At 35.3% G+C, this 144179-nt stretch overlaps 1 long non-coding RNA gene across 2 annotated transcripts; it reads right to left on the bottom strand.

Annotated features, from left to right (window-relative positions):
* Positions 1–66517: 66517 nt before the first annotated feature.
* Positions 66518–120195, bottom strand: LOC122213531. Of its 2 annotated transcripts, XR_006199567.1 has the most exons (5): positions 120062–120195; positions 115819–115899; positions 112838–113040; positions 93680–93793; positions 66518–66594 (listed from the first exon to the last, which is right to left on the bottom strand). It is a non-coding gene; the product is annotated as an uncharacterized LOC122213531 (long non-coding RNA). The 2 variants fall into 2 exon arrangements; XR_006199566.1 differs by lacking the exons at positions 66518–66594; positions 93680–93793 and having other exon boundaries at positions 112509–113040.
* Between the last annotated feature and the right edge of the window lie 23984 nt (positions 120196–144179).

Here is a 144179-nt window from a genome sequence, read left to right as displayed (position 1 = left end):
CTTGTAGCTAAAACTAAGTCTTGTGGCTGTATCCAGATTCAAGAGGAGATAGAGATCCAAACTTTTTTCTTTATAGTACCAAATTAAAGAAAGGCAGAAAGAAGGGAGCTGAAGTGGATATTTAGTGAGCCTCCCCACGGTATCCACTGCATGGAGTTTCCCTAGAGGAGAGATTTTCAACCTGCAGACATGGGTTCTCTAGTTTGGTAATATTCCAATTGTTCTGTTTTCTTTTTGGGGGTATATATTATTCCTAGAAATGATACTGAGTCTGTTCTCCATATCAGTCATCTTTTCTAGTATCTTTTCCAGCCCTGTACATGTTTTCTGCATTTTAGTAAAGTTCTTCAAGGTTGTACTTCTCATCAACTAACTTAAAATTTTGTTGCATTAATATGCATTTTAATTCTGCTTATGCACTCTTAGTTTCCTATCGATGTCTTAGTTCTAATTATTGTTTTCTTGAAGAATGGTCATTTTTTTTTCATTAATAAAGACTCATTTTCATAGCTCTCAGCCAAATTCTTTAGTATTTGAAGGTACTCATCTTGCACAGCACTGACATCTTGCACAATACTGAAGTGCAATCTTCTACTTCATTTTTTGGTCCTCTGGCAATTGAAAGCAATGGTTTAAGTGAATAGATACATCTCCCAGGATGTAGTATACCAAGATTTTTTTAGTTTCTTCTTTTTAATGTTTATTTATTTATTTTGAGAGATATTGAGAGAGTGAGAGAGAGACAGTGAACACGAGCAGGGGAGGGGCAGACAGTGAGGGTGAGAAAGGATCCCAAGCAGGCTCCACACTAAGCCCAACACAAGACCTCATCTCATGACTGTGAGATCACAACCTGAGCCAATATCAAGAGTCAGATTCTTACCCAACTGAGCCACCTAGGATCCTAGATTTTTTTGTTTCTGATTCTACCAAGAAAACTTTGCTTCTAGGGAACTAGATGTTCCCTAACTCTAATTCTACTGTTTTCTCCCCTTCCATTCTTGCTCTGTGGTTTCCCAAGACTTGTCTTTTCTGAGTAAGTGTAAAAGTAGGAATGGGGATGGAGACATATAATGCTGATGTTACCATTCTCACTTACAAAGAATTAAAAGTGTGTGGGAAGCTTTTGAATTGCTACAGTCCATGAGTCAAAAATTAGACAATTCCTACCATTTAAAAATGTGGGTTGCATTTAAAAAAGTGGCTATGCCACAAAATACCTAAACAGGTATTTCTCAACATTTTTGGCAGTAGTGTGCTAATCAGTCTTAGTTTTCAATGTTGTGATTGTTTATTGTTTTATGGTCTTTCTGGTATTTAGGTATTGGGCTAAAGTGGGTTGTATTGGAGAGTACTGGTCAAATGCCATTTTATGCCAGAAATCTCTTGAAAGATGATCAGAAAGAATCACAGAGCTAAGAGGAAAAGGACAACAGAGATCTGTTTACTGATTCTGTATCTTCTGTGAAATCCTTCTTGCATAATGTGTATTTTAAAGTATGATTTACATGTTTTTAGAATTTCAGTTAATTCAATTAAGTTCATCCAATACAGTGCTCAGATGTTTGCCTGTGTTTGGTCACAATGTTTTCTTTGTAGGGATCCCATAACCTACTTGAGATCCTCTGAATCACTATTCTCTACTTTACAATGTATTCCACATTTTCTTTCTCAACATTTTATTAGCACGTTTCATTGTCTTCATTACTTTCCCCTTATTTAAATTTTCCTTCTTCATTCTTTTTTAAAGACAATTTTTAAATGAGCTCAATATATCAGCCTTCTTAGCGTAATAATTAATTCTTTGCTTCCTCTCATTTATTAGTTGCCCTATTTTCTCTTGTTTCTGTCTTCCCCCTGATATATCTGTTACACACTTTTTAACTCATTTTCTTCTTAAAATGTATAATGTCAGTATTTTTATTTGCTTATTTCTAATTGATTTATTATTTTATTTATTTCTAATTGCTTTTTTTTTGTTCTTTTAATAAATATCTATTTTTTTGGAAGGGGGGCAAATGGAAATATAAGGTAAAGCTAATTATGATACTTCAATGTGATCTTTTCTCTTATTTTTCACATTGTTCAATTCCTTCTATTATAAAAGTTATTCCTCAATTCCTCTTATTTTGTGATTTTTCTCATAGAGCCTCAAAATTCCTCAGGACACCAATTAACCCTATCTATAACTTCAGAAAAGGGACACATTGATATATTAAGAAAAATTGAGTATTAATTGCAGTGTTGTTATTTTCTTAAATGAGTCTTTCTCTTTACCTCCACCCCAATACACAACTTTGTTCTTTACTTGTTAGGCCCTTAATTTAATCTTAGAAAGATTATTTTAGAAGATAAGGCAAACATTTTTTTCAAGTATGCACAGTAATACTAATAAATGATAAAATACTGAGAAATTGAGTTTTACATAAGATTTCCTTTTGATCATTTTAAATTAGCTCATGCATTTTTGGTTTGCAAATAGGTCTTTAATTGAAATTTGCTCTTATGAATAAAATCACTAGACCTTATGAATGTGGATGACACTAGGGGGCAGTATGGTAACTAGAAAGAGGACTAGGTTTAGCTTCAAGGAGCCTGGGTTCTAATCTTGATTTATTTATTGACAAAGAGAATAATCCTCTAAACTATTTTTTTTTTTTTTGGCTTTTTAAAATTCGTCTACAAAATGAAGGGTATTGACCGTGCAATCCAATGGGGCCCTTCAAACTCCAAGCCTCTTGGTGTTCACCTCTTTTTATAAATAGTTTGTGAAAAGGTATAAATTCACCTCTTTTTATAAATAGTTTGTGAAAAGGTAAAAATTTAAGCCAAATCCAAATTCACATTAGTAGGATTTACATTAAACCAATATGTTCCTTCCATCACTGCGGTTTCATTCTTTATAATTTGTGTTGAGGGAGATCCATATCATGAAATCCTCACACTAAAAGAGCATATTGTACTTTGTGACAGTAAGCTGACTATGAACCGAGGAGGATTCTGAGAAATGGCTCATGTCCAATTGCAATATTAGATGGCTATAAAAAAATAACCTTGAAAAAGCTGTGCCTCAGCAGTGCCTCAGTTGTGAGTTATGCTGAGAGAGCAATTATGAACTCTTCATACTCCAAGGAGCTTGCAAGCTATTGGCAAGGCACACAGGGTGCTGTCAAAAAGAGAAAATCATGGGAGACCCTGTCATTGTTGGTCAGCACAGTCAAGAGAAGCAAGTGATGTGCTGACGGAAAGTAATAAACACTACTGTCGGGAACCATTGACTAGAACTTCTTTGTGGAACTCCCCTTAATCAGAATTTTTAGATTGAGTGTTGTACCAGTGAGGGCCTTTCAAAGTTTCTGGTGAGCTCCACCATTCAAATATCCCTTTAATGTAGACAGTACTTTGCCGAGAAAAGCAACTCAATTCGATTTCTAACATAGAGCTGGTGACCATATTCTCTACCATTCTCACACCACTGATTATAGCTGATTATTTCAGGGTTTGACCATTAACTCAATGACAACCAATCTATAAGATGACCAGGGGCTTATGAGGTGGGTGACTTGAAATTTAGTCACTTTAAAGAAGAAATGTTATTAATTGGCCCAGCCAATTGAAGTCTATTTCTTTGTAATTTGAACTAGTGATATGGGGGAAACGTTAATATGTTAGTAACAGAAACAGAAGCTAAAGGACCTGGAAAGAAAAGGCAACATGCAGATGCTAGAAGGCACAAGAAGCCATAGTAAAGGTTAAATTCTAAATTTGAATATACTGTGAAGTTGGAAAAATCATTACAAAAAGTAAAAATAGTATACTTGTAGGTGCAGAAGAAAAGATAGAGATCAGCTGAGAGACTGCATTGTGGAAGAATCATCAATTACCGCTCTTGAGGGGACAATTAGATAATACAGCCCCTGGTTCAACATTGGCTTCTTCTATTACCTGATGTTGTGTTCTTATTTCAGAGCAACTAACTGCATGACTCTTTTTCCTACATATTTATGAAGACTCATTACATGGCTAAGATTCCTATTCCTGTATTACTTATTCTCATGTACTTCCTTAAAATAAATTAGCTGTTAATTGAGGTAACAAAAACTGTACTATGCAGCATGACTGTAAACTGGTCTCAGAAGGTGCAAAAGTCAGTTATAAAAAGCCATGTGAATTAACCAAAATTCAATCAGATAGCATTTTAAATGCGTTTGACATTATATAATGCTAGAATTTAAAATTATGCCGAATTCTCTCAATTTCAAAGGTCTTTAAGCTTTTAGTTAGGTAAATATAAAGAGCAAAAGAAATAGAAAATCCAATCAAATGATACACCTGGTGTGTCACTAATCAATTATTTCCTTTCGGCTCCAAATCTCTCTTTCCCAGGCTTTATGATAATGAAACTGGACCCTGTTAACATATTTACTTTGCCAATTGGCAAAAATGCTAGGCATTATCAGTAGAGGACACTCTCCAGTGCTACAAGGCTGTAACAAAGGGAGATCCCTCCCATGGCGGTTCTGGTCTTCCATTATTATTTAATTCAAGAACCCAGGAGTCTCCTCTGGAAGCAATCCAGCTGCATCCATTGTTTAGGATCTCCCTCCTAGGGGTCACTTCTGACCAGCTTTTTTCCTGCCCACACCCTCCGGCAACGCAGACCACTTCTACAGACTAGCTCCCAACTTACAGCCCCTGGGAAGTTTCTTTGCCACCAGTAGTTTCCTTGTTCCCCCTTTTGGCAGGAATCTGAATCTCAACTTTGGGCGTGGTGATTTTCTAATCCTTCTTTTGTTTGTTTGTTTGTTGGTTTTTGATTTGTTTTTGTTTTTGTTTTCTTTTTCTTGTCCACATTCCCTCAGCTTAGAGGTAGTAGTTTCTTTCTTGTACCTGTTACTTCTTAATTGTCTGTTACCCCCTTTATCTACCTTCTACTAGTTAAAAATTCTTTTTATTAAATTCAAATAACCACTATGATTTACTGTCTCCTGACTGGACCCTGAATGCTGTACCTGCATAGGTTTTGCAGACTTCTATGAATACTGAATCAAAAGATTTGAACCGCATGATCATCTCTATTGAGTAATAAAAGTATTGACACAATAAAAATAAATAGGGTTTAGTATGTTATATCAAGATGGCCAACAGGAATCCAGTCAGCCTCTCATTCAAAAGCTTAGACAGTTGTTTTCACTAGTGAGAATGCATCTTTAACTCTGGGAAGATTTTAAATAAATATGCAGAAGCATCTGAGGTTGGAATCCAGGGAAACAGATGAGATAGAGATTTGTGTACAAGGATTCTCTTGGGGAGTGCTCTCATAATCAACATTCATGGGGAGTGAAGAAAGCATCACTGAGGAAAGAAAGGAGTCAATTTATGATGCCCCCAGAGAAGGTCTTATAGGACTTGACGGAGATCTCAGGAACTGGGATAGCAATTCAAACTCGTCCACCTTGATGATGTTTAGGACAAAGTCATGTTAGTTAATCATTTGATGTGAGCTGACTCCAGGAGGGCAAGTCACCTAAGGTATGTGTAGCAAATCTCTCTAGGTAAAGGAAATTTCCAGAGAGTGACCCTGCTGACAACCTATCCATCAACTGCCCACACTCCCACAAATGGGGAAAATGGGTGCCACAGTACCAAAGGAGGTTTCTGAGTAGATGTGTTAGTTATCTACTGCTGCGTAACAAACCTACCCAAAATTTAGTGGCTTAACATAATGACAACTTGCATTCTGCTCATAGATTGGCAATTTGGGCAGGATTCAGTGGAGATAACCCTTTTCTGCATCACTCAACATCAGCTGCAATAATTTAAAGGCTGGGAGGCTGAAGTTATCTGAAGACTTGCTCATTCACATGGATGGTGGTTGATGCTGGCTTTTGGTTGGGACCTGAACTTGGGCTGTCAGCCTCTCTATGTGGCCTAGGCATCCTTACAACATGATGACAGTAACACATCCTCTGCATTCTAGTTCTAGAGGCAATGGCAAAACCTTGCCTAAGTTTGGGAAGTAGGGAAATAGACTCTGCCACTTGATGGTATGACCAGAAATATTGCCATCACCATTTTTGGAGAATATAATCTGCCACAACAGCATATCATAAAATCTACTTACAAAAAAGAAATGTAAATCATAGTATAAATATTTTGTTAGGGAAGAAGTTGGGTATGACTGACATCTTGTTTACTCTGATACTTAGGAGAATCTTGGCATTTAAAGTAAAGCCTTATAACTTCAATTTAAAATGTATAATTGAGTAGTTTGTTTAGAAATGATTTTAGTTGAAATCTTACTGGTTTCTTTACAGAACTAGATCTTTCAAGAAAATGTAAACCTCACTACGTTTTTATGTTTAATTTTTATATTAATGAAATAATTTTAGTATTTGGGAAGATCTGGTTTATTGAGTTACTAAAGTATTTTAAAATAAAAAAGAAGATCTAAATTTGAATGCTATTTAAAATATGTCAGAAGGTACATATACACACATATATGTATACATATATGTGTGTATATATAGGCATAAGAGAAACCAAACATTATCCAAAGCCCTCTCAAAATGTTCATTACAGTCTGAACAATAACAAATACTATTAAAATTTGCTGAAATTAAAATTTTTCTGAACTTTTAAAAGTTGAACTAAAAGAGGGGCACCTGGGTGGCTCAGTCAGTTAAGCAAATGTCTCTTGATTTGAGCTCAGGTCATGATCTCACAGTTGTGAGATTGAACCCTGTGTCAGGCTTTGTGCTGAAAGCATGGAGTCTGCTTAGGATTCTCTCTCCCTCTCCCTCTGCCCCTCCCTGACTTGAGCTCTCTGTCTCAAAATAAATAAATACACTAAAAAAAAAAGTTGAACTAAAAATTGAACTAAAAGGGGAGAATTGGAGTTTTAAATATGTTTACTACATTTAATAACAACTCTTAGTTCTCCAAATAAAATTTGGAATAGTCTTCTGTATACAGAACCCATCTTCAGGATGTCCCTTCTTTCTTTCCACCTAAACCTCTGATGAATGTAATCAAGAGGGTCAACTATTATAGACATATTGATTGTAACTCTCAAATATCTAATACAGATTTTTGACCTAGGATAATAGGTTTATAGAAATTTACAATATCAGCACAGATCAACTCAACTATATGCTGCATACAATGCAATAGACTTAGGACAATGGTACATCAACTACTTCTTTGCTTTCCAAGATCATGTTTAAGAGCTATACCTTTTCAAGAGCCTACAATGTACAACAGACAAAACAGTGTTGTTTTGTTTATAGATACTGGATTGAATTTGGCCATGACCAATGTATTTTTACCTTCTCTTACCACATATTTTGAAAACCATTGGTTGGTCTAGCAGAAAAGAAATCCAAGTTTTTAGAGCTCAAGATATTATTAGTAATTTTACTGTCAGTGATCTACTGATTAACTAGAAGTGAAATGTTTTGCTTTTTCTTGAACTGAGAGCCTTCATAGGGTCAGCTCTGTAGGTTAAAACTTATGCAACATTCTTTATTTTGGAAATTTTTGACTTTAAAATTACGTCTTGGAGTTATGATATTTTCTAGAGATAACATAATTAAGCATTCAATTACAGTCTTTTATTCCATAAATATTTCTTTTATGTCACATGAATTTTTTAGCAAAATAGTATTATATTAAATAAATTGACTAGAGATGTAATTAAAGATTGGTAGTTTTCCATCCAGAAAAGATATGAAACATGTCAAGACTGAGGGTTCAACTTCTAGAATTATCTTTCTACATTGGCAAGACAGATAGATTCTAGATTTGAGATTATATGATTTAAAAATGGAAAGGTTGATTCAATTCAAAATTTACATGTTGACATTTCAGACAATTTCTCAACAATTAATGTGTAAATTTCTGAAAACTGACTATTATGGTCCTAACCTGAATACATACTATTTATTATTGTTAAACCATTGACATTTGTCACAATAGTCTATGTATTCCTACCCCTAAAATACTAAGAATTGATGAAGGCTCAGTGGTGGAATCTTTCTGATAAAGAATAATAGGGTAATATTATTTTACTAGGTGCATTATATCAATTTTATATTTGGTTTAATAAGTTTTCTTAACTTCTTGTCTTAGAACTAATGTTTTTGTTGTTGCATATCTATTATATCAAAACTTGTTTAAAGATGGAAGACATTACAGATCTGTTGCATTTGGGCTCCTCAGGAAACAGCCTTTGAGATGGAGGTTACAGACGTTGGTTGTAGATATATCTGTGACTGAAAAAGAAGCAAGGTGGAATTTATAGCAAGCCCTACGAGGATAATCATAATATAGACCACTTGATTTCATCTTTAGCAGAAAATTGTACACTACTCAAAAAAATCTCAGCTGGTGTGTTCCTGGGGGTTTAGTAGAGAATGAGCATCTGATCATGGTACATGAACTGACCATGCAGCAGAGCTGACCATCATAAACTCGGCTCTGTTAGGCTTCCTGAAGCATAAGTTTCAGTGGGCCCAGCAATTATTGTAAGGTGGAAGTGGCACATCTGGGATCAAGCAAAAGCAGGGTCAAAGAGCACACTGTCATGTCATCCACCAAAGTGGTGCTTGTGCCTCTTGTTCATATTTACTCCTCATACCTATGGCGTCAAAGGATCCCATATGACAAGCTAATAGAGGAGGAAAAAGTTCACGCTTAATTTATGAGTGGACTGCTGCTAAACTCAGGGGTGACCTTGAAAGATAGCAGTGAGGGGAACTCCTCCCAATGACAAAGCTCAGGGGATGATGCACCTGGTCAGTCACTTTGTATGAAAAATGGAGTGATCTAGATAAGAATATACAGACTCATAGGCTGTGGTTGTTTAGGACCTAGAAGGATCTGTAAGGAGAAAGAAGATTAAGAACAGGAGGGTCTGGGACAAGGCATGTAGACAAACTTAAAAGACTGTAAATGAAGTGTAAAGACCTTTCCCGCAAAACTCATCAGAGTTGTGTATACATTGTGTTTCCATTTCCTCACCTCCTACGTTCTCCTATACTTCCTATAGGCTTTCAATCTCACCATTTCACTCTTAAGATGACTAGTGGTTCCTGTGTTGTGAAATCCAAGGTCTGTTCTTAGCTTTATTTACTTGATCTCAACAGCATTTGACATTCATTAATTGTCACTTCTTGGTCTTGAAATGTTTTTTTCACACGTGTTCTCAGGTATCTAACTCCCTTGGTTTTCCTTTTATACACTGAATACTAGTTTTCAGTCACTTCTTCAGGATTCTCATCTTCTTTCTGTCCTTTGGCCCCAAGGCTAAATTTTGGAGTGCCTCGCTGCAAAGTCTTTCACCTTCTTCTCTTATCTATGTGTGTTTACTCTGATGTTACATAATCCTACAGCTTTAGATGCCACCTGTAGTCCTGACTCTTCCCTGAGCTCCAGTTGATATACTCAACTGCCTTCATGCTTTCTCCATTTGAATGAATAATGAGTATGCCTCACTTAAAATGGCTAAACCCAAACTGTGGATTTTCCTCTGGAAACCTGCTTCTCCATGGTATCATACTTGAATCCTCTCCAATACATATCACATCAGCATTAGATTTCACAGTTACATTCAAAATAACAGCATAAACTCAACCCCTTCCCACAACTTTGAGAAACCTTCCTGGGCTAAGGCCCTTAAACTCCTCTAAAATCCAACTTGTCAATATCCTGCAGGTCTATTCTTGTTCTATTATAGCCAGTTCTCAACAGAACCATCCTAGTGATCTTTTTTAAAAATGGAAATAAAATCATGGCACACTTCAAAGTCCATAAATGGTTTCCATTCCATTCAGAATAAAGCCTTATAGACAAAAAGGGTCTACTTCATTTAGCCCCAGCCTATGTCTCCAACTCCTTCACTTAGTCCATGCTTCTCTTCATTTATTCTTTTTTGGCCAACTAGCACTCTCACCTCTACCCAAATCTATTATTTTTATTTTTACTTCAAGGACATTGTTCTTGCCATTCCTTCTTGCAGAAATCCTTCCCTAGATCTTTATGTGTTTCTCTCCCCTACTTCATTCGGGTCTCTAGTCAAATGCCACCTTCCTAAAGACTTTTTGCCTGAGCACCTTATTCAAAACATATACACCTTCCCATCTTCCCCTTATACCCTGCTATTTTTCTTCAAAGCACTTACCATTACCTGACATGCTATAATCTCTTCATCTGTCTATTTTCTCCCTTTTTCTGTAGAACACGAACTCATGAGAGCAGACACTTATTGATTTACTGCTTATCTTTAGTACCTAGACCTGGGTCCCTAAATACTAAGGGACTTAGTAAACATTTGCTGAATGAAAAATCAATTTTGTAATCTATTGTTTCACCAACATTTGGAGATTATAAAATGTACAATATTTAAGCCATTTCACAGATGAGGAACATGAGGCAGAAAAGTTAAGTAGCTTGGTGAAAATCACATACTTAGATTATTCAAAGTTCCTATATCATAGCTTGGTGGGGCAATTTCTTTTAGACTTTAGCACCAGGAGGAAAATGTCTGTTTGGGGAATACAATGAAAAGAGATTTTTTTCAGTTCATGTTTTCTTCTTAAAGGTTGCTTCTGGGAACTTATAGCCAAATTTTCATATGAATCACTGTATTTTGTTGTTGTTGATCCTAATGCTTTGCTTATTTTGTTTCACATTTTTCATTTTTTATCCATTAACAGTCTTATCTCATTCTGCTTATGGTCAAATGTGCTTTACTTTAAGTTTTAAAACTGAACTGAATAAATGTGGAAAATTAGGTCAACTCCAGGCCAAAATAACTAAGAAAGAATAAACTATAAGGTATGTATTTGTTGTAGTTTTAAGTAAAAGGGGTTAGCAAGGTAGAGTCAGAGCAAAATGATTTCTAACAGTCTTCCAGGGACTCTACAGATTTATCAAAGAAAGAAGAGCTCAGGAAAAAAAGACCAAATAATAAATGAGGGTGTACGTATTATTAATAATTCCGTTAAAAAGGCAGATATATTGAGCTCATTTAAAAAAATCTCTCTTTAACAAGAAAAATGAAGAAGGTAACGTGGGCAATTAGCTACTGACATGACCACTGCATATCTAGGTAATGATCAAAGCGTGTGGGTGGTATGACCAGCCCAACCTCCAGAAGGAAGGTGCACTCACTGAAATGAGGCGCAGTCTAGGAATGATTAACTATTTAAAGTTCACAGAGAATGCAAGTAAATTATTCATTTGTTTTAACATTTTCATTCATTTTCCACTTAATCCTTTAACTTTACAACACACAACCTACTTAAAGTTTATGAAATAGTTTAATGAAATATGAAATAATATTTATAAATGTTAATTTTTTAAAGGACGTAAATCATATAGGATCAGCAACAGGAATATACTTTCAGAATTGTCTTTGCCTTGGAAAGAATCTTTTCTATTTAAAAAATAGTATCCCTGACATTCTTAGGAGTAAAATGAATGTAGGGACCCCTTTAATTATCATACTACATGATACTATGTTTTCATATGTCACATTATGTCACGTCATGCCATATATCTTATCATATATATTTGATTTTTTCTTATCTGTATCCCATAGAAGAATGTAAGTTCTATGAAGCCAGAGTTTATATCTTCCCATCCCTTTTTTTAAGGCTTACATGTCTGGAATATAATAAATTCTTGATAAGTATTTATTGATGAATGAGTAGATAAATGAATGGTTTATACTTTAAAGTTTTATGAGAGAGTTGTTTGCAGTAATTACTTAATTACTAAATGTTTCACAATTCTCCTGTCTCATATAGTTAGTATCTGGAGAAATCTTTACTTTTCTACTTTTATTGTTTCTCATTTATCAAACAAATATTAAAAATTAACTGTGTTCCATGTACTGTGCTTGGTACCAGGGTTATAGTGTTGAACACAATGGATCAATTTGTTACCACACCTTGCAGTAGGATGGGGGAGACACCTAACACACACAGCAAGTAAAAAATTCAAAGTAAGGGAAATGGATGCAGGTAAAAATTTCTGAGGTAGAGAATAATGGAGTTACTCATTTAAAGTGGCCCAAATATTCCTTGACCTCACAGACAAAATGAAATTTTAGATGAAACTAAAAGGATATAAATGAACCAGTCATGCAAAAATCCAGAAGGGCATGTAAAAAGACCCTGAGATGTGAAAGAGCATGATCTGGTTTCAAACTGAAAGTAGGGGCTAGCTGTTGTAAAGTAATAACCAAGAAATTGAGTACTTTTAAACAGAATGGGAGTGATAGGGGACCATGTAAAAGTTCACTTTCCTTCCATTAAATGAAGGATCTCGAAGAGACATGCAATTGGAGATATCTGGTAGACAATTAGATATACTAAACGGTAGCTGTAATAGCATACTGAGCTGGAAATATGGAATTTAGAAAAATGGATGAGATTATCTGGAGGAGGAGAAGAAATGATTACCTGAGATGGAGCCCTGTGAAACTTCCATTATTTACTGGTAAATAGAGGAAAATAAGACAGCAATGGAGAATGAAACAATGTGTTTTGGAAGTGATGGAAAACTCAGGAAAGGATGATGTTTCAAAAAGAAGGATATTATCCTCAATTCAAATACTGAGAAAGACAGAAAGGTACTTGTGGCAAATATTCTAGACTGCCTTGGCTCAGCATTTAGTGTATCCTTCTGCTCAATAAAAAAATGTTATGATGAATGTTTTGTCTCCCAGAATTCCATGCAGATTGGTTTCTGGATGTTACTTAGATTTTATGAATTATGCTGTATCATGCTGGGGTGGGTTTTAAACTAAGATAAGTGGAGAGAGGCAGCAGCAAGGCAGAAATGTGTTTTTCTCTTACAAATGCAGCAAATGCAATATCATTCTAGAAGGTAAAATTCTGTCAGCAACTTCTTAATCAATTCATTATCACATCCAAAGTATTTTCCCTCCATAAAAAAAGACTAGGGGCAGCTTTCTGTTCCATGGATTACAATTAATGCAGTGGCATCTTCAAGCTAATAACTGATAGAGTTGAGATACCTCAACTTCCAGATTATGTCACAAGTAAATGTTTCTTCATTTCATCCATTCTGTGGTGTTTTTAAAGTAATAATTCCTAGAGATCCAGCCCAAAGCATTCTCTTCAACACTTTCATCTATTTTGTAAAGTGCTAATTTCTCACAAACCATTTATAAGTTTTAAAAAATGGTAAGTTGTTTTCCATTTTTGCAAGTGAGCTCAGACTGATGTCATATTTAGCCTGTTAGAGACAAGAGACTTTTAAACAGAGAATCAGTAGAATCTGGAATGGTCATGTGACCTGATTGGATTTAAAGGTATGAGGACCTGGTTAGAGTAGAATACAGAATACCAGTAGTCTTTGCCAACCAGTGGCAAAACAGCTTCTTAAGTAGAAATGTCTGGCTGGAATAAAGTGCCTGTTAAAAGAATGGCTTGGGCAGAACATGAGGCAACTATGAGGTCATAGGATGATGCATATGAAGAATACAAAATTTTGGATAGCTTGGCTGTGTTTAACTGTACTTGAGCGCTAAAGGAAGAATATGACGAACTCAAGGCTCTATATTCTCAGTTCAAGGCAGTGTCAGAGAAAAAAGAAACATTTCATCTCTTGTATCTCAGATTTACACATAGAATCTTCTTCTACAAACTGGAGAATCTAAAGTATAGATTGAATTATAGCTACATTTTTAATGTGAAGATAAAGGCTTAAATTTGCAGAAAAAAATTAAGGCCTTGGGAAATGGAATAATGACATTTGGGAGGATTCAGGTGGGTGAGTATCCCAACCTCAAAGAGCACTTAGCAGAAGCACTCCCACTTTCCAATCTGAACAGGCTGGTTTACCTAGTTTGGAGGTCATATAACTTCACCAAGGGTTATTGTTAGTTATGGGCAGCGTAACTCTACCACTATTATGTCTCCACTATCTCCAATCTGTTAGCTAGAATCAGATCTCAACATGCCAATGGGGCCAATTGCCAAGTAAAACCAAGAAAAAAAATTACATGTCAAAAGAATTCATATCTGAGTTTATTTGTGTCAGCAAAAACCCGGGGAATATGTTTATGGATTCTTCAGTGATTTATATATACCACAGAGAAAATAACAAATTTTTAGATAAGGCAAAAATTATCAATAGAGGGCCTTTATCAAAGTTTATGGATTCATTGTTCTACCTTGAGCAGTTATGAGTGTTTCCTTAGTTGGTTAACTAAAAGTAAAACTCATCTGTAGTCTACACTGAATGAAGTAAAAATTCTGTGATATGTACAAGAAGGACACCAATATACAGGGAGATAGCGGTGTTGGAATAAACATATCCAGTGCAATCTACTCCCCCTCTAACTATGGTCTCCCCCCAATTTTCAATGGGACTTACGAAATCCTTATGGTAGTGTTTTACCACCAGAGAAAATGAAAGCAGAGTTACTGTGACAGACACAATGTGGGAACAAGAGTGAGCATTGTTTCATCCCTGGGTATCTTTGCCAGTGGCTGATGGATCATGTCTCTAAGAATGAAATAAATGAAAAGTACACTAAAGCACTACTTAGTCTTTTTAGCAAATATAACTTTAGGTTTGGTGAAAAATACCTTGACCTAAGTTCCATGAAAGAGAGTTACTCGCCATGGAATTATCAGAATTAAATTACCGGGAAAGTGGATATAGATGGGAGAAGATGCCTTCATGATGTATATAATATATCTTTACTATAAATATTCTACATTGTAGTACTATAAATATTCCTCCACTTGTAGCTATTTATTAGACTGACTAAGCACTGGGAAAAGGGAAATACCCAGTACATTCAAGATTATGAGACTTTGGCTCTGAATGAGCACAAATCCTTGGAGACAAAGAACATCACTGGTCAGATGCAAATGGACTTTGCTCTGCGTTTACCTTGCAATTGCCTCAGTGGCAATTGCATCCTGTGCATAACCATCCTGTGGTTATTTTGTACCCAAGTATAACACTTAAATAGGAGCAATTAGAAACTGGCAGAAGCCCCACTCTGATTCCTTGACCCATGGAGTCAGAACCATCATCAGAGAGAGTAGAAGCTACTGGAGCTCCTTTTTTTTTTTTTTTAATTTTTTTGCACTTATTTATTTTTGGGAGACAAGAGACAGACAGAGCACAAATGGGGGAGGGGCAGAGAGAGAAGGAGACACAGAATCCAAAGCAGGCTCCAGGCTCCAAGCTGTCAGCACAGGGCTCGACATGGGGCTCGAACTCACAAACCGTGTGATCATGACCTGAGCCAAAGTCTGACGCTTAACCCACTGAGCCACCCAGGTGGCCCTGGAGCTTCTTATTCAAGCTGAAATAGTAAAACAAAAACAATAACATTCTTGGATAAATCAAAGATGTTAGTACCATCTTCAAAGACTTGAAAAATATAGGGGTGGTCATTCCTATCACCTTATTTAATTGATCTGGATGAATCATAGAAAACGATCGGGGATTATTGGAAGCTTCATCAGATGGTAATGCCAAATGTAGCTGCTGTTTCAGATGTGGGTTCTTTAGTGGAGAAAATCAATATTGCCCTTGCCACTGGTATACATCTAGTAATTTTGACAGATAATACATTTTTCTTTCTATCAGTGAGCAAAGAACATCAGAAGTAGTTGGAATTACTTGACCGGGATCGAAGCACGTCTTCCCTGTCTTACTGTAGGCTTATGCTAGCTCTTCGGTTTTCCTACATAAGTTAGCACACAGGCACCATAACCTTGTTACCTTACCACAAGGCATTATGTTGCTCTGTTACCTTTATCACACCATGGAAGCTCCACAGTTTCAAAGAAAATACCACCAGGCAGAAACCTTGATCTATAAGAAAGAACATAGTACCAGAAATGTGTGACTATGTATAAAAGATTTTTTTCTTAATTTTTAAATAGAATATTGGCTCTTTAAAATATTAGCAGTGTATGGTGTGGTTTATAATATGTGCAGAAGTAAATACATGATAATAGTAGCAAAAATGACAGGAGCTCTTGTAAGCTTCTTACATTATATGTGAATTAATATAAATGTAATTCAAGTTAGACTGTAATACATAAGTCTGTCTGTTATTATTCCTAGAATCTAAAAGCAGTAAAACAAAGATACACCGCTAAAAATCCAAAATAGGAGATAAATGGAATACTAAAACATACTCAATTAACATAAAAGGAACTAGGAAAAGAGAAGCAAAAAAGATGGGGAAAATAACAAAGAGTAAGATGAAAACAATAATTGTCAGATATAAAAGGAAAAATAAATAACCCAAAATCATAGTTGGAGAACTTAACACTACGTTCTCAGTAATTTAGATGACATGCAGGAAAGAAAATGTCATTAAGAGTATAGCAGATTTGCACAAATATATTAACAAATTTGACGAAATGACATTGAAAGAACACTATACACAACTTCAGAATAAACATTTTTTCAAGCGTATGCAGATTAATCACCAAGATATACCATGTGCTGATCATGAAACAAGTCTCAATAAATTTCAAAGAAATAAATCAGAAACAATAGAAGGCAGAAAAACATGTACCATTATTTAGACTATGTCACTCTTCTCACCCTGTTGAAATCACTGGGTTCCTTTCAAATAATCCTTTTCTCACCAATATCTCTCACCTACAGAAAACAATCACCTATGTATTTCTCAGATACATGTTCTCTGACCACACTGGAATTAAGTTGGAAATCAGTAACAATTACATATCTGCAAATCCCTGAATATTTGGAAATTAAGTTGCACACATCTAAATATTGAACTGATTTTAAAATTCACTTAGGAAAATAGAATATAATTTGATACACGTGAAAATAAAGAACACAACATATTAAAATTTGTGGTATGTAGTTAGAGCAGTGCTAAGTGGGAATGCTATAACACCAAGTACATAGATTGGGCAGAATAAAGGTATAAAATCAATTCTCTAATACCCTAACTCAAAAAGCTTAGAAATGGAGAATAAATTAAACAAACAAACAAAAAAAGTGGAAGGAAGAAAATAATAAGAGAAAAAGAAGCAATGAAACAGAAAACAGGAAAACAATAAGGAAGGGCACCTGGATGGCTCAGCTGGTTAAGTGTCTGACTCTTGATTTCAGCTCAGATCATGATCTCACAGTCCGTGGGTTCGAGCCCCACTCCATGGTCTGCACTGACAGTGCGGAGCCTGCTTGGGATTCTCTCTCTCCCTCTCTCTCTCTGCCCCTCCCCTGCTCTCACACTTTCTCTCTCTCAAAATATATAAACATTAAATTTAAAAAAAAAATAAATAAACGATATAACTAAAAGTTCATTTAAAAAAAAAATTTTTTTAAATAATTGGTGGGGCGCCTGGGTGACTCAGTCAGTTAAGAGTCTGACTTCAGCTCAGGTCATGATCTCATCGTTCCTGAAAGCCTATGTCAGGCTCTGTGCTAACAGCTCAGAGCCTGGAGCCTGCTTCGGATCCTGTGTCTCCCTCTTTCTCTGCCCTTTGTCTGCTCATACTCTGTCTCTCTCTCTCTGTCTCTGTCTCTCTCTCTATTTCTCAAAAAGAAATAAAAATTAAAATAAATTTAAAAAATAATAATTAGTAAAGGACACCTGGGTGATTTAGTAAGTTAAGCATCCAACTCTTGATTTTGGCTTACGTCATGATATCATGGTCATGAAATTGAGCCACACTCAATGTGGACCCTGCTTAAGGGTCTGTCTCTCCTTCTGATCCTTTCTCCCACTCACGTGCTTTCTCTTTCTCAAGCAAAAAAAAAAAAATTAATAAATAAAAATGATAAAATTGTAAAAAGGGGAACATTGAAGAGTTCAGAGATAATAAAAGCATAATAAAGAGAAATTATGAACAACTTTATGCCAATAAGCCATGTGGCCATTCAGATGAAGTTCCAGAACATACAAAACTAACCCATGGTAATGTAAGTCAGGATAGTCATTGACTTTGGGTGGGAGAATTAACTAAAAAACATGAGAGAAATTTTGAAGGTGCTAGAAAGAGTCCGCATCTTGATTTGAGTGGTGGTTGCATAGTATTCTTAAATAGAAATTCATATTAACTACATACAATATTAGGTTCCTTTAATTTTTTTTTTCATGTTTATTTTTGAGAGAGAGAGGAGAGAGAGAGCGTGAGTGGGGGAGGGGCAGAGAGAGAGGGAGGCACAGAATCCGAAGCAGGCTCCAGGCTCTGAGCTCTCCAGCCCAATGTGGGGCTCGAGCCCAGGAACTGTGAGATCATGACCTGAGCCAAAGTCAGAGGCTTAACCGACTGAGCCACCCAGGCTCCCCCCTTTAAATACTTCATTGTGTATGTGTGTTGTGTGTATTACCTCAAAGACAAATGACATATACTTATGGGTCCTGTCTACAGGACTACATAAAATTGTAGTTAAATCTTACAGCAAGTGTCTTTACTGAGTTTCTATGCTTCCTGACTATGAACTTATTTATATAGGTTCAGCGAGACTCTATTCTTCTTTCCAAAGGAAAAAAAAAGTTAAAAAAAATTTACAACCCTACCATGACAAAGATCTTGTTTAATTAGGTATGACAGTCTTTATAAGAAATGAGAGTTATGCTTCATGTGTTACAATTATGCTTTTAATATTCTCCGAGGAAAATGGCCTAGTTTTGTTCTGTGACACATATAATCCCATATCCACAAATAGTCAAGAATGTTACTTTCAGATAGATAGGTCAGGAATACTGGCAAACAAGGGAATCTCTAAGAAAGCACTGGTCACATGTTTTATAGGTAATAATAATTTCCTATTATACCTAGACAAAATGTAGTCAGTGTAATTTTGAGGATTCTTGGTTCCTGATCTCAGCAGATAAGCTTATAAAGACAGAAAAATGTTTCTGATTCATAACAATAAATTACAGTCTGTGAGGTTTTACAAATCCTCCACACAGATATTAACTCATAATATCCTGTGATTCCCTTTTTAAAGCCACATTATTATAGAGGTTTATATGTATTAATTAATACCTCTTCTAGCTCCTATAAATAAAACTGATCAAATAAAATGTGAAATTAATGATATTAAGTTTTTTAAATGCATATGGTCAAATCCACGCCATAGGGACAAAGATCTGCCCATGATGAGAGACCTCAGAAGAAAAGCTGACCCTTGGTCCCATTTCAGTGTGCCAAAAACATGCACAGTATGTCCCACGGTCCCAGAGTCAGAAATAAATACACACTTTGTGCCTTTAGATAACAAAATAATAATATAGTAGTAAAAGGATTTCCCTGTTTCATTCTAGTACCCAAAGTAAATAAACCTTGAGCTTTTCCTTCACGTTACTGCTACCATAATGAAAGTTATTACCACCGATTTTACAGTGCGGTTGTTAGAGGATACATCATTATTTTTGTATGAATGATGATGAGAAGAAAATATGGCTTTTTTTGCACCATGAATTAATGTAAACTTGCTAACCTTAGTTTTTTATTTCTTTTAAATGCCTCTTGTGTTTTTTATTTGGCAAATTGGAACTTCTCAATATTGTACAAACCAACTGCTTTCCTTTTCAACTTGATATTGTTTCTGAATATTCCTTTCACAAAAGTGAAACAGTCACATCATTATTAGTATCTTAAATGCTTCCAAATCCTAAAGAGAGAGAACTTTTGAAGACAGCTGGGATTCATGTATAACAGAAAAAATAGGTTAATGTAGATATATTCACAGAATAGCTGATATCTTTCAATGCCAGTAATTAAATACACTAGTTTCAGTAAAAGTTACTATTTCCAAAAGGAAGAAAGCAGTTTCACAATCCTTGTGATTGTATTTTAATCAATAATTTTATGTTACATGATGACCATAACTTAGCTATCATAATACATTCAATTAAATTGCAGTGTAGTTTTGGGGCACCTGGGTAGTTCAGTCGGTTAAGTGTCTGACTTCGGCTCAGGTCATGATCTCATGGTTCATGGGTTAGGGCCCTGCGATGGGCTCTGTGCTGACAGCTCAGAACCTGGAGCCTGCTTCAGATTCTGTGTCTCCGTCTCACTCTCTGCCCCTCCCCGCTCATACTCTGTCTCTCTCTGTCTCTCAAAAATGAATAAAAATGTAAAAAAATTTTTTTTTAATTACAGTGTAGCTTGGCTTGATTCTTCGGCAGTGGAATCCATAATTGACTCACATACTTATTATTGTAGTTTCTTGGAACTACATGGATTTTGAAGACCAATGCGTGCTTGAGTAGGGTATGACAAAAGCCCATAACATCTGCAGTGAGTATAAACATTTAGGTGTCAAACAATATTTAAAGTCTCCTTGGAAATAACCCACTCTACAACAAACAAAATCAGAACATATAGAGCTTCAGGAAATTCAAAAGTCATAAATTCCAATATTTTAACCAAAGGAAAAAAAGTTTTAACTATGAAACAATATTACTGAAAGTTTGGAAATACAGTACAATCACCCTAATTGGCATGGCCTGATAGAAATAGAAGTGTGCCATTACATTATTTTAATTTTGAGAGAAAATGTTTTTAAAAATTTTCAACATTTTATAAAGTATATCAAGGTATAAAACAAAAGGAAAGACAGGCCCCAAAGAAAGTAACTAAATCCAAGGGTAGCTGGCTGGGCAGAGGAGTAAAAGACTTTCTAATTAGCCCTCTGATGGATCTAAAATCACTCAGTTTTATAGTTCATACGGCAGGATCTAGCCTACACTAGTGTCAGGGTTTATGTGTGATCTTCAGGTGTCATTGAATATAAATCTCAGTGAAAATCATGGTGATAGTCAAGAAATGAGCCCTTTCTTCAATTCTGAGCAACATACTGGAAAAAACATCATAAGAGTTTGAAAAGAAAAGAGTTTTTTTCTCCCTGCTAGATGGAGAGTGTTTTTTTCCATCTTTCTTCTTACCAAACTGACAATGATATAAAATTTTCTAACTTAAAAGATTTCACTTTCATTTTTAGCCAGCTTACTTGATCCGGGGGTTAAGAATAGCTTCCTCTAATGGTGTCAATCTGGAAAAAGAGAAAGACTTTCTCAGAGGAAGTAACTAGTCAGTTGCTGTCTGGGCAAAGTGTAATGTAAAGAGAGTGGGATCATCCAGAACCCTCCTCCTCTGTCTCCTCTTCCTTCCACCACGTCCAGCTGCTTTTTCCTCAAACTATGGCTTGAGACTGAAAAAAAAAAAAAGAAAAAAAAAATGGGCCTGGCAGAAGCATGTGACAAAAGCTCTATGGAAAAGTACCTTTCCTACAACACTGACTCTGTAGCTCACAGCTAATTAATCCCACAATAGAATGTGAGTTGGCTAGTTGTATTTTGAATGTCCTCATGTGGCCTCTCTTGACGGGACTTGCCACCAAGGGTTTTAAGCTTTCACCCTATTTAATATTCATGTCTAAAGAAGCTAAGTGCCTTGGGATATTAAGAATTTTTTAAAAATTGGTCCTTTAGGTTTAGATTATAATGGAAAATTCAACAGCTATAGCTGCTAGAGACAAAAGGTGAAAAATTCACATTCTGGAAGTAAACTATCAACTATATGCTGAATAGGAAAAGCCGTAATTATTGGACGGTGAAGTGACAGTTTTTGCAATTGAGTGGTTTAGTAAATGGTACCCGCAAGAAGTTAATATCCTACCTGCTATGATTCTGGAGAGCAAAGTTGTTCATAGTGGGAACAATAGTTCAGTGAAAGATTTAGTTTGGACAAAGGAGTAGAATCAGATTTCAAATATATATTTTTTAAATGTATGATGCTTTATTAATGAAGTACCAATCCTTATGTATAACTCATTGCTCATTAGTCATCCAGGTCTCTGACTTATATATTGTGACTTGAACCATATTTAATCCATGGGAAGCAGATTCGAAGTTTGCTAAGAAATTTTCAAGCTTTGCTACTAATCCTTGTGTAGTTTCATGACATATGAATACAGCATGAAACTGTTACAATGGAAGATAAATATATTATAGCAACTCTTGAGTTAATATTCACGATGCGCCCCATGGCTGTTCCTCGCCAAGGTGCACATTTTGGAAAAACTCCCGAGTGATGCTGAGAGGCACCCTTGGTTAAGAAACACCATAATGAGAAGTTAGAAGAGAAAACGGGTGCTTCTATGCTCTTTTATTTTAGGGAAAATAAATTTGGAAAACTTTTTTTCCACTTCCTTATAGCATTTTCTTATTTTTCCTGCCCCCCCATACTCTATGTTTTTATCCTCCAAATTTCTTCCTTTTAGTAATATCCACTTTCCTTTCTAAATTTTACTGATGAGAGAAGTGGGAGACAGAAGGGTAAAAACAAATAAGATTTAAGGCATATTAATAGTAAATGGTGTTTGTTGATGTTGTAATTTTCCAAATTCCATGCTACTTCTACTATAGTACATTGTCTGGATTTATTGTTGCCTATAATTAAATAGGATTCATTCCATGCCAGCTCCCAGCAAAGTCTACTTAGTGGAGGGTATCATCATCTCAGGATGGCTCAATCTTGGGCATAGACAACTACTTTTACATTTTTAAGGCTAAATGTATCTTTTCTTTACCTTTGTTATATTGGGAATTTTATAAATTTTTTCCTACATTCAGATAGTTGGTAATAATGGATAAAATGACTCATATTTCTGTGAATTTAGAAAATGCATTCCCAAGAATCCACTATTAAAAACTCCCTGGGAAATATAATATATAAATTCTATATTAGGTATTAAAACTTATAACTGACTAATTTTCCTTGTAATCTTTCATCACTTTGGCAAATAGAAGGCAAAGCAGTCAATGTAAAGAAAACTTGAACTTTCAAATTTTAATAATCAAGTGTGTATGAGAAAGGTACAGAATCTGGAAGGGTCCCAGGACTCTACCTGCGTAGGACTAGGGAAATACAGAGAATCCTAGACAGCATGTTAGCCCTTGGCTCATCTGCAAGAGAAAGTGTCTTGGTATACCAAATATATAGGAGAAGAATGGATAGGTAGAAGGGTCCTAAATAAAAACACTAATGACTTCATATAATTTGGACAAACTAATATGGCATCTAAGCTCAGGCCAGGTAGGTACCTGAGGAAAAGAACATGAGACTTGGAAGAAGCATAGCATTCTTTTTCTAATTTGAACTCTACAGACAAGGAAATCTGAGTCTCAGTGATATTAAGTGAAGCACAAGGTAATATCTTTCAGACGTGGTAAGTACTTTTTGTCCATCTCCTTGCATCATACACACAACCTACTAGTTCTCGCTAAATATATATTGACTGATTGTTCAGCTGTTGGTCATTTATATTTTTACTTGAATGAGTTGTTATCAGTGTTCTCATTTTTACAGAGTCCTTCTTTGATAAGTAGTATGCCTGAATATAACTTAAAATCATTTATACCATGTTAAAAGATTTCAGATTGCAACAGATTTGAAGAGTGGAAGCTCTTATTTTGGAAACTAGATAGATAACTAACACTATATATCAGATATAGAATCCAGGCTATTTCTTTTCTCTGTGTTGGTATCAAACATGTGGGGAACATGAATTCACATCAGTATGTGACTATCCAGCATGATAACTGGCATCACTGAGAGAAGATCCTCCAAAAAGGGACTTGGAATTATTTCAAGTTACTATTGGTGGACACTTTGAAATGTGTGTTTTTATTGCTGGATTAAGTTGTTCATATGAGGCAGTAGAAAGAAAGCGATTTCTGCAATCCTTTGACCAAAGGACATCTTCCGTGAAGAATCATGACTGCTAATTCATTGTTGTTATAAATATTGTAATTTTGATCCTACAAAAATTAACTAGGATTTTAAGTGACTCAATCCTCATAGTAAACTCTATCATTGAATTCACCATGTGTTCTTATTAGAATTATGAACCTAAAACTCAAGAGTTTTGCCTGTTTAGCTATGCATCAAAATGTGTAGCCTTTAAAAAACTGTGAAATAAGCAACTTTGAATGACAGTCTTTATGATTAGAGAAAAGAAAAACTTGTTCACCTTATCAAGGTCTTTTTTTTTTCACATTGTCCTCTTTTTGCCCCCATGAAAAAACTGACTTCTAAAACTCTAGAACAATCTTTCAAAATCATTCTTATTTCATAAAAACTATAATATAATGATTATTTGAATGACTTTTTTAAAAGTCTTTTTACAGACACTTCTTTTCCATTAAACACACTAAGAGCAGATGTGAAAATGCTTTGAATCAAGGTGCTGACGCCCTTAGAGGAGCCCACGTCCATCTTTCAGATTATGACCTATCACCTATTTTTCATGTGTAGATCCTACTTAGGAGACAGTTCTCCAGTGATCTTTCTGCAAGACTTGTGAGCAGACCCACTGATGGCCTTTGTTCTAGAATACTTCTTCAGGGCGCCTGGGTGGCTCAGTTGGTAGGTGTCTGACTTCATCTCAGGTATTGATCTCACAGTTCATGGGTTCGGGCCCTGCATCCGGCTCTGTGCTGCCAGCACAGAGCCTGCTTTGGGTCCTCTGTCTCCTTCTCTTTCTGCCCCTTGCTTGATCATTCTTGTTCTCCAGCTCTCAAAGATAAAGAAACATTAAAAAAATTTAAAAAAAAATACTTTTTCAAGGATGTTTGGAAGACATCCAAGAACCTTGGAAGAATAGAAGGAGTGTTTATCAGAGCAAATGGGTAGATTTGTTTACTGTCCAGTATAGTAAGGACAATGCCGCCCCCTGGGAAAAGGTCAGTAACGTTTCCTTGCAAACCATCGTAAAAGGTTGCAATCCCCTAAACTCAGCTGTAACACGAACCGTCTGCATGTGCAGCATCCACTAGGATGCCTCCACTCACCCCTGTGAGATTCTGGATGGAAAGGAAGCTGATACATATATGGTGATGCTCATGCTGCTTTCTGTGCCTTCAGTAAATAACACCTTTCTTCTGTGATTCAGGGGTCCTGTGTCTCCTGCCAGCATCCACAAAGCTGTGGCAGGCTAACTTATTAACTTGTAAGTAAAGTAAAGTCTCAGAAACTTCACAGTTCTTGATAGTACTTTGGTTTTTAAAAGTCAATTCTATACTTACTAAAAATTTACATCTTATAGATGTATGTTCAATGGTGTTTTTAAAAATTTGTTATACAAGTATCTGAAAATAAACACCTTGAGCATCTTCTCAGATGTTCCTAACTGCGTCTTTCTTTCTCTTGATCAGCACTTTGCCTAAGCCTGGTCGCCCCTCCACACCACCCAGTGTGACATCTGCCTTTCTGTTGAGAATCCAGATGATGAACTCTTCAAGTTAGATTGCAGTAGCTCCCCTTGCAATGGAAAAACTTCGGCTATATTTCTTCAAATATTTCTTCTGCCTTGTTCTCTCTGTCTCCACCTTCTAGTATTACAACGACAATGATGTTATACCATGTGATATCATACCACAGTTTTTGAAGCTATGTTCTCTTGCTTCTATTTTCATTGTTTTTCTCTTTGTGTTTCTGCTTCAATAATTTCCATTGAAATTGAAGCTCACTGATTCTTTCCTCACCTGTGTTGAGTTTCTGTGTACCCAGGCATTCTTCATTTGCTTCTGTATTTTTCATTTCTGGCGTTTACTTTTGACCCTTTCTTATGGCTGCCATCTCTTTATTGATATTACCCAACCAGTCTTGCCTGTACTCTACATTTTCTGTTAAACTAATTAAACAAGGGGGCTTCTCCAAATAAGGCAAACACAACCAATCAAATAATCTCTGTGCTTGGCTTCTGCCTTTTCTCTATAAAAATCTCTCCCTGACCTTCCGGCTGGGGTGCACTCCTTACCACTTCCGGTTTGGCGCTGCCCGGTAGGAATTGATTATTGCTCAAATAAACACTTAATATTTTTAACATGCCTCGGTTGATTTTTAACATTCCTTTAGAGTCTTTGACATACTATTCATAATAATGTTTAAATCTCTTTCTGATTACTCTAACATCTCTGTCATATCTGCATATGGTTCTGATGGTTGCTTTGTCTCTTCAGCCTTTGTTTTTCCTGCCTTTTGGCATAACCTTGTAATTTATTGTTGACAGCAAAGCACCTTGTAAGGGGCAGTAGAAACTGAGGTAAATATGTGTTCAGTGTGAAGGTTTATGTTCATCTGGCCAATAGCTGGTCTGTGCTTTATGTTCATCGTAGCCGTGAGCATCAGAGGCTTCGAATTCTTTCCGTCACCTTGTCACCTTATTTTTGTCCTTCCTGATTAGTTTTGGTGCTTCCTTTTGTGCTGATTCTCAGAAAAACTCTGCCTCTCACTTTTCTCCCAGCTATACTCCACTGTTACTGAGGTCATCAGCTTGGTGGTAGGATGTGGGGAGAAGGGGCATTTTCTAATCTCATAAGTCTCAGTCTCTGGGCTGCACAAAGGGTCTGTGTTTCAGGGGTGTGTCTCCCTCGCTACCCCCCCACCCCCTGCCCTTACCCTTTCTTCAGGGCCAGCAGGTAACTTTCAGTCTTCTCCCTCTATATCCTTAAAACCCCACTTTCCCTACAAGGGAAGCCAGGCTTTACCTGGATGTTTGATTGTGCTGTAGTGTCATTGTTCCCATCAAGCTCTCTCTTTGTTGTTATAAAACATTCTGGTGATTTTTCTTCCAAACCTGAAAGTCCCTTAAAAGAGGAAAGCTTCACTGCAGTTACTGTTCAGGATAATTTCATATGAAAATTACGAAATTTTCAAAACTTTAGTCTCAGAATAATAGAACACACATTTTAAATAGGTGTCTAAGTATATTCTATACCTTTTTAAATTAAAGCAAACTCCTTGCCATTGATAAATTAATCATTATCGGGGCCATTTAAGTCTCATCTTCATTGCCACTTTCATTGTTAGGAGCCTAGATGAGAGCATCTGATCTGACATAACCCTGGATTTTCAGTTGTTTTGAATTTCTCTTATTCTTTTGTTTTATATGTTAATAAACTAGGCATAGCATATATTCTGTTTTTATGAACTCATATATGTTCACTGTTGGAAATTTAATTTAGACATAATCACACCTTTTATAGGGTAGGTAAAGACTGATAAAAGTACATTTATATAAACAGAATTATTGGTGCTATTAAAATTATATGGAGCCTTGGATACTGTATTGCTATGTGTTCAGAACAGTTGTGGCAGAAGTTAAACTAATTTAGGGGAGGCAATGGTTGTGTGTGTATGCATTTATGTGTGTAAACAAAACAAATGAGACCACTGGCTTATTAAATTATAAACTCAGTTATCAAAAACTAACTTCTCAGCCTGATCCAGCTTCCAGCTCCTGGGGTGAGGAAGATCTGGAGAAGTTTACAGAAGCATGGTAGAATTTACTTCCATTTTGATGTCCCTTTTACTGTGATATGGCTACAATACTTCTATTATTGGTCTCCACCATGATAGATCATTTCATTCATATGGTTATTATGGAATTTTTAAATTATTTTACGAAAATTCTTCAGAATGGCCGGGCCTGCCTGATTAGAATTCTGTAGATCTTGCTTGTGTGAAAATGTGATTACAGCTGTTAAAAATACAAAAATATTCCTCCTACCAGGTCATTGATAAAATTTGTTCTCTAGAATGGTTGGCCACAGAAAGCTTACTTTGCAGAAATGCGTGTGCAGGTTTTGGAAAGACAGATCTAGAGAATCTTGTAGGAGTTCACATCTGGGAATCTAGGAAAATTCAGTCCCTGAATGAGGAGCACACTTAAAATTTTCAAGGTGCCTGAATATTGGTAGGATTTGTTAAATAAAAAACAAATCTAGACTTACTAAGGAAAGACTTCATTCAAAATGCTTATGGAAAGAGGAGGGAAAAGGGGCTATTATAGCAGGGAGAACACTATCACCAGGAGATCCACATGCACCTCAAGGATTTGGCCAAAAAAAGTTTTCTTTTATATTGAAAGAGATAAACAACTGGCTAGGGGTAAGTGGGATGAGAGAGGGGCATGGTCTGAGAGTAGTAGGTCAGAGAATGTCTTCCCAAGGCCTGCCTGTTCTTATGAGGAGTTGTGTGCTGGCACAGGAAGAAAGTGGGCCAAATTTCAGGGCCCCGAGGAGCTTAATCAAATGTTGATTAAACCAACATTTTTTTCTGATTGGTCCGTGGCCACAAGCAGCTCAGATAATCATTTATGGGGTAAAAACAATGGAATTTGGAGGGGCTGTGTGTGACTCTGTTCTAGGTAAACAAAGGGTAGCAGTGGAGTGTGGAACCTAAGTCTCCAGAACACAAGAGTGAGGGGATTTCCTAACCTTTACTATTTTTCAGGAGTATTAGGTATGAGTGAATTTCAAAACAGTCGGATTAGAAATTGTTTCTTTTAGCTAGATTTAAGATTTTTGACTCTGCTGCACTGGCGCTTGTATCTCCTGGGCCTCCTGGGCCTTTAGAACCTGTGGTGTTTGTATCACAACCCTGGGTTGTGTTGGGCCTGACGGGACTAAAACTGGGACTGCAACAGAGGTGAAAAGTGCTCCCTGTTTGCTCCCCTGACTGCCATGTGGCCCATAGTGTGGAACTTGTTTAATACTTTTCTTCCAGGGTAAAGACTGCAGTGAATGCCAAGAACAGCCTTCCCTTAAAGACTGTCCTATGACCCTTTGAGGTTTGAGATGTTTGGACATAGGGAGCTAAGGCTTTCTTCGACTTTGTTGCGAATTGAATATTCAGTTTGAATAGTTTTCTATTTTTTTAACTGACTTTTAAATCCTTCCATAATTCTAATTAAGCTCATCTTCATCTCCGGAGGTTGGCTAGCTCTAAGGCAAGAAATAAAGGAAGCTTGCTCGCCAGGCCAGGCTTCCTAAGCTCTCACATCTCTACTTGAATTGATTTGCATTATAATGCACATGGGCAGGAAGATAGGTAAATTGAATGTGTGATTAACTGAGCAAAGAATAAAGCCCATATAGAGTTAACATTATTGCTCAACTACTTGCAGGTCATTTCTGAAGGATGGAAACAGGCACTCTCTAAGAATGAATGTATGAAATATGATGATTATCTTATTGAATATAAAACATTTATTACATCATCCAGTTCCTTTTTATTTAACTTGAAATGTGTTAAACAATTTCTAAGATGAGAGCTAATCATGCCATGTGGAGGTAGCCCAGTTCTAGCAAAATGGGAAACCCACTGGATCTGGAAATGATCCTTTTAGTACTAACCAGGAGATATGGTAAAATAATACAACCCTACCTGGGACACTAGGATTTTTATGCAGTTGTGCAAAAATTGAGTTAACGTGGGTTGATTATATTTGGTAAAAATATACATCCTCTTCTTAATTGCCTTTTCAGGAGTTTTAGTGCAGCCCAAAACATCTATCTTAAAAATAATGGGCCCTAGATGACAAGAAGTAGCTTTGTGAAGATGTGTTTTAAAGCATCACCTTGTTCATAGGCAAGGTTTTTGTTTTTGTTTTTGTTTTCTCACCATGTCACATGGCCAAACAGCACCCAGAGTAAACAGTCTTTTGACATTCATCGTGAATTCTGGTTCTCACACTCTTGACATTTTGAATAATGCTTTGATAATTTCAATATCACCTTTAGACTTTCACAATACAATTGCTCAGATAAAGTTTGTATTAATCATAATACATATACAAACACTTTTATTTCATTGTCTCTTTCTATGTAAGGGTGTCCATGGGCAGATTTTGCATAATCAAGTTAATAGTGTTCGTGAATCTGCATGATACTTCTGGTTTATTCTCAGTCTTGGTTCTTTCCACTTTATTAAAACCAATCATAATAAGAAAATGTTTATTTCATAGGGAAAAATCCTATTTATAATTACATCCAATAAAAATGTGTTGGAAATAATGTTTCTATCTCTTTAGAATAAAATAATATTTCCCAAAAAAGTGACTAGTAATTTTTAAGAAGTAAATTAAAGTTTATCTTAAGTCATTTCTGGAAATCATTGTTAATGTTATACATGCTAAAGACACCATAAGTATAAGAAAATGATAGCAAAGAATGTTTCTTCTTGTTAAAGAATTTCCAGACTTCTGGTAGGTATGATCTTTTATGGAAAGACATAAGAACGGTCAGTTCTGACATCTAATTTAGCATTCAGCTATGACTTAAGGGACATACAATTAATGCATGGAATTAAAAACACTAAGGTTGATAATACGCCTTTCTTTTTGCAAAAGTAATTTTTAATTTCTTGCCAGATAACTCAGAATATTAACTTTAACATGTAAGTGAAAACTTACACGATATATCAATTCCCTACTTTAATATGTGGGATTTTAATTAGATTAAATTCTACTTTTTTAAACAAGTATTCCTAATTATGAAGGATAGAAATAAAATTTCAGCCAATCAAAATACAGCATACATAAATAGCAAGGTATTATGGTTCAACAATGCAATTCAAAGACTCCTTGAGACTCCCCTATTAATTCCACAGATTCCCATGTCTGTTAATAAGAACATGAAATGGTACAAAATAAATTGAATCATGTGGTAATAATCCCAACAATAATTTGAAATTCTACAAACTTACCCAGTTTTTTGTTTTGTTTTGTTTTTTTTTATTTTTTTAATGTTTATTTATTTATTTTTGAGAGAGAGAGAGAGAGAGAGAGAGAGACAGAGAGAGAGAGAGCGAGCAGGGGAGGGACAGAGAATCCCAATCAGGCTCTGCACCCTCAGTGCAGAGCCCAATGTGGGGCGTGAACTCAGGAACTGTGAGATTATGATTTGAACGGAGATCAAGAGTATGACACTTAACCGACTGAACCACCCAGGCACTCCCCTTTTTTTTTTTTTTTTTTTTTGTTTTAGAATCAAATTCAGAATCATGTCCTCCTGCTTTGACTTTGGCTTGCCAAACTGGTGAGTGCATGTATCCACCTTGTTAAAGAGAATTATCTAAAACTTTGGAAATAAAACAGAAACATAATTGTGTTTCCTTAATGTCATGCTAGAGAATTACCCAACAAGATTGCCTGAGGCTGAGTGAGTATCATGTGATTTTTCTCTGGGAATGTAAATTTGTTTTATTTAGAATTCACACTTGACTAGAGCCAGGCATTTTATAACTCTGAAAAGTGAGAAGCTAACTTTTGGGGAACTAAGGTGTGGTCATTTTCTTTTCTGTGTAGTGGAAAATTTAACTCTAAATGTTATATATTCATTGAGCCATAGGATTAATTAACTTTGTAATTTCCTAATCTTATTTCACTGTTCTTGTTTCCATAACAGTCCACAAGTTCAGTTCCTTTCATCTTTTCTGAACTAGCTTTGCTATCCTGCTGATTCCCTCACTGATTAAATAAAACATTGACAGGTGTTTGCTGTTTATTGGTAAGAATTCTGTTTAATATTTTGAAAATTGTGCTTTAATAACTAAAGGCTTTTAAAGTGAAAATAAAGAAATAAGTAGAAATATAAGCAGAGAAAGAAACAAAAAAAAGGAGAAGAGAGTAAGGGGGGGATGGAATTAGGCACTGATGGAATTAGGCACAGACTAGTCCTGATGGTGCATTCATTCCAGTGATGTGACAAAATATTATAAATCTTCAAAAATTTTTAAATGTTTATATATTTTTGAGAGAGACAGAGACAGACACAGAGACAGAGCATGAGCAGGGCAGGGGCAGAAAGGAAGGGAGACACAGAAACCAAAGAAGGCTCTAGGCTCAGAGCCCTCAGCACAGAGCCAGACCTGGGGCTCGAACCCAGGAACCGTGAGATCATGACCCCAGCGGGAGTTGCACGCATAACCCACTGAGCCATCCAGGCGCCCTTATAAATCTTTTAAATCTTTTAATTGATAAACTGAAATTGTGCTGTCCAAGAATAACTGCCTTCATTTTTTTAAATGTATAATCCACAATTGGAGCCTATGATTAAACAAACATACAGAGAGTAGACTTGTGTTAAATCAAGTAATACTTGATATAAAACTTTGTGGAAAAGAGGCTATTTACTCCTTATTCAATCTAGCTATTACTATAGTGGACAGATTCTGGTGAACACTCCCCTGTCATCAGTTTTATCAATTGAGTTTTATCGATGATGTTTATACATTCATGTATACTTTGTTATAAATTTAAGATGTTGATTGCCCACATAAAGCCTTCATGGATGAGGAGAAAAATTTTCAAATGGTGTTTAAAATTGCATTGCTCATCAAATCAAAAGAAAACAAGACACCAAATGTTGAAGTTTAAAGACAGGAATGCTTTGATATAAACCAGGAGAACTTTGGTTAAATTCTTTCTACACTAGTATGAATGGTACCATACCTTCCTGAAAATAATATTGAAACACACACACACACACACACACACACACACATATTTCCTCATTGAAGATCTCTTATATAAAAAAGGTCTGCATATAAAAGACAGTCCAGAGACATCTTTGAAGGTTCTCTTTCAAAGCAGCTCCACTTTCCCGTGTGTCTGGGGATTTCTGTTATTAATTGAAGTTAATTTTCTAGGATATCAGTTTGCAGTGCACGTGGGAAAGATTGATAGCCTCTTCGATTCTCAAGAGTGTTGAAAATGACACTGTTCCATCACCGGGTGCCTTCACTTTTATCATCACAAATCAAATTATAAACATCGGGGCAACCTTGCTGGAATCTGGCTTCGGGAGATTTCCATAAGATTAATTAGGCGGCCAAAGCAAAGATGGTAAAATAGAAAGGGGGAGGGGGGAGGGAGGAGGGAGAGTGGAACCATTCATTCCTCACAGAATGGAAAGTCAATTCAACAATGGGTAATTAGCGTGGGCCACGGATTCTCAAAGGCACTGAGGACACTGGACTCTTTCTGGCACTCTGATGTTTAGTGCCGTATTGTGGACCCCTCATTTAATTAGTGCACTTTGATACCCACAGGAGTTTGAGGCTCCAGGGCATGCTAAACACAGACTGACACCAGCAAGCTTCTGCCTCCTTCCACTCTAATTAGAGACACAATGAGCTGCAAAGACAATGTTTTACTCCAAGATTTCTTCTGCAGATACCTCTGGCAGGAAACAATCGTTTATTTTGTGTCTATATTGGTATTCAGATGAAATTGTTAGCATGCAAAAGATGAGCTAAGGGCACATATCTATTAAAAATGCTTAGCAGGGTTCAAAAATGATGGAAGCAATTTGTGGGGGAAAACGTATTTTCCGTCTTAGAAACTATTTATTTTTCTGTGCTCTAATTAGAAAGAAACTTTAAACTGTAATGCACATTGCAATCTAAAGTAAATAATAGTACTTTCTTAAAATAGCCATAAGTCCTATACCTTAAATAAATGGTTCTAAAATTATCCAAAAGCAGGAGGAAGAATAAGAGAGGAAACCCCTCTCCTCCTCTGAATTCAACTGCACTGAAATAACTAGCCAGCACTAGGGAGAATGACAGAGGTCATTTTTACAGGAAGATTGCTAATCTGTCTAGAGCTCTTTAAAGAAAGCCCTGAAACATTCGCAGTGCCAAGTTAAAAAAAATTTATAATGTTATTTTTGATGGACAGTTCCATGCTGATTGGAAGAATATAAATATCCCAAGGGAGAGCGCATATTGAAAGTTAATCTCAGCATCCACAAAATACTAGTATGTGTTGCTTTAACTATACAAGGTAAATCCTTGCCCCTAAAATTTAAACACAGGACAAAATATTTCTCTATGGTATTGTTGTCTATGTATCTGCAACACACATCAGCTTGCAAAATAAAATATCTCAAAGCACTGTCAACGAAATGAATTAGCGCTATTTCCTCCTTATGTACCTGTATGTCAACCCAGCTACTTATCTGCCCACCAATCTATAGCTTACTTTTGAGAAAATGAAACCAAAAAGCCCCAACTAAAAAAATTCCATTCTGAGATTATATCTCCACAAAACAAATGTGTCTTGATTAACTTTCTGTGCCTTTAGACACTCAAAATCTTCCCTCCCACACACTCTGCTCTTCATTATGAAATAGGTCAGAAGGGAAAGACACTGTTTTCTAGGGAAGTGGCTTGTTCTGCTGCTCAGTTTCCCTAATATCATCCATGGACATTATTTTTTCCAGCCCCATTTACATCTATGTGAGGATCTGTGCAAGGATTGTTAAATAGGTTTCATCTCCGGTACCAAACCCAATAGATTGTGAGGATCTCCTGGGAGGACAGTTTTAGACAGATTTTTAATTCAGTGGGAAAGAACGTCATGATTATTTCACCATGCTTTTCACTGGTTTGGCTTGAGGTGGGGCAAGAAAAAACATTGGGAGTGATGAAATCAGCAACATGATTTTGTCAATTCTTCCATGGACTGAAGTACTGGATGTTTAGACCGAATTTACCCACTGTGTCAGTTACCTGCTACTCTTTTATAGTTTAGAGAATCCATGCCCAAATCTGGGAATCTAGTGGAGCCTGTCCTACCTGTTTACTTATCTACTACTCTGGATAAACTCAGTATGACATTTTAGATTTTATTTTGTAAAACTGTAATCTTCTTTGGGCATCTTGGCAGATTATGATCTGCTATTAATTTACCTTACACTAACCTTGCCTAAGAATAGTGAACATGTCCCACATCTGACTTGAATCTCAAAGTCGGATATCCAGGCCAACAAACTTTGATAATTGTCTTGATGTGTTATTGATGAGCTTTCCCATATGGAAATGTCTCCTTATGATTGAGAGTTCAGAAAGTTCTGGGTTAGTCATTAATAAACTATTCTCCAGCTCTGTGTGCTCTCATGTTCTGTGCTGGTATTCAGAAAATGATAAAAGAGTGTCCTGTTCAAGTGTCTGGAAAAGACTAAACCAAAGAAAGCAATATTTAAAATTCAAAATTAAGCCTAAGGTAAAGAAAAGTCCCCTTTCTTTTCTTGTCTGTTTTAACCAAATAGATATTTTCTAAGTGCTTGATGACTATGCCTATATTAAGCACTTTATATTTCAGACCAGAAAGCTATGTGTCTGTACCTTTTGGGAGAGAGTTAGCAATAACATGTACTATATAACTTCTAGTAATAATACTTTAGCACCACTTGAAAGCTGAATCCTGTCTCCCAAAGGTAACCTATTCCCCATCTGAGTCACTGAAGTAACTGGTGAATAATTAGCTAGCAATACCTTACATATTAATGTTTCAAATCATTCATTACTTGAAATCCTGTATTCAGCCTCAGCGCCCTTTCCTAAAAAAAGATTCATGCTTCCAGCTAAGAAGGCAGGGGGTTCTTTTCAGATATAACAGAAGACAGTGTGCTCAAGGAGAGACACTCAGTTCCATTATGAATAGTTTACAAATGGTTAATATGCCTTCACTTTTTCTGCATGTCCTATTGAAAATCATCTCATCTATTATTAAGGCATGCACTAGATTATAGGTGCTTATGAGCAATACTTAATTTATTTTTTAAAGCAACACACTAAGGAAAAATTCCTTGAATATGCAACATCTGTAGAATAGTTGACTTCATTGGCCACAAAAGTGGGTAGTGTTCCCAAATTACCTATTTGCAAAGTAGAATTACATTACATAGATTTGTATTTAGACATCCCTGAAGATAGATGAATGTTAAATGCCATGTAGCATTTGGTTAAATGTGACAGCATGGAGAACCAAGCTATGACAGTATTGCAGAGATTACAGGCTATGCCAAAAGCCATTTAACAGCACTATCAGAAAGAAGTAAAGGGACCACAATGAAAGATTTCTCTGCTTGGCACACCTGCTTTTTAAAGTTTCCCTTATTTCCATTAGCCTATTTTCTTCCTGTTCTTCTCTATCTTCCCTTTTTATTTAGAAATTCATTTCATTCCCTCCTGTATTCAATGATGCTCCTTGCTTCAGGGGCCCTTTATAGTAATTTATTCCATATTCTTATTATCCTTTGTGCGAAAGAGTTTTGACTTCTTCTTTTTTGCCTTTTTCCCAACTTTCTAATTTTCAGATCATATCTACTCACTTCTCTGGTCTTGAAGCGTAAAGACTTTGCTTGGATCAATTTTATCAATCCACCTTATAATTTTTAAAACTTCAATTGGGTTTACATGAAGTCTTTTTTCCACTGAGAATTTGCTCAACTTTCCCCATCTTTTCACATCACTTAATCGTTGTGATCTGGTATCATTCAAATAATTGCTCCTCACTGTTCCCCAAAAGAGCAATTAAACCTTGCAAAGGTTTGGTGACCAGCACTCTTTAAATTATATAAGGCGAGGTCTAGAAAAATTCTATCAATAGCAATACTATCATGCCTTCGACTGATAAAAGAACTGACTGCCTCAATTTAAATTTACCATTGCTAAAAAAATATTGTCTAACACATTTCAATAAACATTTGTTATCTATCATTTGACAAGTAGAGGAGGGTGTGTGTGTGTGTGTGTGTGTGCGCCTTTTAACAATCCAGTTGAGCCAGGTGAAGACATACCTTTTCTTTGCAAATCATACCAATGCCCGGATTGGAAACCAGTTGGAAAACTAGTTTTTAAAAAAATCACATTAATCCATCTCCCAGGAGGTTTATTCAAGTTTCCCTGCCCCATTAGGTAGTCCTGGTACATTTTATTTTATTTTATTTTATTTTATTTTATTTTATTTTATTTTATTTTATTTTATTTTTTAAGTACTGGTACATTTTAAGTAAATAGATATTTCTTTTCCCAAAAAACCTTCTGCCTATACCTATAGTCCTTCATTTCCAAGTGGTAAAAAAAGTGGGATATTTATGCACAAAGCAGCCAAGTAAATAAGAAATATGACCTCAAAAAGCTATAATTTAGATAAGGCATTCCTAATTTTTTTATCATTTACTACTTACACATTTAATTGAAAAACAGTTTTGATTTATAATAAATATTGAAATGAAGTCTTAAAGGTGTTCGATGACAGAAGCTTTAAAAACATCTTTGTTAATGGTGGATCTTTCTCAAAGAAAAGAATAATGCTTATTTTTAAAAGCCTTGTTATGACCTTTACTGAGTACGAATTAGGTGACTTGGGAAAAACTAGTTCTCTGATAACTGCACTTACTTAAAAATTGTTCAAATGAAGTTAAATTATAAAATGATTATTTTTAAAGACAATGAAAAAAACCTTTTAGAGGTTTTTCTACACCTTTTAGAGGTTTTTCTACAAATTGCTTGTATGTAATATCCAGTTTTAGAGCTGTGAATGAATATGGATGGAAGGCAGTGTGCAAACTGCCCAGACCCTCGTATTATCTTAATGACTCAGAGCGGCAATTCTCAAGCAACTCTCTGGCCTCTACTTTCTGAAATACCACTTTGATGTATGCTGGTACTCCATAGAGAGACAAAGGCCCTCAGCAAGAAATTTCAGCAGAGACATTCTTTTGACTAATCTCCACCACTGAAATGACTTTATTTTTTACTCCAGAAAAAAATGATGGGTACTTCCAAAAAATGGGTAGTTTTAGCAACAGGGTTAAGGGAACACCGTTATTTCTCTTAGACCAGTAGTTCACAACTCATGCTGCATATTAACATCACCTGGGAAGCTTTAAAACATACCAATGCCGAAGTCTAACTCCAGGCCCATTAAATGAGTCTGCAGAGGTGGGCCTTGGAATTTTTTTAAGTTTATTTATTTATTCTGAGAGAGAGTGCATGAACAGGAGAGGGGTAGAGAGAGAGGGAGAGGGAGAGAACCCCAGGCAGGCTCCTCACTGTCAGCACAGACTCCAACACAGGTCTTGATCTCATAAACCATGAGATCATGACCTGAGCTGAAATCAAGAGTCAGACCCTTAATCGACTGAGCCACCCAGGTGCCGGGAAATTGGTGTTTTAAGCCTGAATGATGCTAACACGCTATCTGAGCTGAGAAGCATATACTTAAACCAAGAGTTTTCACCTTGGTAGGAGTGGATATTGTAATCAGTAGAATATATTTTTCAGAATGCACAGAAGATATCTTTCAGAATGTGAAGTGGGGGCCAGGGACCGTATTTCTGAAAGTCCCTATAGTTTGTATTACCATTCTTGTTTCTCCAAAGAATCTGAATGACAAATCAATGTGTATTTTTACAAAACTCACCATGTGCTTCTAATATGCCCTTCACTCACATTTGAGAATTAGTTATTTGGGTTATTTGTCCAAACACATATGTATTAATTGGGTCAACCCATCAAATTAATTGGTTTTAAGAGCTGTAGTCATATCCTGAAGACCTATCCTGAACTTAAAATTTCTGGAATGTGCCAGGGGATACCCAAAAATTTTATTCAGAAATGGGGAGATTTGCTACAGTTACGTTTCTCAAGGTGTTTTCTTTAAACAAAGGCTTGCAGTAACATAATAATTATGTCTTGCCTTCCCCCAAAACACACATTTTGGGGAGAAGTTCTTTTATCTAATAAGATTGCAAGATGTAGCTTCAAGCAGTGCTAAATAGATGTATTTAATGCATAATTTATCAAGCTTTGCATATGCTGATATACACTGGGAATCTTCTAGAAAAGTGCTCCTCAAACTTTAATAGCATACAAATCTATTTGGTAGCATAGTAGAAAGAATACTATCTAGGAATAAGGCTGGTAATAATTAGTCAAAGCAGGGAACAAGGGGACATGAAAGGAATTAATATTTATTGATTAGCTACCATTAAATAACTTAATATGGATAATATACCTAAGAGGTAGGTGATATTTCCTTAGTTTCCAGATTAGGAAATGGAGGCTGAAAGAGATTAAATAAATTGCTCAAAATTATGGAGTTATTAAGCAAGATCTAAGATTCTGAATCTAGAAGTTTTATTTCCAAACCTGTGCTCTTTTCACCATATCTTCTTTTACTCATTGCCTTTTTCTTTTTATTGTTTAAAAGTTTATTTATTGATTTTTGAGAGGGGGGAAGGGCAGAGAGAAAGAGAGAGAGAGAGAGAATCTGTGCTGTCAGCATAGAGCCCAATGTATGGCTCAATTATCCATCACTTAAAGCAAACTAGTATATTTTCATTGCCCAGAAAATTTCTTCATATTCCTTGCTAGATAATAACCCACATCCAAGAGTACTCTCTATCCTGATTTCTATCACCACTGATTACTTTGTGTCTGTTCCTGAACTTCATACAAATGAAGTATACTTCATGAAAATATACTTCATTCATGTCTGGCTTCTTTCACTTAATATAGCACAATTATTTTGAGATCCATCCATATCGTTGTGTGTATCTGTGATTTGTTTATTCATTCTCCTATTGGTAGACATTTAGATTGTTGCCAGTCTCTTGTTTATGATGGATAGAGCATTTATGAATATTCTTATACAAATCATTTTTGGAGACATAAACACTCATTCCTTTGGTAAAAATACCTAGCAATGGAATTGCTATGTCATAGAGTGGGCACCTATTGAACTTTATTAAAACCTCTTGAGCAGTTTTCCAAAGCTGTTAGTATCATTTCACAAAGTGTACCATCAGCAATGAATGACACCTCAAGTTATTCTATTTTTTACTATAACTGCATTCCACCCCACTCTTTTAAGGGCTAACTTGCTTCTAGCTTATACACTCCTTGCTTTCTGTCCCAAACCTCGTTGTTTATGGATTCCCCTTAAGATCTTGCAGGACACTGGCCTTGAGGAACAAAGAACCAGACTTTCCTGGAACATAAGGTCTGATCGCACTTGGTAACAGCTGTCATTGACCATGTTATCCTTTACTAAGAGATACCTGGGAGCCTTGATTATTGGCAGAACAGGGGAATGTGGAAGCCTTGAAAGGACAAATTAATTGCTGAGCACCAGATTCTTTTGAACTTGGCCCCCTCACCATTTCCTGCGCCTTCACCTTTAACAACTTCCTACTCTGCCTGGATGTGGAGATGGTCTTTGAGACATTAAGTCAGCCATCTTCCCAAGTTTCCTGGTCTTCTGAAGAAAGTAACCACCTTTCCCACCAACACTTACCTCTCACATGTTGGTTTTCAAATTGGGAGCAGCCAAACCTGAGTTTGGAATGGGTCATCTGTCCTGTCACATTACCTCCTTTTCTCTTTCTTTCTTTCTTTCTTTCTTTCTTTCTTTCTTTCTTTCTTTCTTTCTTCTTTCTTAATTTAAGTGTTTATTTATTTTTGAAGGAGAGAGAGAGAGCATGAGTGGGGAGCTGTAGGAGAGAAGTAGACACAGAATGCAAAGCAGGCTCCACGCTCCAAGCTGTCAGTGCAGAACCCCACGTGGGGCTCAAACTCATGAGCTGTGAGAGCATGACATGAGCTGAAGTCAGATGCCCAACCAACTGACCCACCTACGTGCCCCAACCTCCTTTTATTTCTTTTTATCCATTTCATCCTAGTTATGCAAAATCAAGAAAAGGGGAAATGTAACCCTTGGAAGAGACTATCTTGGAATAGTGTGCAAAATTATTGGAAAAAATTTCCCTGAAAACTGGATGTGTGCCCACCCTACCCAATTTTAATAGAATGATTTGTCAAACCAAAGAAATAAACACTCAGTGAAACGGTCATCAGAAAAGGAAGAATAAGGGCTGAATGCAGCTGTTGATAAGGAAAATATAAAAAGGAATATGGACAGAAAAGATGCCTTGGAAGGAAAAGGAGGGATATGCATGGGAGAATAGGAGGCATCAGAGACAAATACAAATGTGGAGAGAACAAGGAAGGCATGTTGTAAGGTGACTGGGATCCAAGATAGGTCAATGCCCAGAAAGCGTTGGTTGGCAGGGCAGACACTGAGCAAAGGATGAGTGGCAGCCAGGGAGCAGGCAGGAATTGCCTACTCTGAATGGGTTCTGTTTATAAATCAAGCATAGAATCATACTTTTACACAACTATATCCCAAGACCAATCATATTTACTCCCTCCCTTATTAATAGACTAATATGATTTTTAGCCCCCAATTTTGTTTATCAACCACTCCTATTCATCAACTTGAGTTTAGTTAGAGAGCATAATTTACTTGGTTCTTTCCTCCCGAGTGTGCTGAATTCCTCAAATGCAGACTCATTTTGGTTTGCCCTCTGCAACGCTACCTCAGTGCTATGGCCTTTCTTTATATAACATGCTTCTGTTTCTAGGCCAAATATTCAACAGCTTCTCTCAGTCAATTTTAAGAGCTCAGCAGTATCACCTAAATCGGGAGCTCTAAATCAGTCTCCCCAGGCTAAAATGAATCACAAATCTCCCCCCCACCAAAGCATTTTAAAGACATTCACAGTATGAGCTTGAAAGTGACTCTTTGAACAACTAAAAAATAAATACTACTCAGCTGCAGTTATTGACTTGCTATTCTTACCTATTGGCTTAATTTGCTCATGGATGTTATTTTATGCTTGTGGAGAGCTTGCCATATGTGGTGATACAGAATTTAGGCACGTCTTGTTATGATCAGCTATCCCACTTGCCCAAGGAATTTCTCATAAGCCATTGACAAGACTAGAGTATATTGGGAAGCAATGGTGTTAAACTTTTCTCTAGCCATCACCATATTAGAAGTGATCGTTCATGCAAAGGTATATAGAAAGAAAATAGGCCTTCCCACCTGAATAACATTGTTGGAGTAGTCACCATTTGGTGATGCATGTCCAAGAAATACATATGATCTGCAAATAGGGTAATTTATTTAATTTGTTCATCTCTCTTAACATTTCATACATTGCTGACTGGCAAACTTCCGATTAGTATCCTAAATACACGAAGCATTATAAATCAATGGCCCAGATTATATCTGATTGTTTAGTTCTGGGTGGCAATCCATATGAGGCAATCAAAAATTTCTCAAAGAATTGATTTTTGAAAAATATGTTTAACCAAGAAGCTTATCTTGCTCAAAGTTGTTAAATTTTTGTCTCGTTTATTTTCATTAAATGTTATACAGAGTTTCTGTCTTCTCAGAAACCCTGTAATTGTTTAAAGTTAACCCAATAATAACACAATGCCTCTGATAGGTTTACATGCTCTATGGGGATTAAAATAAGAAATTTTCTATTACAGTAAATAAAACAGAATGTAATCTAGGAAAGCCATATGTAGACTATAATTATATGAAAAAGGATATCAATAAACTTTTGAAAACAGCCCCCCAAATTTTTCTCAAGTTTTAAAAAATATCCAACCATTCTTTTTTTAAATTAATATTTTAAAGTTTATTCATTTATTCTGAAAGAGAGAGAGAGAGAGAGAGAGAAAGAGAGAGAGCACACATGCAAGGAGGGGAGGAGCAGAGAGAGAGGAAGAGAGAGAGAATCCTAAGCAGGCTCCACACTGTCGTCACAGAGCCTGATGTGGGGCTCCATCTCATGAACTGTGAGATCATGACCTGAGGTGAAATCAAGAGTCAGATGCTTAACTGACTGATTCACCCAGGTGCCCTGATATCCAACCATTCTTAAAGGAAAAAATTTAAAAAACATTAAAAACCATGAAGCAGAAAGTAACACCTGTCCTTTACATATGAACTAATTCTCGCAGCCTCATAAAATATACACTGGAGTCACAATCCCCACATACTATTTATTTGAGTTTTCTATTTAAAAACTCACTTATATAAGAACTAAGAAAAGATTATCACCTACTGCATAATACCTTTAAAATCCCTCAATACATCTTTCCCTTTTACATTGTGTGTCCACTTGTTACAATTTATGACTGCCAATTAATATGATGCAGGAAATGCACACACTGTCAAAATCACTGACTTTTTAACTTTTTTATCTCCCATTTTCTGTTTGATATAAGTGAGTCAAAGACCTTTTCTTCACCCTATTGTTTTTACTCTAAAAGCCACTCCACTCTTAATGAAAAGGAATAATAAGTACTAGTTGTAAAATAATCTGTCAATCAATCAGGCACTTATACTTTGGGTAGACCACTTGTGGAGCTTCAGAAAAGATTTTTTAAAAACACAAATAAAGGAAAATTGCAACAGATTGGAAAATTCCACTTTATATTGATTTTATTACTAAATTTGGAAAGAAGCCTGGAGACTATATTAAGCCAATGTTGAAATGGGTGCATTGAATTAAATTTTTTCTTTTAACGTTTATTAATTTTTGCGAGAGAGAGAAAGAGTGCGAGCCAGGGAGGGGCAGGGAGAGGGAGACAGAATCCGAAGCAGGTTCCAGGCTCTGAGCTGTCAGCACAGAGCCCGATGTGAGGCTCAAACCCACAAACTGTGAGATCATGACCTGAGCCAAAGTCAGATGCCCAGCTGACTAAGCCACCCAGGCGCCCTGAAATGGGTGCTTTGAAAGAAATGAATAGAACCGTGACCAGTGTCATAGAGCAAGTATTCCCCTGAAGTCTCCATTCGAGCATCTAAGAGGAAGAGAGTATCCTCTTCTACTTATCTGATCCCTGTAAATCTCTCCTTTAGTTTTGGTATTTGACTGTATTATCTACCATGTGGAAGATAAGAAAATCAAATCCACAGGAATAAAATGGAAAATGACACCTTCCTTCTTTTGTGAAACAAATTGCAAATAACAATGACTCGAGTGAAGATTTGAAGCCATCTGATGTATACTATAAACTCTTTCTAAATTCTATACTGCTTTTTCCCTTCTTAGATCAAAAGTTTGTGGATATGACTAAACATCCAAGTTTTCAAGGATTTTTTTTAGAGGGGGGGGCTACTCCACCTTCCTGCCGCATTTCCTCTAAAATTGCGTGCATCAAATGATATACATTTGCATTTTTATCTAACTACCAGAAATATTTGCCCAAATAATTTGTGTTTGCAAATTTAGAGGCTAGGTTAAGACCATTTGTAAAAATTGGCTCTGGAAATGTCAAGTACATACAGCCTTTATATAGCATCATAAATATTAAAGGGTAGAAAATCTAGATCATTAATTTCCAGAGAAGTAGTACATCATACCTACTTAACACCAAAATGGCAAGAGGCTTCGAATTTTGGTGGGGATACTTGGAGCTTCAACTTTAAAATCCCCCACTTTAATTACAATTTATAATATACTATTATTCTTGTGTTCAAAGATAAATTGGGTGAACAGTTTTTTCTTTTTCTTTTTAAAAATGGACATTTTGTGTTCTATTAACCTATTGGGATGTTTAATCAGACACACCTTGAGAGGGAGGCGGATCTTCAGAGCTCCCTAGAATTGGTCTGTCAGGCATGAGTATGATAAGCATCTACCCCTACAGTACAATTCCTGTGGCAGCAAGTGAAAAATGCCCATTGCTTCCTATTTACTTATTTAAAAAATGCACAGTGAGAAGTAAAACACAGACAGCCTGAGGTGTTTTAAATAAAGAACATTAGGTTTCATGATATTTTTGTATAAAGTGTATTTAGAACATAATACGGCAAGGTTGTAACAGTGACCAACCTATAAGATTCTAGATGAAACTAGATTCTCGATGACAAAGAGATGTTTTGTCAAATAATTTCAGAGAGAAAATTCCTCAAGGCCACTTTGTTGCTTACTCAAAAGTAAATTAAAAAATAATAGCAAGGATAATATTCCTAATTGCATGTCTTATGGTTAACAAAATGGTTTCTTGGGGTGTCTGGGTGGCTCAGTTGGTTGAGTACAACTTCGGCTTAGGTCATGATCTCCTGGCTCATGAGGTTGAGCTCTGCGTCAGGCTTTGCTTCAGATTCTGTATCTCCATACTTATCTGCCCCTCCTACTCATTCTCTCTCTCTTTCTCTCTCTACAAAAAATGGTTTCTCCTAAGCTATCTTATTTGATTTTTATAATATCTTATATGATTTGCATTATTATTCTTAACATTGAGAACACTAGAAGCCATAGAAGTAAAGTATTTCACAAAATGTTATACTATTGATAACTTACATGTTCATGATTCAAACATATTGAGATTAATTCCAAAACCTAGGACAGTTTAGTAAGCATCTAAAAACCCCCATTTTCATTTATCTTAATTATGAAAGCTATCCTCAAGTATATCCGAAATTAGTAGACATCTCACAAAGCTTGTATAGAAGATAAATTTATATTTTTAGACTTTAATGTTTCTGACCAAATAAACAGCTTTTAAGATTTTTTACTTTACTTTTCTAATCGCTTTTACTTATATAATATTTTATACTTCTCTGTGACAACTAGGAGGGAAGATTTATACTGTGTGGACTTAAATTTCTTTGAGAGGTTCAGTTATTATCTATGAGTTCTTAACAATGGAACAGGGACATTATTATTCAACCTGAGAATTTAAAAATGGTTAGTGTTATTATTTGGGCAACATTATGACCTGGGCATACCAAACTCCATTCCTGATGCACTGGGTGCACATTTCTGAATACAACTCAAGACTAAGAAATAGAGCAAGGGACAATCTCCTTCAGTATTGTAGAAGGTGTGACTCTACGTTTACTTCTTTCTAGGACTCTCAAGATCAATCTCTCTGATCTAATGATCTAAATTTCTGATTCTGATATCTGGCCTGACCATGGGCTTGGCTTTACTGTCCTATCACATCTTAAATTTTAAAAATAAAAATAAAAAGGTTTGGGAATTCAAGGAGGGAAGGAGTTCAGGATTCCATGCTTTCATCGTATACTTCTGTATTAGTTTGCTAGAGCTGTCAAAACAAAATACCATAGCTTGGGTAGCTTAGACAACAGAAATCTTTTTCTCACAGTTCTAGAGGTTAGAAATCTGAGGTAAGTTGTCATCAGAATTGGTTTCTTCTGTGGCTTCTGTCCCTGCCTTACAGATTGACATCACCCTGTGTCCTCAACATGGTCTTCCCTTTGTGTAGGTTAGTCTCCTAAACTCTTCTTATAAAAACACCAGCCATATTGGATTTGGTCCCATACTGATGATCTCATTTTAACTCACCTCTTTGAAGACTCTCTCTCTAAATACAGTCACATTCTGAGATACTGGGGTTTAGGAGTTCAACGTATGAATTTTAAAAGTACACAATTAGCCCATAACAACCTCTTGCTTACTTCTTTGCCATCTGTTCCCTTGAAAGAGAAGATGCTTGTCTGGTTGCTCAGTATCTAGGATACTGATGGAGCGATTTTGCCAGGTAGCATCACAGGACAGTAGGAGGTCATGCATGTGGGTGTGGTTCTCCAACATCTTGTTGACATTTTTCCTTGCATCCACACTAACAAAACAGCACATGACCCAAGGCCTGACCCTAAAGAGTGTCTTTTTTCTGATTCCTTCACTTGTGTAGAGAAGGAAAAAGGACGAAAAGTATCATTTTAATGTTACATATTGCCAAACAAAAATCACAAAATCTAAGCGTTTGTCCAAAATATGTCCAAGTTAAAAAATAATAATAATAAATTTCTTGGCCTCATGTATCCTTCCAGCTTCTGTAATAGCTCTCCATTTCATGTCCCAGACACAGTTCTAAAGTTTCCATTTTCTTACCTCACCATTTTATCTTGTACAACAGTTTGGTTCACTCTTCAATCAGCTCGCAAATATTACTCTCTTGAAGACCCTAATACCTAGTTTCTCTCTACTGAATTTCCTAATACCACATCCATCTGACAATCTTCTTTCCTTATCTTCCTCACCAAACTTCACACTGCAATATTTTCCTCTCCCAGTCCATTCTCAAATCCCCTTTGTGTGTTCTATAGTTTTGAGATTTTTATAACTTCCTGGTGAATTTTTAAAAACTATAATTATGTGTTAATATTGTATATCATCTTTTTCCTTAAATTGTTTTGTCTGATATTAAAATTATTCAAACAATTTGTTTGGTTAGTGTTTGTCTGGCATATATTTTCCCAAGACTTTAATATAAACTGTTCTCTATGGTTTTGTTTGTCATTCCTTTGGAAGTAATCTGTCTTTTCTCCCTAGGTGATTTTCTTTATGTCATTAGTTTCTGCCATTTCACTATTATGAATTATAATTTGTATTTTTTTTTCCAATTCACTGTCCTTGGAATTTGTTGGGCTATCTGCATTTCTAAACTGGTATATACATATGGTGTATATGTATACATATACATATGGTATATGTGTATATGTGTGTAAATAAATACATACCTATTTCTCACTTCATCCTTTGTGTCTCTTTACCATTCCTTATGTCAGATAATTTTCTTGTCCTTGAGCTTTGTTCGTATTTCTAATGCCTTTTATATATTTAAGCATATTACACATGCTTGTACTCTGTTTCCCAGTCACTCCTACAGCTGAAGAATTGGAATTTTATTTATTTTCTTCTGTTTCTGCTATCTCATGCTCATGGTATCTTATTTCCTTGTTTGTTTTGTAGATTTTGACTGTGACCTTATTTTTCTTGACTTTATCTGTGGTAGCTCCGTGAGAATGGAGATTGAGATGGGTTTGTCCACAAACGGGGGAACTTGCTTTTGTGGACCCTCTGGGGATGCCATCAATCCAGCCCCGCTTTATAAGTCTGGAATCTGTATTAGTTGTTTATTGGAGGCTCTGGATCTATCTATCCTTCTTTATTCTCCTTTTTCTAAAAAAATTACCTTTTTCTCTTTTTCTCTCAGAAATCTTTTGTTTCACCTCTTTATTTCTCTTTGTTCAATCTGGAGTTTATTCTAGGTGTAGACCTTTGCTTTTTAATAGCTATTTTTCATCTAGAATTTAGAATTTGTCCTTTTCATATCCTCATGCTAATTATTTTTGTATTGATGCTAATGAGGATTTTTAGCATCCTAAGCTTATTTTTTTAAACATGCTTTTCTTGGGGTGCCTGGGTGGCTCAGTTGGTTAAGTGTCCAACATCGGCTCAGGTCATGATTTCATGGTTCACAAGTTCAAACCCCATGTCAGGCTCTGTGCTGACAGCTCAGAGCCTGGAACTTGCTTCAAATTCTGTGTCTCCCTCCCTCTCTCTGCCCCTCCCCTGCTCGCACTCTGTCTCTCTATCTCTCTCACAAAAATAAATAAACATTAAAAAAAATTAAACATGCTTTTCCTGCTCTTCTACTACTTTAATCTCATTTGAGATTGACTTCTGGTTGTATATTTTAGACAATTTTTTTAATGATTTTCTACCATCTCTCTCCCTTTCTCTCTTTGTCCTTTCTTGTCTTCCTCTTATACTACTTCTCTCCTTCTTCCCCTCCCTCTTCCTCCTGTCCCCCCTCCTCCCTCTTCTTCTTTATGCCCCCCATCCCATCCTTGCTTTCACTTTCACTCTTTCTCTTCTAGTTATCCATGTCTAACGGTTTTTCATTTACTGTAGTTAAAATCTATAACCAAATCCTGAAACATCTTCTGCATCAAGGCACTGTTGGAGCTTTTGGATACCAATTCCCAAACAAATTTTTTTCCTGTTTCCTCTGATGCTGTTTGTAATTTTACCTGGTTCTCTAGGCTTGAAGCATTCCCTGTATCGTCAGCATCTTGGAATATATAAAAGATCCTCTGAATTCAAGGAATCCTCCTACCAAACATGAAGCATTTTAATGTCATGTCTCTACATGAGCTGAATCCCAGCTACGTCTGCTTTTTCTGTACCTTGCCTTTAGCAGGCTAATTGTTTCTGCCTACACTTTACTTTGTTTGTGTAGTCTATGGTGAAGATTATCTTGTTTCTTATTTGTGTGTCAGTTTTCGTCTTTATACTTTTTTTTTTTTAACTTTGTATGTCATCAGTATGTAGTTGGAACCATGGGGTTATACCAAAGCATGGACTTACAGAGTTATCTTGGTTGAAGTCCAAACTGCTTCCTATATTTTTCTTAATTTTCTAAGACACAAATTTGACCATTTACTCTTTTCCAAGAAAGTTTATTGACCTCTGAAGGTATTAACCTAGTAGGATAGTAAAGTCTCTGGTTTAGAAATTTAAAATTAAAGGAGGTTTGGTTTTTTTTTTTTTTTTTAATTATTAAAGAAGTGTTATTTGAATCTTTGGTGACAACAAGTTTTCATAGTGAAATCTCAAGATTATAGCTCTTTAGATGAACTATTCTTACCTTGTTTTAAAAGGCTTATGTCCACTTTAAGTAGCAGCAACCCATTCAAGATGTTCCCATGAGAATAAGCTTGAAAAATTATATTTTCCTGGGCAGAAAGAGAATATGGGTAGTAATTTATGGATCAAACATAAAAATAATATCTAACATCAAATAAATTTGATAAGAATGTAGAAAGTTGATGCCCCCATTATATATAAATTTATCAATTTTAAGTGTCTTTAATTATAGCCTTTAAATATAAAATATACCAGCTGGTCTTGCAAGATATTTTAATGCATTTGGAGAAGTTGAATTATATCAGTTTCCTATGGCTGCATTAATAATTGATCATAATTTGGTGGCTTAAAAAATAAAAATTCATTGTTATGTAGTTACAAAGGTCAGAAGTCTGAAATGTTTACCAATGGGGTAAAATGAAGATATCAGCTGGAGGCTATAGAAGAGATCCATTTTCTTCACTTTCCAGATTCCAGAGGCTACCAGCATTCCTTGCCTCCTGGCCCCTTTCTCCATCATCAAAATCGGCAGCCTAACATCTTCAAGTCTTCCCCTCATTCTGGCCCCTTTTCAGATTTTTGTCTTCTGTGTTTTTAAGACTTCAGTTATTATAATAGCTTCACCCAGATCATCTCTCATTAAAGGTCAGTTGATTAACAGCCTTAATACCATTTGTAATCTCAATTCACCTTGTCATGTAACCTAACATAGTTATAGGTACCATATATTAGGATGTAGGTATCTTTGGGGGACAATTATTCTGCTGCAAAACCCTATTGCAGTAAAAGTTCTACAGTTAACTCTGTAAGATTTTTTAAATCTTATTTTATCTATCTCCTGATCCTTATAATTTGGAAATATAAGGTATTACTCATTACATTTGTGGGTTAGACACTCTATTCAATTCAGTCTCACTTTGTATTTTCCATTTGGTAAGGTTGGAATTTATTACATCATAAAATAGACTTACATAATATCAAAATATCAACTTTTCAAAATATTTCCTCTCATACATCAGTGTAATTAATATGAATATTTTGTCACTTTTCTGAATGCTAATTTTAAATGAAATAAAAATTAATATTTCATTATTTTCTATTTTGCTCTCTGCATATTTTTTGAATATTTAAAAGAGACTTGTTTAATATTAAGCATACCATTGATCTTAAAATGATTCCGACTAGTTTTAAAAATCCATTTTCTGAAGTTTTAAGACCTATTCCTTTATAAAGATTTTATATTTAAATTGATTTATTTTTTGTAGATATTTTTCTTTTTTAAAATTTTTATTTACTTATTTATTTATTTAATTTTTATTTTTAAGAGAGACTGACAGATTGAGAGTGGGGGAGGGACAGAGAGAGAGGGAGACACAGAATCCGAAGCAGGCTCCAGGCTCTGAGCTGTCAGCACAGGGTCCGATACAGGGCTCATACCCACAAACCTCAAGATCATGACCTGAGCGAAGTCTGACACTCAACTGACTAAGCCACCCAGGTGCCCCACTTTTTTTTAATTAAAAAATTTTTTTAATTTATTTTTTGAGAGAGAGGCAGAGAGAACGCAGTACAGAGCCTGACATGGGCTCAATCCCACAAACCCTGAGATTATGACCTTAGCCAAAATCAGAAGTCAGACACTGAACCAACTGAGCCACCCAGGTGCCCCCATTTATTTTTCTATTACGATGGATGACCTTTTGTTTAAAGCTAACAAGTCACTGGAATAACCAATCAAACACACTGATCCTAAAATGTCTATCATTAACTAGAGAATGAGAATTTTAAACAAAATTCTTATTTTCTTCAAACTAAAATATCTTACTTTCATGGAAAAGTTATACAATAAGCAATAGAACTAAGCAAATTATGCCAATACCTTATGACAAAACACACGTCTTACACAAAAAATAATTTAAAAATTTTAAAGTATCTACAACCACAAAATAAGAAATGTATAATCTGATTGGCTATCTCTTTGAAAACAACCTAAAATACTGGATAAAAAACATTTGGAAGAATGATCTTGGGTATTTTAGTGAGCTGGCAAGGAAGAAAAGAAATATCAGGTCAAAAACTGAGGGAAGTTAGAAAACTAGAAAGTTAAGCACAGCATGGAAACTGGCTTTGTGTGTGCTGAAAAAGGTAACTTAATGGCTCCAATTTGTTATGTTATAAAATTAAAAATTATTATATTATGAAATTAAAAATTGCATAGCTGAATAAATCATAGGTCAAAGGTAATATCATACTGGAACTTAGAAAATATTTAGAAAATACCTCTTATCAAAGCTTATAGAATGCAAATAAGCAGTATTTAGAGGGACATTCATAGCTTTCAAATGCTTAAATTAGAAAAAAAAAAAGAAGGGCTGAAAATTAATGAGCAAATTATCTACTTAAGTTAGAGAAGGAAAAGCAAAATAAACCTAAATGAAGAAAAACCTTAAGAAGGAAAAAATAAAGATGGGAGAAAAATTAATAAAACCAAACAAACATAGAAAGGATCAACCAAGGGTGCCTGGGTGGCTCAGCAGGTTAAGCACCTGACTTCAGCTCTGGTCATGATCTCACAGTTAGGTTCCTAAGTTTGAGCCCCACTTTGGGCTCTGTGCTAACAGTTCAGAGCCTGTAGCCTGCTTCAGATTTGGTGTCTCTGTCTCTCTCTGCCCCTCCCAGCTCACACTCTGCCTCTCTCTCTCTCAAAAATAAATAATAAACACTAAAAAAAGAGAAAGGATCAACCAAGCCTTTATTGCCTCCCCAAACCCCTCCAAAACGAACAAACAAAAAACCTGATAAAATTCACAAACCCCAGGAAAATCTCTAGATAAAAAAAGCAAAAACAACTTTAGTAATTTAAAAAATGTAAAAAGGGACATACTTACAAAATATAGGGTGATAAAATGATAAAATAGTAAAAACATCTTCATGATAAGAAAACTTGAAAACGTAAAGGACAAATTTCTATACGAATATAACTCACCAAAGTAAATGGTGAAAGTGTATATGAGAACAGATACAAATGGATACGTGAAAAGTTTTATATAGCCTTTATCAGGATTAAACCTGTAGTTTAAAATTGTTCCACGAAGAAAACTTTAGCCTAGACGATTTTACTAATAAGCTCTTCCAAATATACAATGAACTGATTTAGTAAGTTTATACCAACTTTTCCAAGAGTATTACAAAAATAGTTTATTTCCTAATTCATTTTAAAAGACTGACTTAATCTTTATAGCAAAGCTCAATAAACATGAGAAAGAAAATTATAAGCTGAATTTCACATAAACATATATGCAAAACTCCTAAAGAAAATATTAGGCATTGAACTCAAGTGTAACCAAACAGCAGGAAGAAGGGAGGAAGGGAGGAAGGGAAGAAGGGTAGAAAGAGAGAGAGAGAAAAAAAAAGAGACAGAGATGGGGAAAGACAAAGTTGAGTTTGTCCAAGCAACGGATGGTTGCTTTAATATTTAAAAAAATTAATTTTTGTAATATATCACATTAAAAGTTAAAAAGAAGGAAGCCATATGTTAACCTCAAGCCATATAAAATAAGTATTTGATAAGTACTTTCACAAGAGAAATCTGTTGCAACCTGGACATAAAAGGAGATTTCCTTGCCCTGATAAAGAATTCCTGGTAGATTACCTACAGCAAACATCACACTTAATGTTAAACACTATATTTTAGTGTTCCAATATTCCAGAATGACCTTTCAGATCAATGGCAAAAGGAGGAGTTTTCAAAAATGATTCTGTGACAATTGGTTTATTCACTTGGAAAGAATAAAATTTGACCATTACCTCACTGATATATGCAAATAAATTTCAAGCAAATTAAATAATAAAGTATAGGTGACAAATCTATAAAAATTATGGCAACAGGGCAAAATAACTGATGATCTTGGGATATGGAAGCAAGATGTAAAAAGCATGAACCATGAAAGAAAAAATGATATCGAACTACATTAAAATTCTAGTTATTTTCATCAGACTATACAATGAAGAGAGTAAAAAGATAAGCTACAAACAAGGAGAATATATTTCCAATCTATATGACTGAGAAATGATTAGTATCCAGAATATTCATAAAATTCTTATAAATTAATATGAATAAAATAAACAGTTCAATAGAAAAGGGAGCAGTAGACTTGAACATTCATTTCACAGAGAAAGAGCCCCAATAACTAAATAAGCAAAAGCTCTTAGTGAAAACTTTATATAACACCGTACTTAATGTTCCAATGTTGCAAAATTATGTTTGATGTTCAGAAAAAGATAATGGTGTCCATGATCACCATTTATTCAACAAATACTACAGATAGGAATATTTGAGAAAGCCAAGAATTAAGCAGTCTTTCACAAATCTAATAAAGAGATAAAACCCAAATACAAAAAAATGAGAATGTTTTGAGGGATAGAACACCAGATGTGGATTCTAAGTGGAAAAAAAAAAAAAAAAAAAAAAAAAAAAGAAGGAGAGGTAGTTTTTAGGAAATATTAATTATAGTAAACCAAGCTCAATTAGAAAATCAGACCTGACCAATAGGTTTTTAGACAATATTTTATATAATGATTTCTTTTAAAATTATTTTCCCCTATATGTTGATTCTCTCAAACTTGGTTTTGTATTATTTTTCAGTTGGCTGGAAACAGACTTCCATTTCCATCTGAGGAAGAATTATATATTCTTAGTTTCTATGTTTTTAGACATTTTTAGAACTTGCTCCATTTTTTTTTTCTGCTTATGTAGTGTAGATGCTGATCTCTATGAATTGCTTTTGTTTTCTTCCTAAATGTCTACAGAATTTTTTTCTGTATTTTTTAGGGTTACACTTTTCCTTAGCATCCCAGTATTATCTTTGAAATTTTTTCATGTTTTTTATATTTTTTCAAAATTTTTAACGTACAGAAAAGTTGCAAGAGTATTACAATAAACAACCTTATATCTTTCATCTAAGTTAATCAATTGACATATTGGCACATTTGTGGGCACATTCTCTCTCTATTGTTTATTTTTTGCCTAACCATTTGAAAGTTACAGACATCATGACTTTTCACTCCTAAATATGTCTATATGTGTCTCTAAGAATAAGGAATTCTTACATCCTCAAAACACAATTATCAAATAAAATTTAACATTGATACATTATTATCCAGTATTTAGTTCAAATGGTAACTTTACAAAAATGTCCTTTGTAACTTTTTTCCTAATCCAATATCCAATCCAGCCATGCATTTAACTGCCGTGTTTGATAAATGTTTCCCTGGTTCCCAGAGTCTGTTGGTTTGTTTGTATCTAAGATTCCTATTATATAAATATTGAATCATCTAGATCTGTTTTCTGTGACTCTAGTATTTTTATTAGCTATCTCCCTCACTTCGCCCATTCTTTCCTTTCCTTTTCTGTTTCTTTCTCTTTCTTTCCTTCTCTTTTCTTTCTTTCTCTCTATCTCTTTCAATCTTTCTTTCCATCTTTTTTTCTCTTCCTTCCTTTTCTATTTTTTACTTTAGGTGCCCCCTGGAGACAAACTGGAGGGTGGGAGTGGTTTTCTTCAGAAAAGACAAAGTACTTCATGGGCTCCTGCAGGCCTACAAGCCTAAGTGCCTGGTAATTGCCACTGTTCCAGGTGATTTCTCGGTTCAGGCCCCGGATATTAGTCTTCCAGGAATGCATGATTCAGCCTCCATGGACACAGTGATTGCATCCTGTCTGTGGAGGAGCATGGCATCCCCATCCTTTTTTGCTGCGCTCTCGTCAACGTGTCAACGTCAGGCCACAAAACCTCCCCAGTCCAAGAACTTAATTGTACAATGTCATTCTTTTACGTGGCCACGATCAACTTCTTGTTTCCAGGTAACTTGAGCTTCACAACACACTGCTGCCTCCAAGCTTTCCCACCTGGTCCCAGCACACGGCAGCCACACGGACAAGCAGCGGAGCTCCTTGCCTCAAGCCACAGGCCGCGAGCGAGGCCCCGGTGGAGCCAGGCCCCGCCCCCCATCATCCCAGCATGCTTTGGGCACAGGTTCCGCAGCAGCTGAAGAATCCCAGTAGTGGCTGCACGCGAAGCGCTTGGTGAGGCCCTCCTGATACTTACTATCTTCGTGTTTACATCTTTACCCGTCTGAAATTGCTGTCTTGGGTTTGTTGTTGTTGTTGTTTATCGCGTTAATTTGATTTTCTCCTGTATCTAACATGAGGCTCAATCCGTCCATTGTACTTTTTAACTGAACAGATTGTGGTCTTGTGTTTTAAAATCTCTATTTTGTCTTCACAAAACTTGGGTTCTTTCTTTTTTGTAATAAGTGCTTTAGTTTTATAGATGCAATACCCTGTTGAGCATTAAGAATACTAATCTTCTAGTTTTTAAGAATAGATATATATGTCTTTTGTCCCCCCCCCCCCCCCCCCCCCCGCAGAGAAAAATTACTTTGCATCTTCAAAGCAGTGCTCCCCTTTCTGCCTGCATTTCCTCTACATATATTGAGCACTATTTCTGTTTTGTCACTTGGTACAATACAAAACGCCTCTGTGCCGGCCTTTTGCTTACAAGGACCACGTAGGAAGAAAACTAATTAGGCTGAGCTTACCCTTATACAGTATGCAGAGACTACAGGATGGTGTCGCACAGTTTTCCTTAATAATTTGATACATACACACATGTAGGTCTGTGTATAATATGTCATTTTTGCGAAATATTTGGCGTGAGGGTGAAGAGTTACCTATCTATATTCTTCCTGACATTTTACCTGAAAGACTTTCTTGAGAAATCACTGTGTATTTCTACATTGCCTTAGAGTACTTCATATTATGTGGCTTGATAATTCCATTTCTAGACTTTTCTCCTAAGAAATTATTAGAGGCATATCCAGATTTCAATATAAATGTTCTTATTGTAGTTATATTTGTAATTGTAAAAGTAGTAAGAAATCTGTCAATAAGTGAAGAGTTAATTTTAAAATACATGTATGTGTATGTAGACATCATAAATCCTATATTCAAGTTTTTTTTTAACATTGGAATACTCACGTGTATGTTAAATGAAAATAGCAGGACGTAAGAATATGTATAAATTATAATCCCACTTTGGTTTTATATATTTATGTGTGGGGGGTGAGGAAAACTTGGAAGGAAATATATCAGAATGTTAACAGGGTTATTTTAAATGTCTTCCTTCCGTTTTTCCCTGTATTCAAAATTATCTACAAAGCCAGGCATTACTTTTATAATAAAAAAGAAATAATAAGTATTATTTTAAATTAAATCTCATTATCTAAAATTGAATTCTTCATCTTCCTTCCCAAATGCTCTTCACTCACTGACATTTCTATCACTACAAATGGAATCATTTTTTTCTGGTTTCCCAGACTTAAACTCTAGATAGTGTTTTCTTCTCCTCCAGTATATTTGACCTACAGGCCAACACTTCAAGTACTATAACAAAAGGCATATGTACTCTTCATGCTAGAGTTGGGACTAGGGTTAAGATGATGGCTCCAAACAGTAGTATAGTCTATTAAAATGCTCTGTTTGCCCGGGTCTGTATCTCATGCTTACCCTGGAACGATGGTATAGCTTAACTTGAACCATGTCCATGGAGAATGGGGGAGAGCTGGAACCTCAAAGGAAATTTGTTGTGCTGTCAGCAGAAGGGGAATGTATACCAAAAAAGTTTAAAAAAAAAAAAAAAAGCCCACTATGGGGCTTCTACTTATGGTTTGGTGAGATGCATGCCGCAGGCTGTCAAAAGTATATTCTTTGTTTGGTCCTACTCATTTAGATCTGACACCTGGCTTACAGTTGATTTAGAGTCTGTGTTTTCTTCAGGCAGGGATTAAGCCATTCATATTTTTATTCCCAGTACATGGATAGTGCCTGGCTATGATACTGATTTGCTTTCATTTGTTAATCATGTCCTCTTTCATGTGATATTTACTTTATTGTCTTCTTAAGCAGTTATTTAAACATTGTACGTTCTAAAGCCTCTACATTTGTTTCCTCATCTTACAGAATTAAGATGCTCAGAATTCAAATGCTAATGCTCCTTAGTTTTCATGCTTTATAATCCAAATATATTTACTATACTAACAGAAAAGAGGTTATAAATAAGTTTAAGATCTTCCATTCAAAATCTATCCCTTCTGTATCAATGAATTTACATTTAGCAGCAAGTAATAGAAAACCCAATGGAAATACATTTTCCTTAAGAACTTAATAAGCTTTCAGTCCATTTTTTTCTTGTCAATTCCATGTGCTAATAACTGCATCCAAAATTTTGTCTTAAAAATGTTTCTCAGAATTTAATGTGCTTATGAATCACTTATTAAAATGCAAGATTCTGATTAAGTTGAACTAGGTGGAACATGAGATTCTGTAATTCTAGTAAACTCGAATGATGCCAACGTTGCGGTGATAGCAAAGGGGCTATAAAGTCACTCTTTAGACAATATTGTTGTTTAGATTTGGTGTTTTGCTCAACCTCATGATTCTCAGGACTGATGGCCTTTACATGAGAGCTTAAAAAACATACTTGGGTGGAAAGAACCACCTGTAATCCTCATTTATCCCAGCTTCATTCACTCTCTTATCTTTTAGAAAACAACTCAATAATAGGCTCCAATTTTATTAATTATATGTTCTAATTATCTTCCCTTTCCCTGCCTCTTCAAGGTTCTCACACTTCTAGATTAGAAAGGTGCCTTTACCCTACCTCTTTCATTTAGTCACTTGCGTATTTTTGAATCCGTTATCTTGCAAACAAGAAGCCCACCGGCAGAGCAGTTCCAAGGATGGTTAACTCAGTGGCTCAACAATATAATCTAGAAACCACATTCTTTCTATCTTTTCTTCGTGCCACCATCAGTTTGTTAGCTTCTGTTCTTAAGCTACTGTCCTTCATTTTCCTGAGATGTTTGCTTTAGATTCACATGTCACATGCACACAACAATATTTGGGCAAAATAGGTCTGTTCCTTTTACACATAACTTTTTAGGAGAAGGGCTCATTTCCAGCAGTCCCTAAACATAATTCTCTTCAGTCTCATTAATTAAAATTTCATTACTTACTCCGGCAAGGAAAACAAAATTCCATGACAGGCTTAGAATATTCTAGTTTTAACACTTTATTTGTTATATTAATCACTGGTGACCGGTATTGGATGGCCTCTCTTGTTTTGATGCACAGGGACACCATTTTCCAGAGCAAGAAAAATGGAAGGAAATGGATGGATATTGTATTGTAGTCCTATTCAAAGTGAAAAGAAAACATGCTAGTATATCCATCTCGTTGTCCACTGTATGTGTGAAGAGAGATGACTTGAGAAGCAGATCTACACTGATAGTGTTGGTAGTGCCTAACAACTTACTTGGCTTATCAGGGACTGGAAAATTTTTCAATGAAATATTGAACAATTAAAAAAAAGCATATGAGGGACAGGTATGTGGGATGACAATTCTGAAAAGGTAGGGAGTAGGACAATATTTTGTGTAATGCTCGGTGTTGCAGAACAGGCTGTCAGTAATTTGTTAGGAAAGGTGACCTGATAAGGGAGTGTAGGGCAAGCTGAGGGCAAAATACAGGCTGGCACTGCCCCCCCTTCGCCCCCACATGGAACTGTGTGTGATATTGCTCAGACATTCCTGGTTACCCAAGAATGAAGGAACGGGGTTTAAGTGATTGCCATGGTAATGTGGGAAACTAAGGCCAGTGAATAATTAAATTCCCTTACTGCCTATAGCCCATTGACAAGTCTTTGAAACCTGCAGAGTGACCTCCCTTTAGGAGCTCAGCTGCTTAGATGATGACACTTTGCTAGGGGCAAAAGAGAATCTTAGCTTAACATTATCCCAAACTCGAGGATACTGTAAGTCTACTTCCTTTATCTCAACTGCCCCAAGGTATATGCTGGCAATCATACTCCACCCTTATGGCCCCCCATATATATCTGAAGGGTATCATGACTGAGGTTTTATTAAATGGTAATAAGTGGCATTTCCCTAGCAACAGCTAACCCCTCAAAGTCCTGAAAACCTTGCTTCCAATACTCCTTAGCGACTTACTCTATCCCTGACCCCCTCCCAACCTGAGGGTATATAATGTGTTACCTGTCACTACCCCAGTGCAGTTCTTTCTGCCCACAGGTCCCGTTTCCATGCTGTAATAAAACCACCTTTTTGCACCAGAGACGTCTTCAAGAATTCTTTCTTGGTTGTTGGCTCTGGACCACCCTACCATCACTCCAAAACTTCATCACAACCTACCCCATAGATAATATTTATCTTACTTCAGACACTCCGTGCTTGCTCAGTGTATCATGTATAAAATGACTGTATCATCAGGGATAGGGGCCCTGCATGGGTTTTCTGCTAAGGCTGATTTGGGTCTTGCTACTGCTGAGTGTCCAACTTATTCTGGATAGCAACTTGCTTTCAGTGTGTGCAATGCTTCCACTAGTAGCCCCATTTATGAATTTGTAGAATGACCTATCAACTGTAATTTTCTTCCACATGTTTTGTCTGACTAGGGCCACATTTCCTGACAGTGGTCCCACAATTCCAGAATTCACCAGTGTTTACCACATCTCATCTAGAAGCAGCTTTCTTGACCAGTTAAATGACCTGCTAAAACCTCAGTTATAGTGCAAACAATGAGAAAACACCTTGTGAGAGGAGGATGAATATTCTTACAGGATGAGATGTATGCCTTAAACCAGAAGCCAATGCTAGTTTAGGCCCAGTAGGTGGAATGTATGGGTCTGAGAGTTAAGGCATAGAAGTGGAAATGACCCTTCTTACAATTACTTTTTTTTTTTCACTGAGCATTCTTTTTATTTATTTTTTATTTTTTAAATTTAAATCCAAGTTAGTTAACATAGAGTGTAATAATAATTTCAAGAATAGGATTTAGTGACTCATCACTTACATATAACACCCAGTGCTCATCCCAACAAGTGCCCTCCTTAATGCCGCTCACCGTCTTAGCCCTTCCTCCCACCCAACACCCCACCAGCAACCCTGAGTTTGTTCTTTATATTTAAGAGTCTCTTACGGTTTGTCTCCCTCTCTGTTTTTATATTATTTTTGCTTGCCTTCCCTTATGTTCATCTGTTTGTCTTAAATTCCACATATGGGTGAAACCATATATTTGTCTTTCTCTGATGGACTTATTTTGCTTAGCATAATACACTCTAGTTCCATTCATGTTGTTGCAAATGGCAAGATATCATTATTTTTGATGACCTAGTAATATTTCAGTGTGTGTGTATGTGTGTGTGTGTGTGTGTGTGCATGCGTGCACGTGCGCGCGCGCTATTTCTTCTTTATCCATTCATCAGTCAGCGGATATTTGGACTCTTTCCATACTTTGGCCACTGTCGATAGTGGTGCTATAAACATGGAGGTGCATGTGCTCCTTTGAATCAGCACTCCTGTATCCTTTAGGTAAGTATATAGTAGTGCAATTGATGGGTCATAGGGTAGTTCTAAAACCTCTGTACTGTTTTCCAGAGTGGCTACATCAGTTTTCATTCCCACCAGCAGTGCAAAAGGGTTCCTCTATCCACATCCTTGCCAACATCTGTTGTTTTCTGAGTTGTTAATTTTAGCCATTCTGACAGGTGTGAGGTGGTATCTCATTGTGGTTTTGATTTGTATTTCCCTGATTATGAGTGATGTTGAGCATCTTTTCATATGTCTGTTGGCCATCTGGATGTCTTCTTTGGAAAAGTGTCTGTTCATATCTTTTGCTCATTTCTTCACTGGATTATTTGTTTTTTTGGGTATTGAATTTGATAAGTTTTTTATAAATTTTGGATACTAGCCCTTTATCTGATGTGTCATTTGTAAACATCTTCTCCCATTCTGTTGGTTGCCTTTTAGTTCCCTTCGCTGTGTGGAAGCTTTTTATCTTGATGAGGTCCCAGTAGTTCATCGTTGCTTGTTTCCCTTGCCTCTGGAGATACGTGAAGTAAGAAGATGCTGTGGCTGAAGTCAAGGAAGTTATTGCCTGTTTTCTCCTCTAGGATTTTGATGGCTTCCTGTCTTACGTTTTGGTCTTTCATCCATTTTGAGTTTATTTTTGTGTATGATGTAAGAAAGTGGTCTGGGTTCATTCTTCTACATGTTGCTGTCCAGTTTTCTCAACACCATTTCCTGAAGAGACTGTCTTTATTCCATTGGATATTCTTTCCTGCTTTGTCAAAGATTAGTTGGCCATATGTTTGTGGGTCCATTTCTGGGTTCTCTGTTCTCTTCCATTGATTTGTGTGTATGTTTTTGTGACAGTAGCATACTGTCTTGATGATTACAGTTTTGTAATACTGCTTGAAGTCCGGAATTGTGATGCCCCAGCTTTGGTTTTCTTTTTCAGGATTGCTTTGGCTACTTGTAGTCTTTTCTGGTTCCATACAAATTTTAAGATCATTTGTTCTAGCTCTGTGAAGAATGCTGGTGTTATTTTGAAAGGGTTTGCATTGAATATTTAGATTGCTTTGGGTAGTGTTGACATTTTAACAATATTCTTCCAATCTATGAGCATGGAATGTTTTTCCATTTTTTTGTGTCTTCAATTTTTTTTCATAAGCTTTCTATAGTTTTCAGTGTATAGATTTTTCACCTCTTTGGTTAGGTTTATTCCTAACCTTCCATTTACAATGGTATCGATTCCTTGATTTCTTTTTCTGCTTCCTCATTATTGGTGTATAGAAATGCAACTTATGCAATTACTCTTAATTATGCCCTAGAAGAATTTTTGCTTTCTGTCTCCAAGAGTATAGTTCATAAATTTGAAAGTATAGTGCCTAGGAGAGAGATGCTTTATCAGAAAACATCAACATGTTTCCAATAAATTGAAAGCTGAGACTATTCTCTGGACACTTTGAGTTTCTCATGATGCTGAACCATCAGGTAGAGAAAGTGAAGGTCACTATTCTACCCTGAATGATTTATCACAATTAGTGTTACAGAATAGAAGAAAAGGGACTGTGTTTAAAACTCAGCTGAATCATGGATACCACTTGATACTTCCTTACCGAACAGTCCTTGGGAAATTGTGGTAACCCAAGGAAGACATAACCACCAGTGGCTTATAATTTATGGGAATGAAGGTATTCATTACCCTACCAGATCCAAACCTTGTCTAGTTAAAAGGGGCTGGCAGAGGGAAAGGAGAGCACAGAATTATAGCAAATTAGCTATGATTATCAGTATAGACCTTGTGACCTACTACAGAAATGAAGAGTGTAGCAGCTACAATTTATTTTATCAGGTGATTTTTTTCCCCTCCAATTTCCATTGCTGCATTATCTGAACAGTATCAGTTGCACCTAACATTTAAGATTTTCAATTAACAGTTGACCAGTTAACAATCTCAAGATGCCCTTGGATTCCTGTTGGGATCCTGGTTGATTTATCTACTTTAGATACTCTCATCTCTTCCCACAAGTTTATTTTTTCCTGTATGCAGGGAACTCTCTGGCTTTAACTCTGCCATGAGCTCTAAACATTGATATCTCATTGCCTATTGGTTATCCTCAGGGTGGGTTATTGTTTTTCTTCCCCAACCTCCATAGTTGTTGGCATTCTCACTTAACCAATCAACTAAGCCTGGTAAACATCCTAAACTATTTTTCCCTCTTCTCCCTTTAATGTCCAAGGCAATTACCCTGTTGATTCTGTATTCTGAGTATTTCTTCATTCTTTCCTATTCTAAAATCACCAAGGCTACAGCCTAGTTTACACTCATATTTTATCTGTTTATATTACCAAAAATAAAACACACATAAAATTGGGGCCTTTGCCCCCACATGGAATCACATTTGAAGAAACAGTAGTCCAAAGGAAAACTATAATCAAAAGAAATTCTAATCTCTAATGTAATCTGTCTCTGAGAAAATATCCAAAAGGAGGAAGTACATTGCTAATAAATGGCAATTGCACCTTAAACCTCCCCACTCATTATTGCCTCTTTGTTTCACTCTCCATGTGGATGACAGCTTCTTCTCCAAAACACTAAATCCCTTTGCAAAACTCAGTCTAGTATATCTTTTACTCCTGTTCATGATTTCTGTTTTTTCCAATATAAGCCTCTAGTTTCTTTTATTGAAAAAGTCCTCCCATTTAACCTGATTGTCCTCCAGAAGGCCTTAGTGCTGTGCAGGAAGACACAGACTCTTCCTTCGAAGTTGGAGAAAAAGAAGAAATCGGGAGGGCAGCAGAGCAAAGAAGGTATTAGTTTGTTAAAACTCCTACATTTTCCTCTAGAGAACTAATGAAGGGCCACACACCTATTCCTACTATTTGGAGGCTCCTATCATTCTCCAACCATCAGCATGCTGTCATTCCTGACATAAATCCTGCCTACTCCCTTCGATTGGGTAAAATGGAATTACTGTTGTTATCTTTGGGGTTTACTGCCTAAATCTATCTGCTTTTATTTTCCCCTTAGTACACTGGTCAGTAAACAGGCCAGTGCTTTGATTTAATAGGTCTCTGGTAGGGATAGGATGATGGTTGTTTATTGAGTTACTATTCTTGTGTTTTTTTGTAAAGGTCCAGTGAGGCATGTAATGTGCCTCTGCCACAACTAATATAAATGTGGGGCGTGTCTGTGGGCCTTCTGATATGTGGTAAGGGCCAGAGTCAGATCTATGGTGATTGCCATCTTTCCTCTGGTCTATCCTACCACACTAAAAGAAAATTGCTAGACTTATTCTCAAACTGGGTGTAGTTTGGTTTGGGAGGTTGTTTCTAGCAGAAAATGGAAAAATCTGATGCAGTGGACTGAATGTTTGTTGAAATTTGTGTGTTTAATTCATAAGTTGAAATCTTAACCTCCAGTGACTGTATTAGGAGGTGAAGCCTTGGGGAGGTAATTAAGTCATGAGGGTGGAGCTCTCATGAATGTGATGAGTGCCTTTATGAAAGGACTCCAGAAAGCTCCATGTCTGTCCTTCTTTCATGTAAGAATACAAGGAGTCAGCACCCTGCAGTTTGGTAGAAGTTTCCCACTAGAACTTGACCATGCTGGTGGCACCCTGATCTTGGGCTTCCAGCCTCTAGAACTATGAGAAATAAATTTTTGTTGTTTATGAGCACACTCAATTGATGATACTTTGTTATAGTAGCCTGAAAGGACTAAGACATTTGATTATATCTACTACTACACCTACCACAAACTCCCCTGCTAAGAGTCTTATTTTAAGAGGCTGAAGCATACCTGAAGCACTTCATGGTTTCCATTTCCATTCTTGAGGGCAGCTGTGGTTTTCTTTTCCCAACTTAATGCTAAGCAAACTTCACCAGTAGTGAGAAGAGTAGAGTTTGCTTAAATTTAATATGAAAGACAAGACTGTTCAATTTTTTACTATAGATTCTCACAGAAGGACTTGCTCCAAACTATTCTGATTTCCTGGTGTGTGGTCTTTCAAAACTCATTTTTTAAAGAAAGTTAAACATTTTTCTTGTTGATTGGTACATCATTAGGAATTTAACACAGGAGTTTCACGCATTCTCTGCCATGATTTATAATTACCACAGGACAATCTGCCACCATAATGGAGATCCTGGTGGCCTTGGGTTCATGAATACTCTCCATTGCTGGGTCCTTTCAGTGCTTACTTCAAGTGCCAATATTCGTCTGCCTTTGATGACTGCCATTTCTAGGGAATTTTAGCAGTATGTTCTAATCATGAAGTACACTGTTTTTTTCTCTGATCCTTGGCATGGTGATCCCTGTGAATTCCTGACCCCATGTTTATGTTAACAATTAATCTATTCCAGTTCTGCAGCCTGCCTGACCCCCATAGTGGATAGAAAGCCTCGAGGGGATCATGTTTCTGCCCTTCTTCTAAGGATAACTCTAATCTTTGATATATTTTTTGATACATTTGATGTGGATTAAAAAAATTATCTGGGGCAGTGACTATAATGGGGAAAGAGGATTAAGAGAACTATTTTAAGATTGGTGAAAATTAAGCCATATTATGCTAATAAGAATGCTTAATTATAACAGTGAGAAGCTAAGGTTCCAGGAGTGAAAGGGGAATATTATAGGAGTAAAGTATAGGAGAAGATGAGAGCAGATGGCATCCAGGGCACATATGAATGGAAGAATTTCTCTTTCAATGGAGTTAAACCCCCCTTAAAAATTTTTTCTTTTAATGTTTATTTATTTTTGAAAGAGAGAGAGAGAGAGAGCGAGCACAAGTTGGGGGAGAGGCAGAGAGAGAGGGAGACACAGAATCCAAAGCTGGCTCCAGGCTCTGAGCTTCCAGCACAGAACCCTATGCAGGGCTCGAACTCACGGGCTATGAAATCATGACCTGAGCTGAAGTTGGAAGCTTAACCAGCTGAGCCACCCAGAGGCCCCATAGTTAAACCCCTTTAATAGGGAGAATGGCAGGCAAGGAGCCTATATTCAGTGTTATTACTCCTGCTGTTCACTCAGCCCTCTTCAGTCATTCCCATTACAATATTAAATTAGATTTATCAAAGTCACCAATTTTCTTCATCTTGCAAAATGCATTGATACATTAAAAAAAAATTTATTGACCTCTCATCAGTGTATTAACTATTTGACTACTCCTTTACTCTTAATACATTTTCTGTGTGGGGTGGCTTTCCCTCGATTTTCTTCTCTTGTTTCTCTTTCTACACCAGACTTTTAAATGTTAGAATTGCACAGGGCTCTGTTCATCATCTTTTCCTTTCACTTTATTTAGTCTTGACTTGAAGTAACATCTCTGTGCTGATGATGTTCAAATTTATTTCTCTCTCCCAGACCTTTCCCTTTAGTTGTGGTGATTTCCTCATATAAATAAATGTCTAGTAGGAGTATCACTTTTTCATGACCAATACAAAACTCTTGATTTCCTATTTCACACCTCCCTCCCCCACCAAACACATGTTCCTCCCCTGAACCACTGGCAGCTTGTACTGCCCAAATGGCCTCCTAAGAATTTGCTCTGTCTTTACACCTTTACCCTCAACCCCACTCACTCCCACCAAAAGCTTATCCACATAACAGCCAGTTATCTTTCTAAAACAATAGCTGTCATTTCTCACCTAAAACCCTTTAATGATTCACATTATAGCCAAAAGGAAATCCATACTCTTTGCTATGACCTCTAAGATTGTACTGTCTGGCTTTTGCCTATATCTTTGACCTCATTTCCTTGTTTTCTCTTTTAGTCAGTACATTCTGGCCACATAGGCCTTCCTTGCGTTCCTCAGATGTTCACTATCCTAGAGTTTTTGTATCTCAGCCTCATGTCCTGCTCCTGTGCCGGATGATTTGCTGTTGTCTCCTCATTATTCAACACTCAGTTCAGAAAGTATTTCTTCAGAGAAGTCTTCTCCAACTACCTTTAGCTAGAGGAGACTTTATCTTTTTCTGTTTGATTTACTTAACAGTACTTGAAACTATTTTATATTTTTACAAAACATGTTACATCTGTCAGTCCTATTAAAATGCAGTCTCCTTGAGAGTAGTATCTCTTTTTGTAGCTCTGAAGTACCTCAGTATTTATTGATTGATGTAAATTCCCGGGGACATTTTTTTATACTTCTTTTAATGAAAGCAAACACTTCTGTCTGGGTCTCAGCCTGAAACCCCAATTTCTGAGCTGTGCGTTCTCCCACAAATCGCATTTCCAACTTCAACGCCGTCTCCACCATTATCCTGTGTTTTTCTGGTAAAATTTTAAAGATAATCAGGGTTACTGTTTTCATTTATTTACACCATTTAAATATTTATTTTTCATCTCTTCTACTCTCAATATTCTTTACTTGAATGACAGCTACTCAGCCCTAAATTTCTGACTTCCCAATATCTCAATTTCTAACTTAATTTTTTTCAAACTATAACCCAGTGGTTTTTAACTACTTTGTGTCTTCCCTGTGTCCTATAGAACTACCTAATAGTTTTACCCGTTTCCAAATTAAATCCTCTTTGTTGTGTTCATCACATCCACTATGGCAGATTTGTTTCATTATTATTATTAAGGTAATCAAAGGCTTAGGAACCAAGGAGGAACTGGACAGGGAAGACCCAGAGGCATTGGAAAGAAAGGCCCTTGCAGTAACATAAATCTCCATTTTTTATTCCCTGGAACTACCCCCTATGTAGATGGCAGAGTGGTCTCTGTAAAATGTGAATTATACTTTGCAGTTTCCTGCTTAGTCAGGTCCGAGGTCTCCTACTCTGGACTATTTGTACAGTGAAGTTAGAGCCTATCCTATAGGTATCTCTATATCACCTCTGTTTACTGACTGACCAGTATAGTTCCTATCTCATGACAGGCATTAATAAATGTTCGTTGAATGGACAGATGAATGGCAACCTCTTACAATGTTCTTTCACATACGACAGTATGCCCAAACATATTTGTTTCTGTTTACCAATTGATCCTCATGTTGTAGTGCTGGATCACTTGAAGTTCCAGAAACACTATTTCCTGCCCTCATTTTGTTTTTCAAATTGTCCTCTCTGAACGAAGTGGGTCTCTAGCCCAACTTCATTCCATTTTCTGCCTTCCAACAATTTATTCTTTAAAATTTTCGCAAGGATGAGGTTCGTAACTTTCCTGTTTATTTCTTCTCTCCCATGCGTTGTGGATGAGAACTAATCAGTACTCAGTAGATGCTTGTTGAATTAAATGGAATTGAATAATTGTGCTTTCAAATACAAAGATTTTTCACATACAGTATGAGCTTGACCCAATAGTGTTTCTTCTTTGGCAGAGTAAATATTACTATTTCCATTTTGTGGATAAGTTGGTTGAGGCTCAGAGAAGTTTTAGTGGTTTCCTGAACACAATATGATTTATGACAGAGGTGGCACCAAAATTCAGGTCTTCTGATAGGACTGCCAGTTCATTGTAGTGACCTTTAATTATATTTTCTTGGTTTCATAGGATCCAATTGAATTCAGCTGCCTTCTAGAGTCCTGGTGGCAGAAAATGTCAATGTTGTTTTTGTTTTTTCTTCTTTTGTTATTTTGTCTTCTTCCAAACTGGGAACTTTCTTTTGTTTGTTCTGGGAACAAACTTTCTTTTGGAAACGGACTTCCAAAAGGTTCATTTCTCTATAGATTCTGAGGATGGATGAAGAAGAGATTCCCCCTTTGAGATTCAGAAATTCCTCTGGAGAGATGAGGGAGAACGGGAGTTGTTTTGTTATAAGGATTTTTTTTTAAATAATAAAAATGCAGTATTACATTTGCAATTTTATCCCACTTCACAGTATTAAGCACAATTTCTAAAAAACTTAAAACATGCCATTTTTATTAATGGTCCATTTAAAACCACCAAACATTTTGATGTCAATTACTAAAACAAGGTTTAACGCTGTCAAAAAGCATTAGTGCTAAAAACAGTCATCCTCTCTGTATTTTCATCTGTAAAGCATTACAGTTTATAAAACAATTTTAACTCTGAATACGTAAGGCCTTATATGAAGGTTTCCATATGTTAAGAATTTTATTTGTGTGTTTGATTTTAAATTGCTTTGAAAAACAGACAGTTGAGGTTTATAGAAAGGAATCTTTCTTTTAGGAAATAAATGTCTCAAAAGTGCAGGGCACCAGCAGTAAAAACATTCTGACCACAAATCAGAAACACATTTGGAAGTGTTTGTTGAGTACACCTTCTGAAACTAGTATTTTGTTTCTATTTGCTGGAAAATTGAAAAATCTGTTGTATCTTGGCATGGCTTAGCCAAACCTCTGGCCCAGCCCCAGATTCCTTGTGCAGTAGATGGCATTTTTGTATACACAGTGAAGCTGCCTAGCCCTCTGTTTTCATCACGTATATTTTAAATATAAAATGTACCTGCTAACAGTACCATTATTCAGCTAGAATTATCCTTCACATCATACTAGCTTGCATACTCTTTTTCCTTAAAAATTGTATATAAGACAAAAAGAGAGAGAGAAGATGACAATTAATCAGTGTTTCAGCTGCTGAGTGGCATCTGGCCAAAAGCCACTAGGCTGACAACTAGAGTTTGGAGTGTGTTTTCGCAAGGCTAATTTAAGGTGAACTTAGATGAATTCAAGATTTATAAGCCCAAAAATGTCCTGACTAGAGCAAAGTTCAAGTAAAGTAATTCGCTGCTCACCATGCAGATGGGGTTGAGCCCACACTGCCCTATGATTTAGTCTGTAGTCAAGGAGAATTTTAAAAACAGGCAGAAGGGCTGACTTTCTGTGTTTCACTTCAAAGGTCTTCTAATAACTGAGAGGATTATACTGTTTTAACCAGCTAAGAAGGTTAGGTGGTTTTGAACGAGTGCTTTTATAGCTATCGATAATTCTTAAGTTTAAATTGTAAGGATCACCTCTAGTGTACATCTCTAACACATTAACGACTCTGAGAAGCTCACACTCCTACCTTATGACTTCATAAAATCTTCAGAATAAATAGCAGAAATTTTTAAAGGATTGTAAATACCCCAGAGTTGTGGGATTAGGGTCGAGAAACTATCTGGAAAATCATTTAATTAAACATACTTAGCCCATTTGAAAAACATTTTTAACCATCCTAAATATCAAAGCATGTTAATACAGAATAATTGTCACCAAAATAGGAAACAAGATTCAGTGTTATTTTGCACTATACTAGCATGTTTTATGCCAGTATTACCAAATTAGGAGGAAGTTTAAATGCTTGCTCACTAGGGAAAACAAAAAGTACAAAAAACAAACAAAAAGCCTTTCTCTCTATAAAATGCTAAGGATTATTTAATTGAAAGGAAAAAGAACACATAGAAAGTAGCTGTCATTTTTAACAAGGGAAAAATGTTAATCTTATTGTGAAGGAATGTTTTTATGAAAGGAGTTTCATTTTCTTAATCCTATTTATTGTTATTAGTATGAGAGTTAAAATATTCTTCAGTGCAGTTACTCTAATAGATACTTAGAAGGTAAACACTCAAATGGTTCAAGTGCAGCATAGATTGGTTAAAAACTGATAAAATTGTCACATAAAAAACACTGTGTTCCTGTTTAATGAATTTCCTTTTTAAAGGGTCTGAGAAAGAGACACCTATAAATGGTGCAGGGGGTTGCAAATTACCTTGTTTAAATATAATAAAATGACATTTCTAAAGTAGTACGGTACATCTGGTAAACCGTAGTTGATGTTTACCAGTGGCTCTGAGTGGGATTTTAAGTAACATTGGCCTTCATAGCTATAAGCAGAAACAAGTTGATTAAATAGATGTGCTTCGTTCATTTTTGAATATTATTCATAAGCTATACTAGGATATTTTTTCCTGGCAGTAGCAGAGACAAATATGGATTTTTGCACTTCGGCTGAAAAAATAATTGTGCAGGGCCTTGTAAACTGTCAGGCACCAAGCCAGGGCTTACTCATTCCCTCCACACTCTTAACTTAAACAGTCTCGATTTTCCCCCTAAACATACCTTTTATTTTCTACAAACGTGCATATGTCGTGGGCGGAAGCTTGGCAAGTTCTTTGTCTGCTTCTTTTAAGGTCTATTTTCCACCTGCATTGGAATGGGGGCAGCAAGACATAAAACAGTCTAGCCAGGCTGTGGGGACATGCCCTCCCTGGGAGAGAAGTCTGATCTATGTTTTCTTCTGTAAAATGAAAGAGGCTCTTATGACAGAGAATCACATCTTTTACCGTGGAACTTATTTCCTAACAAATGCAGCACCAAGTTTGAAAACAGGATTTGTGCTGATCCTTGTTTCATTGGCTTGGTTGCTGAGAGCACCTAGATGCTTTATTATGTTACCTGCTGGTTGCATCTTTACATATATTTGTTGTTATGATTAAACTCATTTGATTCATTTTCAAATTCTCTAGCTTTATTCACACCAGAAGTCTTCCATTGACTTGTCCATTTGCTCTGAGCATTCCTTACCCCAGAAGCTAGAATGGATTGGGGGTCCTCAGTAGAGGATGTCCAGTTGTTGCAACTCATTGCATGAGCATGGGAGATTATAGTACCCATGAGCTGCACTTGCAAATGTTGCCCATCAGAGGAGAGGATTAATGTGGGCTTTCCTTTCATAGTTCATATGTGTTCTAAAGGCTGGATTTTTTTTTTTTTTTAACTAGGATGTATTGAATTCCTGTTAGAAAACACCAGGTGTTTTATTAACTCATGCCTGACCAGTTTAAAATGGACATTCTTTACTAGCACGAAGTACAATGAAGTTGATTCTACGGATCATAACCTTTTCACTCCTTTCCAATCAGGCAGGGATTGGAATCTCAGTGACTCCAAGGCTGTACCTTTAGTATCACCTCTGGCCAATCAGAAATATCTTTTAAGATTGGACTCTCCTTGGATGTAGTAATCTTAAGTTTTGATAATCTTAGTTAAAATCTTAAATTTTGATTTTAGTCAAAAATAGGAAGAAGTACATTTTCTCCACTTGACTTTTACAGAATTAATGATAATCCATTTCTTTGACACATTTCATCATTTTGTTATAGAATGCCATTTTTTTCTGTTCTTTAAAATTGGTAGACATTGACTTTAAAATGTGTATATTTATTGTTGATAAGATTTTCAGTTAATATGGTAACATTAAAATATGTTTTCCCCTGAAGATAGGGCAACTGTCCTGTGTTTGCAGTAATTTGATGTTGACATTTCTTCTCTGTGTACTTTCTTCACTCCATGCAGCAATTGTAGAACAATTTGTTCTACAATTTTGACTACAGTGGTAGTTATTATAAAAACGATCATAGAAGAGAAGTGTAGTGCTTTTCTTCCCAGACATCCTTCTATCTACAAAGAAAGTCCTGAATCATAAACTGTTAACTTAGGCTTTCTCTAAGAATGATATTTTTAGATGGCCTTGAGGATCCAAAAGATTTCATTAATGTTTTTAATCATCTTATTTTTATTTTTATTTTCATTTTGAGAGAGAGAGTGTAAGCAAGGGAGGGGCAGAAAGAGAGGGAGAGAGAGAATCTTAAGCAGGCTCCACATCCAGCACTGAGCCTGACACAGGGCTCTATCTCATGACCTACCCTGAGATCATGACCTGATCTGAAATCGAGAGTTGGACACTTAACCTACTGAGCCACCCAGGCACCTGGCTAATTTCTTTTCTGAAGCTGGTGTCAGAAGCAGGGAGAATAAAGATTCTGAGTCTGTTGCTTATAATTATTTAGAGTATAAACTTTGCTTTCACTGAACTTACAATCTCCAACAGGTCTGCTTATATTCTGTAGAACTAGAGGGAGTTCTAGAGCCCAGTCAGAAATATTGCATATTCCAGCTTATCTTTTTGGTAGATACATTCTTGGGGTATCATTTGCAGACATGAGGACTGCTTGATAAGTTCATTTTATAGATATGACTGTAAGAGGCACATAAAGCCTGACACTTTTTCTTAACTCCACCATTATGCAGTAGTCTGTTGAAAGAAATGGAAGTGGGTTTAAAAAAAGAAAAGATCTTGTTATCTGTTGAAGGGTCTTTTAATTCCTCTTGCTACTAAGCGCTTTCTTTTACTCATGAGAAATGATAAGGGAAGTTTACAAGGAGGTCTTAGGAAGTTTACTGTCCTCATCTGAAATTAGTCAGTGTTTTAAGTAATGTAGACATTCATCTAAAATCTTTACAGGGTTTATCACATCTTGTATAGCATTTCTTCCACTTTCAGATATCATTTGACCTTGTTTGCAGTTTTTCTAGCCCGAGGTAAGTTTGAAAACACAATGGAAGTTAGATGCTGCTCAGACTGGTAGACTTGCAAAGCTTCCCATCTCTAAAACAATCCATACAAATTTAAAACAGAAATGAAGCCTATTGCTGCATGAAGCTAAAAGTCTATTCAGAATCCCTAGGTGGCATGGAAAGCATTTAGACTCATTTCATTCACATGTCAGGTAAAGACTTTCATTTAGCAGTGAGATGAATGCTGAATAATGGGTCTTTTGAATAATGTAATTAAGAATTCATTAAGGAGGACTTAAAAAAAAAAAAGAATGCACTGTGTATACTCCCTACACTGAACTCCCAAAATGTATCACAGTTGATGATTAAAAAAAATCAGCTGAGAACCAATTAGAAAAATACTGTTATTTCATTTATAAAATACTGACATTAAAATTCAATGAGGAACAAATATATGTTTGAATTTATTAGAAATTATATGAAATCAGGATTAAAGATCATTTGTATTATTTTAAAATGTGCTCATAATATAACAAAAGATTTAACCAACATTCTGTTTCCCTGAAAAGATCTCTTAGTGTTCACCATGTGAACCTTACAATATTGAAGAAATTCACTTTGTTCTTGGATAACTGATCAAATGAGAAATGGCAAACTTCCTTTTTTATTCTTTGCTTTATATGAATTGAAATGATGAAAAGTTTTAAAACAAACCCAAAAGTGTCAACAGCAGGTCAGAGATTTGCCTGTAACAAAAGCTAATATTGCTGTTATCTTTGTATGGCTGTTATCTACACAAGAGGAAGGAGGTAAAGAATTTCACTGTTTTCTCACTGATCAGCACCTACTAGTGTTCAGACTATCCCTGTGTTCCCACAGCCTACCTTATATCATGCTGCTTGCATACAACAGAGAGAAACTACCTGCTGGAGTAGAGGCAGATGTTTGTGGATATCAGAGTTCAGTGACTGGGGACATAGAATCTTCTACAGAGGCAGTGATAGAACTTTTACTATTTTTCTTGAGTAATGTGGATATTTTATTGAAGCCTCAGAAATATGTTCTCATAGCATTTGCAATCATCTGTTTTTGTCCTGGGAAAGGGACCATATTCAGTAAATTGTTCTTACGTTCTTTGCTTGGGCATGTTACAAGCCATCCCTATCTGTAGCATACATTTATTATTTTTTCAACATGTGTTTTTCCCACCAAGTATATGAAGAAAAAAGGTCAAGAAATTGATGGAATATAATTAATTCATTTGCTTTTGTTGTCAAACAAATTGAGTCATATTGGATTAATTATAGTCAAACTGCATTAATACATAAATTGAAATTTATTTTTTAACTTGTTAAGAGTATATTGAAAACAAATAATGAATCCACTTGAAAGAGTTGCTTCTGAGGCTTAGGCGTCTATATAGAACTGACTTGTAAACTGAGCTTGATTTCCTGTTCTCTTGAGAATTCTGGTCCAGGGGAGCTAGACTCTTTAATGCACAATTGTACAAAGGGAAGTGATCTAATGACCTGCCCTGAAAATTTAAAAATGAAAAAAGCCCCACCTCTCCAGCTGGAATTATTCATCCAGATGGTACATTGGAAGCTTTTAGTGCTGACTGCATTCTTAAGGCTTTCATTTTTATTTTGAAGATCATTTCTTCCTTTAAAGATTTCTTCTAGTTAATTGGAAACAGTAAGACCTAATGGAATGAACAAAGGATAAAGGATTGCAAATGTTGAAGTCTAATCCTTACTCTGTCAGTGACTACTGCTTTGTGTTTCGACCACGATACATGGCCCCTTTGTCTCAGTTTTGTCTTACAACACAAGATGTGGAATTGCCATTTTTAGACTGGGAGTATGTGAGCATAGGAGGGGAGGATGAATAATGTCCTCTCTGACAATGTTATTTACAGGAGAAATAGACATTCATGTCATTAAGTTGTGTATATACTAGAGACTCAAAACTTTATAAACACGCTTGTTAGCATTCGTTAACTAGTACAACTAATATAGTCTGAACATAGACTTAATTGTTGAAGAAATCCAATGTAGAAAATGACTAGAGTTGGCCTGGGTTGATGAAATAAATTTTCTATGGGGAAAGACATATTTTAGCTAGGTTTAAAAAATTTTTTTTGATGTTTATTTATTTTTGAGAGAGAGAGAGAGACACAGCACGAGTCAGGGAAGGGCAGAGAGAGAGGAAGACACAGAATCCGAAGCAAGCTCCAGGCCCTGAGCTGTCAGCACAGAGCCCGATGTGGGGCTTGAACTCATGAGCTGTGAGATCACGACTTGAGCCGAAGTCGGACGCTTAACTGACTGAGCCAGCCAGGCTCCCCTAGCTAGGTTTTAAAAAAATTAAAATTAATCTTGGTGTTTTGAAGCTAAAAATATTTTTAGATTTCCTTTGAAAGAATGGTCTTTGTGAAAGACATACCCTGAAGTGACGCCCAATGAGCCATAGCCTTATATAGTCATCTTCCCTTGAACATCAGTGAAATCTGTAACTTGCTCCTAAATAATAGAATATGGCAAAGATGATGGGGTATCACTCTTGTGATTACATTTGACCATATGACTTTGCCTTTGTAGGCTAGAATCAGAGAAATTCTCCTTTGGCTATGTTGGGGAGGAAAAAATTTTTCTTTACTCTTCAAGATTCTTTTGGCTAGTCTAAGAATTAAATTGACATGTCAGAGATTAGCAAGAGAAAATCAAATCTAATTATGTACATACAGGGAATCCACATAAACATGAGATTATGAAGACAGGCAAAATAAAGTATATATGTCATTCTGGACCAAGGAGAAGGGGGATAAAGGATGTGGAACATCAAAGAGAAGGAAAGCAGTTCACAGGCAGATGAAAATGAGTCAATGTTTGGTAAACAAATGTTTACTCAAATTATAGGACAAAGAGAAAAATTTTGATAAACGGACTTTGCTAAATTCCTCTTGGTAACCATCCCTCATTCATATTCTACCTCGTTCATCTGTATAACCTATGGTGATTTACCCATCCTAAAACAGACCCATCTAAATTCTTTTAGGTAGTTAAGGGGAAGACAAAGGGAAGGTTCTTGTCTTCTGTTTCTTAAAAAATGGTCAACCTAGGAGTGCATGGCTGGCTAAATTGGTGGAGCATGCAACTCTTGATCTCAGGGTCATGAGTTTAAGCCCCAGGTTAGGCATAGAACTTAAATTAAAAAAAAAAAAGCCTAAAATAATACACATGCCAAATAGACACATTTTAGAATTTAAAAATGAAAAAAGCCCCACCTCTCCAGATGGAATTATTCATCCATATGGTATATTGGAAGCAAGTTTTGCTTCCTTACAGCTATGAAGAAGAAACAGACATATTGTGAACTGCCTATGGAGAGAGCCACATGTTAGGAAGGCTTCTAGGATTTGAAACCCTCAGTCATATAACTGCAAGGAAATAAATGATTCCAATAGCTTTAGATGAGCTTGGAAGCAGCTTGTTTTTCTAGTTGAGGCTCCAGATGAAGACAAACCTAACCATGCCAGTACTCATGACCCATGGAAGCCATATATTTAATGAATGTGTGTTGTTTTAAGCTGTTAAGTTTGCGGTAATCTGTTAGGCAAGAGAAGGGAATATAGTTGAATTTGTTCTAATTCTAGAATTCTATAAGTAAATAATTTTACCACACTCTAATATGTTTATTTATAAATTGTATATATTGCTATAAAACATGATTATTATCATGAAGGTTTCTTTTTTATTAGACAAAAATAAAAACACACAGTAGTGCTAATATTTTCTCGTCTACGCAGTGTATCACCTATACCAACCTTAGGAGTTCTGCACACACATTATAAGACCATTGCTTTACTCTGGGGTTTCCAAGGTTGTAGATAAGTACGAGTCAAAATAAATTTAGTTTTATTTCACAAAATTCCTTATGTATTAAAACTCACATATTGTTAATACTTCTACAAAATTCCAGATGTCCATCTGTTGCTGACTTTGACTAGACCCCACTAAACACTCAGAGTGGATGAAGAAAGATGTGGAATACTGAGGAAGGGGCAGAACTGAAGACAACATTGTCCTGGCTCTGGACATATAATTTTGTTTAACCTTCAAGTCAAGCCAAGGTAATCTGAAGTTTGCTTGTTCAAATAATGGCAACATATAGGTTGTATAGGTAGTATAGGTGAGATATGTGGGATATTTATATGTGGGACAATCTGTCTTCATGCTATTCTCTAACTTGTACTCCCTTTAACTCTGCCTTCTTTTTTTATTCTGAATTTTAGAAGGGAAGTCAAATTGGCCACAGAGTCAGGAGAAAGGGGACATTATATACATGTTGTGGATAACAACTGGTAGAGGCCCAATTTTACTCAAATTTGGGGGACAGTCACATCATTTATCCTCTACCATGCCAAATACCAAGTAGGTTTCAAGTTGAATATTTAAACAATGACTGTTGAGAGATTTCATCATTTTTAAAAATTTTTTTTACCCATCATTGAAGGTGTTGAAGTTGAGAAAGTTCTGGTAATGAAAACATATTTGTCATTTATTTAGTAATTACTTTGTATCAAAAGCAATGGTGGAAAATTTTCTAAATTATGTCTTTTATTTATTTAATTTTTAAATGTTTTTATTTTTTGGGAGAGAGAATGCGAGCAGGGGAGAGGCAGAGAGGAGAGAGAGAGAGAGAGAGAGAGAGAGAGAGAGAGAGAGGAGATCCCAAGTAGGCTCTGTGCTTTACTGCAGAGCCCATGTGGGGTTTGATCCCACAAACCGTGAGATCATGATCTGAGCCAAAATCAAGAGTTAGGCAGTCAACTGACTGAGCCACCCAGGCACCCTTAAATTGTCTTTTAATCATTCCAGTAGTTTCCCTGGATCAGTAGAGCAGAGTGGTTAAGAGCACTGATGTGGAATCAAAGTGCTGGGTTCATATGCCTGCTCTACTACTTGCTGTGACCTTACTTCAAGCTCCTAAATCATTCATTCATTCATTAATTTAACAAATACATATTGCCACATTCTATGAACCACTCATTTTTCTGGGTACTGGAGATTCATTAGTGAACAAAATAGGCTGTATACCTCATGGAGCTTAGGTTCTATTTGGGGTACCCAAAGATTGATAGAATAAACAGTAAACAAACAAATACATAAAATGTTAGGTGGTGACAAGTGAACTTAAGTAAACCAAAATAATTTGGATAAAGAAAAGCAAAAGGGTGCTCTTTCTGCAGAATGGTCAGGGAAAGCCTTTCAGAGGAGGAGGTGTCCTTTGAGCAGAGATTGAAAAGAAGTATGGACAGGAGCATGTATACATCTGGGGGAAGAAATTTCAGAGAGAGTGAGAAAAAAGTACTAAGGTCCTATGAGGGAAGTTTGTTTGGTGTGTTGCCAGGAGAGAAAGGAGGGCAGTGTGTCTAGAAAAAAGTAAGCCAGGCAGGGATTGTTGGTAAGAGAGGGCTAGACATAAGCCCAGATAAACAAGTGTGAGATTAGAGAAAGCAGTGAGAAGGTCATTGCAATCATTCAGATAAGAGGGGATGGTAGTTTCGACTCTTGTAATAAGAAGTAGACATTTGGTAGCTACACTTGTGAACAGAGCATTGGGTATAGAGAAGTTGAATCACTGTTATATATCTGACACTAATGTAACATTGTATGTCCACTATACTAAAAAATGGTAGGATGCTGGATTCTGGGTGTATTTTAAAGGTGTAGATGTTTGGATTTGTTGATAGATTGAAGTGGCATGTAAGAAAAAGGAGTAAAGAATGACTCTAAGGTTTTGGCAAATGGAAGACTGGAATTGCCATTTATTGGGTTGGAAGAAACTGGTGGTAGAGTGGATGTGAACAGCTTGAGTATCATTCTGTTTTGACCGTGACAAAATTTGACATGCTATCAAATATTCAAATGGAAATACTGAATGAGTTGTTGAATTCAGAGTTCAGAGTAGTGGTTGGGTTGTTGTCAGTATTTAGTAATATTTAAAACCATAGTATTAGGATGATGGTTATCAGGGGAACACTAGGTCCTCCTCAATTTCTCTCCAGTCCTACTTACATCATAGAATCTTGACTGTTTCAGAGTCTATACTATTCCAATTTTTCGTTAATAGGAAAATATCTGTTCAGATATTATTACCAGAAATATATCAAATAGTATATTACTCATCCATCATTCTACCTCTCAATCAAAAAGGTTGATTTAACTTAAAAATATTTAACTTATAGACCAAGAGAACTAAATATTATCAACAAAATAGATTTATGTGTATTTTTTGGCATATATTTTTATTCTTTAGTCCTACCCAGTTTTATGATGAATTGTTTCCTTTTCTTATATTTTTCAATATTCCCGTTGCTTATTTTTTTTAATACTCCTTATTTTGCCATCTTTATTTACTTTGTATAATACTTCACCTTGCATTTTCTCTTCAGCTTTCTTTAGAGTTCTATCCAGTTCCTATATAGGGTCTCAAATGTTTTCATGCTCTTAACACTTCCTCTTCTGTATTCTTTTCTGTTTAGTTTCAATCTTCTGCAAGTGGTGACATTTAGGTTGGAGAAGGGCAAGACAAAGTTGTGACTTAAAGCTTGTAACTCACTCCACAAGCATTTGTACTAAGCATTTGTACTGACTTAGTACAATATACATTTTAATACAGATACCATTAATTTGCTGTCTTTTTGAAGACTGAAGTCTACTTGGGGAAACATAATGTTCCTAGATGAAACAAATCAAAGGAAAACTACATGGCAATGTGGAAAGAATGGCACAATTTTATAGTAAAAGATATACACTCAAATACAGAGGTGCAGCAGTTGAGTAGTTGAGTTCTGTGGTGGGATATTTGTTTATCCAACAAAGGTTTACATAATCTTAATAGATTTTACATTACCTCATATTATGAGAAGACATGAAGGTGTGATGTGAAAAGCATTAAACAACAGGTGAAGCAGGGGTACTGACCAATCAGGCTTACGTTGGATGTAATTTATGAAATGAAAATTAAAGCCATCTTGTGATACCACTACCCACCTGTTAGAATGCCTCTTAAAAAGCACTGTTGAGGATGTGAAACAACTGAAATTCTCATATATTGCTGGTGCAAATGCAATATTGTGCAGCCACTATAGAAAGCAGTTTGACAGTTTCTGATACAGTTAAATCTACATTCACTATACACTCTGGCAGTTCCAGTCCTAGATATTTACGTAAGATGTGAAAACTTGTATTCACACAGATTCTTGTAAGTGAAAGTGTCTGGTGGCTTTATTTATAATTGTCCCAAACTGTAAAAATCAAAATGTCTTTCAACTGGACAAACTCTGTTGCATCCATGCAGTGAAATGTAAAATTAAAAGGAATGAACTACTGGTACATGCAATTGCATGGATGAATCTCAATGCATTGCACTTGGTGAAAGAAGCCAGATTCAAAAAGCTACTTTATAATATGTGATGATTCTGTTACGACATTCTGCAAAGGCAAAACTATAGGCAGAAAGTCATATCAGAATTTCCAGGAGCTTTGGGTATGGTGAGGGATAAGGAGGCTTGGAAAATTTGGAGGGGGGGGGGGTTGAAACTGTTTTTATTTTGGTTTTAGTGATGGCTACATGACTCTATGTGTTTGTCAACATTGATAGAACTATGCACTAAAAAAAGATAAACTTTAAGGTATTTGTACCTCAAAAAAACCACCTGTTTTTAAAAATATATATAAAAAGGAAAATCTGTTTTCCTTTTCTGTAATCTACAGTATGATAATCAGGTGTTTTTGGAGTTGAGTTTTAGTTTGAGCAGTTTATCAGGGGAGACTAATACCTCATGTTCCCTGGAGTTAATTCTATTTCATTTTTATCGTAAAAAAGTTGTTTTTTTTGACCAAGTTATGTATTTTTAGGAGGAATTCATCTATAGTAATGGGAGAGGTCAAGGACATCTATCTATATGTGTTGATATTCCTGAAGAAAGAAAGATATACTGTATATTGAACATCTCTTTCATGTGAAGTGTTTCATATATAATCTCAATCATTTAAAAATGGTCCCATAAGATGAGTATCATTTATTACCATGTCTAATTTACTGATGTGAGAACAGTTTCAAAGAATTTAAGTATTTTGTCTATAACATGGATGAGCCAGGATTCAAACAGATTTTTTTGACTCCAAGTTTATGTTCTTTCTCTGACATCTCCTGTCTCCGATGTAATTCCCACAGATGTCTACACAAAGAGAAAATAGTCTAAGTTTGAATTATTTTATACTTTAGCTTGAGTTATTAAATACTAAATTATCCTTCTGAAAAACTGAGGCTACTCCATAAAATATTGAGCACTTATCCAGACATTCAAGGTCTGCTCAATTTGATTCCAGATTAATCCTGCACTTCCCTTTTGTACCTATGCTCAAAACTATACTACTGGTTTTTGTTTGTTTGTTTGTTTGTTTGTTTGTTTTGTTTGGTTTTTGTTTTTTTGTGTGTGGGATCTTTGCCTCTTCCAAGATGTTTTTGGAAAGTGGGGGAAAACATCTAAATTATTATGCAACCTGGGATAACTATATAATTATTCAGATATACTTTTCATGTATTCTGAGTCCTTTAAAGAACCATATCCCTTCTATAAAATTTTTTCTATTGTTTATTTATTTTTGAGAGAGACAGAGAGAGAGACAGTGTGAGCAGAGCAGGGAAGGGGCAGAGAGAAAGGGAAACAGAGAATCTTAAGCAGGCTGCAGGCTCTGAGCTGTCAGCACAGAGCTCAACATGGGGCTCGAACCCATGAATCGTGAGATCATGACCTGAGCCAAAGTCAGATGCCCAACCGACAGAGCCACCCAGATGCCCTAAATCATATCTCTTCTAAATAACCATAAACTCTTTAAAGACAAGAGCTATCTTTATAATATCTGGTATATATCACAATATCAGCTCTGAAACTTTCCACTTAGAAGATGTTCAATAAATATTTTTTGAAAGAATAAAGGAATGAATGAATGAGTGAATGAATGAATGAATGAATGAATAATGTGGCAATAGAGAATAGAGGTGAAAAACTTTGGAGTTGAATAGAAACCTGTATCCAAGTCCTAGATATTCCATTTACTATTTGTTTCTGTTTAAGTTAATCATTTAACCTTGCTAAGACTCCCTTTCCTTTATTATAAAATGAAGATAATAACACTTATGAATTGTTAGTTGTGAGGATTAAATGAGAAAAAGTACTTAATGTGCTTAGCACAGTTGCAAACATAGTAAGTGTTCAAGGTACAATTTATTAATAATATTAGTAAAATTCTATATTGTATCATTAGTCATAAAAATTATGAATCAGTAGTAATATTTAGGTGCCTACCCAGACTTTATGTATTCTTTTAATTCTCCTGAGTCCTGACACTCATGTATAATTTAGAGAATGTGATTCCACGAGTAGAATTATTTAGTGCAGTGTTCAAGTCATTTTTCTTGAATTGAAAGGGAGATGTTTCCAAGGGAAAGAGTAAGTTGGGTTGATGGCTCTGGATTTTTGATACCTCTCCATATCCACATCTGCTATCATCAGTTTTAAGTAGTGAGTCATTTGAAAAAGGATTATTTTGAAATAAAAATAGTATTAAATACTATAAAGTAAGTAACAGGAAAATCATTGTCAGTTTTTCTAAGGTTAATGATTAGTGGCTCCAAGTATGGGTCAAGCATAAGCTGAATCAGCTTCTGGGTTTACGCCTATTCAGTTAGTGTCAGAGGAGTGGGCATATAGGGAACCAGTTTTCAAGAGATCCTGAAGAGTTTCTTAAGGACAGAGCTTGTTCTGATGGAAGGGAAAGCTAGCCATCAAGCTTTTGCTAGACACAAGGCCTTTGTGTCCAAAAGGAGAGGCTGTCTTTGAGTAAGCAATGTAAGTATCCTTTGGATTTGTCTTTCAGTTTAATCAATAAATCTGAGTCCGTGTGAGGAAACAAGGATGGGGGCAGAGTGGCTGTAATTAACAATAGAATAATTTTTGTAAAGTGAAAATACCACCAAGTTTCATTGCATTGACTTGAGACAGTTCAGTTTCATTATGTGTTCTCAAAACTTTCAGCAAATCAATAGCAGTTGGACTGTTAGATAAAAAGTGGCAGCCTGTGGCTGATGGGAACTGGAGAATTAGAGGAGCAAAGTGCTGAATATGTCACATGCTGAATGGGAGGGAGTGCTCTGGAATAGGTTCTCTTGGAGAGATTCTCTTGGGACTCCATCCTTAAGGAGGGGACACTTTCTTTTTTTTTTTTCCATAATTCGCACTTTCTTTTTTTTTTTTTTTTCAATATATGAAATTTATTGTCAAATTGGGTTCCATACAACACCCAGTGCTCATCCCAAAAGGTGCCCTCCTCAATACCCATCACCCACCCTCCCCACCCTCCCACCCCCCATCAACCCTCAGTTTGTTCTCGGTTTTTAAGAGTCTCTTATGCTTTGGCTCTCTCCCACTCTAACCTCTTTTTTTTTTTTTTTTTTCCTTCCCCTCCCCCATGGGTTTTTGTTAAGTTTCTCAGGATCCACATTAAGAGTGAAAACATATGGTATCTGTCTTTCTCTGTATGGCTTATTTCACTTAGCATCACACTCTCCAGTTCCATCCACGTTGCTACAAAGGGCCATATTTCATTCTTTCTCATTGCCACATAGTACTCCATTGTGTATATAAACCACAATTTCTTTATCCATTCATCAGTTGATGGACATTTAGGCTCTTTCCATAATTTGGCTATTGTTGAGAGTGCTGATATAAACATTGGGGTACAAGTGCCCTATGCATCAGTACTCCTGTAAGGAGGGGACACTTTCTTAAGGGGCTAGATAGAAAGTATAAACAAAGCATAGGTCCATACATTATATTGAGAGTTTTGTTTAAGAGAATGGCATTATGTTACCAGTGAGCTGTTGTTCTATCCAAAAATGGCACCAACTGTTAGCCTTTGGATAGACATACCTTCTGAGGTGCACTGGTTTTGATCTTTCTTTTAACCAGTGAATATTTTCCCCATTTTCAGAGTCATTTCTGTTTCCGTGGAACAAAGAATAATTTAGCCCCTATAAATTGTGACTCCAGCCTTTTTGCATTTGAACCAACTCTGCTAACTGGTACAGCCAGGGCAGTAAAATAAAGACAATCCTTGAAAGTTGTGGTAAGAAATTCTAGTGATCCTATACAGTTGGGTTGTCCATTCAGTCTGTACAGAAAAGGCAAGGAGACAAAACAGTGTTGAAAAAAGCCTAAAGCAAGTAATTAGTAGCAGGGGAAGGCAATGGCACATTTAGATTATTACACTTCACTTTGTATTGGTATCAGCTTCTGAATATTTCAGCAGCATTCATTTACATACCCACTGAGGATTGCTGAGCAGAAATTACCCTTTGTTCTCAGGCGTAGAATTCCACGGGGCTACAAGTTATATCTAGACTTTGGCCCCTTCAAATAGAAAGAGCCTTGTGATGATATGTTGAACGATATGTAATCTTCACTTTTGTTAAGTAAAACCACAGGATTTTCCTACAGAATCATTTGTAAGTGTCCACATCATGAGAATCAAAAAAAAAAGTCTATTGTGAAGATGCTATTTGATGCGAATATTTTAAAAGTAGTAGTTAAATGTGATTTGTGGCACCTGTACTTCAATATTTGTCACACCCATCGCTTCTAGTACTACCACTCAAGCTCAGAGAAGGTAAATGTCCTTCCCAAGGTCACACAGTTAGTCGTTGAGGAACAGCAAAACCGAGTCTGCCAGTGCCCACTGCATCTCACTACTCAGGCCTGGTCAGACAGTGGCTTGGGAAGGGCTAACAAATGGAGTCCAGGTGTCTGAGTCACGTTGTTCTTAGGTGGCTAAGTGGGTAGTAAATGCAAAGTATGTGATCTACTGTTAATAACCATCTAGACTTTGCATTTGGTTATTTGGATAGAAGAAAACACTAGAAAGCAAATTTTAACTTCATACACAAATACTAAATAAAACTGCGTTGATAAAGAATGAATAGAGAGGGAAAGTATTCCCCCAGAGAACTTTCTAAATCACTAAAGTGTCTTTTTCAAGCCATATTCTTACCTCTTTCGACCCTTGCTCCACAGTCTCCTCAAAGACCCTCTGCCAGTCAATTTCAGATGTATTATAAACATACTCTTGTGAACAAGAGCAATAATTCTCCTCGATGTGGGGCCCTGCTGCTGATGACAATCAGCCCCAGGTAGCCTTTCACTTACCAATTGCTGTTGGCTCCAAAATAAGTTTTGAAAAAAGTGAATCGGAGCTTAGGATCCAAATGATAAGTAAAATGAAGGAATGCTTGTGTTTTCACAGCTTGTGTTTTGGAGGTGGTCAGAAGTCACTGAGCTGACCCACCCCCGAGAGCCCTCATCATTGCATTCATCTATTAACAACCATTCCTGCTTGAGTTCATGCTGCTGACCTTTCCTCTGGAGTCATGTTTGAAGATTAGCCTTGTAGTCAGGCTAATGGCAATTCCTCCAAAATAAACTACAATCTGTATTTCCTTGTTATTCTGCTTTAAGGTTTTGGCTAGTTTATTAGAAGTTTTGACATCTGGAAGAGGGCATACCTTAAACTTCACATTGGAAGCACCTATTAAATGAATACAATAGGGGCATTATGAATTTTTAGAGAAACTGTGAATTGGAAAGAGGATTTTCCCCTGGATGAAGCATATTGTAGTTGTTGATGTACTTAGCTGGTCACTAGTAATCAAGGATAAAAAAGACTTTAGTCTGACACCAGAATTAAGTTAAAAAATCTAAAGCTATCTAGTATTAGGCCAGAATAGCTAGAATTTACTCAAGAAATTTTGGTGAATCTCTACTCAGTGCAATCAACCATTACCACAAGCAGTGGACTAGATGCTAGACTATGCTAGATTCTTCCTGCATTTCAAAAATTTTCATTCCTATTGGTAGAAACTACAAGGGAACACCAAATGAATTAGATATGTAACAAAGAACTCAGAGAAGAAAAAACATTTTGGCTGGGTTCGTAAGGTAAGTTTCATAGGGGGGTGGCATAAGATGGAACTTAACTTTCAATGAGTGGAAATTTTCATTTTAAAATACTTAGCAAACATTTCTATTTTGCATGCTCAATATGTTCACAGGTACATACTGGATACTGTGCATGACCACAAAGTAAGATACTGAAGTTTAGGAAACACTGCTTTGAAAACAGATTTACAGAAGAATTCCTAAATGTGATAGGTGGATTTAGTGAAAGTGTCAAAGTAAAATGTTATTTGTGCTGAGTCTTGAAAGGTTGGTAGGCTGTTAGCAAGTGGGCAAGAATGCAAAATCATTTTAAGCCATCTTGACATCAAATATAATAGACTAAGTTCGTGAACTAAATATATGCCCAGGAGAAACTTAGATATTATATAATCCATTCACTAGAGGGAAAAATGTTAAAGTCATCTCTTACTTTCATAGGCTTTCTTTGAAGGAGATTTCATAAGTTCCCACCCACCTATTCCCATATTTCTCCAGAATAGAAGCATATATGTTCTTTGTTGGAACACATTTTAGTTACATATCTAAAATTGAATTATCCATTTCCCTTTTTGATTGATTACTTGTGCTAGTAAGTAGTAAAGGTGGGGAATAAAGGATCACCTCCATAGAAGCTTTTATTTTTGTTTGAAATACAATCTGGGCTTTTCTGTAATAGAATGAATGGGCTAGAAATCGTATCCTTCTAGAGGCCACCGTTAACACGAGTCTGTATATCCAGAGCTCCTGCTGACTGATAGCAGTTGGAGAGTGGCTACATACAGGGGGAAAAGTCAGTTTGTATTAAATTTTAACTGGATATAATACATGAAGCAAGCCCACAAATAGATTCAAACTTTTGAGCACTTTTTCAAAGATCAAAACGTACCGTAACTACCTGGATTTGAATGTGAGGAACATTTGGAATATATGTTTTTGTACTAACCAACAACCCCCAAAGTGTATGTGCTTATATAAATGTGTTCATATAGAGTAGCACAAGGATACTTATCCTTGTCATATATTCAGGTGAGGCAAACAGCTTTTTGCTGTTGACTGTCAGAGTGTTTTATTGAAAGCTTGTACTCTACTAAAGAAAGCAAGGTCAATGCTGGGGTAAATTTCTGGCATATTGTTTAAACTTCTAAAAGGGGGAATGCCATTTAGAATAATGTGGTTTTTATTAAATAAATCTGTCTAATAATATTAAGGTGCTATTTCAATGTTAAGAACAGACAAAGCCAATCTTAGGTACTAAGAGATGGGGGCAGGAGGTTGAGGTCATGATGGGGAAGGAATTGGGCACTGGTTAAGGCTAACACTGAGCACAGGAAAAAAATGAAAAAGAAAAGTTCCCTGTATTTCTGTATTGGAGGATGGTTTATTATTTTTTTAATTCCCCCTGCTTTACTGAGTTTTCAACAAAGTGAGGTATATAATTTGAAAATATTTCTAATATGGAATGGAAACAGTTTTGTAGATTTTCTCTGGACAGATATGAAAAGAAGACCTTTGTTTTTAATAATTTAGTGAAGATTGGTAATAAAAGTTATAAAAGGTAAAAACAAGGGATATTGTTATTGTAATTTAGTATGTCATGAAATTCTAATGTAGATTTTGAAATGGTAAGTTTATATCAGTATTTTCTTAAATTATCATAAGCTAGTGAACAGATTATCTTTTTAATTGATCTAAAATTCACAACCATGGAGAAACCCACTAAAGCCTAGAATTTTATGTATTTACCTTTTTTGGTAAAATTCTTTATCCCAAGAGAAAACATTTGAAATCTTATTAATATTATCCCACAGCACCTTTTTCTATTCAGTAGCTCTAAATTAAGAATAGTTGCATAATTTAGCTTTAAATACACAATTAATAACTGCTCTCTTCTACAAAAAAATGTTTTAGGTGTGTTTAATTGAAACCAGATCTCTGACAAATATTTAGAGGCTTGCAAACTGAAATTATATGAGATTGATATTTACATCCCACCATACATTGAAGTCCTTGTAAGAGAACAGTGATTAACCCATTTGATGTTTGTTATCAATACGGTTTTTGGTAGCCAAAGGGAATATGTTTGCTTTTCTGAGGCTAATTAGACACCAAAGACCAGGGACACCTGGTAAGACAGAAGTCTCATAATACCTAAAGTAAAAAAAAAAACAACAAAAATAGTGAGAGTCTTTATTCCTGGCAAAGGGGTATAGCTGATTCAAAATGTGTTATGGAATGATGAAATAACACACATGAGGAGTTTAGACATTGAAAAGCAGTATGTTCTTCTTAGAACCCTTTGTCCATTTTCTATTAGTAAATTGACCTTGGAGGGAGGGAGGAAGGAAAAAAGGAATAAAGAAAGGAAGAAAAGAAATTCATTGATTGACATAGAATTTCGTGTATTGAAGGTTTATAATTTTTGAAAGTCTTTGAAAACATCTTGGGATATTCTGGGGAAGGCAATCATGTGATTAAACCTTGCAGAGATGGGATTCATTGGTAAATCGCCATATAACTATAACTGACTTGATCTTTATTGTCCCATGTTTTCCCCATTTAATTTCTATAGCTTTCTCACCATTCCTTATGGTACCTCAATTCTTCAGAGCTAATAAAGAAAAATTATATTTTTATTCTCTTTTAAATCCTGACATAATTTTTTTTTTCTTTTTGTGTTACTCCTCTCCCCAAACACACCCTGAAATGGTCCATTACATGGTTGGTGCACCACTTTACAGGTAACTCATCTCTGGGTCTTTGCAGCCTGCTAGACATGTTACAGTAATAATGTTTTCCATTAGAATATTTAAAATTTTTTTTCATTAATTAATTTTTAAATTAGTTAGCATATTAGTGCAACAATGACTTTGGGAGTAGATTCCTTAATGTCCCTTACCCATTTTGCCCATCCCCCCTTCCACAAACCCTCCAGCAACCCTTTGTTTGTTCTCTATATTTAAGAGTCTGTTTTGTCCGCCTCCCAAAAAAATAATATATTTTGCTCCCCTTCCCTTATGTTCATCGTTTTGTATCTTAAATTCCTCATATGAATGAAGTCATATGATAATTATCTTTCTCTCTAATTTCTCTTAGTATAATACCCTCCAGCTCCATCCACATAGTTGCAAATGGCAAGATTTCATTCTTTTTCATTGCCAAGTAATAGTCCATTGTATATATATACCACATCTTTATCCAGTCATCCATTGATGGACATTTGGGCTCTTTCCATACTTTGGCTATTGTCGATAGTGCTGCTATAAACATTGGGGTGCATGTGTCCCTTTGAAACAGCACACCTGTATCCCTTGGATAAATGCCTAGTAGTGCAATTGCTGGGTCGTAGAGTAGTTCTATTTTTAGTTTTTTGAGGAACCTCTATACTGTTTTCCAGAGTGGCCGCACCCATTTGCATTCCTGCCAGCAATGCGAGAAATCCTCTTTCCCCGCATCCTTACCAACATCTGTCGTTGTCTGAGTTGTTAATGTTAGCCATTCTGACAGGTGTAAGGTGGTATCTGATTGTGGTTTTGATTTGTAGTTCCCTGATGATGAGTGATGTTGAGCACTTTTTCATGTGTCAGTTGGCCATCTGGATGTCTTCTTTGGAGAAGTGTCTATTGATGTCTTTTGCCCATTTCTTGACTGGATTATTTGTTTTATGGGTGTTGAGTTTGATAAGTTCTTTATAGATTTTGGATACTAACCCTTTATCTGATATGTCATTTGCAGATATCTTCTCCCATTCTGTTGGTTGCCTTTTATTTTGCTGATTGTTTCCTGCTCTGTGCAGAAGCTTTTTATTTTGATGAGGTCCCAGTAGTTCATTTTTGCTTTTGTTGTCCTTGCCTCTGGAGACGTATTAAGAAGTTGCTGCAGGCAAGATCAAAGAGGTTTTTGCCTGCTTTCTCCTCGAGGATTTTGATGGCTTCCTGTCTTATGTTTAGGTCTTTCATCCATTTTGAGTTTATTTTTGTGTCTGGTGTAAGAAAGTGGTCCAGGTTCATTCTTCTGCATGTCATTGTCCAGTTTTCTCAGCACCACTTGCTGAAGAGACTGTCTTTATTCCATTGGATATTCTTTCCTGCTTTGTCAAAGACTGGTTGGCCATACGTTTGTGGGTCCATTTCTGGGTTCTCTATTCTGATCCATTGATCTGAGTGTCTGTTCTTGTGCCAGTACCATAGTGTCTTGATGATTACAGCTTTGTAGTATAGCTTGAAGTCTGGGATTGTGGTGCCTCCTGCTTTGGTTTCTTTTTCAAGATTGCTTTTGCTATTCGGGGTCTTTTCTGGTTCCATACAAATTTTAGGATTATTTATTCTAGCTCTGTGAAGAATGCTGGTGTTATTTTGATAGGTATTGCATTGAATATGTAGATTGCTTTGGTTGGTATTGACATTTTTAACAATCTTTGTTCTTCCTATCCAGGAGCATGGAATGTTTTTCCATTTTTTTGTGTCTTCTTCAATTTCTTTCATAAGCTTTCTCTAGTTTTCAGTGTATAGATTTTTCACATCGTTGGTTAGATTTATTCCTAGGTATTTTATGGTTTTTTGTGCAACTGTAAATGGGATTGATTCCTTGATTTCTCTTTCTGTCGCTTCATTGTTGGTGTATAGGAATGCAACTGATTTCTGTGCATTGATTTTACATAGTACTTTTATGTGTTTAAGTGAATAGATAACTGAGTGAGAGTATTTATAACTCTCTAGATAAGAGATGCTTATTGGAATGTTAAAAAACATTTGGTTATTAAAAATTAAAAAAAATCTTTGAATGAAACTCATAGATTATGTAGAAACAGTGGTTTTGACTTTTTAAATAGCATTACCACTCCCACACCTTCTCCCCACCCCCGCTCTTTTTGAAGGAAATTAGGGGAAGCTCAAAGTAGAAAACAAATTGATGTTGTTGAAATGGGGCAGAGGCCTGGATGTTTCCCTGTGCTGCTTTTGGTTACCTCTCTCAGAGGCCTTTGAGTTATGCCATAGACTCCTAAGTTTCTAAGAATGAAAGTTTAAAAATCCCTGATTTTGATTATAGTCACCTTTTACAGATGAGGTAAGTGAGGCTTGGGGTTTGTAAATGGCTCACTTTCAAGTTAATATAGCTTATTAGTCTTCAGCAAATTTTAAAAACCAAGGATTTTTTGTCCATAGTACAGTCACTCAGTGCCATGGCTCTCTCAAAGCCCCAGATGGCTGAGTCCTTACTGGGCAAAATGAAAACATATTTTACTCTTTAATTGCCAGGTGATCCCAATGTCTCACTTTAGAGACATGTCTTCTGACATATTCTTACAGCTAAATGCCACTTTCTCCCAATCTGTCATCATGGCCCATATGAAAGGAAAAATAATTTTAAACTTCCTTATTTGCTTGTCATTTGAGTAAGACTTTCCATGTGCAAACTAATTAAGACCAAGTCAATACACTGTTAAAAATATGTTGAGTGTGGAGCTTACCAGTGATAGAGGATGACACTAGCATCTAGGAAAGGGATGGACATTCAGATGATAGCTTGTATCTATCCAGCACTTCATGCTGTGCAAAAATGCCTGCAGAAACACACTAATAGGACTCAAAAGATTCTGGTCAAGGGAGCAGAAGCTTCCAAAGATTGTGAGAGTTAATATAGGTAGCAAATCAGAGCCAAGATTTGAATTGGGCTTAGATTTGGTTGAACTCAATTATCATGCCCTTTTAAAAGGCTTTAACAATTGATATGTCATTTTTGATTGCTCATTGCTAATTGTATAAGTGATTGGAGATAAGGTAAAATACTAGTTATATAGTACAGGTCAATATGATAGGCTTAGAGAAGAACCTAAATTTTATAATACTCCGAAAGTGTTTTTGAATGCAAAGAAACTGTTGAATTTTCTCTATTCTTGATATGCACTGATATGATTGTTTTATAATAGGTTTCTCTTCTTTGGCCCTTGATGATCATACAACTTAATGGATTACACAACAGTCTCATGGCCAGGAAAAATATGAAGGCCACTAATAGCTATTTCATGCATTTAATATTAAGTGAAATATTTAATTATATGATGAGTTTTTGATTATTAGAATTTCTGAAGTTGGAGAAAAACAAAGCAATACTAATAGGACCACTGAACCATTAAATACATCATATTTGAATAAGCCTTAGTCTTGGATTGTGAATAAGGTTAAGGATTGTGGCATTATATCTATAAGTTACTAGCCTCTGTATGGTCATAAAAATTTGGCTGAATACTGCTTTTTAAATAGAACAAAGTGACATGAGGAAAAAAAATGTGTACTATCATCTGCTCTTCGCTTAATAGGATCCTCTGGTGTGCAAATCCGACAGTGGAATGATGCAATGGGGCATATGGACAATGAATCAGGTAATAAATTGAGTGTAACACTAATTATATTCACTATGAACTGAAATATATACATTTGATGACCGTGATGGCACACCAATGTTCAAAGCCCAAGGTGAAAAATGCATTTCAACTTCTCTCTTTATAAAAACTCAACAGCCTGCTACAGTCTGTGTCTGGCATCAAATTCTATATATCTACCTGTGTTTTCAGTGTGGAAACCCACTTCCTAAAGGAAAGGTCATTACCATTATTAAGTTTTATAAGAAAATCAGTACGTACTAGTATCTATTTAATAATGGAGACATCATGAATGTCAGACTTAACACAAGTTGCAGAGTGCTAATAACTCCTAAAGTGTATCCTTGTCTCAAGTAGAAGTCAGTATTGGAAATTTTATATTACCTGCTCTGCCTGAAAGCATTAAAAAGTATTTCTGTAATAGCTAGGCAAAAAAAAAAAAAAAGTGACTTTTTTACAACTTTGCCTAATTTCTGGTTCAATTTCAAAGCTGATAATAGTCAAGTCATATGGCATTGGCTTAAATTAAGCAAAGGGATTATTTTAACTACAAACATTTTGTATTGCCTTCAGGATGAAATAAAGCATTTATGTGTGTCTGTTTGCAACTTTGTAAGGCATATGTGTTCTATATACATCATTAGCTATATCAAAAATGTTTTTTCCATAGTTCTTTTAGTTTTGGAATTGCATGGATATAAAATATGCATTTATTCAGAAACTAAACAAAAAACTTTAGTAATTTCTGCATTACAATGACCCTAATTCAAGTCCAGTGATAGATTGAAAGAGGTTGTTTCTTTTTCTATTATATATTTAAATTAAAAATAGGAAGATGTAGTTTCTACTAATGAGTTTTGTAGGGCTGTTTTAATATGATGTCCCTTAGGAGATTTCTTCACTCGGTATGAAGGCTCCTAAGAGGTGCTTGTGCACCTGATTAATTCATAAATGGCGCTGAGGGCTGCACATTTGCCCAATCCTAGTTAAATCATAGTAGGCGGCTATTCCTCTGTAGGATGCACTGCAAATTGTGATGCTCTTATTATACACCTAATTACAGCATTCTACACCAGTCTTATTCTTTTCATAAATTCTTACAAATGTGACGTCCATTTTAGAAGTTAGAGATCGAGGTTCATTAAAATGACTTCAATCCATATGAGTGAGATAGAACGGTGACTTGTCATTCAATAGAAAAATGCTCTGAAATTCTAATAATATATATTAAAATATGGAGAAATTAAAACATAATGATTTACAGAATTAATTTTGTGTTAAGAATAATAAGCAAGTAGTTACTATGTGAATATAAGATGAACAAATGAAAAACATTAGAAACTATAGATGTAGTAGTTTTGGGGTGAGTAACCAGTTTAAAATTTTTCATGTTCTAGAGCATAACACTTAATCCTTCTGTACCCCTGTACCTTGTGCAGGGTGGTAATCCAACCTATCTTATGTAGAATATGAGAATTAATTATATATATATACATATATAAATATGTGTATATATATATATGTGTATATATGTGTATATATATATATGTATATATATATACATATATATATATATACAGTGCCTGACAAACAGTAAGTTTGATACAAGCTCTTACATAGAGCTTTTTTGCTCAAGCTCTACCCAGTATAACTCACTTAAGTAATACGTACTGTTTTCCACTATTTTGTTTCAGCACAAACTAGTATTTCCCCTGCTGCTTCCCTCCTATCCTTTGACATTGCATCTTTTTCATGTTATTCTAGATGGGAGGAGAGGAGTTTCCCCTTTAAAATTAGAGACAAGATAGATTAGAGTTTCATCAAACACAAATTTGGACAAATAATACATATTGTTTCCTAGCTTTATAGCTGAAAAAAAATCGGCCCAGCATATAAATAACATGTAATTCAAACTATTTGACTTCAAATATGCCTTGTATAATTTCTCCCATTATATGAAGCAGCAGATACTGTGCTTATTGCTGTATTTAAATGTTTAATTATCTTCTGAATCTCATCATTGTTTCTGGACATACACAAGTAGTAACCATGTTACTTATGTTGGGAGCATTGTACTGAGCTAAATCCATCATTTAACTCAGTCAGCTAAGAAATCAGGTCTATTATTACTGTTTATCTGCTTCTGTGATGTAGATACTAGGTCCAGGAACTTTCTGAACATTTATCTAAACCTGAGACTGCTCCTTCAGTATGGTCCTTTCCTTTTATTCAGGACCTCAAGGATGTCAAGTATATTAAATAAAGGAAAGGAATATGAGTATTATTAATGTTTTAAAGGAAACACAAAGAAAAATGAAGCTCAGAGAAGTTAATAGGCTTATCACAAATTTGACAACTAGTTAATGGTGTGGGTAGAACACATGGCTTGTGATTCATAGTCATTTTTCTCTCCATTCTGCATTTTATCACAAAGCACAAGAGACAGGAAAAAAGGAACTATGAAAATTTAGCAAATATATAAATGTGAAAACATATTGTGAATTCAGTCTAACACTTTTTTCTCTTTTAATTCACCAATCACATAGTTGCCCAGAATTTGAAGCTCTTTTATGACCTTTCAATATGACACAGCTCAATTGTTTCCAATCAGGTAAAACAAACAAACAAACAAACAAAATACAACCCTCCCACCCAAAACAAAAACATAAACCCTTAGATGTACAGTGCTGACTTACATGATCTAATATATAACAGAAAATGTTTTTTTTTTCCTGATAAAGATGTTCTAAGTTTTAGTAATACAGTCTTTCACTTATAAAATTATCCAGTTTATAAAGCACACTTATCACCTTTTTAGAATGCTTTGGATGTGTGCCATTTGGCCATCTTTGTTTTCTTTACATTTTAGACCAAAGTGTAGAGAAACTCAATCACTTAGTAAAGCTGTTCTGACCCTAGTCAAAATAAGGTAAAGAATTAAGTGGTTACATGTGTTGGTAGGGTAAAATTTCCATTAAGATTGAATCAGCAGGATGATGCGCTAATCTCTTATTGGAAGAAAAAAGTACATTGTATTTAGAATAAACAGCATACTTGAGATCCTGGTCCCTTAATATTGGTGGTTCACTATATATATGGTGGCAGTGGTAGTCATATTGGTGAGGAGAAAGATTGAAGATGAATCCTACTACACCTTATAAAAGGGAAAAGAGAAGTTGCTTCTGTTGATGTTTTTTCCATACCATTAACTAGTTATAATAGAATGATATCTTGTTCTATGTTAGCTTGTTATCTACCATTAGCCAGAGAAGTGGAGAATGTTTAGATTCAGCATAAATAGAATTGTAAAATGTTTAACTTATCAAGTGAATCTGAACAAATACAATTATTAATAAAAATCACTTATTTAATTCTCACAATGATTAAAGTAGTAGGCTATACTAGAAATCAGTCAAACATCGTACAGTAAGGTGATCATAATTTTTATAAATATTACTTCTGAATTGTATCCCTAACAGTCATAGTGACTTTATAAAGACTTTAGGGTATGATCCCTTTAGATTTTAACTATGTTTGTGAATGAGTAACCCATACCACTTCTAATTAGAGTCCTTTCGTTTTAGTGGGCAATGGATAGTAGGGGTGATTGAGATTCTAATAAGTTGCCAAAGCATGTATTTTTTTTTTTTTAAGTCTCCCAAGCTATATAGGGATCATCTTTAAAGCTGGAATAAAAACATGCTTAAAAATTTTCTTTGGGATATCATAAAACTTCTGTTGGATCTGGGATTTTTCCCCCAAATAAAAGCAGTCATTCTATTAGTATTTGAATATATGAATTAAATATCATATACCAGTAATTACCTTTGCCTGTTTCTTTTACTATTTAACATTTATTTTTTACTTTTAAATTGGCCATAGGTAGCCATACAGCATCTCTTAGATCCAATACAGTACATGGGAGGTTATATTAAATTTTCTAGGCCTCTCAGTTGGCGAGGAAGGACCAAGAAGTAGCTGAGCACTGGGCAATGAACCTGAAGGGGTTTCACATTGAGACCTAAACATAATTCATGACCCTGGTTACTGGAGTTCATTGATGTAATAATATTGGATGCCACAAATGAATGCTTCTAAGGGAATTGTGTAAGTTACAGGAAGTTGGAGGATAGTGATGGACAAGTTTAGCCCCACCAACCTCCCTGAATTTCTCTTGCTCATAGAGAGAGATAGGATGAAACATGGGAAGTCAATATAATCTTGAAATGTCAAATTTAAGCTGAAAGTGGCTGAGTGTACCTAAAAATGACAGGATTATGCAAAAATGGAGGGTCATGAGCTAACTTAGCTTTATAGAGAAATACAGAATACTATAATTTTGCACATCTGAGGCTGTGATTATAAAATCATACCTTGCCTCTGATATAAAAATTTAAAGATATTCTAAATAATTCTTTAATTCTCAGAGTGTCTCGGCTTAAGTTTTGGATTCAGTGTAGAAGAATATTATACTGTCTGAACCTGTTATTTGTCCTAGAAAATTAAAACAGGTAAATTGTTTTTTGTTTATTGTCCAGCTCTAGGTTTTTAATCTTTAAACAATACTTATTATGAATAAATGAAGAGACAAAGATTCATGGGGTGCCTGGGTGGCTCAGTCAGTTGAGGGTCTGACTTCGGCTCAGGTCATGGTCTCACGGTTGATGAGTTCAAGCCCTGTGTCCGGCTCTGTGCTGACAGCTCAGAGCCTGGAGCCTGCTTCAAATTCTCTCTCTCTCTCTCTCTCTCTCTCTCTCTCTCTCTGTCTCTCTCTGTCTCTCTCTGTCTCTCTGCCCTTCCCCCTGCTCATGCTCTGACTCTATCTCAAAAATAAAATAAGCATTCATTTGTGGCACTGCATCAATGACCTTCAGTAACCAGAGTCATGAATTATCTTTAAGTCTCAATCCGAAACCCCTTCAGGTTCATTGCCCCAGTGCTCAGCTACTTCTTGGTCCTTCTTCACCATTTGAGAGGCTTTTTAAAAAGAGACAAAGATTCAGATAAAGCATTTCAATCTGAAATCACACAAATTATTTATAGCAAGGGCCTATGAACCTTGAATTTAGCAGAATGTATGGCAATAATGAGCTGGGAATAAATGTTACGATTTTCCTTATTATTATTACTTCCCACTCTTCACCAATTTAGGAGGGAAACACCAAATTGAAGGAAGCCTCTTTTGTCTCACCCATATCCCCCTTCATGATAATGTTGTAGAAAGAGTTGGAAGCAGCTTTGGGAGCATAACTTAAACTTGCTAAATGATCTCCTCTTCTGGAGGATCTGATTGCTTTGTTGACTGCTGATCTGAAAGCCACAGCATAATCCCTTTGCAGTAGTGGTGAGGGAGGGAAGGGACAGTTCATGGACACACACATTGTGTAAGTCCTAAGGTGCCCGAATTTATCCCTTGATAAAGCCAATCCATTGCTTCTATTTACAATCATGGTTAAAACTGTTAATATTAAACACAGGAAGATTATAGTAATATCTCCATTCCTTCCTAAAACAACTAAGTTTCTATCCATTCCTGTTGGTATTTGTACAATTATATCTGTGACAATTTAACACCCAAAATATGATCTAATAGTTCTATTCAATTTTAGACTGAATACTACCATACCAGTCTACTATATTAAAAATATTTGCATATGGCATTCTCCTATTCTGAAAATTTATGAATTTTAATAAAGTTAGATTTTATAGCCCATAGTTATAATTATTCATAATCCAGAAATATTATTTAAAGGTGACTGAAATTACGTGAAAACACTTAACAGAAGAGTTATATCTTTCACTTTCCCATTAGTTTTTATATGTTGATTATTAATTTCACCATAATAAATAAAGGAATACTTAATTGAGATAAAAACTATACTTAATTTTGAAAATATGTTTGTAAATTAGCATTGTACAAATATGTCCTCATGATAACCTACAATTTGTCAAAAACCTACCAACCTGTGAAATAATATGTACTTTGATCTCACATTATAACTATTAAGTATTTGTTTTTCTAAGGGAAAACAATAAATAAATAAATAAATAAATAAATAAATAAATAAATAAAAGAATACTACATAATTCTAATAAATAGTGATAATAACAATGCTGTAAGTCAATAAAGTACATCAGGTTCTATGTAACAAGAAAATAATAATTTTATACATTAAGATATATAAAATGAAAAATACAGTTTTAGGTATTTATTTTAGAGCATTTCATAAATTGGATGATTCTAGCAATTTCTCACTGTCCTCCTTCTATTTACCAATAATTTACCAGCTGTTCTTTTAAGTTTTATTTGCTTTCTCAATTCATTTAAAGATAGCTTTATTGCTGGGTATATACAAGTCAACAAGAGGCATTAACTGTCCTGAAGAGTTTCACAATTAGTTAGAAAGATTGTTAGTTCATTTATATTTGCTCCAAATTGTACCCCAGATAATTTAAGGCCATCATGAGAACTTATATTGTAACAGTAAAACATGAATAAAAAACAAGTGAGAAAGAATAAGGAAGGGGAGAATAAACAAGAGTAGGGAAGTAAAATGTAATTAGAAATAAGATTCATGCCTTATATTCAGTGAAATTACGTTCAATGAAATCTTAAATATTTTAGGTTGGATATCTGTAAACAGATAAAATACAATGTGTGATTAAGCATTAATAAAAACTGTAAAGTAGAGCTGTAAGAGAAAAGTTGCATTGCATAACTAGCCATATTTTTGAGGTTTTAACTAAATCAGAGATTTTTGGGAAGAAGTGGTACACTTAGGAAGGAACAAGAAGAAGAGTAGACACATGGAGAACAGGGTGGAATAATCCATGCAGACATGAAATATCATGGTGTAGAGTAGTGTAGTGTGGTTGGGAAATCAAATGTTGCATCATAAAGTAGAAGGAAGGACAGGTGGGGTCATCAGTGAGCATGAAACTGACCAGATCTACAATGTGTAGCTTTTCGTGTTAGAAAAGTATAGATAGAGAAGAACCTCAGTGACCCGGGTTTGAGATGATGGTTCAGTTGAATGATTGTGAAAATAAGGTGTGAATTAGTTAGTTATTCTCAAGTTTTTATTGAGAAAAAAGTCATATAAAGAAAATAGTATAGTGAACCCCCAGGTGTTCACACCCTAGATTATTAAAGACACTGTTTCATCTGTATATTCACCAACCACTCTTTGCCCCACCCCAGCATTCCCACTGGAATGTTTTGAACCAAACTCTAGACATTATGTATTTCATCGGGAAACAGTTCACTCTGTATCTGTAACATAGGACTTATCAGAAACATAACTGGAACACACATAAAACATTTAATAGTCACTATTAACATTTTCCCAGTTTTTCTTCTAAGAACTCTTAAGGATAGTATGCTAAGGACACTTTTTTTGTCCTGGTTGTGTCTGTATATTTCACATGAAAGTGCATTTTGGGGAGGCTAAACTAATTGAATACTGTTACTGTATGTTTCAAATGATAGTCTTATAATGAATCTTAGACTATTTAAATTCTAGGACACAGGATTCAGTTGTCAACAGCTAGGATGAGATGAACTACTAGAGTCAGTACCATCTGTAGTTTTGTGAATGGAGGAAAGGTGACAGAACATACCACAGTTCAGTTTTCAAAGGTGCATAGTGAAAGATCATTTCATAAATGATTTCACTACTTTTTGGAGAGCTAGAAACTGCTTGAATATCTCCTATATCTATTTAAGAAAATAGTTTGGGTAGCTATAGGAAATGGATGAAATAGCTACTAAAATCAGTAATTCAAGGAAAGCAAAGGAAAACATAAACCAGACAAAAATACATTTCCAGGACCAAATTTTTAAGTATTCTGTATTTTGTCATTTGTTGAACCACAAATAGGCCTACACAGAGCTGCAGTTCAACATGATTTTGTTGCTAACAAAAATAAAATTTGGGGCACTGCTTTGCAAATCAACCAGACAGGACCATGTCCTGTAACTGTATACAAATATATACAAATGTATACATACATACATACATGCAAAAGAAGTGTCAGAGATTAATTGGAAAGTTATAGTTTGGCATGAGTAAATGTTGGAAACAAATTACAGAGGGGTAAAAAGACTTAAGCTAGAAAAAAAACACTAGTTCTTTACAGGTAATGTACAGTTCTACTTGATAAAATTCAATTTAGCATAGATACTTCAGAAAACTTATTTACTATTTATAATATTTATGTCAGAAGTAATAGATAGTCTTCCTTGAGCTTCAGTAAGTCTGCAATTGGTCCCCTAACTTGCAAGTGAAAGTGTTTATTAAGTAGTAACAGATGGAAAAATAGAACCAAACTGCACACAGGAGAAAATCAGAGTCAACATATTTTATTTGCAAAGGGACAATTTTCAACTAAAATTTTTGCAACTACTACCCCACCAATAATCTTTTCCTATAGTAAATGTAAAAATGACTTTTAAATGTTTATTTTTAAGGGAGATATTTCAGCTTAAGCAGGCAAAAAGTTTATTTAGTAATCAAAAATGACCAATATTGCTTTTGAAATGGTTCTTCCAAACATATATATGTATGTGCATGAAGTTCTTTATCAAAGGTAAAATAAAAAGAAAGCGTATCAGTAGTTTAAATTGTACAAGTCCTTGGTGACAATAAACTCCTTCATTTTACTCTACAATGGCTGACAGCGCTATGCACAAAAGTAAACAATTGTTCCCAACTTCAGAAGCCTGCAGAGGTCAGTATAGCAACAGCAACAAGACATCACATAGATAAGTTAATCAATACTGAGGGTGGTCCATTAGATCACATACTTATTTACATATACCAACATCTTGAACATTAAAATGAAATTTGTAATAATGAGGATAGAACACCCTTTGAAGAATTTGTCTTTGTAACTGAAGAAAATCAACATTTGGAAAATCATTCTGCTCAAAAAAGTGGGGGATGCAGTGAGAAATGAAATTTAAAATGTTGACCACTTTATATAAAAATAAATGTCTTTTATGTATGCTCAAAGATTTGAAAATTTTCTGTTCCTTTGAAATGAGGGTAGTATTCTTCATATCTGATTCACCAGCCTATAGCATCTATCAGTAATGCTCACTATTAACCTAGGCAAAGCTATGACTTTTTGGTATCAATGTAGAAGTGAAGTTTTCTTATTTCTGGTAGTATTTCATACAAATTCAATGTAAAATTGCTTCCAAATACAACAGTAGTTCTAGGTACAATTTATACTTTTCTGTATGTACATTGAACATAAATATTTTAAACCCCAACATGTAAATGTGCACAAATATGTGTGTGTGTGTTCCTTTTCTTATGAAAATACTTTTACAATTTGTTTTTTGTAAAAGTGAACTGACAGGTTTTAGAAACTGTATTCTGATATCCAGAAACTGTCTTCTCCATGGTGACCTGTCAGTAACCTTTGTCATGACATTGAAGGAGTACCCTCTCTAGGGGTGAGAAGTATTTCAACTTCAATAGTTCCTTTGCTCCAGACATGTATAAAACAGAGACTATAAACATATACTGTAGGCTTATTTTGGCTCCAGTTAAGCTGACACCATCAAACTCATTTAGTTTAGAACTTGCAGACATGGTTTCAGTATCAGCTTTCTGCTGCAATCCAGAAGATTAAAGAAAAGCTAGCTAAAACCAACATTGGGCTTTTGCTGGGACAGCAGTTATCTATTGAAAAGTAAGTTCCTCATACTTTTATAATACTTAATGCTATAAGTGTCACTCTTTGTCTCTTTGGTGTTTCTTAATGCCACTATGGATGGGCAAGGTCAAGAGCTTTTTTCAAAAGATAAGAAGATAGATAGAAAGAAAGATTAAATAGGCATTTTTTTAAAAGGATATTTATTTACTTGTCAAAGTCTAAGACTTGCTTTTTTCTAAATGTGCTTTGGTAAGCACGTGTGAAAAAAGCAAGGTACAGTGCAAGCAATGAATTATTACTGTCCACAAATAATTACTTTTCTACTTTTGTATTTGTTTTAATTTTTTATCTACAAATTTAGAAACTATTCTGAGAACAGCATCTCAGTGTTCCTATAATATGACCGTGTTTTCTAATCCATGGCAGTATAATGGACTTCTAAAAGCCTACAAATTAGGCATAGATAAATAACCCTACAGTGGACATAAAATAAAAATAATGCTGGTTAATATCTAGATATCACATTCTATACCTACCAAAAAGTAACTGTTGAATTAATATAAACTGGTTCCTTATCAGGCCACAAATAAAACCCACTAGACTCAAAATGCGTATTTAGGCTATTGTCTTAACACATGCAGTAATTCAGAAATGAATAATTAAGTACAAATTTAAAATGTTACCTGCAATTAAAAACATTTTCACCTGAATAATGCTAAGATCAAAGAGTTGGTCAAGCCTGAAAATGATTGTTGAAATGACAATAATGGGAGCATCACAAAACAAAGTATGTGGTGTGCCTCCAAAAGTGTAGTCAGATAGAAGTTCAGAGGTGTTGTAAATGCTTAAATTTAAAAATAAGAATAAACAAACAACTATTGGCTTTCAAAAAGTTGGACAAATGAAAGTAACCAGAGTTGAAGAAGGCAGCAAAATATAAAATAAAAAATAATTGTAAAAATAGCACAATTAACAAATCACTCCAAGATCGTGTTCTTTGAAGAAAACCAAAACATGCAAATCTGTAATACAGCTAATAGGATACAGTCTGGCAGGCCTCCTACAGATGTGACATTGTCCCCTGGGAACCTGTGAATATGTTATATTAAAAATGACTTTTGAGATGTGATTAAGTTAAAGATCTCAAAAAGGGAAGATTATTCTGAATTATCCAGGCAGGACCAAAGTAATCATAAGATTCCTCATAAAAAAGAGTCAGAGAGATGTAAGGACTGAAACAGAGATTAGAAGGAGAAAAGATGTTGACACTGTTGGCTTTGAAGATGGAGGAAGGGAACAGGAGCCAAGGAATAAGAGCAGCATCTAGGAGTGGGAAACCAGGAAGCAAGAAAAGTAGATTTCCCCTAGAGCCTGCAAAAAGAGCACAGCCCTGTGGACACATTTTAGACTTCTGATATAATTACATCTTATATATATGCATATATATAACATATAGAATAAATTTTATATACAATAAAACAAGAGATTATTTAATTTATAGACATCATGTTTATATATATTATACAATTGTTATATAGAAAAATTGTGTTGCTATGGCACTAAGCTTTTGGTAATTTGTTAACAGTGGCAATAGGAAACTAACACTGCTAATAAAAGGAATAAAATTTTTAAGGAGAATTAAAAAATAAGACTGAACATAAAACAGTATGCATGGCTGAAATTAAAATTAGTGGATCACTGAATACAATTTAATCTTAATTACTTTGAAAACCTAAAAGAGTGCCAGGATCTCCTGAAATGATTCAAAATCTCACCAGTAAAGTATGCAAAAATTTATGGTAAAACATACTTTTAAATGTAGATACAAACATCACAAAATAATTTCAGAGAAAACCCAAAAAAATGTTAAAAGTAAACCATCATGATATGTATTAACACTTTTAAGCTTCAAAACAATTCCCTGAGGCAAGCAACCTTGTTATCCCCATTTTATAGATGGAGAACTGAGGTTAATAGGTTCTAAATTCTATATTTATTTTTAAAATTTTTTTAATGTTTATTTTTGAGAGAGAGAGAGAGAGAGAAACATACTGTGAGGTGTGAGTGGGGGAGGGATAGAGAGAGAGGGAGACACAGAAGCTGAAGCAGGCTCCAGGCTCTGAGCTGTCAGCACAGAGCCTGACACAGGGCTCGAACTCACAAACTGTGAGGTCATGACCTGAGCCGAAGTCAGCCGCTTAACCGACTGAGCCACCCAGGCACACCTCTAAATTCTATATTTAGAAATTTTAGAGCCAGTATGGGAACATAGCAAGCATGGTTTCAGTATTTATGTTACAACATTTTTATTCCAGGAATGCAAAGATGGATCAAAATAGAGAAATTAATTTTAGTAAATCATTGGATCAATACTTTAGAAAAAGAAATGTCATCATTTTGTTTGATTTCAAAAATTTAGATGAAATGCACTGTCTCTCCTTTTAAAAAAAAAGTACCAGAAACAAAAAAATACCATGATCAAATTTACTTCAACGATAACCAGCATTGTAGTTGATTTTGAAACATTGAATACACTTTTTACAATTGGGAACCAAAACAATCACTATTATTCAAGATAGTTCTGGAAGTTCTAGAGAATGCAGTAAAAGAAGAAAAAAATGAGATGTTAGAATTGGAAAGGAAGAGATAAAATTATCATTGCTAGAAATCACAATTGTTTAGACAACTCAAATTAATTGATAAAGTTAGACCTAATAAGCAAGATCAGTAATGTGATTAGTTACAAAAATCATTGTTTACAATACATCACTGTAAAAATATAGTCAATACAATAGGAAATATTTTCATTCACAAAGCAATGAAAATATGTAATACCTATAATAACTTAAAGATGAAATGTGTTCCAAACTTGTCTGAGATATATCTATGAAGATTTGGAAAGAAAAATTAAAAAAGGGACTTCAGTAATTGTTTTTCTGAATTAGAAACATAGTAAGCTAAGATAGTAATTATTCACTTAAATAATTTATAAATCCAATTAATTGGGAGGGTGGGTGATGGGTATTGAGGAGGACACCTTTTGGGATGAGCACTGAGTGTTGTATGGAAACCAATTTGACAATAAATTTCATATAATGAAAAAAAAAATTAAATCACACAGTATAGCTTTTCTTAACTGCTTTACTCTGGGGTAGGCTTTGTGTTAAGTTTATATTATATATAAATTATATAATATATATGTTTCATATATATATGTATGCATGCTTTTAAAGACAGTATCTTGCTGATTAAGATATTCTATTAGTATTATTATTTGCAGGTGAAAAAACTAAGGTTTTAAAGAGTTAAGTAGATAACATGACACAATTAAACGTGGTCTCAGACTGTACAATTACATACCCTCCCAACTTGAACACTGTGTAATAGGACTTAAAATACCTCTAAAGAGTTTTGGGAAACTTTATCAAATAACTCTAAAATTCATATGTAAGATTAAATCTATGATAATAGCCAAGATAATTCTTTAAAAATATAGCTTATTTAATGTACTTGGATTTTAAATGTTAATTACATGATAAAGTTAATAGTAATTAATAGGGAAATACCACCAAATGAAGAGAAAACTTATCACCAAACGTAAGTGTCAATAAAAAAAAGTAGTGTATATGATAAAAATTGTGTCTTAAATCAGTGCAAGGTGATGAAATATTTTCTAAATTGTGCTGGGACAGTTATTGTTTAGCCATAATTACATTCCCAGTAACATATCATACTTTAAAATATAATCCAGATTGATTAAAGAATTAAATACAATATGAATCTGAAAAAAAGCAAGAAAAAATAAGCAAATATTTGTGATTTCACAATAGCAAAGTATTTATAAAAATGAAATAAATCATAAAAGAGAAATAAATGGATTTTGGTGTATAGAATCTTGAAGTTTTGTATAGAACTTGTATATAAATTTGTATATATACAAGTTTTGTATAGAACTTTTATATAAACAAAAAATTAAGCCTTAAATTGGGAAATTATTTTCAATTTATTTGATCACTGACTGATGTTATTAAATTATTATACATTAAGTATAATAAATATTAAAAAATCAAATGACTAAACATATAGTTGAAATAAATGCAAATGTCTAATAAACACATAAAATTATGTAACCTTACTTTTAATCAGTGAACACTAAATTGATAATACAGCATCCCTTCCACCCTCAAAACGAGTTGATTGAATGCCTGATTTCTGATTATAAATAAAGTCTGTTAATTTACTTTTTTAAGTAACAACTGTGTTGAGACAGGATTTACATATCATAAAATCTCTCCTTTTATACAATTTACTTTTTAGGATATTCACAAGTTATGCAACCATAACCACTATCTAACTGTAGAACATTTTTATCACCCGAAAGAGAAAAAATTATACCATTAGCATTATTCTCCGTCCCCCCCCCCCCCCCTTAGAGCCACTAGTGTATTTTCTGTCCTTTTCATATTTACCTATTCTGGAAATTTCATTTAAATGGAATTATCCATTTATGGTCTTTGTGATTGGCTTTCATTTAGCATAATTTTTTTCAAGGTTCACCCATGTTGTAGCATGGATCTGAGCTTCATTCCTATTTATGGCCAAATAATATTCCATTTTATGGATTTCCACATTTTATGTGTTAATCAGTTGATGGAGATTTGTTGTTTACATTTTATGCACTGTTATTAATAATGCTACTATGCACATTCATGTTCCAGTTTTTGTGTAGACATTTGTTTTCAGTTCTCTTGGATGTATATCTAGGACTGAAATTGCTGAGTTATACAGTAATTGTATGTTTCATATTTTGAAGTGTTTTTTAAAGAAGTTGTATCTATGACAGTCCAAATAGCAATGTAGGAGAGTATCAATTTCTTCACATTTTTGACAAAATTTATTAATGTCTCTCTTCTTAATTTTAGTTATTCTAGTAGGTTTAAAAATTTCATTATGGTTTTGATTTTCATTTTCCTAATGACTAATGATACTGAGAGTATGTTTTCATGTACTTATTGGCCATTTGTGTATTTTCTTTAGAAAAATGTCTATTTAAATCCTGTGCCCATTTTTAAATTGGGCTATTTGTCTTGTTATTGTTGACTTGTAAGAATTCTTCTGTGTTCTGGATACAAGTCCTTTATTAGATATGCAGTCTGCAAATATATTCTTCCATTCTGTGGGTTGTGTTTTTGTTTTCTTGACAGTCTCTTATAAAGTACAGAAGGCTTAATTTTCAAGAAAGCTATTATTTTTGTCACTTGTGCTTTTGGTATATATCTAAGGAGACATTGCCAAACCCATGGTCATAAAGATTTTCTCCTAAGTTTTCTTCTAAGAATTGTAGAGTTTTAGTGCTTCCATTTAGGTGGAAGTTGAATTGCTTTTGTATATTTTGTGATTTAGGGGTACATTTTCATTCTTTTGCATGTGGATATCCAGTTGCTCAGCACCAGTTGTTAAAGACTATTCTTTACTCATGAATTTGCTTGGCGCCCTTCTGTGTTGTTGTCATTGTTAAGTGACTTCACTGGACTAAGTTCATGTAGTCTGTCTTTTTGTTTTATGCAGGCACTGAAATCTGTGCTGAATAAGCTGAGTGGTCAGTTAATGAGGGGACAGAAATTACTTTACTTGTCTTTAATTAATCTCCCTCCCTTTGCAAAGTGGTTCCCTGTGTTTGAAGGCATGCTTTAGTGCTCCAGCAGGCAGTCTACGTCTCTGCCTTAGCCTTCTGTTCCTACTTGTGAGGAGCCTTAAGGTCAGCTAGAGATGAACAATTAGGACATTCTCAGTTTTTCCTTGAGATATGCACAGCTCTGCACAGTGCTTGGCATTCTAGATTCTCAGGAATATATCAGAAGTTTACAGATGTAAATATCATTCTTTAGGTTTTCCTTTTAGGATTTTTTTAGGGGTGCCTGGGTAGGTCATTCGGTTCAGCATTTGACTTCTGCTCAGGTTTGAGCCCTGCATCAGACTCTGTGCTGACAGCAGGCTCTCTACTGACTGAGCCAGCCAGGCACCCCTTCATTTTAAGATTTTTATTCAGCCTCTTATTAGCACTGACTAGTACTTCACCTCAGGCTACTTTAATGTTAAATAATTGCCACTAATCACTTTTAAAAATTGCTCTAGGAATGTGGCTGTTCACACAGAGCAAGTTCTGATTCAGATCACATAAACGTAAAGAACTCTTTCAGGGACTCTTCAAATTGTGATATTTTTCTGGGAATGGGACTTTTGAGGATCTCCAAACCCATCTGTTTCTTCCAGTGGCTACTAGGTTGCTAATTTTTATAGCCACCATAGTTGTGAGGCTGCTGGTTTTAAAGAGTGCTGTGGACCTGGGGAGAGGAGGATGGAAATAGGGAAAACTAAAATGACACAAAGCTTACTCTTCTGAGATTCAGCAGTTTGTCTTAATAAATGCTCCTTGGGTTATTAAATTTCTAAGGTTCTGAAAAAGTTGACTTTGGTTGTTTTTGCCAGTGTTCTCATTGCTTCTTTGGAGGAGTAGATTTTTCAGAAGTCCTTTTCCCACCATTCCTGATGTGCTTCTCTTAATGTGCTGTTAACATCATTTATTTAAATTTAAATTGATTTAAACTCAAACTGTGATATTTAAAATATGCTAGAAATTATATAATTTACAGCTTCTTAAGCTTATGAAAATAATGAAAAGTTTCAGATGAAAGCTTTTCCAAGGTGGTACATGAAGTTTTACAATTCAAGTCCAGGTAAATTCCCAAAAGAATATCTTAGTAGGAAAGGAGTTAAAAGGACCCATTTGAAAAGGAATTAAAGGACCTTATGCAGTCATTGTCTGCACTGGGACAGCAAAACACAGTTGTTACAACTTCTATGTTTATGAGTATGACAATGTTGATATGAGAAAGGATTGAAAAAAATGTGAATTAAGCAAAGAATAGGGGGGCAAGTACCATATTTAGAGATGGGAGCATGTGGAAAAGAGTTAGTAGGAAGCACTTTATGGCATATGGTCAAATATCTTTTAAGAAAAGGAATTTCAAAAAGTCAAATTTGAATTTGTTATATATGAATATAACTTTCCATTAAGCTTTCCATTAAGTTCTTACCAAAAATTACATTTGCAAAATAAACAAAAATAAAAATGGAAAAGTGATAGCTCATACAAACTTCTAGTATTTTCCAGAGGGTATTTTCAACCTCGAATCCCTGGTATAGCAGTATCTTCCAGTCTTACCGTATAACTGGATCACCAGAGCAGATTGAAGTCTTGCACTGTCTCTCTTGGGAGAAAGTGATATTTCTACAGTGTATTTTGGAACCCCATCACTAAAGACCTCTGATTCATTGAGGATTCCAAAGAATGCCGACTTGAAACAATTATGATGAATTTGAGAAACTTCAGTATTAATTTAGCATTGAGTCCCATGAGCTGGATGCTACTTACTCAAAATAGTTTGGCAGAGAGAATATGTAGTATGATCCTTGTGGTTGGAAACTTCTCCTCAATAAGCAACACACACAGATGAAAGAAATGCTTTGGTGGATTTTTTGAGAGGGATTCTGTTTCATTTCCATCTATGACTATGTGCCCAGAATCATATCAACAAAGACTTCACAACTAGCTAATGTTCCAAGATTTAAATCAGTTGCCTTCATTCTTTCCTGCATCCCAGAAGGTAGACTGAATCCAGGAAGCACTGTGCCTTTGTTTGCTGAAGCATGGTTTCAGTGTGTCCAGCAGAATGGTCCCAGAACACCAACAGAGCCACAGAATTGGAAAACACTTTGGTAATAGTAGCTGAGAACCCTTAATGATGTCTCCCTAAAATCTTAGTCATGGGAAATCCATTTTCTGATCCTTATTATCAAAAAAAAAGTAATAATGGGTAATCCATCTATACCTATATTTGGTGGGATATAAAAAACCCCTTAGTTTTTTAGCACATATATCTTTATGTAGCTGGGAATTTCTTATTTTGGGGGTGCATGGGTGGCTCTGTTGATTAAGCATCCAACTCTTGATTTTGGCTCAGCTCATGATCTCACAGTTTGTGAGTTTGAGTCCTGCACTGAGCTCTGTGCTGACAGCATGGAGCCGGCTTGGGATTCTCTCTCTCTCTCTCTCTCTTTCTCTCTCTCTCTCTGTCTCTCTCTCTGTCTCTCTCTGCCTTCCCCAACTTGCATGCTCTATCTCTCAAAATATATAAATAAACTTTAAAAAATGAATATAGGAATTTCTTAATTAAAAAAAATTCTTAAAAAATTAAAAATTGTTCTTGAAAATTTTAAGAAATTTCTTAAATGTGTTTTCATTATAATGTAAGTCAGGTTAAGTTTGACTTGCCAGCAAGTGATTTACAGCATGCAAATACTTTGTTATTCCTAAGAGTGAAATAAAATTAGCTAGTCACACATTAATAGCTTTAAACTCTTGTTTTAGAGCCTATGGTAAATAACTTCAGATATAATCATTTTATGCATTGTCCCCTTGAAGGCTCTGAAATACTACTGTGTCCCTCCACACAGTCTGCACTAGGACAGAAATTCACTTGCTCATGTAAGTTAATATTTTACTTATCTTGTTCCTATTCTAAATGCCCTTCCCCTAAATTTTAAATCTCATCCCTTAAAGCTGGGCACTGGTGCTTATTCTTCCATAAACTCTTTCCTCATTGTCCTTGTACATTTCTCAAAATGTTGCTTATGCCTCTTTTTGAATTACTTTTCTTTAACATGGTATTTGTTCTTAAGTCAGTTGGAGGCAATCTCCCCCCACTAATGCAAAGCTCCTTGAAAGCAGAGATTGTCCCTCATTGATCTACATTTCTTAGCAAGTAACTCCTAGATATTGGTGATTTGCATAGAGAAAAGAGTCCCAAATCTAGACGTCCGTGGAAAACTAGTAGAGAAAAAATTCCAGTTACTTTGCATTTTTATATTTTGTATCTGGATTTTATGGAGAAAATGCCTAAGAAAATCAAAGAGAGAAAACTAGACCGAGACCTATGTAGTACTGAACTTATATTTAACTTCAGAGGCTCTACCTATGTGTAAATTTTCTACCGTCTTTGAGTAGCAAAGACTTTAATAATGTGCACATAGGTTTTGACTAATTGGACTAAACTGACAGGTCACTTTAATTGAAAACATTAGTATATTGTTTTGAGTTTAACTCTTATTTGGTGTCTAAAAAGCCAATAACGCAGAGAATTGACTGAACTTTTCAACTTTTCACTGTTTATTTGGACACTGTATAGACATAGCCAAAAAGAAATCTCTCCAAAAACACCTCAAAGAATTTTTTTCTTCAACTGCATAAGATCATGAGAAAATAAAATCCCTCTGTTCTCAAATGACACTTTAAAGTTATAGGAGTATAGTGTGGGGAAATCAGTTCAGCCATGGATTATCAAAACAACAGAAATATAAACCAGGTATCAATTTATAATATTTGCTGAAATAAATTGACTCTGATTCAAACTGTCAGCTCAGTTCTTTGACACTGAAAATAAAATACCAAATGTACTAATGTAGAAAACTTGAGCAATGAAAAACATGACCCTCTATTTTATAATGTTATTTTAACTATGAATCAAACTGATTGATAAATGAAGTTCAAATTGGCTCTTTTTGCATGAATTCAATCACGAGTCAAAAATAGTTTCAGAGTTTTCACACACCTTTTCTACTGGCACATACATTTTATCCTTTGAAGAAACCGTTTCACAGTCATTCCTAATTTCACTAGCAAGTGCCGTAGCACTGGATTTCCCTTACTCTCTGGTCCTTTTTAAGAGAGTGGTTCCTCTGACATGATCTGGATCTTGAGACAGATAAGTACGTCTCTATTTGTTGTTTTCCCAAAAAAAGGTCTCATTTGCAAATTAAAAACGTATATAGCAAATGGACTGGAGGTGGTTCAGGTGCAATAAGTTAAAAAGAAAAAAAAAAGTAGGTTTTAAGAGTGTATGCAAGGTAGAGCGATGTGCCAGGATAGGGCTGTGCACCTCAGTGACTGGCATCCAAAAGGACTCGTTCCCTGGAATGCTTCTGTTCTGTTGGCCTAAGCTGTGTTGAGACACTTCCAGCTGAAGTGTTCTGTGTGGGGGTAGTGACCTGCAATCCCCAAGGTTCTAAGTTGTCCTGTGAATAGGAATACATTTCCTATTTCTTGTATCCCCCATTTCCCCACCCATATATCAGGGATTGGTTTGAAAGAATGAAGCAGAGACCTTACAAATGCCTGAAGACCAAAAATTCTGTCAAGGGGAAGAAGAAATGGAAAAGAGAAGAAAGAGACTAAATCCCCAAATCCCTGCACATGTAAAAGCTTTCTTACTTTTTTTTTTCCCCACTTCTAAAGAAGATGAGTCAAATAAGAGCCCATTCAAAACCACATGAGTAAAAATGAAGTTGTGTGTTTTTCACATACTTCAGAACAGGCTAAGGGATGAAAATGAGGGCGAGTTCCCTATAGTCAAACATGCCCAGAAGTAGCAAACTTTGACTTAGCCATGAGCCAAATAAGCTGCTCCTGAATAATCGGGTCTTGGTTTAAATCTGTAGAGATGTCTTTTTCATGTATGTGAGGTGGACTTTTGATTTCATCTCTGGGACAAAGTTTGAAGTTAGTTTGTGACTCTGGCATAGAAAATGAAGGAAACCCTTGTAATGGACTGCTCATGTAGGCTTATTATAAGTGTGTGTTTAATTCCCTCATGTGAATTATATTTTGAATCATTACCACTCAAGAGTCACCAGGTTTCATCTACTTAAGCTCAAGATACTATGTGGAAAAGCATTCTAAAGTCAACTTGCCAAATATCACTTTAATCCTTGAGTACTTAAATACAAATATTAAGCCAGAAATTAGAGCTTTCTGGTCCTTTTCTTTTGCTTCTATCACATTAAATTAATAGACATGGTAACAGACCTACATTATATATCAAAAGAACAATGTTTTTAGATTCATAGCAGAGGAAAGGAGCCCAAATTTAGCTTTTGTATGCCTTTTTTTTGCAATGGAAAAAAATCCATGAGACAAAGGGGTAAGATCACCTCTTATGATGTAGAGTGGATCAGAGGTAGCAAAATGATGCTCAGTGAACACTGGAAACAAATGACACCAGGATGCTGAGTCCAATTCATTCCTTTCTTTTTCCCTGGACTTACCATATTGAACTGATAATTTTTCCATAAGTCTTCCCTCAAAATGGGTAGTTCTCCATATTAATTCCATCCCAAATGCTCCATTACAAATGGATTATAAGCATTTAAACTTTTGTCAGAGTGATGAATCTTTCTGGGTGTGTCCTGGAGAAAACCAGGGAACTTCAGAATTTACATTTATCCACTTGGTGTTTTGCAATAAGGTTCTGAAATGGAAATAACAATATATCAGGCCAATTCAGGAATGAAAATTTTAAAAATGCCAAATTCTAGCATGCACATTCATAGTGTAAACCTGAGTGACCAGACCAGGACTACATTCTTTTCTAGCCCAATTGAGTTCCAATAATGAAATAAGATTAAGCTATAGAAAAAAGAGGCTTTGTTATTGAAGGAGAATGGAAGGACGTTTATCATTCTGTGGAATCTTGTCTCTAATATTTTTCTACATTTGACCATGTTGTAGATATATGAATTTGACCACTTGTTAAAAAGAGTACAAATTGGCTAATTGGCAAATGTAGCAGTAATATTGATAAGAGGATTTTATTGGGGTACCTGCATGGCTCAGTTGGTTAAGTGTCTCACTCTTGATTTTGGCTCAGGTCATGATCTCACAGTTTATGAGATCAAACCCCACTTCAGGCTCTGAGCTGACAGTGAGGAGCCTGCTTGGGATTCTCTCTCTCCATGTCTCTCTGCCCCTCCCCTGCTCACTTGCATGGGCACACATACTCTCTGTCTTTCCCTCTCTCTCTCAAAACAAATAAACATGAAAAAAAATGTAAATAAGAGAATATTATTTATTATGCAAATTATATTTTGCAAAATATACAGATAACTGCTAAGGTCATTGGCAGAACTCAGAAATTCCAACCCAAAGTATACATGGGAGGGTCTTTTGTGTGATTGTGCAGTGCTCTTAATTTAGTAGCCAGACCTCAGCAATAGAAATAAAATGCTTACTCTGCTACAGGAATATAGTAAAGGCAGCCACAGAGGCAGTCATCATGTTTTTTGAAAGGCAAAAATAACATATCAGCACTATTTTTATCTTTTTGGTGGAAGGGATTTTGCTTCTGATTAAAAAAAAAAAAAGTAGCTCTTATCTTTCAGAAGAGAATTCCCTAAATAATAATTTGTTACAAAAACAAATATAAATATATAGCATTGTAAGAGTGGAATACAGTCTTTTTTTATTTTATTTTATTAAAAAAATTTCTTTATGTTTATTTTTAATAATGAGACACAGAACGTGAGCAGGGGAAGGGCAGAGAGAGAGAGGGAGACACAGAATCTGAAGCAGGCTCCAAGCTCCAAGCTATCAGCACAGAACCCAATAAAGGACTCAAACTCACAGAACATGGGATCATGACTTGAGCTGAAGTCAGATGCCTAACGACTGAGCCACCCAGGCGCCCCAGGGGAAGAGATTCTTAAATGGTCTTATCTTTCCCCCTTCTTTGTTCCTTTGTGTCAGAAAGTAGGAGTGTCCCATTAAGTATATCACTCTTAGTTCTAGAAGTAATAACACTGTCTTTGTTCACTACTACTTGTTTACTACAGTAAGACGTCTGTGGGTAACAGTGCTAATCTTAACCACTGCCCAATACAAGAATGCCACCCTCTGTCTAGGCACATACCTTCTATCCAAGTATACAATAAGGTCAAATGAAACAATAACCAACAAAAGATCAATAGAATAATGGTCCAAGCTGAATTCTATGGCAGAATCATTTTTTTGTAACTGTAAAAGTACAATTATTCTTTGTGGTTAAAATTATGCAGCCCTTAAATAACTCTGAGTAAATGAATTATGTGCCATTAAGAGATTTCTTGAAAAGTTTTCATTAGCTGTAAAATAAAATAGCTTTAAGCTTTAGAATGTTCTACTCAGTTGGAGACTCTCATGTCTTTGTGATATTCTGGTGACAATTTCTATTCTAAGTGTCAAAAACAACTCTGCTATCTGGAACAAGTCGTATAGTATTCTCTCCTTTTAATATTCTAATCGTGAGGTGTGAAGTGAAATGGTTGCACAGTGTAATGGTGGTAAAGAAGTGGAGTGTCAATGAGACGGGGAAGGTGACAGACTCAGAATAGGTCCCTGAGGTGCTCTCCAAGTGCACTGGATAAAGATTCCCCTGGGAAAATTTTCTCATTAGTTCTCAGACACAGTTCAGTAATTCAATAGCACCAGGTTACCATTAGTCATAAGACCAAAATATGTTACTTTCCATGCTTTAGTTCCTTTATTTGTGTATGTCATTTTCAGACCGAAAATTATTGAGCCCTACTCTCATGCAAAGCTACTCAGTAAATTGTTTACATACTGAAGTGTGATACATGACAAGCAAATTCTGCATTTTTTTATTATTGTTGTATGATACAAATTCAAAGGGAAATTGATGTTTCAAATAATTCTAATGATACTTCCCCAAGTAACTCTCAATTTCTTTATGCCAGAATTACTAAACATGCACACGTGTGCACATACTTGCGTGCATATTCCTTTTCATAAAAAAAGCAGGAAGGATTCAGAAATAATTGTTAAGGAAAAGATCACATTGTTAAAAAGCTTTCTCACCCGTATTTATCTGACTTGTAAAGTAAACTTTTCTCACTACTTTAAGGAAGTCTATTTTTAAAACCAATGTACCTTCTGGTGATGTGTTCTGTTTCAGAAATTACAGTGTTCTTTCTAAAATCAAGAAGTATTGAATGATGTACTACACATGTGAATATAAAATATTCATATTTTGTGCTATAATAGAGAGGAAACTCTTAAAGATCCTGGTTGTTAGTTAATTTGCTATGTAATTGCTGAGTAAAGATGTTAAAATGCATAGATTATAATTCTACATGCTTTATATTTCCTTGTCATCAATGATATGTACTTTTTTCTATGCTATGAAAGTTAACTGCACTCCCACTCCACAACTGAAAGCATAATGGGTTAGGGGGTTGTCTACCTCATTACTCACCAGGTCAGAAAGAAAGGAGTATCCACCCCCATTGGTTATTTAAATCCTCCTGGTTACATCAGGGAAGCAATAATGAAATCTCTGAAAATGAAAATTAGATACAACACCAACAGATTATTGTAGATTTTTGTATTTCAGAAGACAGTCCACAGAATTTTACTTTGTATATTTTGCAGTGATGATCATTCTTATCTTTATTATTTATTATTTTTATTTTATTTTATTATTTTTTGATCATTCTTATCTTTAAAAGATAGCTAGGGTATGGTATTGTCAAAAAATTACTTAATTTATAATATATTCTAGTGGAAGTATAATTTAAGTGCATCCACCTAAACATCATGACAGATTGGAGAGGAAGGTAATCTTTGGTAATGCAAACTATGTTTCTTACAAAGATAAAATGTGATAGGTAAGCTGCAAGAGGAAGTTATCTATTAGAAACAGTGAAAGAATAGACTTTTCCAAATGAATTGGTTAAAAACAATTCCTAATAGAAACATGCTCCTTTCAAAACAGTAATGATAAGGATTCCAAACAAACCATCACATACTTCTGTTTATGTGCTACCCATAGAGTTATTGTTGAATTATGAATTGTAAATATTTATAAGTGATTCATATTAAAGAAGTTGTCAGCTGCAGCTACAGTTCTTCACCTTCTGTCATCCCAACTATCAAGGGGGCTGACTCAATCGCTTTCTTGTCAGGCTACCTTTCTTCCCCAGAATACTCAATTCCCAAAACACAACAAAATATAAATGAATGGAAAGTGCTAATGACCCATGATTGCCAAGAGGTATTAAGTTTGTAAAGGTCCTTTGCTGACTAAATTTTAAATGAGCAAAATCATTTCCCAAGGCAAATCTTTATATTTTTAGTAGATGTCCATTGAAAAGAAATACATATTATTGTCTTCTCTCTGCTTTCCTATGATACGAGTCATAATCAGCTTTTAACAACTCAAGTATATGTAGCTTATTCCCTGTTTATTTACAAGATCTATGCTCATAAAAGCTAGACTAATAAAAATTATATTTTAGTTGAGGGGAAAATGGCTTGAAATTATAAGATTTGGAAACATGTATTTTTTGGAAGTTCAAGGCATATTTTAAATTTTTAGGGTCAGGATGGTACCATTTTCAACAATTAAAAGTTTTATGTTTAGCAAATAATGTGGATCAGTTCCCAAATCTTGTAATTTCATGCTATTTCTCCTTTATACTGTCTTAAAAATGCTACTGATGACAAAACTGTTGTTTCTAATGACTTTGAAGTCTAAACTTTGATTTCTTTATCAATTTTGTCTTGGGTTGGCTCTGTTGTGTTTCTCCTGACCTAGTGTTTTGTGATACATTTTCATGCCTGATTAGAATCTTTTCTAGGGAAGAGAGATGGATGGTCACTGAAATCATAGCCTCAGAGGTTCAAATGTTTGGATACAAGTGAAAAAAAGTTTCCATTGTGTTTGTTAATTCAATCACTAATTTAGGAAAATAAAGCTTTAGCTTAAATTTTATGTTGTGAAGAATTGCTTATATCTGTATATAATTTAGTATACACAAAAATTAAAATCAATAGTGGAAACTTAGCAGAACAGTTAAGGAGTATTCTTTTTTGTTGTTGTTGTTTGTTTACTTATTTTGAGAGAGAGCTAGAGCTCTCAGGTATGCTAGTGCTGGGTTGGGGGGATAGGTGGTAGGGAGGGGCAGAGAGAGAGATGAGGGGGGGAGGGAGAGAGGATCTTAAGCTCTACAGGGGGGAGCTAGATCTCAGGAACCCAGAGATCATAACCTGATCCAAAATCAAGAGTCAGATGCTTAATTGACTGAGCCACCAGCTGCCCCAGTTAATGAATACTTTTTGATCAAATCATTAGATCTTCCTGAAAGGAGGCTCTGTAAGTAGGAAATCAGTGGTTTTCCCATATTTTCGGTGTAAGCTAATGGCAATGTGTTAATCTTTAAGTTTCTGTCTCATCTTTTAATTTCTATATGAAATAGCTCTTAAGAATCTTTCAGCAATTTCCTTTATTATTACACAGCACTGTGACTTACAAGCACTCACAGATACTCACATGTAAGCAGACTGTATACATGTACACACATAAAGTCAGGGCCAGCTCAACAGATGTGCTCCCGTGTGGGAATCCTATCACTTTTTCTGAAACACTGAAGGCATGACTTTCAAGTAGTTTTAAATTTCAAATCAGCTTAGTCCATATTTAATCTAGACATGTTGGTTTAACACCAAGCCACACCAGACCTTTTAAAGTTCAGTGGCTGTGATATAAAATTCTTCACTGTGTTGCACCAATAAATTGAGAAGTGCAGTATAATTCTCCACTATCACTGGAACCGTTGTGAAATGAAATAAAGAGTTTGATATTGGCCCTCACTCAGGTGCTCACTCTTTCACAGTTGTATTCAAAGTGTGTGTTCACAAAAGTTAATAAAAACTCACGTAGATGATGCATAGTTGATGGAAGTAAGTGGTAAAAAAAAAAAGTTAACTCTACCATTTTCTTCCTATTGGCCACTTTACATGCCAGTGGGTTAAAAGATGCTGAATTCCTTTTCTCTGAGGACCACCTTTATAACTGAGTTATTTAGTTTTTTATTTTTTTAAACTAAGCAGCCAAAAGAAAGAGCCTCTTGACACTTCCAGCAAGTATCTCAGTTCTTTTCATATTGTCAATAGCTCCACTGATAGCACTGTTCTTTTGACAGCTAAAAGCAGATGTGGGGGTTAAGTATGGGAGCAATTCAAATGTCCATAGTAAACTGCAGGGGGGCAGAGAGAGCTCAGAGAGCAGCAGCTTTAAAGTAATTGACTAATACAGTAAGGATATTAAAGTCATTTAGTGCCAAAAGGGAACACACTGATCCCTGACCCTCAGCCACTTTGGAGTAATCTAGTATTCAATCCAGCGTGTAATGACTGCCAGGCCTGTCAATCCTCCAGGCTCTCCAGTCAAATGCCTGTGGCTACTATTGGCTTATGGTAAAAGGACAGAAATGCAAGGAAATGCCTCTCAATCAGCCTATGATGTGATAATGTTATTGCTCCAATGTATTCTATATTGTCCCTGCATAGTTTAATCTGTTGAGACCCATGTCAAAAATTGCCCTTGTTCCCCAGAGGTCTTTACTCAACCTTTTAGTAATACAAGTGGATTTGAAAGGAAAGGGGGTAACTAACTTGATGAATTGTTTCCAGCTAATACATACTTACATACATACATACATACATACATACGTGTGTGTGTGTGTGTGTGTGTGTGTACACACACACACACACACACACACACACACACACACATAGTCAACTGTGGCTTAAAGACTATCCATGCAGGGTATAAATTAGAAGTTTGCTACTAGTTTGACTTGTAAACCTTTCTTTTTCTTTTACTCCAGCAGGCAAACTATTTTACAATAAAAAGTGTTGGAGAAAAAGAAGTATTGACACAGAAATTTATTTACACGGTGGCTGATTCACATTCAGTGCGTGTGCCAAAAGGAGTTTTAACAGGGGAAGATGTCAGAAAAAACGGTTTACTTGTTTCTGCTACTTCAAGACATAAGAGTTGGCAAACTTCTGGGAAGCTTCCATTTTAAATGAGGTGTTTTGCATTTGGAAAATATAATTATTGCTACAGGCTGCAAATGAAAAAAAAAAAACACCTAAGAGAGTACAGGAAATTGCCTTTTTTTGTTATTTTGATTTTGCTAATTAAAGCACTAGAAATTGACCCAAAGTTAAAGAATCAAATTGGAATAATAATTATTCAAATCTTATTTTATTATCTTACAAAGATTCTTTGTATTTCTTAGTCATTCCCCCCATTTACGTTTTAAAAACCTACTATATAGAGTCTTTGGAAAGAGGCAGCTCCAGTGATGATAATGCACTATTATTTTTAGAGGACATTAAGGTTACATAGGGAGGCATTTTGCCTATTTCTGTTATGTAGGACTTTGCCCAGCTCCCACAGGGAAGGTGCTATACAAAACGAGAAACAAAGAGGAACATCTGTTTGTTCATAAGTTTGAAATAACTTTGGTGTCGAAAACAAATGGCTGTCCCCTCTACCAACCTGTCCTCTGGCCATTCAGCACTCTAAAATGATTAATCGATGTATGATTGTATTCTAAAAACCATTCTGCACATGTTACTTTTCCCACTTGAAGTATTCAGAATTTGTATACAATCTTGCCAAAATATAAGAGACAGGAAAATCTTACTTTTGTGTTCACTGAATTCCCAGACCTTAAGGGCAGAATGAATGCAGGAGGAATCCCATCAGGATGTCTCAGGCAATTTTTCATTAGTACCCATGACAAGCTGTTTCACCACAGGCTATTGTTTTCATGGAAAGTTCAAATACAGTAGGATGGGATATGGTGTGCTATTAACACATAATGGTATGATTATTACCTATCTTATATATATATGACCTTTGTCACCTAGAACATTGATACTCTTCATTATGATGTACCATTGTAGAATAAGAGGAATGGTTGGGTAGCTTTAGAGTTCTTTCTGTAGTTGTCTAATTATCTGTTTAAAGTTTTCAAAGCTTTCCTAACAGGTGAACTAGAAGGGAAAACCAAATAGGTCAGAGAATCATAGGGCTTTAAAGGACCTTGGCATTAATTTGTCTATTCCTTTTACATCCTGGCATCAAATAGCTAAGCTATTTCTGGTGAGGGTATATTTTATACAAAATTCCAAAATTTAGCATCATGTCTATCTGCAAAAAGCATTATGACTATAAAGGAATAACTTGATTCTACAAGCAGAACAAAAAATCAGTCATATAGCTACACGTTGTATTAAAAGCTTCTTCAATGAGTTGAAACTTATTTTTTCCTACAGTCTCCTTATGAAATTCAGTGAGTCACTTTTCACTTTTTGTATAATAACTTTATGTTCCTAACGACAATTGTTAAGTATATATTTAGTTTTCTCTAGAATGAATGTGAGTAAAGCATCATTCAGTTTGGGTTAATTGAGTAAGTTCTCCTTTAGCTTCAGCAGAATTAAGGGCACATATCTTATCTTCATTTCTCATAGTCAATATGTGGTTGAAAAAATTTCATTCCTTCAGCAAATATGGAATTTCAGTTCTGCACATGGCATTATGCCAAGCTCTGTAAGGGGTATAAAGAAGAATAAGATGTGATCCCTAATTTCAGAAAGCTTACAGACCAATATGGTGGGTGAGACACTAGACAAATAACTATAGCACACAGTTGAAAGGGGAGAAGGTAACTAAAGTTTATTAAGCACCTAAAGCTAACCAGTCAGTCTGTATAACTCCAATTAACGGACACAGAATTGCGAGATACTCATTTTCATTTGTTAAGCTGTCTTTACTGAGGCTAGGTAAAGCCAGTACTGTATTTGAAACAGATTATTTCTGGCTCAGAGACCCACGCTCTCCCAGCAAAACTGCATCTTTTCCATAACAGGAGCGAAGATGCTATAATTTCCCCATGTAAGGAGAGCCACTCGATGCTCTTCCAAATTGAAATCCCATTTTTCATTTTAAGGAAAGGTAAGACTCCTAAGGTGAACCATGTGGTATGGTGTAAACAAAGTGATCTTTATGTGGGCTCATCTCTTATTAAATTGGTCTCTAAGGGCATGGGATCAAAAACTATGTCTTCTTTCTTATCGTAATCAGAATATACTAGGAGTTTAATAAATATTACATTGGTTAAGTGATAAAGGTAGAAGAGAATACCTTTATTCTCTTCAGGCCTGGAGTTTTCTTTAAGGATTAGGACCCGGAACAACTCCCAGAGGATAAAGATAATCTACCAAGTACACAGTTGTAAAAAGTCATAAAATTTATTAGCCATAAAATGTTTAGTCTGTTTATATTCATCAGAAAATTTTCCATATTCTTAATTAAAATGAGGATAAGAAGGCAGAAAATTTGTGTGTATAAAAAATTATTTGTGAATTTTATGGTTCTATATTTAATAGCAGATTTGTATCAGCAGGTTAAAATCAATGGATGATTAATCTCCTTTTCAGGTATATCTCTGTTTACATTTCTATTCTTAAATTACTGGCTTAGAAGTTACTGTTATTATTAAGGGCCATTATGACAAGCTACCTTTTTTTGAGTATTAAAAATTATAACTAGTATCTCTTTATTTTTTCTTTAACTTGTTCTTTCTTGTTTTATAAAGTTTTTATCATAAAGTATAACACATTCAGATCATTTGCACAAAACCTGAAGCTCAAAGAATAATCACAAGTGAGTGACTACTAGGGAGGTCAAGAAATACTAAATTGACAGCAATCCAGAAGCGTCCTTTGGACCATTGCCAATTGCTACTCACACCTTTTTTTCCCTTCCTCTTCCTCTCTGTCCACTATTCTGACTTCTAATTTTAAAGCTAAATTTTGTGTGGTCTTTATATACATAGAATCATTTTTGGATCTGGCTCCTTTCACTTAACATATTTGACAAATTCTTCATTGTAGTTGTGTATACAATAGTTGAGTCATCTTCATTGTTGTACAGTGCTCATTTTGTGAATACCACTTGAATGATTTATTCACACTATGTCAGATGAATATTTGGATTTCCATTTTGGGAATATTACAAATAATGTTCTCAACACCGTGCACATGTGCAAGTTTTTTTGGCTGTGTGTATAATTACTTGTAGTTCTGGGTCATAAATTATTCATATATTCAATTGAAAAATTGATACCAATTTTCCAAACTGGTTGTACCAATTTATTTCCCCACTATATAAGAGTATAAGAAAATCTCTGCTGTTTTATGTTAAATGTCTTATTAATTTTAGACATTCTTTGCCACATATAACAGAATCTCGTTGTTTTAATTTGTATTTCCATGATTGCTAATAAAGATAAGCATTTTTTCTTGTTTATTGGATAATATTGGTAGATTTTAACATATTGCCTTAAAAACTGCATTGATATAATCGATAATATAGAATGTATGTTTCCACACCCTTGACAGCACTGGGGACTGTCCTTTAAATGGGGAAAAAAAAATCACATAATTAGTGTGATACATTTGTTTTGTTGTGTTTCACAGCAGAGTTCTGTTTTTTTTTAATTTTTTATGATTTTTACCATTTTATTGTGATATATATTATTCTTGTCCTTTGATCATTTTCTTTCTGTTGGGTTGAACATTGTATTGATTTCTAAAAAAATTCTTACATATTTGCTAAAGTTTTTGTCTATGGCAGATATTTCCTCTACTTTGTTCTTTGATTTGGTTTATCCTTTCTTTAGTTTTCCATTTTATGTGGTCAGATTTATCAATCATTTTTCTTCATGGTTTAAGGGTTTTGTCTATAATTATAATGGCCTTCTATACTCAAATAACCACAAATTATTATGTTTTTAATTAGCTGGTGATCTCCTTTAGATCTCTTAACATTTTTAAATTGAAATTTTTGATTATTGGGTATTTATTTTGAGACAAATATTGCTGCAACCATTTTTGTTCCATTTTTTTCCCCCAAATGGCTAGCTGGTTGTCCACATACCATTTCTCAGTGAAAACATCTATTCTTTACAGATTTCAGTCACCACCTTTGTCATTTGCTAAATTCCAGTGTGTCTTTGAACTTATTTGTGGACTCTCTACTTCATTAAATCTTTCTGTTTATTTGAATGCTAGTTATGAGCTATTATAATTAAATTTGTTTTTAAAAGTGTTTTAATAGTAGTTTTTTTTCTTTCAATATATTCCTTGATTTTTTTTTTCAGGCTATCATTTTGTTGCCATTTTGCCAAAATTTATGTAATACTAAATTTATTTATAATTTGTGGGGAAAATTGCAATCTTTGTAATATTGAATATTCCTAGGCAAGAATAGAATGTTTTTTTTTTTTTTGTTTACCCATACTTTTATCTTCCTTTTCTACTTACTTTTTCTTTATTTGCCAACTTTGGCAAAGAGAGTTTAAGACGACCAATAGGTTTCAAATGAACAGTTTTAGATAAACTTAATTTAATAACTACCTCATTATTAAGTGGGATATACTTAAAAAAGTGTTAGTTTAAAAATACCCTGAAGTTAATACACATAACTGTATAAATATGTTGCCTGTATGTATTGAGTTAAAATACTATACTGTTTCTCTTCTAGTTAATAGTCACCAGAAGTCACCCTATGTGCATAGGCACACATATACTCGTGTGCTTTTGATGTATGCAAAGCTGGTGATCTTTATACAGGTGGAGGAGGTCACTCAAAGTAAAAATTATATACGTATTCAAGTATATCTATGATTACATTTAAGATACAATGGTAGCAATAACCTAAGGAAAATTAAGTACCTTAAATAAGAGTTTAAAGTAATATTTTTTCTGGGTTGTACGAGTTTGTAATGAATTAACTGTAGAGTTTGGGAGTATATTTCCTCTAAGGAAAAAAGCTCTTGTCATGTTCAAGTTGTTAATTTTTTTGTTGAAGTAATCCAATGTCTGAAAGGCTTCATATCCAACCAATATAATGTGATAGCCACCTTTTCCATAAGAAAGCATGGTCTGCTTTCATAGCACTAGAGTTGTGTGGAGTTGTACGGAATCACACTAATCTGTCAAATAATTAGAAAGTATGTGATGTGTGCTTATCATGTGTTTACTTAAAATATACTTATGAGACAGCAAATGACTGAACTATATATTAGCTGACTATAAAAGGAGATCAGAAACATGAAAATTGCTGTGGGCTAGAAAGGAAGAAAAGTTCATAAATTTAATTTCGTAAGTGGGATTTATAAAGGTTTTAGATTTAAGAAATGATTGCAACCTGAAAAAGGGGGATGTAATACATTTTAAAGAAAGAGAACAAACTGATCAGATTATTAAAAAGGAAGATCAAATAGGGGCACCTGACTGGCTCAGTTGGTAGAGCACGCTACTCTTTGTCTCAGGTTCATGAGTTTGAGCCCTACATTGGGTGCAGAGTTTACTTAAAGAAATTTTTTTTAATGTTTATTTATTTTTGAGAGAGAGAAAGAGTATGAGTGAGGGAGGGGCAGAGAGAGAGAGAGATGAGAATCTGAAGCAGGCTCCAGGCTCTGAGCTGTCAGCACAGAGCCCAACGCGGGGCTTGAACTCACAAGCCATGAGATCATGATCTGAGCCAAAGTTGGACACTCAACTGACTGAGCCACCCAGGCACCTCCACCCCTCCCCCCAAAATTTTTTTCAGTAGGATCACATGCTTGAGAGGTGGAATATGGAGGCTTCTGAAAACCTTCCCTCTTTCCCTTTTATCTGAAGCCCTCCAGTTCTACAACTTTCAAAAAATAATAGGCTTAAAATTTGCAGTGATGTCTACCTTCTATTTAAGTTCACAATATGCCTCAATACTTAAAAGATCAGGCATTGTTGTGATGCTTACAAGCTACAAGAGCATAATGATGCCTCACTTCAACTCTTTCAAATAATTCTGTTCTTTTCCTGAGAAATCTAAGAGCTCACATGACAGATACCCAGGTGTTTTTGTTTTTGTTTTGTTTGTTTGTTTGTTTGTTTAGTGAGCTAGTACTAAATCTGTAGCCTTTTGCCTCACAATTCGAACTAGATAATTTTATCTTACATAGTAAAACTGTGATTTCTTCTGCAATGTTCCTTCAGGTGCATTTTAATCTAACAGAACCATTTTGTAAGCATATTCTAAAATGACGTATTATAAAACTTCTCCAAGTTGGATTTCAAACACAAATATATATGTATAGCTGTACAGTGCAGAAATACACATGCAAGTGTACACACATGCACACTTCTTTATCATCTCAGAATAAAAATGCAAATGAATTTATTAGCCTGAGAGTGGCACCAAATGGAAATTTATGCACATACATTTAAAAAACAGAACCCTTGAAAATAAAGCAGTTGCAGCCTATTAATTTTCCTCTTTGACAGTTTTTTAAATTCCCCTAAAAAAATGAAACAGCATGAATACTGTCAATATATCACAACAGCCACATTAGGTTTTGTGATATACATCATAATATAAAGAGCACTATTAGAGCACAACCTGGGAACCATTAAATCATTCTAAATCACTGTTACATTCCATTAGTGTCAATGGTGAAACCACATAATAGGCTTTATTACAAACTTCACCTTGGTAGGCCATTGTCTCTAATAACCACTTCTCTATGATGTGGTATCATACCCAGAAATCCAGGGAGATAATAAAGGCTCCCTTATTTCTTTTTTATTGGATGGGTAAAGTTAAATTTAGCTGTAAGTAAAAAAAATCCTGAAGCTTTGTTCACTAACTGCGAGTTGCTGCTATTTGGACAAAAAAAAATTAGGCAGACTTGGGAAGAACAGTTTGAAATAAATTTAAAACCTGGCAATGCTGAGGCCAGGGTAGGCTGGGCAGTGCCAGCAATTACGATGTCATTTTTGAAATGCGGTTTAGTACATTTGTGCGCCTCTTTACACTTTTGTTCAGGAGCAGAGTATTGATTATAGAAACACTGTAAGTTTCAAACCTGCCCTTTCCCTCATTCTCCCCCGGTTTGAGCTGTACCCTTTTAAAAAGTCATTTGGGCACTTTGTTGAGGTGAGGCTGGTAAGGACTTCAGCTCAAACTGAGATCAATTTTCAGATGTTTCAGGGAGAATTGTTGTACGGTGTTCTGTGCCCCTCCTCTTTACAAATAGAACCATTTATTCCCCTCCCTCCACTATGAATTTAGTCCCAATCTCTTCATTATTTCCTAGATAGACTTCTAAATCTAATGCTCCCCATGAAGATTTCTATTATACAATAGACACCTTTATTATTGGCCAAGTACATTTTAAGATGGAATAAAATAAGTGAAAATCAGATGCAATTGTGTAGGTGAATAATAATCTCATAAATGAAAAAAATACGTTATTTAATACACTACCAGATAAAAGTCAAAATGCTTTATATTTTCTCTGTTAGTCTTGATTAATTGTAAATTATTTAAGCAATTATTGATTATAAATAAGTACATTTGTTTCCGTAAAATAACAATCTGCCCTTTGGAAGTGAGCTTTGAATAAGGTTAATTCAGGTAATTGAAATAGATTGTTATCCTAATGACTCAACTTCGCTTTTGTTGATTCCTTAAGACTGAACTTAAAAAAAAAAAAAACAAAAACAAACAAAAAAACCAGTAACATACCACATGCATCCCTATGATAAAATGATGTCTTAACTTAGGAAGAGAAAGAGGGGAGGCAAAGAGGAACAAGTAACAAATACATTAGGGGAAATAGAAATAAATCGCCAGGAGATGAATACTTCCATTGGATAAACGAAACAAAATTAGTAGTGAAAACTGTGGTAGATGTACATTTGTAGAATTATTTAATAAAAGGGGCAAAAGAATAATAAATTTGGAAATCATAAGGTAGATGAAAGATAAAGATAGAGAAATATGATCTCATACCCAGTAAAATTATTTGGAATGGCCTTATGCCATGAAAGATTTTTTACACTTATCTATTAATAGTAAGGGTTGCTTACCCAAATCAGTTTATCAGATTGACGTGAAAACATGTCTCTCCCTTCCTCCAATTGTTCTTCCTTTTCCTTCCTCTCTCTACCCTCTTCTCTCTCTCTCTCCTTCCCTTATCTTTTCCCGTTCTGTCTCCCTCCCTCCCTTTCCCTCTTCTGTTCTGTCTCCCTCCCTTTAGCCCTCTTGCCTCTCCTCCTCCTTCTTCCCTTCTTTTTCTTTACTAATAGTCTTTTTCAAATGCTGGCTGGTGCATAATATGCTTGAAAATAATGAAGCAGGAAAGTGTTAATATAGCACTCCATGGAAGGAAAATTAAAAATAAAAACCTGAGGTATTAGGCTTTTTTTATGAGGATTCCAACAAAAAGAAAGCATAAGTTTGATTTGCTGTCTCTGTTGCCTAAAGAAAGTCTTTTAGCTAAAGCCTCACCTCTGACCTTGTTTTCTACTTTCAGGGTATATTGTATTTCTCTTTTTTTGTTACATGTCTGGTTTGCAATGCTATTGATGTTCATAGGGAAGTGAGAGAATTGCTGTTTGAAAAGTCCATGCTCTACTTTATGAAGGCTAGCTTTATTTTCTATTTTTGTGATATTTTCTCTTTTTGCTCTTGAAAAAAATCATGATAGAGGTCAACTCTTAAATACATTGGAAAACTTACCTGAGTAAAAATAACACCATTTTAGAATGATAGATGTTCACCTGCTTTTGGTTTTAATCTTCTGCTGTCAAATTGGCACATCTGACATTGCCATCTCAGAGCTGGAACTAAAGTGTCATGAATAAACTGGTATCAGAATTAAATAAAGGAAAACATTACTAATTGTTTGTTTTGAAGCACTGACTTTAGGTTTCAAATGGTGAACACACTAAGTTTGGTTTGTTTCGCAGTTAGTAGACAGTGTGGATGTGTCTTCCAGATCAAAGATTAAAAAAATAAACAAGGCAAGCCATATATTATTGCTCCTTAATTTCATTTACCGTTTTTTAAAAAAAAATTTTTTTTAACGTTTATTTATTTTTGAGACAGAGAGAGACAGAGCATGAACGGGGTAGGGTCAGAGAGAGGGAGACACAGAATCTGAAACAGGATACAGGCTCTGAGCTGTCAGCACAGATCCCGACGCGGGGCTTGAACTCACGGACCGCGAGATCATGATCTGAGCCGAAGTCGGCCGCCCAACCGACTGAGCCACCCAGGCGCCCCCCATTTACCTTTTTGATACCAGAGAAGATTTTGCTGCAGGCTTAGTAGGGTTAAAAATCTATAGGGACTGTGGGGCACCTGGGTGGCTCAGTCAGTTAAGGGTCCAACTTTGGCTCAGGTCATGATCTCATGGTTTGTGAGTTCAAGCCCCACATTGGGCTCTGTGCTGACAGCTGGGAGCCTGGAGCCTGCCTCAGTTTCTGTGTCTCCCTCTCTGTCTGCCCCTCCCCTGTTTGTGCTCTGTCTCTCTCCCTCTCAAAAATAAACATTAAAAAAGATTGCAGAGACTGCTTCACCTGAGGCTTTGCCTAGTTCAGTGTTCCATGTTAGATGGAAATGGTGAATATTGGAAGATGTGGGAACAGCTTTGCCATGGGATTACATTATGGCTAATCTGATAGGATCAAAGAACCCACCGATTTCTGAATATGTGGATATAGTTTTCATATTCTGTGTTTACATTCCAATTTTAAGAAACACTGCCTAAGGAATCTGTGTAATTATAAATCCTGCATGAAAAACCAAGAAAAACAATGCTATTAAATACTCTTTCATCAACCTGTTTGTATTTTATACACTTTTTTGTTAAATACATATACATTAAGGTTTTATAGTGATGCTAATCCTGAAACATCTTGCAAGATTTAAAAAAACAGACTTTTCAGAATGGGCGTTGGTAGATCAAATATAATTTTTTATAGTGACTGGCTTCAAGAGCATAGTTTTGATATTAATGTATTTCTGTAGGTGGTATAAATATCACTTATTTATGTAAATGATTTCTTTTTGTTCTTCATTTATCCAGATAAAATGTAGAATGATTTTCTTTAAACTATCAGATAAGTATATGTGGATTTTCTTCATGGGAATGATTAGTTCACATGATTTCCTTTACAAACCCTTATACATTAATGTGTAGAATATTTACAAATCTGTAACTTTTTTGAAATCATAGCTACATGCTGAAAGATTCTTTCTTAGAAGACAGCCTATAGTATTTCATTCAGTCCATTTATGACAGTATGTTAGAAAGCTGTCTGCTAAACCACAAATCTCATCCCATTAACTCACTGAGTCCTATAACCTCGAGCTATTCAGATTTCAGATGGCCAAGTGAAATGCTCCCCCTTTACATTTATTAGTAAATACTGAGGCATTTTAAGAAAGCAGTCAGAATTTTTGGAATGGAATGCCACGATTATTGTAAACATGTGGACAAATGAGATTTATTTGGTATAAAATGTATTAGATAAGAAACAAAATCACAGCTATGTCATGTTTAGACCAAATACTATATATAATTTTCCTTTTTTCTCCTTTCTTGCCAATGATCATCCTATGAGAAGTCCCATTCTTCTTTAATAAGTTAATTGGAAATGTAGTTTTAAGTAAGGAGTTCAGCTGAAAACTGGAGAAGGAAACAACACAAAGCATTTATTGAAGACTTGCTAAACAGTAGGCACTTTATTTTCTGTAAATATTTTATTTAATTGACTTTATGAGCAATGGTGTTTCCCCATTTTTTAAAGTGATTAAACTAAGAAACAGTTCCCTTCTCAAGGTAATATAACTAAGTCTTGAATTTAGAGATTATAATTGTAATCAATTGCATGTAATACAGGGGCTTCTGCTCAGGGTTCGTTCTTTCATTCATTCATTCAACCAATTTTATTAAGGGTCTAGAATACCAAATACTCTGCGAGTCTCAGAAGATAGGATTATGAATAAAACTCAGTGCCAGTCCTCAGGATTAACATATCCTATTGGAGGGAGAGGCGCACAAATAGAAAAAATCAGTTTTGTAGAACAGATGCTATGATAGTGGCACATGTATCCACTGTGCTATGGTATATTGCAGGGGAGGGATTATGTCCATTGTTGGAGAAGGGAGTAAAATTTTTCTCAGTATAAGGAATGCCTATGCTGAACCCTAAATGAGAAGTTAGTTTGGAGGACCTATGGATCAGACAAAAAAGCGACCATGTAATAGTACAGAACCCAAAAGAGGCAGAGGCTATCAAGATATATTTTGGTGTGATTTGATCCTTCTGTGAATGCCAAGTCAGTTAAAACCTTTGAGTATATTTTAACATAAGTGTAATGGGAGCAACTGAAATGATCATGGCTGATTTTTATTTTTAAAAGATCCCTTTAGCTGCCTGTGGAGACTAAATTGTAGAAGAGGCCATAGTGAATGCAGGAAGACTAGTTAGAGCTATTACATTGATCCGGGTGACAGAAGTAGAAAGCTTCTAAGACAGATTTTGAGAGTAGCATAGAAAGGGTTAATTTACATAACTTATGTGTGGACAGTAAGGAAGAGAGAAAAAGATGAGTATATCAGTCAGTGCACATTGGGAAGCATAGACACTAAAATGACTCTATGTTGCAGCAGTCTTTTGAAATTAGAGGTTTCAGGAACATCCCAATTTTTACTTCCCCAAAAGAGTAAGAAAATGTGGGAACTTCTCCGATAACAATTTGAAGAGCTGAATTAAACTAATGTTCATTTCTAAGGCTGTCATGTTGATTTGATTTTCTGTGCATTGAGATCTGATTCAAAAAGGCCTGTAGTAATCTTTTGATGACACATGAAGAAAGGATGGTCTCTTCAGCAGATGGTGGGAAAACTGGATATCCACGTGTAAAACAATGAAATTGGACCCTTATCTTACTCCATATACAAAAATCAGCTCAAGATGGATTGAATATTTAAATGTCCTGAAGCTGTAAAACTGCTGAAGGCAAACACAGGGGAAAACCTTCTTGACATTGGCCTTGGAAATTATTTCTTGGATTTGACACCAAAAGCACAGGCAACAAAATCAGAAATAGACAAGTAGAACTACATCAGGCAAGTAAATAGTCATTATATCCATCAGTCTATACTTCATTTTTGTCTCTGCTGATTGGCAAAGCAAGTTTCAATGCCAGCTCACATATAACAGAAACTTCATGTACACTTTGGTGAAGTCACATGACCACTACTGTCCTTTCCCATAACAGTCTCGGACCTGGTTAGGAAGATAAACATGAAGAAATGAAATAGTCAAGTGAGTCAGTATAAAATAACAGGTGCAATTTATTGAACATCTATTATGTGGGGCTATATCAAACTAAAAAGCTAGTACACCAAGAGAATCAACAAAATGCAAAGGCAACCTACGGAATAGGAGAAAATATTTGCAATCCTTAAAATCTGGCAAGGGTTAATATTCCAAATATATAAAGAACTCATACAACCTAAAAACAAAACATTCAAATAGCCTGATTAAAAAATGGGCACAGAAACTCCATAGGCATTTCTTCAGAGAAGGTATACAAATGGTCAACAGGCATATGAAAAGATGCTCAGCATCACTAATCATTGGAGAAAGGTAAATCAAAACCAAAATGAGATATTATCACCTCACACCTGTTGGAATGGCTGTTATTAAAAAAAAAAAAAAGACAAGCGTTGGCAAGTGTGTGGAAAATTTGGAACTCCTGTATACTGTTAGTGGGAATGCAAAGTGGTGCAGTGCTATGGAAAATATTCCTCAATAAAAAATTAAACTATTATATGATCTTGCAATCCCACCTTTGGGTATTTTTATAAAGGAATTGGAATCTTGATCTCAAAGGGATATTAGCACTCCTATGTTCATTACAGCACTATTCATAAGAGCCAAGACATGGAAACTATCTAAATGTTCAGTGGAATGAATGGATTAAAAATGTGGTATATACATATGGTAGAATGTTATCCATTTTTGAAAAAGAAATTAATCCTGCAATATGCAACAAAATGAGTGAACATGAAAGACTATGCTAAGTGAAATAGCCAGTCATGGAAAGACAAATACTGCATGATTCCACTTACATGCTGTATTTAAGATAGACTCATAGAAGCAAAAGGTGGAATGGTGGTTGGCAAGGGCTGGGGCCGGGGGGGTGGGGGGGGTGGGGAGGTGCATGGGTAAAGGGGAATTGCTAACTAATGGGTATAAAATTTCAGTTATGCAAAATGAATTAAGTTCTAGAGATATGCTGTACATCGTTGTACCTATAGATAAGAATGCTTATATTGTGCCCTTAAAAAAACCTGTTAAGAGAATAAATCTCATATTAAGTATTCTTACCGCAATAAAAGAAAATTCTGATGAGCTCATGATTATTTAATGTTCATTTAAAGAGCATGATGGGAGTTGTAGTTTTTAGGATTATTCATATGTGGTTTGTGTGGTGTTATCTAGCATTGCAAAATTCCACTCACCTGTCAAAACTATTATTTGCTTCAGGCAAATGGTTGAATGCAATTCTGTAAGACTGATCTGTGTAGAGCAGTGGGTGACAACCAGTTGCAATTTATCATTTCTAGGAAACAGCACTACAACTACAGGTCTCCTGCTCTCTCCCTATACAACATGTCCAAGCATATTCATAAGGTTTTCCGTAATATAGTGAAGCTACCAGCAGGTAAATAATCACCACACATGGAGCATCATTGTAGGTATTAATACTGGTTGTCAGGGCACTTACATTGTGCACAAAATATACCCAGAGAAATTATATACTCAGGATATGTTCTGAATCAAACTCAGAAGTAGAAAGTTTGGGAGATATGGATATTTAAGAAATTTTAAAAACACTTACTAAAACAGAATTCAATACTGAATTGTGGTTTATGCTTATATTCTTCCTGAGAATAATCAGTGATAAAATGGAAAAATGCCAGACTAAAGCAAAGTCCTCTTTAAGTGAGGAAGTAAAAAGAACAGTGATGATCAAAAACCTTGGTGACCACTAAACAAGTTACAGTTTGTTCCCCTGAGAGAGGCAGTGGGGGAAGGCCATTAGGGGGGAGAGAGAGGCCATTAGGGGGAAGATTAAGTGCCAGTGGTTTAGATTTAGTTAATTATACACTCAAATCCTTTCAGTATATCACAGAAGTAAGGCTTTTGCCTTTGAATATCTGTATCGTGACTCTTTGGCTTGCTTATTGGTTATTTCTCTTGACAGCCCAAATCTGAACATTAAATCCCATTGACAACAACTATCTGTCAAGAGCAAAAAATAAATAATAAAAAATAAAGTAAAAAAAATAAGATTTGTGTATTTAGTTTTCATTATAGAAGTGCTTGTAGTTGAAAAAATATGTACCTGTCAAGTTTTCAACATCTCGCTGGGGATGCAATGCTGTTGTGATTTCAGAACCTGGCTGACAAATTCACATTTCAGTAGTAAAGACAAATCAAGGGTTTTTCTCCCCCCTCCACCCCTTTTTTAATTCTTTTTTCTTGCCGCTTTGACAGTCATACATAACAATTTGAGACCTAAGTGCCACTTTGATGCACTATTCCATTATTAAGTGGCACAGTCACTATAGAATAGATGACGGGCCTGTACTCAAGGCGTTGTGAATTAAACAGCTCTCTACAACTGGGAAACTGAATGGTCCAAGGAATTCTGAAATATTTAAAAAAATAATTTAAAACTGTGTTTTAAAAACATCAAAGTGTATAATTTAAAATAATCCCAGGTAGTAGATAGTAAACTCTGGAAAACAAAATATTTTTTATCAGAATTGTTAGTTGAAAGGAAACATGAAATACATCAGCAAACATCCAAAAACCCATAATTATTAATTTCAAATATGAGTGTTTGATGGGTCTTGGGGGGAAAAAGCAGTGTGAACCTATGCAGACTTTCAGATAGGAAGAAATGAACATTTATTATGTGACAATAGTTTTACAACATATTAATAAAGGAGTGTTCTTAAGAGTAGTTCTTTAAACCAAAAAGGTGGAGTTTCTACTCAAGTAATATTGACTTAAAGTACTTAAATTAATTCTTTTGTCAATATCTCTTCAGTAAATCAATACACCTAGAATTAAACAACAGTTTTTGCCAGAAAGCAGGCTAATCTTGGTAATTTTTAGTTACAATTCATTAATCAATTGGCCACCATTAGGGAAAAAGAAAAGCAGCTAGAATTTTATAATAATGCCAAACCGTAGAAGTTTGGTATTTCCTCAGAGGTTCTTTTTTAACCCAGTGAGTAAAAAATCAAAAGCTACACTGTCATGACCCCTATTATACTTTAGCTAACAAAATTAAGTAATCACTTTTTCTAAAAAATATATAAAAAATAAAATTTTTATGTTTATTTCACCCAGGATATAATGGGTCACAAAATATTTTTTTTTCATAAGGTTATTAAAGGCAAAATAATTATTTTGCAAACACCGATCCTGTAGGATGTCCCAGGGGGAAAAGACAACAAGAACTGAAAATTCTGTTATTCCATATAGTTCTGAAATATTTGCTACAATACTTATCTCTTTATAGTTATGAGAACTCAGTCAAACTGATGAGTATCTGAGGATGTGAACTACAATTTCCGTGCTTAGTACTCTAAATCTGCTTTTTTCTTTATTATTCTTCTGCAGTAGAGAGACAAAATTGAATTATTCCTTTATCCTCTTTACCTAGTAATTCCACAAAGCAAGAAAAAATACATGAAGGATAAAGGGGTGTTTTATACCCTTTATAGGGTTATGACAGGGAGGTGTGGCCCTGTGAAACAACAGCCAAAAGTAAATACATTGTTTCTGATGTACTTGAGACTGAGTTGTTTAAAAAAAGAAAGAAAAATCAATTTCATCAGTTTCCCATTTTACACTTCTGAAATGCTAAAGGAGTTAAAAAAAAAAAAAGAGGAGAGAGAGAGGAAAAGTAATTATGGGAAATAAAATAAGAATTTTCTTAGTTACAAGTCCTGGCCCTTTGCTGATTGCAGTAAATTATAAATTATGCAGTCAATGTAGGCCAACAAAAGAAGACATCTTCAAATCTCAGTCAAAGGTAATTACTTAAGTCGGCTGAATGTTCCCTTTTCATAGAGTGTGATCTCTCTCTGACAGCTCACACTGACAGATGACCTTCTCGGCAACGTTCTTATCCTTCGGATCATGAGCAGTGTGCCTCTCTCCCTGAATATCTCTATATATTTGTGACACTAAGCTTTCAAATACAGCTATTGACAAATCAGAACATCAGTCTAAGTGCTGGTCTTCCTATCACTCACAATAAAGTAGCTATCACTTGTGGTGGTGTAGAGCAAGCACATCTCTGAAAAATGAGTTCTCACCAAGTGCTAATTTGACACAGCTCGCTTGCCTTCCCATAATTGCTCTGTCATTGTCAGTTGGCAGTTCGGGCTCATTCCTGGAAGCTGTGCCGTACAATTGGATACAATTACTCCCATTTACCACCACTATTATGCCACTGATGTTGCCCAGTCCGCATATTGACATGCCTCATTAAACCTGGATGCGGGCCATTAATGAACATTGTTAGCATTTCTCTTAAACTTTTTTGCCTCTAATAAACAGTCAGTGTTCCATGAAGGAGCACTGCCATCCTTGTGATATGATATTTATTATCTTATGGGGGAAGGGAACTCTGCAAATGGAAACTATCCAGATGCTGAGAGAGAGATATACAGTTAGATCAGTGGAGAATAGCGCTGATCAGTGGGACCTTTCTCTGCCAGGAGCATCCTAACCATTAACCAAATGACCTCTTATATCCAAAAGGAGACAGGCAGGATAAACATGAACACCCCAGAGGTACCCACACTACAGCAGGATTCTCAAGGTTGCATCATTGCCAACACCTCTCTCTAGCCCTCTCCTACCCCCAGGTGGTGCTATGTGCCATGATAGAGATAATTTTGCCCTGGGTCTTCAATCCATTATGTCCAGCTAACTTCAACGTGCATTTTTATTCAGAGATAATTATGTGTTGATCAGAGAAGTCAGCGGCTGTCACCCATGTAGCAGGCACACCTGCGGTGTGACATAGGTGGTAACGATGGCATGCTCTTGAGCTGTCATGACACGGACAGGGACTTTATTATGTATATGTCATCATCTCTCTTAAGAAAATTATACTTTCCCACACAATGACAATAATGAACCTTTACAACACTTCCATAAACCTCATTTGCAGTTTTATTCTTGACCTTCATTAAATATATACTAAATATGTAGAAACACCTATAAATACATAGTATGCTTTGTGTCTCTATAAGCAAGTTTATATCTGAAGCCAAGTGTGAGATCTCAAATTGGAAGTGGAGAGCTTTAATTAAAAATTTAAGATATCTTAAATGAAAAGTAATTGAGCCACTTTGGCATTGTTAACTTTTCCACAATTATGATAAGAAAATAAATATTTATTCAGGTGAAGGTATTTGTGGAACAGTAATATGAGTGCTACTTAAATGGACTTTACCGGATTAACCAGTGTCAAGTTGTCATATATATTCTATAATTAAATTTGCATAACAAAACTAAAGAGAAAATCTTCATGTAGACAGTGTTGACTTCTAAACCTTTATGTATATATGTTTTAAACAAAATTTTCTATCGAGTCAGTGTGTAATAATTTGGCTGACATCTATATGACTCCAAGGCATAGAGAAAACAGACAGTTTTAGTTGAAAACCTTGCTCATAACATATAGAATTAATGTATATATTTTAAAAAGATGATCTGAAACTAACCTGAGTTAACTTTTAGATAAGGTGATCCATTACATTGAAAATCTATAAAGTAATGGTTGAGGGATAATTTTAAAAATGTTTTTGTTCTAACTCCATAATCCATTATTCTTATAGACCTGTAGAGTTTGGAGAAGGACACTGCATAGAACCTTCACGATTCTGGATAATTGGGGGATTACCTGGCCTAAGATCACCTGGCCTAAACTCACCTTTGTACTGATTTCTTTTAATAAAAACAGAGGTTTCCCTCCTCTCTTTTTAGCTAAAAAATGTAATCTGTAACAATTTCCAGGATGTGCTAAACCCTAATCCTCCCGGCGCCCTGTCACCCCAGTCTCTTTGGCTAAAACAGATAATTATTTATTAAACGGTTAGTATTTCCCTGACATCATCACAAGCCTTCTTCACACTATTTCATTTAATCCTCAATTAACTTGACAAATTAGAGACCATTGTTATCCTTATATGAGAGAATATACTTAGAGAACGGAGATGTTAAGTAATTCTGCCAAGGTCACAGAGCTCTCAGCAGAAGCAAGATTTAAACCGAGGGAAGATGGCTCTAAATACTATGTCCTTAACTGATATTCAACACTGACTCTCAAATGACTGGTGTTTGTGTTTAAAATGGCAAGCCAGTTTGATTCATTTAGTTCCACAGGGTTGATTTTGAAATTTACTGTTTTGACATTGTGAAATCATTATGAAAGCATAGGCTTAATTAGATTATGTTCTATAACTTTTAATATTGGGGACTATTCTATATTTTGTTTGGCACATACAAATGCAAAGTAACATAATTAAAGTTATTTCTAATTTGAATGGATTATATTTCGTAGGTCTAATCTCTTCTAATGTAGTACTTTTTGATGTTATTTGCATAAAAGAGGTAATACATGTTCATATATAGTGCAGTTTTTAAAATTTCAATGTCTAATTTAATCTCAGAGTCAGTTGACCTTTTGATTTTTGCTGAGCCTTTCAAAATGTTTCAAGAGCAGTGACTTTTTCTGTGATGTAGACACCTCTCTGTTACCTGGAACAGGGCTAAGATCGCCAACTCATCTTTTAGTTATCTAGTTTGCAAGTGGGAATAGTTGCTTGTAAAACTAGTATACCCTTTCTCCCAACCCCCACATATTTGATCATTTTTTGTGGGTTAAGTAAAGCCAATAAATAATCTTATACTTGAATGAAAAAGGAAATGTTTAAGAATTTCTTTAGCTAGGTTTTGTTGTTTTGGCAAGGGGAAGTTATATGACTTTAACTGCCTTCAGTAGATCTGTCAACATAACCCTTGAAGTATTGCTGTAGGAAATTATTGGGCTTATAATTCACTTTAATTAATATTAAGCTTAAAATTTTCCTGCTTCTTCTCTGCTTCCTGATTTTCAAGGAGTGTGGGAATAGGAGGGGTATGAGATGAGGTCAGTCAAGTAAACATAAGCTAGTGTTCTAATTTTATGAAAGTGAAGGATTACATTTCCTGCTTGTGTTCTTTTCCCTTGTATACTTCCTTTAATACTATGGAAGTGAAAGATGAGCTCCAGTTGGCAGCCAGAGTAGTTGTTGATGTGTGGGATAAAGGGAACTGGAGCAGAAGAGATTACACAATCAGCACATGGAGAAAAACATATCTGGCTGAGTCAAAGATAGACATGACCTAGGAGTTTGGCTTACTTGGCTTCAAGGTGTAGTACTTAGGCCTATATTGTTAGAAATAAGTGTGTTTTATAATCATGCTGTTCTTTTGGAAGAAAACTGTTCTCCTCTTTCCTTCCATGAGATATCTTAATGATTCACATTCATTCACTCAAAAAATGTTTTACCTGAGTGCACCTAAGTACCAGACACTGTTCTAGGACTGAGGATACATCAGTAAATAGAAGAGATAAAAACTGCTGTTCGCTGCAGGGAACTTACATCCTAGTGATTAGAGACAGACAATAAAGAAAACTATGAGAAATTAAAGTAGGCAAGGACTATTGGAAGGGTTGGAGAAGGATTGCAGTTTTAAGTGGGCAATCAGGGAAGGTCTCACTGAGAGATTGACATTTGATCAAAGATCTGAAGGAGGTAAAGGAAAGAACATACACATATCCAGGAAACACATGTTCCATGAAGAAGGAACGGCCACGAAGGTCATGAGGCAGGAGGGGCACGACTGGTGTGTTTAGGGAATGGAGAGAAAACCAGTGGGACAAGAGGGGAGTGATAGTAAGTGAAGTAGCCAGTAGCCTGGCTTCAGAGTAGACCAACTTGTAGCAAACATGCTGTTCTTATAATTGAGTCATTGGTTTTCCTTGTCCCTTTTAGAAGTGCTACCATCCTGCCTCTCTTATCTCAAGCAGCATTGGAGATCAACAGGCAGTGCAGAGTCTTCTTTGGGTTCTAAAAGCAGGAATCTCAATCTTGGGTAATGAATCCAGCAAAAAGTTTTTTTCTTTCTGCAAATACTGCATTAGAGAAGGACTGTATTGTCAGTCTGCTCAGTGTGTTACCGTGTTGCACAGGTCCCTAAACAACATTCTCAGATTGGCAGTGGTTTATGAATTTATATTTTCCTTCAGAGATTAATTTAGCTGGCAGTGTTAAAGACATTTGAGACTCATTTTGCATAGTTTTTGTTTTCTTATAGTATACTGAGCAGAAATTTTCTGTGAAGCGGAGAAAAATGTTAATGAACATATTATGTCCATTGATCTCCCATCATTCACTTATTTTATATATACAGGAAATACATCCTGCCCTACTGTACTAATTGTCTTAAAATTTAGTTACTTATTTGCTTGTTTTTCTCACTCTATATGGTTAATAATTATTATAAACTAGGTGTTCTAATACATGTTGCATGTGTTTAATTTAATACGTATATTTATACTATTATTTTATACACAGATATTTGTTTAATACATACACACACACACACACACATATATATATATATATATATATATATATATATATTTGAAATACACTCTGACCCTTATCTGTGTGAGCACTTGCTGCATTATTATTTCCTCTGTGATTTCTCATAATTCCTACGTGGTGCTGCTATTTTTATACTGCTTATAATGTTTAAACTTTTGATTCAGTAAAAGCTCAAAAACATCAAAAAATAATTAGTTCAATATATAAAAAATTCTTATGAACATATTTATATACTGTATTATTGTTAAAATAGGTGATGCGTATGATTCAATGCAAAGAAATTAAATGTTTTATGGCACTACCTGCCAGTCATATTTTGTGCTAAATTATAAATTAACTGGATGATCTTGACATATCAACTGTATGTTTGCGTATTCATTAACTGGAGTAATCACATAAAAATAATAGAACTTGAACTCTAAGTAAATGTACAAATTGGTTATAGTAAAAGGTAATAACACAAAACAATAGATCTTTATATTTGTAGGATGCTTTATAATCTGTTTTTCTCTTTTGGGTTCTTATAGAAATGATTTGTGATTGTTAAGACTATAGTCTTTAATCACAAACTTGTCTCTGTGGAGAATGAAACACTTGAAACCTAGTTCTGCTCCAGCAGTGAAGACACTATGAAGCTGTTTATAAAAACTTAGCATATTTGGGGCACCTGGATGGCTCAGTCAGTTAAGCGTCTGACTCTTGATTTCAGCTCAGGTCATGATCTCATGGTTCATGAATTTTAGCCTTGCGCTGACATTGTGGAGCCTACTTGAGATTCTCTCTCTGCCTCTCTCTGTGCCCCTCCCCTGCTTACACTTTGTCCCTCTCAAAAATAAATAAAACTAAAAAAAAAAAAATTTAAAAAAATTTAAAAGACTTAGTGGGGCACCTGAGTGGCTCAGTCATTTAAGCCTTTGACTTTGTCTCAGGTCATGATGTCATGGTTTGTGAGTTAGAGCCCCAGGTTGGGCTCTGTGCTGACAGCTCAGAGCCTGGAGCCTGCTTCCGATTCTGTGCTTCCCTCTCTGTCTGCCCCTCCCCCCATTCATTCTCTGTCTCTCTCTCTCTCTCTCTCAACAATAAATAAACTTTAAAAAAAAAACAACACAGAATATTTTGGCATTGATTTGACCATTTCCCTTTCTAACCAAAAAGCCAAAAGAAGGAATTTCCATTATTGAGTGTATACTGTTTACTTCTGCTTATGGTGAAATACCTATAATTTATAGTATGGGTTGAATTATTTTATTTTTCTTTATGAAGAATTTCAAGTATTATTAAGTAAAGGTGTCTGAATCACATAGATACTAAATAACATTATCATAAAATTTTAAAGCCAAGAAAAATAAATAAATGAACAACTCACCTTATAAAATTGTGCTTTCCTAATTTGGCATATTTTTCATAAGCAAATGAAAAGAACAGCCAATATCTGTGTTTGTGAAATGGATATGAATACGAATTTTTGGATCCACATTTGAAAATGATATTTAAAATAGAAGTCAGCATTTCTAAAGTGAAAGACGATTTATTTATTGAGTCTTTATACTCATCATTTTAAAGCTTGGAAAATTGAGAACCAGAAAATTAGGATATGAGTGAAGTTGCACACATAACTAGAATAGAAAGGCAGGGGCAAAAGAAGAATGAGAGAAAGCTTTAGAATAGTGAAGATAAAGGCATGACAAGTAGGAAGTTGTGAAAGCAGAAACACACCCTGTCTTCCAACTTCTCACAGTCCCCATGCAAAAGATCCTCTTGAAACTTTATTTTTGGATCTTTTCTACCTGTTCCCTTATTATCTAACATCTGATTAAAAACATGTGGGGAAATGAATGCTTCTAGATATATCTGTTAGCAGAGGGTTGAAAAATTATGGATTATGGATGAGGTTCAACAACTCAATTGTTTGTAGTTACTGCATAACACACTTGTATCCAATCTCATATAATTTTACAAAACTAATAGTTTGCAGCTTTTTCCATAGACTGGACATATCATCAGTAAATACCCTAAGTACACCAATTCATTTCTTTCCCTATTTTAAGTGGCAATATTTGCTACAGTGCCTTAGTATTTATGATGTCAAGATGCAAGACACATAATTGGGGTGAGGACATAATATTCATTTTACATTATTCCTTATACTATGAGAAGCCTGCTGCCAAATTGAAATTGAAATTCAAGTATTTCCATGCATATATCCATTCATAAAAATTAAGATACTCTCAGTATAAGCCATACTATATTTCCAGTGCAATTTATAAGACCCGCTACTTACGATACAATTTCACAAAAGATTTAAATCTACCAAAAACATGAATGGCACTGTTTTCAGCAAGTTATAAGTGGCTGGGAGCCAAGCTACAGCAATTCAAGCCAGAAAATCTGTACACCAGAGCCTTATAGAGAATGATTAGTTAACATCATTTTAATGATGAATTAATGAGCAGTAAAAGCATTCTAATTCCAATATGTACAAAACCTTCTATTTGAAGACGCAGGGCTAGAGAGAACAGATCCGTGACCTTTGTGATACTGGCAAAGGTTGGGTTCACTACAGTTAACGCCCAATCCGTCTTTCAAGGTTAACTACACATGCCATGCTGGGAAATGAAACAATTACTAACGAATTTTATAGGTATATTCTGTCAAATTTAAAAGGCAATCAGAAGTCTAAATGAAAATTATGCCTGGGGAAAGCATATAAAAAGAGAAACTAGGAAGGTGTGTGTACGTACCTCTATGTCTGAGTTTATTTCCTAAAAAGACAGCTTTAGAAGAAGGCAACATAAACTTTTCAACTACACAAATGAAAATCCTTATACTGAATGAAGTGAATACTCAGCTTAAGGGAATGGAAGTGTATTCAGGAAGGACAGCATCTAATCATCTGGGCAACACTAGCACAGCAAGGGTAGATGATTCATTATTCTGTAATTAACTTTTAATTAACTTTACTCTGCTTTACTTATTTTAGAAAATTAAATAAACTTCATTTTATTGCTCATGCTAAACCAATGAGCAGAAGCTAGAGTTCTGCTCTAATTAAAATAAGCAGTTGAGCAAAATTGTGTGTAAAGCATAATGAAGAACTGTTTCTGTCCCATTGATATATTTCTTATGTTCTGAAACACTTTGATAGGTTTTTCAAGAATTCCATTAGTTAGGTCCTGAAGTCTTCTAAAATGTGTGATTTAAGAAATAATATTATAGGCCAGTCTTAAGTATGGGGCACATAATTGATTTAAGCTTATTAAGTAACATTTCAAATTAGATGATTAAGAGAAATGAGAGAAGGAGGGAGGGAAGGGAAGAAGAGAGGAAAAATTTGAAATTGTGCTATCTCATCAGTCATCAAAGCAATATATATATTTTAGTAGGAACAAAAAAGAGAAGTCATAGGAGCTAATACAGTAAGATTACATATTCTGTATCCCTCTTTATATTCTAGCTCTTTTATTCATTTTTAGACATTGTCATGTTTTGATGTTAAGCCTAAGACAGTGAAATTTAATAATCAAGTGTTCTAATTGTTCTAATCATGTGCTACAAAAGAATGAATTAAATTTAATTTGGTGAACTTGGTCTATAATGCTCTTAATATAAAAGTCAAATGAAATTACTTGCACTTGAACATCTAAATTAATATATTTTCTATTTTGTTTATGATTCGTAAAATATATAAAAATCCACATAACTCTAAGATCTCAATTATTAAAATACTTTATCTCACCAACTAAGAGCTTTTGGCTTCCTTGCTGACAATCACTAACTAGCATTTCCATTCCAGCACAAAACCCAGTGACCACTCCATTCTGATTTCAGATTATAAATTCTACAATTTCACATTTCTGAAATCTTTCTTCTGCTTATCATCTCTGTGATTTCTACCTTCTCCAATTTTTAATACCTTCTGAATCTGCTTTTTTCGTTATCATGTGCTCTTATTAAATATTCTCTGCTCTCTAAGGATGTCATCCCTTTCTGGCTCCACTTACTTTTCTATCCAGCCTTTTTATATAGTCATCCTTGTCAACAGTATAAGGACTAGTATCCTATAGATTCCTCACCCTATCATGAACTCCTAGACAGCCAGTTTTCACCTGTTAAAAACTTCCACTTTCTCCACCTGCAATGTATTGATCATTACGAA

This window comes from Panthera leo, chromosome A2 (assembly GCF_018350215.1).
Source record: "Panthera leo isolate Ple1 chromosome A2, P.leo_Ple1_pat1.1, whole genome shotgun sequence".
NCBI classification, from domain to species: Eukaryota; Metazoa; Chordata; class Mammalia; order Carnivora; family Felidae; genus Panthera; species Panthera leo.
This window is presented reverse-complemented; position numbering and strand designations above follow the sequence as displayed.